Source organism: Salvelinus alpinus, chromosome 1 (genome assembly GCF_045679555.1).
Source record: "Salvelinus alpinus chromosome 1, SLU_Salpinus.1, whole genome shotgun sequence".
Lineage (NCBI taxonomy): Eukaryota > Metazoa > Chordata > Actinopteri > Salmoniformes > Salmonidae > Salvelinus > Salvelinus alpinus.
In genome coordinates this window covers 59,356,969-59,501,147 of record NC_092086.1, presented here as the reverse complement: position 1 = coordinate 59,501,147, position 144,179 = coordinate 59,356,969, and the positions used below count along the sequence as shown (strand labels likewise).

Sequence of the window (144,179 nt, the reverse complement as noted above, 5' to 3'; positions counted from 1 at the left end):
CCAACAGTTGTTGCCTTCTCACCAAGCTGCTTGCCTATTGTCCTGTAGCACATCCCAGCCTTGTGCAGGTCTACAATTTTATCCCTGATGTCCTTACACAGCTCTCTGGTCTTGGCCATTGTGGAGAGGTTGGAGTCTGTTTGATTGAGTGTGTGGACAGGTGTCTTTTATACAGGTAACAAGTTCAAACAGGTGCAGTTAATACAGGTAATGAGTGGAGAACAGGAGGGCGTCTTAAAGAAAAACTAACAGGTCTGTGAGAGCCGGAATTCTTACTGGTTGGTAGGTGATCAAATACTTATGTCATGCAATAAAATGCTAATTAATTACTTAAAAATCATACAATGTGATAATCAGGATTTTTGTTTTAGATTCCGTCTCTCACAGTTTAAGTGTACCTATGATACAAATTACAGACCTCTACATGCTTTGTAAGTAGGAAAACCTGCAAAATCGGCAGTGTATCAAATACTTGTTCTCCCCACTGTATACAGAGAAAAAAGTCGGCCCGAGAATTGAATCCTGTGGTACCCCCATAGAGACTGCCAGAGGTTTGGACAACAGGCCCTCCGATTTGACACACTGAAATCTATCTGAGAAGTAGTTGCTGAACCAGGCGAGGCAGTCATTTGAGAAATCAAGTCTGTTGAATCTGCCGATAAGAATATGGTGATTGAGAGAGTCGAACGCCTTGGCCAGGTCGATGAAGACGGCTGCACAGTACTGTCTTTTATCGATGGTATTTATGATATCGTTTAGTACCTTGAGCGTGGCTGAGGTCCACCCGTGACCAGCTCAGAAACCAGATTGAACAGCGGAGAAGGTACGGTGGGATTCAAAATGGTCAGTGATCTGTTTACATCTTGTTTACATTCTTTAGAATGTTTTAGTTTGAATGTGCAGACTGGCACTAAGAACAGCGGGAACGTTTCCCTAGTCGGTGCCATTATTAGTGCAATGCCCCTTAAAGTGTTGCTCTGTGTTATCCAGTGGGGTGGGGTGGGGGTCCACCCCCCTTCCTGCTCCTCCCTTCACCCATGGGCTATGTTGGTCTTCTGTGTGCGCTCTGTGGCCCATCCCGTGCCCCCTGCCCTCGTGCCTTGATCCTCGCGCACCCACCGCTATTTCAGTGGCTACAGCTGGAGAACTGCAAGGCAATCCCATTGTGCGCCACTCGGGAGCCATTACCAATATGACCAATTTAAATTGTCCTGCTAATAACAGGGTTAATAATATATCTGTGAGAGTATCCAAGGGGCTTTTATATAATTCTAAATTAATAATAATAATAATCACTTTGTTTAAAAAAATAACAATATTTTGGAGATTTCGTTTTCAAATAATTAAAATGAGCGAGAAATAGGCCATTCTTGAACATGGGGTGAGACATTGTTACAAATTTGTAAATAAAGCCAGTTTGTTATTTAGAATAATTTTTCTCTGTTTTAGAGGGTAAGAAATAAAAACATTACAGTCATCTCATGATTCTCCCAGTCGAGGCCGGCACGGGTAACATGACTGGTGGGGAGTAGGCTACAGTACTACAGAGACACAGTAGCGCCTTGGGGCCCAAAAGCATAATAAGTGCTCTAACTCCCCCTTGCGCTGGTCTGGAGCAATGAAGTAGTGACGCAGGGTACCGTACTAAACCACAAATTACCTCTAAATCACTCAGCATAATCGCAAAAACTTTTAGTGGAGCAACCACTGTATGCACCGCAGTGCTAGCTAGCTGTAGCTTATGCTTTCAGTACATTTTATGATCCTTTGATTGGGTGAATAACATGTCAGTTCATGCTGCAAGAGCTCTGATAGGTTGGAGGACATCCTCCGGAAGTTGCCATAATTACTCTAAGTCTATGGAAGCGGGTGAGAACCATGAGCCAGGTTTTGTTTTGGAAGTTAATGTAGCCGGGGGAGGATGTAAACTAGCTGTCCTCCGGCTACACCACGGTGCTACCCTACTGAGTGCTGTTACATTACATTTTACATTTACGTCATTTAGCAGACGCTCTTATCCAGAGCGACTTACAGTAGAGTGCATACATTTTATTACATTTTTACATACTGAGACAAGGATATCCCTACCGGCCAAACCCTCCCTACCGGCCAAACCCTCCCTAACCCGGACGACGCTATGCCAATTGTGCGTCGCCCCACGGATCTCCCGGTTGCGGCCGGCTGCGACAGAGCTTGGGCGCGAACCCAGCCCAGGCGCGAACCCAGAGACTCTGGTGGCGTAGCTAGCACTGCGATGCAGTGCCCTAGACCACTGCACCACCCGGGAGACCCACTGTTAAGGCTACTGTAGACCTTCATTGCAAAACAGTGTGTTTTAATCATTTATTTGGTGACATGTGGATATAATTAGTATAGTTGTATCTAAAAGGATAACTTTTTGAATGTTTCACTATTTACATTTTTCTGAAATTCACTGAGGACGATGGTCCTCTCATTTCTTCTCTGAGGAGCCTCCACTGACACCCATGCATTGTATGGGCAATAACAGACATTCACTCTACTTATACAGTGCTAATTGGACAAGCGAAGAGGCCTGTGTATTAAAGGTAACAAAAACCCATGAACAGCTAGCTAACAACAATATACGCTAGAAGTAATGAGCTAGTAGGGTGAAATGTTAGGTTAGCTAGCACCTAGCACTGAGCTAGCTAATATTAGCGGCTAGCAAGATGTTACCAAGATGCCATCTTGTTCTCCATGAAGTTACATACAAAGTTAGCCCGCTTAGATTGGCTACACTCAAATGAATGTGAACATTTTTATTACCTAAATGTCCAGAAAACTCATCACAGTTTAGAAAAACATGTTCTCTCTAGATTTTGACAACAAAACCATGCTTATAAATCTTACAAACATGAAACAGGATAAATAAGGAGACATGGAGAGTTGGCTTCTTTTCACTAGGCTTCTCTTCCAACACATGAAGTAGAGAGGCACGCGCCTGCAGCCGTTGAGAGTTCACGTGAAGTGCAGTCCGGAAATTTCCAGAAACTTGTTAATGCATAGTTGTGAATTTACTATACCAGAAATTCCCATATCACGAAAGTGTTTGGGAATGCGCGATAGTCCACATATCGCATGGGAAATTCCCACCCACAACCCTGCACTTCAAATTTCAGATCCGATTTCACCTAGAAACTCAGCTTTTCATGAGGCGTTTACCTCAGGGCCATGTTCTCGACCAGGACAAGAAAGAGAGTGCAACTTGACACTGAGAGTGTCAGACAAGACAGAGCAAAACTACTGTCTGTTCAAAATATCATATATCATTAAAATAATCAGCTTGACAAAAATGTGCGTGAGTGTGTGTATGTGTGTGCATATTCGCGAGTGTGTGTGAATTTGTGTGTGTTTGTGCTTGTTTCTTATACAGATCCACAGTGGCTTTTGGCCGTTCTAATATCCTTCTCTCAGCAGCAGCCCATCAGACAGAGTGGTTGTGAGGAGTGTGTTGGAGAGGACGGGATAGAGACTGTGTGTCAGCGCTCTGCGTAGCATCTTCGGTCGGTGTGTGTGACCTGTGTGATGACAGCCCGGACTGAGGGGTGGCGAGCAGGGTCTCTCTCTAACACTCACTGAAGGGTCGCTCTCTGCTCCATGTCTTTGTTTTCCCTGCAAGGCAGATCACCTCTGATTCACCTGTTGGGAGAGAGATAGACATCAAGATCAGTTTCATTCACGAATGGCCCCCACCATAGTGCCTGTGCCCAAGAACACTAAGGTAACCTGCCTAAATTACTACTGACCCGTATCACTCACGTCTGTAGCCAGGAAGTGCTTTGAATGGATGGTCATGGCTCACATCAACAACATTATCCCAGAAACCCTAGACCCACTCCAATTTGCATACCACCCCAGCAGTTCCACAGATGATGCAATCTCTATTGCACTCCACACTGCCCTTTCCCACAGGGACAAAAATAACACCTATGTGAGAATGCTATTCATTTACTACAGCTCAGCGTTCAACACCATAGTGCCCTCAAAGCTCATCAATAAGCTAAGGACCCTGGGGATAAACACTTACCTCTGCAACTGGGTCCTTGACTTCCTGGCGGGCCACCCCCAGGTGGTAAGGGTAGGTAACACATCCACCACGCTGATCCTCAACACAGGGGTCCCTCAGGGGTGCGTGCTCAGTCCCCTCCTGTACTCTCTGTTCACTGCATGGCCAGGCACAACTCCAACACCATCATTAAGTTTGCTGATGACACAACAGTGGTAGGTCTGATCACCGAGAACGATAAGACAGCCTATAGGGAGAAGGTCAGAGATCTGGCCGTGTGGTGCCAGAACAACAACCTCTCCCTCAACGTGATCAAGACAAAGGAGATTATTGTGGACTACAGGAAAAGAGGACCGAGCACGCCCCCATTCTCATCGATGGGGCTGCAGTGGAGCAGGTTGAGAGCTTCATATTCCACATCACCAACAAACTAAAATGGTCCAAGCACACCAAGACAGTCGTAAAGAGGGCACGACAAAACCTATTCCACCTCAGGAAACTGAAAAGATTTGGCATGGGTCCTCAGATCCTCAAAAGGTTCTACAGCTGCACAATCAAGAGCATCCTGACTCGTTGTATGGCAACTGCTCGGCCTCTGACCGCAAGGCACTACAGAGTGTAGAGTGAACGGCCCAGTACATTACTGGGGCCAAGCTTCCTGCCATCCAGGACCTCTATAGCAGGCGGTGTCAGAGGGAGGCCTTAAAATTGTGAAAGACTCCAGCCACCCTAGTCATAGACTGTTCTCTCTGCTGTCGCACGGCAAGAGGTACCGGAGCACCAAGTCTAGGTCCAAGAGGCTTCTAAACAGCTTCTACCCCCAAGCCATAAGACTTCTGAACACCTAATCAAATGGCTACCCAGACTATTTGCATTGCCCCCCCCCCTCTCTCCCTCTCTTTTTCACCACTGCTACTCTCTGTTGTTATTGTTACACCCTGATCAGTTTCACCTGTCCTCGTTATTTTCTCCACCCCCTCCAGGTGTCGCTTGTTTTCCCCAGTGTATTTATCCCTGTGTTTCCTGTCTCTGTGTCAGTTTGTCTTGTATGTTTCCAAGTCAATCAGCATTCTTCCCGTTCTCCTGCTTTTTGCATTCTCCTTTTTCTAGTCCTCCCGGTTTTGACCCTTGCCTGTTTCTGGACTTTGTACCCGCCTGCCTGACCATTCTGCCTGCCTTGAACACGAGCCTGTCTGCCACTCTGTACCTCCTGGACTCTGATCTGGTTTTGACCTTTTTGCCTGTCCACAACCATTCTCTTGCCTACCCCTTTGGATTAATAAACATTGTAAGACTCCAACCATCTGCCTCCTGTGTCTGCATTTGGGTCTCGCCTTGTGCCGTGATAGTTATCATCTATGCATAGTCACATTAATAACTCTACCTTCATGTACATATTACCTCAACTAACCGGTGCCCCCGCACATTGACTCTGTACCGGTACCCCCCTGTATATAGTCTCACGCTGCTTTTAATTACTTGTTACTTTCTTCTTTTTTTTTATTCTTATCCATATTTTTTTAAACTGCATTGTTGGTTAGGGGCTCGTAAGTAAGCATTTCACTAAGGTCTACACCTGTTTTATTCAGAGCATGTGACTAATACAATTTGATTTGACCTTGGTAACAGTCTCCACACAGTTCACCCAGATCACCCTTTCCTTGAAACCTGTATCAGCATGATAACCAGTTCCAGATTCAGTTCTAAATCACCATGGTAGCATCTACAGTTGATCCAATGTCAATTATGCACTGAGCTCCATAAGGACCATGAAAAAAAGATGAGTGGAAAATAGAAAGAGAGAAATTGAGATGGAGGTCTGAATTAAGGAGGCCCTCCAGCACTCAAACCTTCTGTTCCACTGATGTTTCCATGTTGGAGTCCCCTAGTCAGCCTTAGTTCTGCTCTATAATTCCTCTGTCCAGTGTCTGTGTTCTTTTGCCCATCTTAATATTTTATTTTTATTGGCCAGTCTGAGATATGGCTTTTTCTTTGCAACTCTGCCTAGATGGCCAGCATCCCGGAGTCGCCTCTTCACTGTTGAAGTTGAGATTGGTGTTTTGGGAGTACTTATTACACACCACGGACCAACAGGGACAGTGTTGCAATCTACTGCAGAGATAGCCTGCAGAGTTCTATTTTACTATCCAGGTCTGTATCAAAACAATTTGAGCTTCTACTTCTAAAAATTCCCCTTTCCAGAAACAAGTCTCTCACCATTGCTGCTTGCTATAGACCACCCTCTGCCCCCAGCTGTGCCCTGGACACCATATGTGAATTGATTGCTCCCCATCTATCTTCTGAGCTCGTGCTGCTAGGTGACCTAAACTGGGATATGCTTAACACCCCGGCCATCCTACAATCTAAGCTTGATGCCCTCAATCTCACACAAATGATCTATGAACCTACCAGGTACAACCCCAAAACCGTAAACACGGGCACCCTCATAGATATCATCCTAACTAACTCGCCCTCCAAATACACCTCTGCTGTTTTCAACCAAGATCTCAGCGATCACTGCCTCATTGCCTGCATCCGTAATGGGTCTGCGGTCAAACAACCACCCCTCATAACTGTCAAACGCTCCCTAAAACACTTCAGCGAACAGGCCTTTCTAATCTACCTGGCAAGGGGTATCCTGTAATGACATTGACCTCATCCCGTCAGTAGAGGATGCCTGGTTATTCTTTAAAAGTGCCTTCCTCACCATCTTAAATAAGCATGCTCCATTAAAAAAATGTAGAACCAGGAATAGATATAGCCCTTGGTTCACTCCAAACCTGTCTGCCCTTGACCAGCACAAAAACATCCTGTGGCGTTCTGCATTAGCATCGAATAGCCCCCGTGATATACAACTTTTCAGGGAAGTTAGGAACCAATATACACAGGCAGTTAGGAATGCCAAGGCTAGCTTTTTCAAACAGAAATCGGCATCCTATAGTACAAACTCAAAAAAGTTCTGGGACACTGTAAAGTCCATGGAGAATAAGAGCATCTCCTCCCAGCTGCCCACTGCACTGAGGCTAGGAAACACTGTCACTACCGATAAATCCACAATAATTAAGAATTTCAATAAGCATTTTTCTATGGCTGGCCATGCTTTCCACCTGGCTACCCCTAACCCGGTCAACAGCCCTGCACTCCCCACAGCAACTCGCCCAAACCTCCCCCACTTCTCCTTCACCCAAATCCAGATAGCTGATGTTCTGATGTTCTGAAAGAACTGCAAAATCTGGACCCCTACAAATCAGCCAGGCTAGACAATCTGGACCCTCTCTTTCTAAAATTATCTGTCGAAATTATTGCAACCCTTATTACTAGCCTGCTCAACCTCTCTTTCGTATCGTCTGAGATTCCCATAGATTGGAAAGCTGCCAAGGTCATCCCCCTCTTCAAAGGGGGAGACACTCTAGACCCAAACTGCTACAGACCTATATCTATTCTACCCTGCCTTTCTAAGGTCTTAGAAAGCCAAGTTAACTTCTCTAGGGTAGGGGGCAGCATTTTCACGTTTGGATGAAAAGCATACCCAAATTCAACTGCCAGTTACTCATCCCCAGGAGATAAGATATGCATATTATTATTAGATTTGGATAGAAAACACTCTGAAGTTTCTAAAACTGTTTGAATCATGTCTGTGAGTATAACAGAACTTATTTACCACGAGGACAAACCATTCAGATATATATTTTTTTGAGGTCACTGTCTTTTCATTGAGGTTTCATTGGGAAACCAGATTTCTAAGCGAATTGCTTGCAGTTCCTACGGCTTCCACTAGATGTCAACAGTCCTGAGAAATAGGTTGAGGTTATCCCTTTGTGTAATGAAGAAATACGGCCATCTTGAAGTTGAGGCACTCCAGGCTTCAATCAAACAGAAGGCATGCTACATTTCGTTTTAATCCTGTATTGAACACATATCATCCCGTCTTCAATTTTATTGATTATTAATGTTAAAAAATACCTAAAGTTGTTTTAAAAATGTAGTTTGACATTTTTTTGGCAAAGTTTACAGGTAACCTTTGAGATATTTTGTTGTCACGTTTGAGCAAGTTGGAACCGGTGTTTTTCTGGATCAAACGCGCCAAATAAATGGACATTTTGGATATATATCAACGGAATTAATCGAACAAAAGGACCATTTGTGATGTTTATGGGACATATTGGAGTGCCAACAACAGAAGCTCGTCAAAGGTAAGGCATGAATTATATTTTTATTTCTGCGTTTTGTGTCACGCCTGCAGGGTTGAAATGTTTTCTCTCTTTTGTTTACTAATGTGCTATGCTCAGATAATAGCATTATATGCTTTCGCTGAAAAGCCTATTTGAATTCTGACATGTTGGCTGGATTCACAACCAGTGTAGCTTTAATTTGGTATCTTTCATGTGTGATTTAATGAAAGTTTGATTTTATAGTAATTTTCATAGTAATTCATTTTAATTTGGCGCTCTGCATTTTCTCAGGCGTCTTGCCGAAACTCAGATTTTTGGATATAAATATGAACTTTACCAAACAAAAAATACATGTATTGTGTAACATGTAGTCCTATGAGTGTCATCTGATGAAGATTATCAAAGGTTAGTGATTCATTTTATCTCTATTTCTGCTTTTTGTTACTGCTCTCTATAGCTGGAAAAATGGCTGTCTACTTCTGTGACTTGGCTCATACCTAACATAATCGTTTGGTGTGCTTTCATTGTAAACCCTTTTTGAAATCGGACACTTTGGCTGGATTTACAACAAGTGTAGCTTTAAAATGGTGTAAAATACTTGTATGTTTGAGGAATTTTAATTATGGGATTTCTGTTGTTTTGAATTTCACTGGGTGTTGACGAGGTGGGACGCTACCGTCCCACTTATACCAGAGAGGTTTCACCCACATTTCTAAATACTTTGAGGAAAGGGTTGAAAAAGTCAAATGGTTGAACAAAGGCAAGGAAAGATAAATTATTAGGGCCGCCCCTAATAATTTAGCTGTAGCTTCGAGGTTAGAAAGGAAGCCCGATATTCGAAAATCTGCAGGGAGTGATCTGTCAGGGTTACCAGCTACAGTATCTCTGTATACAGTACTACCTACAGCTGTTGTGCGCTTTTCTATTTAACTAGGCAAGTCAGTTAAGGACAAATACTTATTTACAATGACAGCTTACCCCGCCAAACCCTAACCTGGACAATGCTGGACCAATTGTGCACCGCCCTATGGGACTCCAAATTACAGCCAGTAGTGATACAGCCTGGAATCAAACCAGGGTCTGTAGTGATTCCTCTAGCAATGAGATGCAGTGCCTTAGACTGCTGCGCCACTTGGAAGCCCACTTGAGCAAGGCACTTTACCCCTAAATGCCCATGAGCTGCTCCCAGACTGTGATGTGTGTGTTGTGTGTCAGGTTGATCACTGTGACAGAATATCTGTGCAAATTACCAATAAAGAAAGTATGGTAAAAAGAGGCCAGACTATCTATGGTAGCTGTGCATGTAATGTATCTAGTCCCAAAATGGCTGCAAGGTTTCTAAGAGGCTCTGGTGAAGTTAAGTCTTTCAACATTCCATTAAGGTTGTACTATTGGTTATCGATGACAATGTGGAAGACGTACAGTTGAAGTCGGAAGTTTACATACCACTTAAATTCAGTTTTTCACAATTCCTGACATTTAATCCTCTGAAAAATTCCCTGTCTTAGGTCAGTTAGGATCACCACTTTATTTTAAGAATGTGAAATGTCAGAATAATACTAGAGAGAATGCTTTATTTCAGCTTTAAATATTTTTAATCAGATTCCCAGTGGGTCAGAAGTTTACATACACTCAATTAGTATTTGGTAGCATTGCCTTTAAAACGTTTAACTTGGGTCAAACGTTTCGGTAGCCTTCCACAAGCTTCCCATAATAAGTTGGGTGAATTTTGGCCCATTCCTCATGACAGGGCTGGTGTAACTGAGTCAGGTTTGTAGGCCTCCTTGCTCGCACACGCTTTTTCAGTTCTGCCCAGAGATTTTCTGTAGGATGGAGGTCAGGGCTTTGTGATGGACACTCCAATACCTTGACTTTGTTGTCTTTAAGCCATTTTGCCACAACTTTGGAAGTATGCTTGGGGTCATTGTCCATTTGGAATACCCATTTGTGTGGGTTCTATTTCAGACCAGAGGACATTTCTCCAAAAAGTACCATCTTTGTCTCCATGTGCAGTTGCAAACCGTAGTCTGGCTTTTTTATGGCGGTTTTGGAGCAGTGGCTTCTTCCTTGCTGAGCGGCCTTTCAGGTTATGTCGATATAGGACTCGTTTTACTGTGGATATAGATAATTTTGTACCCGTTTCCTCCAGCATCTTCACAAGGTCCTTTGCTGTTGTTCTGGGATTGATTTGCACTTTTCGCACCAAAGTACGTTCATCTCTAGGAGACAGAACGCGTCTCCTTCCTGAGCGGTATGACGGTCCCATGGTGTTTATACTTGAGTACTATTGTTTGTACAGATGAACGTGATACCTTCAGGCGTTTGTAAATTGCTCCCAAGGATGAACCAGACTCAGACTTTCTGAGGTCTTGGCTGATTTCTTTTGATTTTCCCATGATGTCAAGCAAAGAGGTACTGAGTTTGACAGTAGTATGCCTTGAAATACATTCACAGGTACACCTTCAATTGACTCAAATGATGTCAATTAGCCTATCAGAAGCTTCTAAAGCCATGACAATTTTCTGGAAATTTCCACACTGTTTAAAGGCACAGTCAACTTAGTGTATGTAAACTTCTGACCCACTGGAATTGTGATACTGTGAATTATAAGTGAAATAATCTGTCTGTAAACAATTGTCGAAAAAACTACTTTTGTCATTCACAAAGTAGATGTCCTAACCGACTTGCCAAAACCATAGTTTGTTAACAAGAAATTTGTGAAGTGGTCGAAAAACGAGTTTGAATGACTCCAACATAAGTGTATGTAAACTTCTGACTTCAACTGTATATGCTGTTTTACACAGGGTTAATGAAAATCTGTGTACCACGCAATAAAATGCAAATGAATTACTTAAAAATCATACAATGTGATTTTCTGGATTTTTGTTTTAGATTCCGTCTCTCACAGTTGAAGTGTACCTATGATAAATATTACAGACCTCTACATGCTTTGTAAGTAGGAAAACCTGCAAAATCTTCAGTGTATCAAATACTTGTTCTCCCCACTGCATATAACATTCTATTGGTTGCAAGAATTTTGTATAGTAATTTAAATTGAAGATTTCGAAGTTTTGAATCCATGTACCATGGAATGGGTACATCAAAAATCTCTTCCCAACTATTTTGCAATTTATATGGCACAGCTGTCAGTTTTTTGGTCCTTAAATGAAATTGGTATATGTTTTTATTTATCACACTTTTATTTAACCATTTATGTTCTTTAATACAGGGCCGACATACAAGTTCCTTACTTTTTCCCCCTTCTACTTGCCTCTTCCATTTTTGTGTTAATGCTGCAATTAGTTGGTTGTAATTTTGGGTAGAGCAGACATTTCCATATGTCTGTGTTAGCTGCATGTGTGACATAACTCCACCAGTCCTATTTATGATATCATTCAAAAAATTATAACGTTTTTTAAACATTTCTTAGAAAAATACTTTTTTTTTTATCAATTAGTATATTTGAGTTTAACCACAATATTTGTTGTATTATTTGTTCTGTCTTTTCAGGTGGATTGAACTGAAATTACAACCAACTTTCTAAGGCTTGTTTAAAAAATAACGATATTTTGGAGAATATTTCCTTTTCAAACAACCGAAAGTGAGCAGGTATAATCTGAATAAAGGGGAAAAGGCCATTCTTGAACATAGGATGAGACTACTACCAATTTACTAGAGAACCAGTTTGGATTTAAGTATAACTTTTGTATGACTGATGCCTTTAGTGAGAGGTCTAATGCTTTAATATTTAATCATTTCTGCCGTCCGAATTCATATTCGTTATATAAATAGGCCCTTTTAATTTTGTCTGGTTTGCCATTCCAAATAAAATTGAATATTTTTTGTTCATATAATTTAAAAAGCAGGTCACTAGGTGTAGGCAAAACCATAACCAAATAGGTAAACTGTGATATAATTAAAGAGTTCATCAGGGTGATTTTTCCACAAATAGACAGGTATTTTCCTTTCCATGGTAGCAAGATCTTATCTATTTTTGCTAACTTTCTATAAAAAATGTATTGGAGTGAGATCATTTCTTTCTTTTGGGATTTGTATACCAAGTATGTCCACATCTCCGTCAGACCATTTAATTGGTAGACTACACGGTAATGTAAAATTAGCATTTTTAGTGATCCAATACGTAATATAGTACACTTATCATAATTTGGTTTTAATCCAGAGAGGGTAGCAAAAGTATCTAGATCCTCTATGAGGCCGTGGAGAGTTTCTAATTGTGGTTTTAAAAGAAAACATGAATCATCAGCGTACAATGACACCTTAGTTTTTAAAACAATGACGCCTTAGTACATTAAATCAAATCAAAATCAAATCAAATTTTATTTGTCACATGCGCCGAATACAACAGGTGTAGTTGTAGACCTTAACCAGCAATGCAGTTAAGAAAAAAGTGTTAAAGTATTTACTAAATAAACTTAAGTAAACAATAAATAAATACACATTTTAAAAATGAAAGAAGAAAATAGAAAAAAAATAAAACAATTAAAGAGCAACAATAAAATAACTGTAACGAGGCTATAAATAAATGTATAGCCTCGTTTATTTGCGTATTAGGGTACCTAAGGTTTGATTATAAATGTTGATTGACTTGTTTGGATAAGTTTATTGGTAACGTTTGGGATTGATATTGTATGCATTTTGAAGGAGGGAAACCGAGTGGATTATTGACTGAAGCGCGCCAGCTAAACTGAATTTTTATGGATATAAAGAAGGAACAAAAGGACCATTTGTAATGTAACTGGGACCTTTTAGGAGTGCCAACAGAAGAAGATCTTCAAAGGTAAGGCATTTATTATATCGCTATTTCTGACTTTCATGTCGCAACTTCCTGGTTTAAAATGATTTCTTATGCATTTGTGTGCTGGGAGCTGTCCTCAGATAATCACATGGTTTGCTTTCGCCGTAAAGCCTTTTTGAAATCTGACACGGCGGCTGGATTAACAACAAGTTAAGCTTTATTTTGATGTATTGCACTTGTGATTTCATGAAAGTTAAATATTTATAGTAATTTCATTTGAATTTCTCGCTCTGCAATTTCACCGGATGTTGGCCAGATGGGACGATCCGCAAGAAGTAAAAGGTCTTACCCACATCGGCTGCGGAGCGTGTGATCACACAGTCATCCCGAACAGCTGGTGCTCTCGTGTGCTTCAGTGTTTCTTGCCTTGAAGCGTGCGCAGAAGTAATTTAGCTCATCTGGTAGGCTCGTGTCACTGGGCAGCTCGCGGCTGTGCTTCTCTTTGTAGTCCGTAATAGTTTGCAAGCCCTGCTACATCCGATGAGTGTCGGAGCTGGCGTAGTAGGTTTCAATCTTAGTCCTGTATTGACGCTTTGTCTGTTTGAGGGTTCGTCGGAGGGCATGGCGGGATTTCTTATAAGCTTCCGGGTTAGAGTCCCGCTCTTTGAAAGCGGCAGCTCTACCATTTAGCTCATTGCCGATGTTGCCTGTAATCCATGGCTTTTGGTTGAGGTATGTACGGTCACTGTGGGAAGACGTCATCAATGCACTTATTGATGAAGCCAGTGACTGATGTGGTGTACTCCTCAATGCCATCGGAGGAAACCACAGAGCATATTCCAGTCTGTGTTTGCAAAACAGACCTGTACAGTGGTTCTTCCTTTAAAAGTTACGAGCTTATGCTGCGACCGTTAGTGGTAGAAGGTGGCATTCTGTCATTGCACCACACTATCACAAGGGGGAGTTAGAACGCTGATCTATCGGTAGTCTAAACTGTGGCTACTAATGGAGGCGTTTTCAGTCTGAGAGTCTCTCCTCTGGCACTAGAGTCCTGCATCAGGCAACAACAGCAAAAACTGTCGGTGGTCCTGGAGTTTGCGGAAATACAATGGGGGAATTTCACTTTACATATAGACTGATGATTTTCCCAAAAATTTGCACGGTGGGCTTTTGGTTTCTCTCCCTCTAGAAACAGAAATAAATAATTCTAAATAACAAATTGGCTTTGTTTACAAATTAGTAACAATGTCTCACCCCATGTTCAAGAATGGCCTTTTCCCCTTTATTCCGATTATAATCGCTCACTTTCAGATATTTGAAACAAAATAATCTCCAAAATATTGTTATTTTTTAAACAAGCCATAGAAAGTTGGTTACAATTTCAGTTCAAAAAATATAATTAAGGAACTTACTTGCATTAAAGACCAAAATTGATTCAATAAAATTGTAATAAATAAAAATATATATACCACCGTCTCTTGCGCATGTCATTTTCCTTTCATAATGCATACTTATTCACAAAGCGATTATTATTATTATTAACCCTGCATTATAATTATATAAAAGCCCCTTACAGTGCCTTGCAAAAGTATTCATCCACCTTGGCATTTTTTCCTATTTTGTTGCATTACAACCTGTAATTTAAATAGATTTTTATTTGGATTTCATGTAATGGACATACAAAGTAGTCCAAATTGGTGAAGTGAAATGAAAAAAATAACTTGTTTAAAAAAATTCTAAAAGAAAAAGTGGTCTGTGCGTATGTATTCACCCCCTTTGCTATGAAGCCCCTAAATACAATCTGATGCAACCAATTACCTTCAGAAGTCACATAATTAGTTAAATAAATTCCACCTGGGTGCATTCTAAGTGTCACATGAGCTGTCACATGATATCAGTGTATATATACACACCTGTTCTGAAAGGCCCCAGAGTTTGCAACCGCACTAAGCAAGGGGCACCACCAAGCAAGCGGCACCATGACGACCAAGGAGAGCTCCAAACAGGTAAGGGACAAAGTTTTGGAGAAGTACAGATCAGGGTTGGGTTATAAAAAAATATCTGAAACTTTGAACATCCCACGGAGCACCATTAAATCCATTATTAAAAAATGGAAAGAATATGGCACCACAACAAACCTACCAAGAGAGGGCCACCCACCAAAACTCACGGACCAGGCAAGGAGGGCATTAATCAGAGCAGCAACAAAGAGACCAAAGATAACCCTGAAGGAGCTGCAAAGCTCCACAGCGGAGATTGGTGTAACGCTCGTCATTGTAAGAATGGTCGGACCAAGATGCAGCGTGGGGTAGGTTAATCATATTTATTAATGATAACCAGCAACAAAACAAGAAAGAGAAACCAACGAAACGTACAGCCTTGTAGGGCTCAAAAGCAACAATACAAAAACAAGATCCCACAAACAACAGGTGGGAAAAGGCTTCCTAAATATGATCCCCAATCAGAGACAACGATAGACAGCTGCCTCTGATTGGGAACCGTACCAGGCCAACATAGAAATACAAAAAACTAGAATACCCACCCTAGTCACACCCTGACCTAACCAAAATAGAGAATAGAAAGGCTCTCTAAGGTCAGGGCATGACAATTGGGGTATCTGTCCATAGGATCACTTTAAGCTGTACACTCCACAGAGCTGGGCTTTATGGAAGAGTGGCCAGAAAAAAAGCCATTGCTTAAAAAAAGAAATATGCAAACACGTTTGGTGTTCGCCAAAAGGCATGTGGGAGACTCCCCAAACATATGGAAGAAAGTACTCTGGTCAGATGAGACTAAAATGTAGCTTTTTGGCCATCAAGGAAAAAAAATGCTATGTCTGGCACAAACCCAACACCTCTCATCACCCCAAGAACACCATTCCCACAGTGAAGCATGGTGGTGGCAGTATCATGCTGTGGGGATGTTTTTCATCGGCAGGGGCTGGGAAACTTGTCAGACTTGAAGGAATGATGGATGGTGCTAAATACAGGGAAATTCTTGAGGGAAACCTGTTTCAGTCTTCCAGAGATTTGAGACTGGGACGGAGGTTCACCTTCCAGCAGGACAATGACCCTAAGCATACTGCTAAAGCAACACTCGAGTGGTTTAAGGGGAAACATTTAAATGTCTAAGGAAATTCCTAGTCAAAGCCAAGACCTTAATCCAATTGAGAATCTGTGGTATGACTTAAAGATTGCTGTACACCAGTGGTACCCATCCAACTTGAAGGAGCTGGAGCAGTTTTGCCCCGAAGAATGGGCAAAAATCCCAGTGGCTTGACGTGCCAAGCTTATAGAGACTTGCAGCTGTAATTTCTGCAAAAGGTGGCTCTACAAAGTATTGACTTTTGCACGCTCAAGTTTTTTGGTCTTATTTCTTGTTTGTTTCACAAAAAAAATATTTTGCGTCTTCAAAGTGGTAGGCATGTTGTGTAAATCAATTGATACCTAAAAATCTATTTTAATTCCAGGTTGAAAGGCAACAAAATAGGAAATATGCCAAGGGGGGTGATTACTTTCACAAGCCACTGTATTTATTAGTCTAGCAATGAGGTTGGACCAACAATATTTTTGCTTTTGAGTTACATTAAAACTCACTGCAGTAAGATAGTGTTATGGTTAAATAGGCCTAGGGTTAGAGCTATTTTCATTTTGAAAAGTTAGTGTAGTGGGGTAATATTTATCCTATATTATATACACCTCACATGTGACCCATAATAAGACCATGCAATTAGCCTATTAAAAATGTTTATCTGACTCCATAAAGATTATTAAAATATGCAAGCTATCATGTCCTGATCTGTTTCACCTGTCCTTGTGATTGTCTCCACCCCCTCCAGGTGTCGCTTATTTTCCCGGGTGTATTTATCACTGTTTCCTGTCTCACTGTGCCAGTTTGTCTTGTATGTTCAAGTCAACCAGCGCGATTTTCCCGTGCTCTGCTTTTCTATTCTCTTTTACTAGTCCTCCCGGTTTTGACCTTTGCCTGTTTTTCTGGACTCCATTCCTGCCTGCCTGCCCTGACCTCGAGCCTGCCTGCCACTGTACTTCTGGAACTCTTTAATGGTTTTGACCTTTTGTCTGTCCATGACCATTCTCTTGCCTACCCCTTTTGGATTGTTAATAAATTTCTTGGACTCTAACCATCTGCCATCTGGGTCTCGCCTTGTGCCCTTATACGAGCAAGCATTAGGCAATTAGCTGACAAGCAAGAATTGGTCTGATTATTGTCTATATCACAGGCAGATATTTCATTAACATTGTACAATGAATGTATTCACATACAAGGCATAAAGCTTAAGTTACAAAGGCAGAGAGAGAGAGAGCACCTGATGATTTGTTTGGATTCAAAATCTGAGTTGCTGACCTTCTCAGAGGTGAGACATTATGGGGGTTGGAGAATAACACAGAAAATGCTGAATTCCTGAGACAACACAAAGGAATCCTTACATACAGTTGATAAGAGTCACTTCGGGGGCAGCCCTACACTTCACTCTTAGAAAAAAGGGTTCTGTGGGTGTCCCCATAAGATAACCCTTTTTAGTTCCAGGTACAACCATTTTGGGTTCAATGTAGAACCCTCTATGGAAAGAGTTCTACATGGAACCTGAAAGGGTTTTTACTGTGATCCAAAATGCATAGTTTTGACCAGTCCCAAAGGGGTCAGGGTCATGTCCCAATAGAAGGAACTTGGCAACTGGGTTGTCATGTATGTGAAGTGCACACTCTATCCTCTCCCTCTACATAAACGTCTCTCACTCTAACTTACTTTTCTCTATCTACATGTCTCTCACTCTAACTTGCTTTTCGCTCTTCAAACGAGCAGAGGTCACTGTTTTAATTCATCCTGCATCACAATTCTTTGTTTTTAACTTGCTCCCTCTTCCCGAATGTGGTGTCACTTTATATTAGAGGCTGCTTCCCTGAGGGATGCACAGCCAGAGTACATACAGCTCTCAGTTCAGAGCTCTCTGACTTGTCACTAATGTTAGCCTATCTCAATCACTTAAGCCCATCTAACCAGAAATATTGTTAAACATACAGTATCACCAAGTGAACTTCTCTGTACTTCGCTGGTGTTTTCAACGTATCACTGAGCTAATGTTAGTGTTTATTACTTTTCTGATGTTATTATAACCTACATGTAATTTATAACTTGCAGACTTTTTTTTGCAATTGCAGTTCTCACACGCTTTCTTGGACTGACTTACAAATCTTAGTAAGTTCAATATGTGCCTCAACCTAGGCCTCGCTAACCACAGCCATATGCTAAGCTTTCATCCTGGTTCAATTTGGTAATACTGCATAAGTGCAATTGAGGTCAGGAGTCCCTGCACCAAGCTAAAAATGGAGATACAGCTGTATGTGAGCTGGGGTGCTTATCCAAAAAAGGTATAACACACTGAAGATCAATTTAGAGATGGCTGAAGTATATTGAATTCAATAAATGTAAAGACTAAGCAAGAACAGACTTGCTCTGGAATGTCTGCTGGAATGTCTACCAATGGCATGTCCATCTTTTTGTGAGAAATTACACTAGTCATTTCAAAACATTTATAAAGTATAAATAGCCCACACTTTAAATGAGGCCACACAAAGACTTTAACTAATGATTAGTGAATGCTTTATAAGGACCTATATTAAACGGCTTACGACTGGTGTAATGATTAATAAATGATGAATAAACTATTTACGAAGTCATTATAACTGCTTTATTACGTGGAGATATTATAAAGTGATACCCACCGCTGTTGTCCTTGGCTTTGGTCGACATGTTTGTCAGTCTTATTTTGGTAATTGCTCAAAACTTTTCCCTCCTGTTCTCCATCACAAGTGCCTCATCTTAAAAAAAAAGTAGTGCACTAAATAAGGAATATGATGCAATTTGAGACGCAGCTGTAGGTTCGGCCCTAATTTATGTGCTCTCTGTCACCAGCAGCCACATGGCAAATGGCTCAATACAATGCCCAAGGGCCAGTATGCACTTCCCCCCTCTGAGGGGCCAAAATGTATATCTCTCCACGGTATCCAGAGGACTGATTACTGGAATGTGTGATAGATACCAGACAAGGCTGCTGTAGGATTATTCTATCTAAAACTTGTCCTCTGAATAGAACTCTGAAGCGATCTACTGAGTATGGACGTATGATCTCTGTGGTTACTTGTAGTTGTTCAGAGTGAACTTTGACGACCAGGCGGTAGTTTGCCTAAGCAGTTAAGAGTGTTGGGCCAGTAAACGAAAGGTAGCTGGTTTGAATCCCTGAGCCGGCAAGGAGGAAAAAACTGCTGTACTGCCCTTGAGCAAGGCAGTTAACCCCCAACAACTGCTCTCCAGGTGCCGATGATGTCGATTAAGGCAGCCCCCCCTCAATTCTCTGATTTAGAGGAGTTGGGTTCAATGTGGAAGACACATTTCTGTTTACTACATTCAGTTGTGCAACTGACTAGGTATCCCCTTTCACTGTATGCAATTGTCCTACCGAGCCCACGCCCTCAGGTCATCACATGTAGATGCGACTCCCTTCCTTGATGATGCTGGTTGGTTTGATCTGATTGGATATCTTAGTTTAACTACCTTTTGGTTTTGTCTGTGTATTGGTCAACAATTGATTTTGAATACAAACAAGTCAGATCTGGTATAAATGGAATGAAGGTCTGTTGTTCTCTCTCATCCTATATCCTGTCACTTTGGAGAACGGCTGTATGATATTTTCTCATTTCCTAGGCTTCTAGGCCTAGTAAGCATCTAATTGTTCATGCTTTGTCTTCGAAGTTAACTTTTGGTGTCTAAATGCCTAGAATTACGCTTTATGTGAATGTGTGTGTGAATCCATTCATTTTACAAAGTTATTAAATAATATTTCCTTTGATATTCACTTCTCATGACCATTCCTTGATCTTAGTCAGCTAGACACATAATACTTGATTGCACATGGTTTTTCTATAATGTTAAATGGAGTCAGATATTTCATTTAGACTTTGTCAACATACAAATTGCATAGTCTTATCACGGGTCGCAGGTGAAGTGGTGTGTGTGTGTGTGTGTGTGTGTATATATATATATATATATATATATATATATACACACACTACCGTTCAAAAGTTTGGGGTCACTTAGAAATGTCCTTGTTTTTGATAGAAAAGCACTTTATTTTTGTCCATTAAAATAACATAAAATTGATCAGAAATACAGTGTAGACATTGTTAACGTTGTAAATGACTATTGTAGCTGGAAATGGCTGATTTTTAATGCAATATCTACATAGGCCTACAGAGGCCCATTATCAGCAACCATCACTCCTGTGTTCCAATGGCACGTTGTGTTAGCTAATCCAAGTTTATAATTTAAAAGGCTGTTGAACAAGTTGAGGCGACTAAATTACTTTGCGTTACCTTAGATTGTAAACTATCATGGTCAAAACATATAGATTCAATGGGTGGAAAGATGGGGAGAGGCCTGGCCGTAATAAAAAGATGCTCTGTTTTTGACACCACACTCCAAAAAGCAAGTTCTGTAGGCTTTAGTTTTGTCTAATCTTGATTATTGTCCAGTCGTGTGGTCCAGTGCTGCAAGGAAAGACCTAGTTAAGCTGCAGCTGGCCCAGAACAAAGTCACGTTTTGCTCTTGATTGTAATAAGAGGGCTGATATAAATACAATGCATGCCAGTCTCTCTTGGCTAAGAGTTGAGGAGAGACTGACTGCATCATTTGTTCTTTTAATAAGAAACATTAATGTGTTGAAAATCCCAAAATGTTTGCATAGTCAACTTACTCACAACTCTGACACACACACTTATCCCACTAGACATGCCAGCAGGGGTCTTTTCACAGTCCCCAAATCCAGAACAAATTCAAGAATGTGTACAGTATTATATAGAGCCCTTATTGCATGAAACTTCCTTCCATCTCATATTTCTCAAATGAACAGCAAACGTGGTTTCAAAAACAGATAAAGCAACACCTTGCGGCACAACGCCTCTCCCCTAGTTGACCTAGATAGTTTGTGTATGCATTGATATATAGGCTATGTGTGCCTTTTTATGTAGTTCTGTCCTTGAGCTGTTCTTGTCTATTGATATTCTGTATTATGTCATTCTGTATTATGTTTCATGTTTTGTGTGGACCCCAGGAAGAGTAGCTGTTGCTTTTGCAACAGCTAATGGGGAGCCTAATAAAATACCAAAAATACCAAATATTGAATCTAAGACAGGATATTCTAACCAGGCAAGTTGTGTTATCTAACTACAGTACCAGTCAAAAGTTTGGACACCTATTCATTCATGGGTTTTTCTTTATTTTTACTATTTTAAGTTATGAAATAACTTATATGGAATCATGTCATCAAAATATATTTGAGATTCTTTAAAGAAGCGACCGTTTGCCTTGATGACAGCTTTGCACACTAATGGCATTCTCTCAACCAGCTTCATGAGGTAGTCACCTGGAATGCATTTCAATTAACAGGTGTGCCTTTTTAAAAAGTACATTTGTGGAATGTCTTTCCTTCTCATTGCGTCCGAGCCAATCAGTTGTTCTGTGACAAGGTAGGGGTGGTATACAGAAGATAGCCATATTTGGTGAAAGACCAAGTCCATATTATGGCAAGAACAGCTCAAATAAGCAAAGAGAAACGACAGTCCATCATTACTTTAAGACATGAAGGTCAGTCAATGCGGAAGAAAAGTGCAGTCGCAAAAACCATCAAGCGCTATGATGAAACTGGCTCTCATGAGGACCGACACAGGAAAGGAAGACCCACAGTTACCTCTGCTGCAGAGGATAAGTTCATTAGAGTTACCAGCCTCAGAAATTGCAGCCCAAATAAATGTTTCAGAGTTCAAGTAACAGACACATCTCAACATTAACTGTTCAGAGGAGACTGCGCGAATCAGGCCTTCATGGTCGAATTGCTGCAAAGAAATCACTACTAATTTAAGTAACCTAATTGATGTCCCTTTAACTGCCCTAAATGCCTCTACTGATCCTACAGCTATTGTATTCAATAATCATGTGCCTATGAACCAGATTTATATTGTTAGCACTAAGCCACTGTGCCCTAGGAGGAATTCCACTGTGTGCAGCTCACCCTGCACTAACATAAAGAACATGAGCACATTTACTGCTGCTTTCCAGTAAATCAATACAAGCAAGTAAGCATCCCAGAAGAAAAGTGCTCAAAATAGACCACATTAACATATGTAGCTTAAAATACTATCAACGTTTCCCTTTACTGTGGCAGTTGTGATCGAATCAACGCAATATTAGCCACTTTCAATGACACATACCGAAACAAAACAAACTTATGCAAGAGATGTTGTAAGCATAACGCATCAGAGTATGACTCTATTATGGATGACTCAGCCTGTACTCTACACAGACCGGTGTGGCATAACCAATCAGAGGTGCAGTAGGCCTATACCAAAAGACCATTGCCATATATGGATCTGTGCCATTTACTTTGAACTGGACTGTGTTTACAGCTGTGGTTGTGAGTAGATGCCTTGCTTTGAGATCAAAGCAAGAGCTGCATGTAGCAATGTGTGGACTTTTTGTTGTTGTTGCTAGTTAGTGAGTTATTAGCCCAGTTATAGATACTTTGTAGTCAGCAATAGGGGAATGAGCACAAAACATTTACATTTCTAGATATCTTTGACAAGCAAGTCAGGTGAAGAGCTTGTTTTTGTCTTAAAGTGGCAACATTGTATTTTGAGACAGGCTTGAATAAGCTAAGTAGCTAATAGGCAGAGGGTAGCGTAATTTGTCTGATTCTCTGTAATAATGGTATGGGAATAATAATTCATTTTGTAAAGTGGTTTCTTGTGTCAAACACAACAACATTTTCAGTCACCTCCTTGTCTGAAGGACAAGTGGATAAACAGGTTAATGTCAAGCCCTGAGTGTTTTTTCAAAAGTCTCATGCAATGATGGCTATGCTGAACACCACACATTGGCTGCTGCTGTAGGTGTAACGATCTTCGTCTGGAGAAAGAGAGGAGGACCAAAGCACAGCGTGGTAAGTGTTCATGATGAAACTTTAATAGAACAAACTGAACACTGAAATACAAAACAATAAATGAACGAACGAAAACCGAAACAGTTCCGTGTGGAACACACAGACACGGAAGACAACCACCCACGAAAACCAGGTGAAAAAAGGCTACCTAAGTATGATTCTCAATCAGAGACAACTAACGACACCTGCCTCTGATTGAGAATCATACCAGGCCAAACGAAAAAACCAACATAGAAACACAAACATAGATAACCCACCCAACTCACGCCCTGACCATATTAAAACAAAGAAATAACAAAAGAACTAAGGTCAGAACGTGACAGTAGGTGGAATGATAGAACAGCTATTTCCATGTTAAAATATTATGGGATGCATTTTGTCCATTGTTTTTGATGGTAGTCCATTCTGGTAGGCATACATTATGATCAAATAGCCACAGTAGCGTACATGGCCACTGTTAATACTGTAACTTAAAGCCGGTACAGCCTCGGTGTTCACAGTAAACGCACGCTGGAAGATGCACATAATTTCACAACATTCAAGTTTACGCTGAAATTTGCTCAGTGCCGAAAAAAATTGAGGGAACATTGTTCCCAAGGTGTTGATTCTGTTGAAATGCCTGAAGACTGCCTGTAAATAGAATTAACTACAGTGGTTCTTCCTTTAAAAATGTTTAACTTATGCCGCGACCGTTTGTGGTAGATGGTGGCAGATTGCGGTAAATTGCATCATTCTGGCAACAATGGCTGACAATTAAATAACGTGCCATAGAATTCTGCGGCAAACCGCAAGCTGTGCTGGAGTACGCCACAACTTTTAAAGGAAGAACCACTGTACCTAGTATAGTGCATTGTAAATTTGGTTCTGGGTTCCAAAGACACTTACCTGTATACAGATGTAGGATCTTAATTTGAGCCAATTTGCTACAGCAGGAAAAAAACTTGCAGCAACGGGAAATGTGAATTGTGTAGTGGTTGATGCATTTGTCGTTAGGACAAATGAAGTGGCATTTTAAAGTGGAAATTACAAGATTTAGAAACCTTTTTAAACCATGAATACACTACAAGTTAGCATTTTCAGCAACAAAAGTGATCAAATTAACATCCTACATCTGTATTCTAAAAATGCAATCCTCTAATCCACACACACAGAGATAGGATGTATATCGGGTACGTAACTTGACACCCTGACTGAGGGCACAGTTCCTCTGTCTGGCTGGGGTTATTCATCTGTGCCTGGGCTGCCAGGGAGCTGCTGGACAGAAAGTTGCAGACACCACCTTAGCTGCCCATCAGACAGTCAGCACACTGGCCCATAACAAATTATGTCACTTATAAAGTATCCTACTAGGGTTGCCAGATTTCAGATTTTGCAAAACTGGACAATATTGTGCAGGCACAATGGTGTGGGGACTTTGGAGACAGAGCTACCAGAACAAGTTTGAGTTATTGTAATATTCTTCTTTAAGAAACTGTATGGATTCTGACGGGACAGTTTCTCAAGTGTTTGTACAGGGTCCGGTCAGAAGTCAGTGAAATATTGTATACCTGACCTGCAGACAGTCATGCTGATATTAGTGCTATCTTACTGTTGGAAAAACCTTTTAAAGAACAATAATGTTGAGAGGTCAATTTTAATTTTCCATTTTAAACACACAGATCAATCAACCTTCTGAGCCTCATTTGTTTGATCTTGAAAAGAAGAAAGGGGTCAAAGTTATTCCTGTGATTTCATCAATAAATGTCAGAGAGAAAGTTGAAGTACTGAAGGGGAGAGAGATAAATATTTATATTCAGTCAGCTAGACTAAGACCTGCACAAGTAACGTTGTACTTTTCCCCCCTGTTTTTTGTCTCTATACACTTAATGGGCCACCAAAAATCGAACTTTGTAAATTGTTTACAAATTCCCTGAAGTCGGCCTGTATAACACTCTATAACAGCACCCGCCCTTGGGCCCAGGTCAAAAGTAGTGCACTAGATAGGGAATAATGACCCATTTTGGATGCAGGCATTGACTTATGCTCTAACTATTATAGGAACGGAGACATAATAATGCAAATATACCGCAAAAGGGCACACTGGTCAGAGAGAACCTAGACAGCTCTTCAATCTATTGCCTGCATAGCCACGCCAGTCACCTAGAATTAAAGTCATGAATCTCTAAACACACCCCTTTCATTCCCTCTTGCCTGATTTAATGCATTGTAATGAACTCTAATGATCCGCATAGAGAGGAGAAGGGTTGGGGAGATAGAGAACCTGAGTTGACTTACTACTCACTTGAATCGAAGTGCAGTTGTGCATAACATGGAAATGCTTTACTAACATGTGTAAATACATGCAGGGTTGGTTTCCTGGGCACAGATTAAACCTGGTCCGGGATTAAAAAGCAAACTCAATGGAGAATCTCAATTGAAAGTGCTGTTCAGTCCAGGACTAGGCTTAACCTGTGTCTGAAATAGTAAGCTTATCATGAATATTGAATACATTCAGTAATACCCATGAATAAGGCATCTCATTTATAAGCACTATTACTAATGTAGTGGTACTGGTGTCATGGTAGCTCTGTTTACCTGTTGGCTGGCTGGGTCGCGAATTAAAAGTACGTATCTCAGAGCGTCGTGCAAAAACTTGACTTACCCAGTTGCGGCCCACTTTTTGGAAGCAAAACACTCGGTTTCGTCTCTGCGTTATATTGGCATCGAACATGCCACCCTCCCTAGGAGAGGGGGTGACCTTGATAATTTATTGTTAAAACGAGAGGCTGCCTGGATCTTTAATTTAAAGATCGTAAACTTTGATCTGAAGCCATTCTTGTGATTATTGTGACTTTGCCATTGTAATTGTTTGTAAGCTTGTGTAGTCTAAAATGAATCTATGATGGTATGCTATCCATTTGTTTTTTTGTATGCTGTTCTTTGTATGCCATTTTAATATTTGATAATTAACCAATGATATTAGGCCACACTTGGCCATGATTACAGACACCTGTGTCTTTTGACACTATATAAACAAGTCATACCGCAGTGTTTGATCATACCTTGATGGCTGGGCTGACCCACGCATGGCCAAGAGAGGGAAAGTGGAATTAAGGCCTTCACATGTGTCCTGAATGTGTCCTGATTTCCTTTCGCTGTGCTATATGTGCTTTCCTTTCGATAGCTCTGTATGCACTTTCAGTAGCCTGATACAGTAGAGATCCAGATACAATGTGAGTCCGTCCACCTCCGGAGGTGGTCAGCCAGATATGATCACAATCAGATCACATGCGCTTTTGTTATCTGGTTCTCTAAACTGGATACAGGTCTTTAATACCAAGTGTAAATGGAGTCTATCCTTGTACGATCGGGATCCTGGGGCGTTTGGAACCCTGATCAGTGCTAAGTGTGTAAAACGCAAACTAATCCTAGTCCCTTCCCAAGTGGTGGGTCCAAGATCCAGGAACACAGTACCACAGTACCAGAGTAGTGTGACACTGTTCGGTAGAGTTGTATGTGTGTGCATGCTCATCATTCATAAATTAAAACTAAAGTATTACTAAATTGACTATTCACATTAGCTCTGTGACAGTGGAGGCTCCTCGGAGGAGGAAGGGGAGGAGGGGAGGAAATTCTCAGTGAATTTCAGAAAAACTTAAATAGTGAAATAGAAAAAAAGTTATAATTTTTAGATATAAATATACTAAATATATATTCAAGTAACCAAATAATTTATTAAAACACACTGTTTTGCAATGAAGGTCTACTGTAGCCTCAACAGCACTCTGTAGAGTAGAGACTGAAAGAGGAGAGAGAAAGAAATGCACGCAGGGAGAGAGATCAGTATAATTACACTTCTATTCCTGCAGCATGAATAAGACATCATTACGTAGATAATGGGCTGAGTGTCCCCAGCAGTTTCTCACATGCTCCCAGTCTGGAGGTGTGTGTGTGTGTGTGTGTGTGTGTGTGTGTGTGTGTGTGTGTGTGTGTGTGTGTGTGTGTGTGTGTGTGTGTGTGTGTGTGTGTGTGTGTGTGTGTGTGTGTGTGTGTGTGTGTGTGTGTGTGTGTGTGTGTGTGTGTGTGTGTGTGTGTGTGTGTGTGTGTGTGTGTGTGTGTGTGTGTGTGTGTGTGTGTGTGTGAGAGAAAGAGTGTATGTGTGTGAAGGGGGGTATGAGAGAGAGCAAGAGCCAGAGGGGGAAAAAAGTATGTGTGCATGTTCAGGAATACTTCCTTCCAGGCAGAAGGGAAACTGTTGTGTGACTGGTGATTGAATTGAGCCCTGTGGGATTCTGACGACCAATTACCTCCTACTGTCACCCCCTTCTCCCTTCCCCTTCTCCCCCTCCACCTGAAAGGAGAGGCTCTTCTTTCCCTCTCTTTGATCCAAGTCTCACTAAATGAAATGGAAGCTCAGGAGAGAGGAGGAGGAGAAAGAGAGTGGGAAGGATAATAATGCCTTGATAATAGGAGGTAATATTTACCACTTCAACGACCCTGCCCTTAAAATTAAATTGAAATTGAGAAAGGGATAGAGAGAGAGGGGGATAGATATACTGAGAGAGGGATATAGAGAGAGAGGGGAAGTGACATTCCAATGCCTACCTGTGGAGTTCTGTGTTTTAAATGTCAAGCAGTGGGAGTCAGAGAGGGTGGGAGTAGGGGGGTAGCAGAAGTGGGCCAGGAGGAGAGGCAGAATTCCGGTCAGCTACAGAATCAGGTGGGACCACTTTAAAATAGCTGGGAGCAGTAGCTTAGCTATATCGTGACAGCACATACAGGGTCGATTTCCCAGACACACATTAAGCCTATACCTGGACTAAAAGCAAATTTAATAGAGAATTTCCATAGTGTATAGTCGTGTGTAAAGTCAGAGGGCATCACTACTTTTGGATTACCAATGTTAGTGTAAAGGACGTGACTCTGCCTGCTTAGTGAGTACCACTTCATCTCACGCGGCTCGAACCCAGGACTTCTGTGTTGTGTTGGAAGAATGAGACTTTGTTCTTTATAAAGGACTCTGGTTTATTAGCGATCACTCTAGCATGCTCATGTTCCTCAGCTAGTATATTAACAACGTTTAGCCAAAGTACAGTAGCCCTTCTGGATAACAATAAGGTGAGTCAAAAGACCCACACAACAAACTCACAGGAGCTATATAAATCCAAATCAAATTTTATTGGTCACATACACATATTTAGCAGATGTTATTGCGGGTGTAGCGAAATTCTTGTGTTCAAAGCTCTGACAGTGCAGTAATGACTAACAACACACAACAATACTAACAAATCTAAAAGTAAAATAATGGAATTAAGAAATATAGAAATATTAGGATGAGCAATGTCGGAGTCCGGAGAATAAGTAAATAAATACGTAAATAAATATACAGTACCAGTCAAAAGTTTGGACACACCAACTCATTCAAGGGTTTCTCTTTATGTTTAATATTTTCTACATTGTAGACTTTTTGGGAAGACATCAAAACTATGAATTAACATATATGTAATCATGTAGTAACCAAAAAAGTGTTAAACAAATCAAAATATATTTGAGATTTGAGATTCTTCAAAGTAGCCACCTTGATGACAGCTTTGCACACTCTTGGCATTCTCTCAACCACCAATTTTTTTATTTGATTTATTTTTACTTTATTTAACTAGGCAAGTCAGTTAAAAACGAATTCTTATTTTCAATGACGGCCTAGGAACCTGTTCAGGGGCAGAACGACAGATTTGTACCTTGTCAGCTCGGGGATTTGAACTTGCAACCTTTCGGTTACTGGCCCAACTAGGCTACCCTGCCGCCCCAATTAACAGGTGTGCCTTCTTAAAAGTTAATTTGTGGAACTTCTTCCTTTTTAATGCATTTGAGCCAATCAGTTGTGTTGTGACGAGGAAGGGGTGATATACAGAAGATAGCCCTATTTGGTGAAAGACCAAGTCCATATTATAGTAAGAACAGCTCAAATGAAGAGTAATCAAATCAAATCAAATGTATTTATATAGCCCTTCGTACATCAGCTGATATCTCAAAGTGCTGTACAGAAACCCAGCCTAAAACCCCAAACAGCAAGCAATGCAGGTGTAGAAGCACGGTGGCTAGGAAAAACTCCCTAGAAAGGCCAAAACCTAGGAAGAAACCTAGAGAGGAACCAGGCTATGAGGGGTGGCCAGTCCTCTTCTGGCTGTGCCGGGTGGAGATTATAACAGAACATAGCCAAGATGTTCAAATGTTCATAAATGACCAGCATGGTCAAATAATAATAATCACAGTAGTTGTCGAGAGTGCAGCAAGTCAGCACCTCAGGAGTAAATGTCAGGTGGCTTTTCATAGCCGATTATTAAGAGTATCTCTACCGCTCCTGCGGTCTCTAGAGAGTTGAAAACAGCAGGTCTGGGACAGGTAGCACGTCCGGTGAACAGGTCAGGGTTCCATAGCCGCAGGCAGAACAGTTGAAACTGGAGCAAAAGCACGGCCAGGTGGACTGGGGACAGCAAGGAGTCATCATGCCAGGTCGTCCTGAGGCATGGTCCTAGGGCTCAGGTCCTCCGAGAGAGAGAAAGAAAGAGAGAATTAGAGAGAGCATACTTAAATTCACACAGGACACCGGATAAGAAAGGAGAAGTACTCCAGATATAACAAACTGACCCTAGCCCCCGACACATAAACTACTGCAGCATAAATACTGGAGGCTGAGACAGGAGGGGTCAGGAGACACTGTGGCCCCATCCGATGATACCCCCGGACAGGGCCAAACAGGAAGGATATAACCCCATCCACTTTGCCAAAGCACAGCCCCCACATCACTAGAGGGATATCTTCAACCACCAACTTACCATCCTGAGACAAGGCCGAGTATAGCCCACAAAGATCTCCCCCACGGCACAACCCAAGGGGGGGCGCCAACCCAGACAGGAAGATCACGTCAGTGACTCAACCCACTCAAGTGACGCACCCCTCCTAGGGACGGCATGAAAGAGCACCAGTAAGCCAGTGACTCAGCCCCTGTAATAGGGTTAGAGGCAGAGAATCCCAGTGGAGAGAGGGGAACCGGCCAGGCAGAGACAGCAAGGGCGGTTCGTTGCTCCAGAGCCTTTCCGTTCACCTTCACACTCCTGGGCCAGACTACACTCAATCATATGACTCACTGAAGAGATGAGTCTTCAGTAAAGACTTATAAGTTGAGACCGAGTCTGCGTCTCTCACATGGGTAGGCAGACCATTCCATAAAAATGTAGCTCTATAGAAGAAAGCCCTGCCTCCAGCTGTTTGCTTAGAAATTCTAGGGACAATTAGGAGGCCTGCGTCTTGTGACCGTAGCGTACGTGTAGGTATGTACGGCAGGACCAACTCGGAAAGATATGTAGGAGCAAGCCCATGTAACACTTTGTAAGTTAACAGTAAAACCTTGAAATCAGCCCTTGCCTTAACAGGAAGCCAGTGTAGTAGGGAAGCTAGCACTGGAGTAATATGATCACATTTTTTGGTTCTAGTCAGGATTCTAGCAGCCGTATTTAGCACTAACTGAAGTTTATTTAGTGCTTTATCTGGGTAGCCGGAAAGTAGAGCATTGCAGTAGTCCAACCTAGAAGTAACAAAAGCATGGACCAATTTTTTGCAATGTTACGTAGATGGAAAAAAGCTGTCCTTGAAACAGTCTTGATATGTTCGTCAAAAGAGAGATCAGGGTCCAGAGTAACGCCAAGGTCCTTCAGTTTTATTTGAGACGACTTTACAACCATGAAGATTAATTGTCAGATTCAACAGAAGATCTCTTTGTTTCATGGGACCTAGAACAAGCTCTGTTTTGTCCGAGTTTAAAAGTAGAACGTTTTCACCCATCCACTTCCTTATGTCTGAAACACAGGCTTCTAGCGAGGGCAATTTTGGGGCTTCACCATGTTTCATTGAAATGTACAGCTGTGTGTCATCACAGTGTGTCATTCATAGCAGTGAAAGTTAACATTATGTTTTCGAATGACATCCCCAAGAGGTAAAATATATAGTGAAAACAATAGTGGTCCCAAAACCGAACCTTGAGGAACACCGAAATGTACAGTTGATTTGTCAGAGGACAAACCATTCACAGAGACAAACTGATATCTTTCCGACAGATAAGATCTAAACCAGGCCAGAACTTGTCCGTGTAGACCAATTTGGGTTTCCAATCTCTCCAAAAGAATGTGGTGATCGATGGTATCAAAGGCAGCACTAAGGTCTAGTAGCACGAGGACAGATGCAGAGCCTCGGTCTGACGCCATTAAAAGGTCATTTACCACCTTCACAAGTGCAGTCTCAGTGCTATGATGGGGTCTAAAACCAGACTGAAGCATTTCGTATACATTGTTTATCTTCAGGAAGGCAGTGAGTTGCTGCGCAACAGCTTTTTCAATTTTTTTTGAGAGGAATGGAAGATTCGATATAGGACCGATAGTTTTTTTATATTTTCTGGGTCAAGGTTTGGCTTTTTCAAGAGGGGCTTTATTACTGCCACTTTTAGTGAGTTTGGTACACATCCGGTGGATAGAGAGCTGTTTATTATGTACAACATAGGAGGGCAAAGCACATGAAGCAGCTCTTTAAGTAGTTTAGCTGGAATAGGGTCCAGTATGCAGCTTGAAGGTTTAGAGGCCATGATTATTTTCATCATTGTGTCAAGAGATATAGTACTAAAACACTTAAGTGTCTCTCTTGATCCTAGGTCCTGCCAGAGTTGTGCAGACTCAGGACAGCTGAGCTTTGGAGGAATACGCAGATTTAAAGAGGAGTCCTTATTTTGCTTTCTAATGATCATGATCTTTTCCTCAAAGAAGTTCATGAATTTATTACTGCTGAAGTGAAAGCCATCCTCACTTGGGGAATGCTGCTTTTTAGTTAGCTTTGCGACAGTATCAAAAATAATTGTAGGATTGTTCTTATTTTCCTCAATTAAGTTGGAAAAATAGGATGATCGAGCAGCAGTGAGGGCTCTTCGATACTGCATGGTACTGTTTTTCCAAGCTAGTCGGAAGACTTCCAGTTTGGTGTGGCGCCATTTCCGTTCCAATTGTCTGGAAGCTTGCTTCAGAGCTCGGGTATTTTCTGTATACCAGGGAGCTAGTTTCTTATGACAAATGTTTTTAGTTTTTAGGGGTGCAACTGCATCTAGGGTATTGCGCAAGGTTAAATTGAGTTTCTCAGTTAGGTGGTTAACTGATTTTTGTCCTCTGACTTCCTTGGGTAGGCAGAAGGAGTCTGGAAGGGCATCAAGGAATCTTTGTGTTGTCTGAGAATTTATAACACGACTTTTGATGCTCCTTGGTTGGGGTCTGAGCAGATTATTTGTTGCGATTGCAAACGTAATAAAATGGTGGTCCGATAGTCCAGGATTATGAGGAAAAACATTAAGATCTACAACATTTATTCCATGTGACAAAACTAGGTCCAGAGTATGACTGTGGCAGTGAGTAGGTCCAGAGACATGTTGGACAAAACCCACTGAGTCGATGATGGCTCCGAAAGCCTTTTGGAGTGGGTCTGTGGACTTTTCCATGTGAATATTAAAATCACAAAAAATTTGAATATTATCTGCTATGACTACAAGGTCCGATAGGAATTCAGGGAACTCAGTAGGGAACGCTGTATATGGCCCAGGAGGCCTGTAAACAGTAGCTATAAAAGTGATTGAGTAGGCTGCATAGATTTCATGACTAGAAGCTCAAAAGACGAAAACGTCATTTGTTTTTTGTAAATTGAAATTTGCTATCTAATTAGCTATATAAATTTGATCACTAGTGTAACCAGGAGGTGAGGCCTCATTTAACACAGTAAATTCATCAGGCTTAAGCCATGTTTCAGCAGGCCAATCACATCAAGATTATGATCAGTGATTAGTTCATTGACTATAACTGCCTTTGAAGTGAGGGATCTAACATTAAGTATCCCTATTTTTAGATGTGAGGTATCACAATCTCTTTCAATAATGGCAGGAATGGAGGAGGTCTTTATCCTAGTGAGATTGCTAAGGCGAACACTGCCATGTTTAGTTTTGCCCAACCTAGGTCGAGGCACAGACACAGTTTCAATGGGATAGCTGAGCTGACCACACTGACTATGCTAGTGGCAGACTCCACTAAGCTGGCAGGCTGGCTAACAGCCTGCTGCCTGGCCTGCACCCTATTTCATTGTGGAGCTAGAGGAGTTAGAGCCCTGTCTATGTTGGTAGATAAGATGAGAGCACCCCTCCAGCTAGGATGGAGTCCGTCACTCCTCAGTAGGCCAGGCTTGGCCCTCTTTCTGGGGCTACTGTAGTCCCAGAAAGAGGGCCAATTATCTACAAATTCTATCTTTTGGGAGGGGCAGAAAAACGTTTTCAACCAGCGATTGAGTTGTGAGACTCTGCTGTAGAGCTCATCACTCCCTCTAACTTGGAGGGGGCCAGAGACAATTACTCGATGTCGACACATCTTTCTAGCTGATTTACACGCTGAAGCTATGTTGCGCTTGGTGACCTCTGACTGTTTCATCCTAACATCATTGGTGCCGACGTGGATAACAATATCTCTATACTCTCTACACTCGCCAGTTTTAGCTTTAGCCAGCACCATCTTCAGATTAGCCTTAACGGCGGTAGCCCTGTAAACAGTGTATGATCGCTGGATGATTCGTTTTAAGTCTAATACTGCGGGTAATGGAGTCGCCAATGACTAGGGTTTTCAATTTGTCAGAGCTAATGGTGGGAAGCTTCGGCGTCTCAGACCCCGTAACAGGAGGAGTAGAGACAAGAGAAGGCTCGGCCTCAGACTCCGACTTGCCGCTTAATGGGGAAAACCGATTGAAAGTTTCTGTCGGCTGAATGAGCGACACCGGTTGAGCATTCCTACAGCATTTCCCTCCAGAAGCCATGAGAAAGTTGTCCGGCTGCGGGGACTGTGCGAGGGGATTTATACTACTATCTTACTGGTGGCACAGACGCTGTTTCATCCTTTACTACACTGAAATTACCCTTGCCTAACGATTGCGTCTGAAGCTGGGCTAGCAGCACAGCTATCCTCGCCGTAAGGCGATTGTTCTCCTGTATATTATGAGTACAGCGACTGCAATTAGAAGGCATCATGTTAATGTTACTACTTAGCTTCGGCTGTTGAAGGTGCTGACGAACCATGTCCAGATAAAGCGTCCGGAGTGAAAAAGTTGAATGAAAAAAAAGTTGTGAGGATAAAACAAAAAATATAAACGGTAATTAAAAAGCAAAGTTGTAGGTAGCAAAGTAAGGTTGGCAACAAAACGCACAGCAACACGTCTGCAAGTTGCATGTTCAAATGACAGTCCATCATTACTTTAAGACACGCAGGTCAATCAATCCGGGAAAATTTAAAGTGCAGTCGCAAAAACCATCAAGCGCTATGATGAAACTGGCTCTCATGAGGACCGCCACAGGAAAGGAAGACCCAGAGTTACCTCTGCTGCAGAGGACAAGTTCATTAGAGTTTTCTGCACCTCAGATTGCAGCCCAAATAAATGCTTCACGGAGTTCAAGTAACAGACACATCTCAACATCAACTGTTGAGAAGAGACTGCGTGAATCAGGCCTACACGGTCGAATTGCTGCAAAGAAACCATTACTAAAGGACACCAATAAGAAGACACTTGCTTGGGCCAATAAACACGAGCAATGGACATTAGACTGGTGGAAATCTGTTCTTTGGTCTGATGAGTCAAATTGTTTGGTTCCAACCGCCCTGTCTTTGTGAGACACAGAATAGGTGAACAGATGATCTCTGCATGTGGAGGAAGAGGTGTGATGGTGGGGGTGGGAAGGTGCTTTGCTGGTGACACTGTCAGTGATTTATTTAGAATTCAAGGCACACTTAACAGGCATGGCTACCACAACATTCTGCAGTGATACGCCATCCCATCTCGTTTGTGCTTAGTGGGACTATCAGTTGTTTTTCAACAGGACAATGACCCAACACACCTCCAGGCTGTAAAAGGCTATTTGACCAAGAAGGAGAGTGATGGAGTGCTGCATCAGATGACAGGGCCTCCACAATCTATAAGGGCACAAGGCGAGACCCATATGCAGACACAGGAGGCAGATGGTTGAGCGCCGATATTTATTACAAAAGGGGTAGGCAAAAAGCAGGTTGGGGACAGGCGAGAGTTCATAAACCAGGTCAGAGTCCAAACAGTATCAAGGGATAGGCAGGCTCGAGGTCAGGACAGGCAGGGGTTCAGTGAACAGGTCCGAGTCCAAACAGTACAAGGGGATAGGCTGGGATAGGCATAGAGGGGATAGGCATAGAGTGGTCAGGCAGGCGGATTCGGCATCAGGACAGTCAAGGGTCAAAACCAGGAGGGGTAGTAAAAAACAGACTGGGAAAAATAGGAGCTAGGAGAAATGCTGGTTGACTTGGCAAAACAAGACGAACTGGCACAGAGAGACAGGAAACACAGGAATAAATACACCGGGGACTAATGGGGAAAACAGGAGACACCTGGAGGTGGGTGGAGTCAATCACCAAGACAGGTGAAACAGATCAGGGCGTGACACATTCACACGACCTCAACCCAATTGAGATGGTATGGGATGAGTTTTACCGCAGAGGGAAGGAATGCAGCCAACAAGTGCTTAGCATATGTGGGAGCTCCTTAAAGACTTTTGGAAAAGCATTCCAGGTGAAGCTGGTTGAGAGAATGCCAAGCATGTGCAAAGCTGTCATCAAGGCAAAGGGTGGCTACTTTCAAGAATCCAAAATATAAAATATATTGATTTGTTTAACACTTTTTTGGTTACTACATGATTCCATGTGTGTTATTTCATAGTTTTGATGCCTTCACTATTATTCTACAATGTAGAAAATAGTAAAATAAAGAAAAACCCTTGAATGAGTAGGTGTGTCCAAAACCTTTGACTGCTACTGTATATATAATGTAAACATGACTAAAGTGGCCAGTGTTCCATTATTAAAGTGGTCAGTGTTCCATGTCAATGTACATAGGGCAGCAGCCTCTAAGATGCAGGTTTGAGTAACTGGGTGGTAGCCGGCTAGTGATGGCTATTTAACAGTCTAATGGCCTTGAAATAGAAGCTGTTTTCAGTCTTTCGGTTCCAGCTTTGATGCACCTGTACTGACCTTTTGGATGATAGTGGGGTGGCTGAGGTCTTTCATGATCTTCTTGGCCTTCCTGTGAAACCAGGTGCTGTCCTGGAGGGCAGGCAGTGTGCCCCTGGTGATCTGTTGGGCAGACCACATCACCCTCTGGAGAGCCCTGCATTGCGGACAATACAGTTTCCGTACCAGGTGGTGATACAACCCGAAAGGATGCTCTGAATGGTGCATATGTGTAGGTTTGTGAGGCTCTTAGGGGCCAAGCCAAATTTCTTCAGCCTCCTAAAGTTGAAGAGGCAGTTGCGCCTTCTTTACCACACTGTCTGTGTGGGTGGACAATTTCAGATTACATTTTAGTCATTTAGCAGACGCTCTTCTCCAGAGCGACTTACAGTAGAGTGCATACATTTTATTACATTTTCTTTTTTTTTTTTTTACATACTGAGACAAGGATATCCCTACCGGCCAAGAGCAGACGCTCTTATCCAGAGCGACTTACATACATTGCATACATTTTATTACATTTTCTTTTTTTTTTTTTTACATACTGAGACAAGGATATCCCTACCGGCCAAACCCTCCCTACCGGCCAAACCATCCCTAACCCGGACGACGCTATGCCAATTGTGCGTCGCCCCACGGATCTCCCGGTTGCGGCCGGCTGCGACAGAGCCTGGGCGCGAACCCAGAGACTCTGGTGGCGCAGCTAGCACTGCGATGCAGTGCCCTAGACCACTGCGCCACCCGGGAGATTGTCAGTAATGTGTACGTAGAGGAACTCTGTCCCGTCGATGTGGATGGGGACGTGCTCTCTCATTTAGCTCCTTCATTTTGTTGACGTTGAGGGAGAGATTACTTTCCTGGCACCACTCGGCCAGGGCCCTCACCTCCTCCCTGTAGGCTGTCTTGCCATTGTTGTTAATCAGGCCTAACACTGTTGTCGTCTGCTAACTTGATGATTGCGTTGGAGGTGTGCGTGGCCACGCAGTCATGGGTGAACAGGGAGTACAGGAGGGGGCTTAGCTCTTACCAATGTAGGACCCCTGTGTTGAGGATCAGAGTAGTGGAGGTGTTGTTGCCTACCTTCAACAACTGGGGGCGGCCTGTCAGGAAGTCCAGGACCCAGTTGCACAGGGTGAGGTTCAGACTCAGGGCCCTGAGCTTAATGATGAGCTTGGAGGGTACTATAGTGTTGAAAGCTGAGCTGTAGTCAATGAACAGCATTCTTACATACACGACATGAACAAAAGTATGTGGACATACAGCAGAGTTCAGTGGTCTTGATCCATAGACGATAACTCGCTCACCACCATCAATCTCTTGTGTCAAAACAGTCCGATGTCACAGGCATCCGTTTGTACTTTGACGGGTAGGTAGAAGTCAGGGGAGAGGAGCACTGGCGCTTTGGTTAGGGCCTCCTTCAAGTCCTCGAAAGCCCTCTGGCATTCTGATGTCCAAGCCCAAGACAAATCCTTCTTCTTCAGAGCATTGAGGGGAGCAGAGCAGTCTGCGTAGTGAGGGATGAAGCGATTATACCATCCTGCCATACCTAGAAACCTCTCCATGTCCTTGACAGCCCGAGGTGTTGGAATAGACTGGACAGCCTCAACTTTTTGGCCTGTGTCACGATGCCTTCTTAGGACACGTAGTCCTCTGGAACAGGTTACACTTCTTCAGGTTCACTGTGAGTCCAGCTTTGTGCAACCTGCTGAACACAGCTCTCAGGTCTTCCAGGTGTGGGAATACACCACAATGTCATCCATGTACACAAAGTAACACTTCCCCTTGACATCTTCAAGGGTTATTTCCATGAGACTTTGGAACAATGCTCCAGCATTTTTCAAAACTCAAATAAACCACCTGGAGTAACAAATGCCATCTTCTGAATGCTGGCAGGGTCCATGCCCACTTGTCAGTATCCACTCTTGAAGCCGATAGTGCTGATTACTGTTGGCCATGTAAGGACTCCAGTATTTCCTGAATTTGAGGCATAGGGTAGGCGTCAAGAGGGGTCTTCGCATTGATGCCTCTGTAATCAACACAGACCCTTGTTCCTTTTTCTTCCCAAGCACTATAGGTGAGGCCCAGGGGGATGTAGATTGTCTGACCTTGTCATCGCTCAACATGTTCTTGACCTGTCCGTCTATGAACTCCTATAAAAGACACTTGGTAGGCCTTGGTAGGCCTTCTTTATGGGGACCTCATCAGTTGTTATGATGCGGTGAGAGACAAGAGTAGTGCGTCCAACAGAATGTGTGCAAACTGTGGGCCACTAATGCAACAGGCTGTCAAGCTGCGCACAAAGCTGTGGGCTGGTGTCCACCCCATTAACCAGCTGCTGTATTAGGGCTACAGATTCCTCACAGTGTGACATGGAGACATTTGCCTCCTTCTCTGGATCCCCTAAGAGAGCCTTATCTGAGCTACTCAGTGGAGTTGGGATGACCAGATACATATGTATGGACTGTGGGCTGTCGGATGTTGACCCCTGCTGGTAGAAAGGTAAATAAGATTATGCTGTGACTACTGATAGACCATAACATGGGTTCTTGAAGTCAAGACTGAGGCCAGTCATCGTCAGAAAGTCAAAGCCAACAATAACTGGAAAGGCCAGGTGATCATCCCTCATGACATAGACATCAAGAGTCCATTGCTGTACATGGAGAGAACAGTCCATCTCTGCATGCCCCATGGCTTTGTTGGCTTGGCCATTTGCTAACACAAAAGAACAGTCAAAGCCTGGTTTCAATTCCTCTTTGGGCCTGTCTTGTCATAAAAATTTGAACCAAACAATCATCTTCATTTAATAAGAATTGCAATAATGGAGCGATTAACAAATCACATGGAATGCAGTGTTAAGAGTCCATCAAACAAGAGTCGGGGCTCAGCCTTTATAGGAAAATACAACCTCACTGTGGCAGTCTAGCAAGTGTGTGAGATCATAAACAAACAAATGATAACGCCAGTGTTACTTCTTTCTGCTGATAGAAATGTCATTGATGCTCAAGCTAGCCTCTGTTCTCTTCATATCTCCACACAGCTGTGCCCTTGAAAGATACGGAAAGAACAGTATGGACCAAAAAACTGTGGTCACTCTCAGAGGCTCTTTGTTTTTGGCCGCGTGACCACGTTACTCAGAAACATGAGAGGAAAAACACTGACTTCTTCTTACATGCGAGAAACAGACAGTGTAAATGTACAGGTTTAAGGCTTATACAGCACGTGTATAACAGAGTTTGTAATTTTGCCACAATATTCCTCCCTTTTGAGATTAATCTCAACCTAATATAAAATTACAAGTAAGCATGTAAGTAATAATTCAGAATATAGCTAATTATGCCATAATTACAAAATTATTTAGCCTGAGCTGACAGATGGGGTGGTAGTTTAGCACTTTCTAAGGTAGTGGCAGCTGTAGTTACTGCATAAGCCACTAATGGTTCGCCTTGAGGTGATTTGAGCGGAACCATCAACAAATAGTTCCAAATCATCATTCATTAAAGGCACATCAGATAAATCAGGGTGCGGCTTACAGACCTGGTCAACTAGGACAACACAATCATGGGGCTCACCATCATAGTCAGTTGGTAAAGAGTGGCAGGGTTGAGGACGGTACAGTGCTTTAGTGTGACATGAGACATTGTTAACAGCACATTCTGGCATTGGAGCAGCCTTGCTGGGGTGAGGTGAGCAGTACGTGCCTGTGAAATGAGAGCATGAACAGTGTGAGGAACTTTAAGGGTTAAAGGGGCATATTGACACGATGTCAACACAGGCGAACAATGCCTCTGTAGAAGCTGCTTCAGCTCTGAGGCAACACACCAACCCTCTCACCACACTGTCAAGTATCTTAGTATGTAACAGGCCGCTGCTTCCCACTGTGATCCTGTAAAAGGTCAGATGACATAAAACAAGTAAGCATGTAAGTAATAATTCAGAATATAGCTAATTATGCCATAATCTAAGCAAAACTTCAACCTAGCAAAATATAAAGCATTTTGGGGGGGCTTTCTTACACTAGTACATTATCTGTGTAAATGGCTTCTGTTGTGCCACTGAGGTTTTTACCTGCACACGGTCCAAAACATTCTTGAGGGAATCATTAAACAATTAAACAGTTATACAGAAGTACACTCTTCATCTGTACAATGATCACATTATGCATCGATCTCCGTCTTCTTAAACACTGGGGTGGCTATTGTTTGCTGGACTCCCATCCTGAGCCTGCCGTTGGCTCGAGCTGGAGACGCTGTTATTTAAGTTCCGCTGTGGGACTATGCTGCTGTTGTATACTTCAGTTACATTGTGGCCACTTCTCCCAGGGTCCATAAAACAGCTGCAATGAGAAGACTGACCACAAAAGCAACAAACATGATGTGTTGAGTCCGGTCCTGGTTCTCCCATGGCCACTGGGGTAGCCTATGACGATTCATCGGCTGGTACATCTTCGTCTGGGTTGTGGGGCACCTTCCTGCAGTGGCTGGCGTGAACCCACGTCGACCTCTCTGCAACCGTCAGGAGCACCTGGAATGGACCAGTCCAGCGCTGTTGGTGCCAAGTCTTTCTTCAGAGGTCCTTGATGACCACTCAATCTCCTGGCTGCAATTTGTGGAGCTGTCCTCCCTTTGATTCAGGCAAAGCCACTTTTATCCTGGGGAAAATAGACTTCTGAACATTGTTAAGTGCAGCATAGTAGCTTACCATTTGATCCTTGCAACCCATCAGTGTCAACCTGTTCTGTGGGAATGGTGTGTTTAGCATTCTCATGGTAGCATTCTTCCTGTGAGTATTTCATGAGGTGCTAAATCAGTGGTACAATGTATGCATCCATGCATGTACATCAAAGCCAGAGGCATTACTGTTACCTATGGCAATCCGGTCTCAGCCAACCTCTGCCTACATTGTTAGTCATACAAATCACACACTTAGCACAAAATTGCTCCGCAACCCAAAAATGATGTACAATTTCTACAACTCCCCCCTTTTACCAAGAACACTTATTTCGCCATTCTCACTTCCCCAGGCCCTTTACCTGATTGCAGATCAGAAACATCCTGTAGAGAAAACATGTTTTTTAACATGGACAGGAAGAGCAACAAAATAGCCTCCAAGTTTTCATCCATTTTAGAATGTCATTCACAACCCCAAATGCATACATGCTGTCAGTATAAATCATAGCAGTTTTATTCTTAAACAAAATAAATGCTCTAGTAAGAGCAAAAATTATTTAGCCTGAGCTGACAGATGGGGTGGTAGTTTAGCACTTTCTAAGGTAGTGGCAGCTGTAGTTACTGCATAAGCCACTAATGGTTCGCCTTGAGGTGATTTTCGAGCGGAACCATCAACAAATAGTTCCAAATCAGCATTCATTAAAGGCACATCAGATAAATCAGTGCGCGGCTTACAGACCTGGTCAACTAGGACAACACAATCATGGGGCTCACCATCATAGTCAGTTGGTAAAGAGTGGCAGGGTTGAGGACGGTACAGTGCTTTAGTGTGACATGAGACATTGTTAACAGCACATTCTGGCATTGGAGCAGCCTTGCTGGGGTGAGGTGAGCAGTACGTGCCTGTGAAATGAGAGCATGAACAGTGTGAGGAACTTTAAGGGTTAAAGGGGCATATTGACACGATGTCAACACAGGCGAACAATGCCTCTGTAGAAGCTGCTTCAGCTCTGAGGCAACACACCAACCCTCTCACCACACTGTCAAGTATCTTAGTATGTAACAGGCCGCTGCTTCCCACTGTGATCCTGTAAAAGGTCAGATGACATAAAACACTTTTTTCCCCACACACAAATAGATTAAATGGTTTAGAATGAGAAGAGGTTAGCAACTGTTTCAATTTGTCAAGTGCCCGCAAACCCTCCGGAGTCCACTTTATATTGTCATTCATCGCCGTCATGTGGCCATGGATGAGATAAGAGTGTTAAACAGTTCATCATTATGCAATCATTCATTCACAATCATTATGTTATTGTGTGCGTCCACACATTAATTCACGGGGTACCCCTCCTTACTGGTTTAGTTCTTTAACAGTATCTCCATTTCTTAACAGTATGTTACTCTCAGATCAATCAGTTAACTAATTCCAGACCTTTTTATTCAATTTGGTTCAATTCAATTCCAAAGATCAGTCAACTCAATTCTCACTACTAAAATTCAGTTCCCGGGAGTACAAGTATTCTTACTACACGAGTCAACTCACTTGAAAACCAGGAATCAGTTACATCGAGAACACCCTTTCAAATTTTTTACACAGGCCTTCTAAACACAAGGCTCAAAGCATTAACTTTTAAAACATACATTTACATTTAACAGACGCTCTTATCCAGAGCGACTTACAAATTGGAAAGTTCATACATATTCATCCTGGTCCCCCCGTGGGGAATGAACCCACAACCCTGGCGTTGCAAGCGCCATGCTCTACCAACTGAGCCACACGGGACCGACATACAATTCTAAAGTCTTCACCGGTAGTGCTGTGAAAGCGAAGGTTAGCGATTACAACACTGCTACAGGCGGACAGAAAATGGTATTGTTGGAAATCAGTCATAACTCCTTTTATTTATTTATTAATTTATCCTTTATTTAACTAGGGAAGTCAGTAAAGAACAAATTCTTATTTACAATGACGGCTTACCGGGGAACAGTGGGCAAAACTTGTCAGCTCGGGGAAGCGATCCAGCAATCTTTCGGTTACTGGCCCAACAATTTTGTAAAACTACAGTTTACAGCAATTGTAGATCTTATAAAATGTAGGAAGGTCTAAAGGAGTCCACTGAGTTACAACAGTACTATTATTCATTCCAATAACAAATTAATTCCCCTTAAACAAATTTCATATACTTCAACGCTAATTTTCTAGTTGTCTTCAAATGTATAATTTCAAGACAATTTTTAAAAAATTAAATAACTTTCCATCAATCTTAAATAAAACAACAGCAAGCAGTACATTTCCTTTACAAAACAATCATCAAAAGAAATCACATCATACAAAATAATAATCCTGAGTCGTCACCTGGGCAAACTCTAAAGGAACCTTAAACAACTATAACCCGCTAATTTAACCCACAAATTATTTCCCCATTGCATTCATTACTGCACCAAGTTGTTAATGCAAATGTTCTACATAATATGTTCAACAAATCCAATTTGTATCATAATACCTGTGCCATTTATATTTCAGTCGGGAACTTGGGGAAGGATGGTCACAACGCCCACACACTTTGTGTTTCCTATACATCACTTAATCAAGCCAATTCAGTCTGTCATCTTGTAATTGTAAATGGAAGTCCACACACAAGCCTAGTTAGTGAGATATCCATCTTCAGCTTTCAGCCTCATGTCCTTGTCTCATTAATAATTCAAAGTCCATCTTTCTCTTGACAACTTCCACTATCGGCGACCCTGTGCAGTTTCTTGTTGTCCATGTATTATGCTAAACAGCCCTCTTCCTCGCTCATCATGCAACCGTATTGCCCTAACAATTATATCTTAGGCAAATCCATACTGTCTATATTATTTTCACGTTCCACGCGTTCCACTCCCAGAGTAGTTTAGATTTATTTTAGGTGGTATTTATGTCAGTCCTTCATACTTTTAGAATCTCCTTCAACCAACTTCCGCGCACCATCAATGTCTTTATTTTTCATTCGTCCAGCAGTCTTCAGGCTTTGTGTTCTAAGAGTTCCGTTATTTTTACCCTTTCTTCACAGACATTATTTTAGTATTGTTCTTCAACCAAAAAAGTCTGCGTCTTTTCTATCTTACTACGACGTTGTCCAATTCTTACTCAAGTTCCTTTACAATCATTCCATTTATACATTTTTTATTTTAACATTGTTTGTTGAAACCAGTGGCAATTTTAGCATGTAAATGTTGGTGGGGCAACAAAAAAAAAGTAAAAAAAAGTGGGATGCATGTCAGCAAAGCCACTACACAACACAACGTTAAACAATACATGAATTGCACTATAATGGTGACAAACGGTGCCCACAAACTGTTAGGGCCTACATAAAGTTGCCCCAACAGCAGTCCTAACATCTTACTACTGCTACACCTGGCTATCAGCGGAGCCTTGCCTGGCAGTGAAACAGTTCATTCAGCCTCGTTTACTCCCTTTAAAAAACATAGCTGATATGGCTGACTTGCTTAAACAAATGTGGTTTCTAATAACAATTGAGATGTACAAACTATGGCATAAGGGGACGACAAGCAGATAAGAGGCAATCCATCATTTCAATTAAGACATTAATGAGCGAGCTAGGACGGATGTAATCAATATAACTATTTAGTACTTTTGAAATGTAAAGCGACAGAATTGAGAACATGGGCAGTTCTTACAGTGTTCTCCCTGTACACCAAGTCAGAACCGTAGGATAAATAAAGGGGGCATATAATCAGACAATGAAAGCTCATACAAAATTTGATGATTACATTTCTCTAAAACATGTTTTAGGCTACATGTGCACCACCAAGTCAGAACACAAGGCAAAATTAAGAGGGGTAAATAGTGAGGGTGAGGCACATGGGCTACTAACATCTACCCTAGAATGACGGGTAGTCACTGGTTGAAACCTACTTTAACGTCTTACTTAAATCTTATCTATTTTCTTCTATGAAACAAAACACTTCACTTAGGCTGGTGATTATCTCACTTTACACATAATTATCGCATTTATTTACTTAGTTGTCCTCCTATTTCCACCTAATCTGTCATGGCTCTCTCTTTAGTATACACACACTCAGGAAACAAAAACAAACACATAAGATACCAACGTTAGGAACATCTTCCTTAGTTAGTAGAAATGTCCAACTGAACATTCACTAATATATTTCTTCACTTTTCGGTGTAATTTAGGATCTTGAATCCAGACTGAATCATCTCCTACACACGCTGCAGTATAAGATGTATACTTATAATATGTTCTCCAACTATTTTCTATGTCCTATTCTTCCTGTCCACTGATCTATTGGAGCTGTCTATTGGCTGTGGGCTTCAATTCTACAGAAGTATTTTCTTACTACTAAAATGGGGTTTGATTTAAAACAATAACAGGTGCACCTTACTATCTTATACCATGTCATTGTAATGCATTCTCTACATTTCTATGATGCTTTTGAGTCCATACAGGTCTCTAGCCCACACAAGACTTTAACCCACACAGGGTTTTTGCTTTAAAGTCTTAAAACCTCTTACAGCTACCCCCCCCCCCCCCCCCCTCTTCTTTCAATTTCCGCCTGAAGACATACCCAAATCTAACTGCCTCTAGCTCAGGCCCAGAAGCAAGGATATGCATATTCTTGGTACCATTTGAAAGAAAGCACTCTGAAGTTTGTGTAAATGTGAATTGAATGTAGCAGAATATAACACAATAGATCTGGTTTAGATAATACAATGAAAAAACCATACGTTTTTTCTTTTTATTGTTGTATCATCATCTTTAAAATGAACAAGATAAAACAAACATTCAGATATGAATATGGGGACAATTTCAGTGAAAAACATAAGAGGGCAACAGTACTTGTGCAAAGTTTCAGAATGATAACTTCCAAAATGAGTGTGCTACATGACATTTATCATGAAGTCACCCAGGTGTCCCACACAAGTAGCCCAAATGTACCCAAGTGGCCAAATTGGTGAAGGTATACATTTTGAAACAAATAACTTTATACAAAATACCAAAATGGTATTCTAACACACCCCCCCCCCAAAAAAATGGAGGGAAAAAAATATGAAGAAAAAAATAATACATTTACAAAATAACATGGGTAAGTATTTACACACTTTCAATATTTGGAAGACCCTCAGTCCTCTATCAAATCAAATCAATTTATGTAGCCCTTCGTACTTCAGCTAATATGCTGTACAGAAACCCAGCCTAAAACCCCAAACAGGAAAAACTCCCTAGAAAAGCCAAAACCTAGGAAGAAACCTAGAGAGGAACCAGGCTATGAGGGGTGGCCAGTCCTCTTCTGGCTGTGCCGGGTGGAGATTATAACAGAACAGATTTTCAAACGTTCATAGATGACCAGCAGGGTCAGACACTAATAATCACAGTGGTTGTAGAGGGTGCAACAGGACAGCACCTCAAGAGTAAATATGAACAGTTTACCTCTAGATGGCCCGGGAGGTGTGGAGCCAGAGACAGCAGGGGTCCAGCTGGATGAACCAGCTTCAGAGGGGGATGGACACGTTGGCACTGGGGGCTCCCATTCGGAGTCAGTGTCACTGTGAAAGAAAATGTTCAGTTAGAATAGTTTCACATATGAGCCCTGTATCAACAGGTATAATAAACAGATATATAGAGTACAGGGAACATAAAGTGCTGTTCCATTTCACTTTGGCCATTGTTGTGGGCCTGCCTCAAATAGACTATTTCATGTGGGGGTGGGGTGGAGCGGCAGACACACGCATCTCGACCATGCTCCCTCTAATCCATAATATGTAGACTGAGTGGAGGAAGCATGCTCGCTGTGTTGAGATGTGTAGGTTTGCTGTTACATTCTACTCCATTCCATTTATATATATACAGTGGGGAGAACAAGTATTTGATACACTGCCGATTTTGCAGGTTTTCCTACTTACAAAGCATGTAGAGGTCTGTAATTTTTATCATAGGTACACTTCAACTGTAAGAGACGGAATCTAAAACAAAAATCCAGAAAATCACATTGTATGATTTTTAAGTAATTAATTTGCAATTTATTGCATGACATAAGAATTTGATCACCTACCAACCAGTAAGAATTCCGGCTCTCACAGACCTGTTAGTTTTTCTTTAAGAAGCCCTCCTGTTCTTCACTCATTACCTGTATTAACTGCACCTGTTTGAACTCGTTACCTGTATAAAAGACACCCGTCCACACACTCAATCAAACAGACTCCAACCTCTCCACAATGGCCAAGACCAGAGAGCTGTGTAAGGACATCAGGGATACAATTGTAGACCTGCACAAGGCTGGGATGGGCTACAGGACAATAGGTAAGCAGCTTGGTGAGAAGGCAACAACTGTTGGCGCAATTATTAGAAAATGGAAGAAGTTCAAGATGACGGTCAATCACCCTCGGTCTGGGGCTCCATGCAAGATCTCACCTCGTGGGGCATCAATGATCATGAGGAAGGTGAGGGATCAGCCCAGAACTACACGGCAGGACCTGGTCAATAACCTGAAGAGAGCTGGGACCACAGTCTCAAAGAAAACCATTAGTAACACACCATGCCGTCATGGATTAAAATCCTGCAGCGCACGCAAGATCCCCCTGCTCAAGCCAGCGCATGTCCAGGCCCGTCTGAAGTTTGCCAATGACCATCTGGATGATCCAGAGGAGGAATGGGAGAAGGTCATGTGGTCTGATGAGACAAAAATAGAGCTTTTTGGTCTAAACTCCACTCGCCGTGTTTGGAGGAAGAAGAAGGATGAGTACAACCCCAAGAACACCATCCCAACCGTGAAGCATGGAGGTGGAAACATCATTCTTTGGGGATGCTTTTCTGCAAAGGGGACAGGACGACTGCACCGTATTGAGGGGAGGATGGATGGGGCCATGTATCGCGAGATCTTGGCCAACAACCTCCTTCCCTCAGTAAGAGCATTGAAGATGGGTCGTTGCTGGTTCTTCCAGCATGACAACGACCCAAAACACACAGCCAGGGCAACTAAGGAGTGGCTCCGTAAGAAGCATCTCAAGGTCCTGGAGTGGCCTAGCCAGTCTCCAGACCTGAACCCAATAGAAAATCTTTGGAGGGAGCTGAAAGTCCGTATTGCCCAGCGACAGCCCCGAAACCTGAAGGATCTGGAGAAGGTCTGTATGGAGGAGTGGGCCAAAATCCCTGCTGCAGTGTGTGCAAACCTGGTCAAGAACTACAGGAAACGTATGATCTCTGTAATTGCACACAAAGGTTTCTGTACCAAATATTAAGTTCTGCTTTTCTGATGTATCAAATACTTATGTCATGCAATAAAATGCAAATTATTTACTTAAAAATCATACAATGTGATTTTCTGGATTTTTGTTTTAGATTCCGTCTCTCACAGTTGAAGTGTACCTATGATAAAAATTACAGACCTCTACATGCTTTGTAAGTAGGAAAACTTGCAAAATCGGCAGTGTATCAAATACTTGTTCTCCCCACTGTATATACACACACAAACATAGGCTATGGGTCATTCACATACATACAAACATACCCCCACCCACAATGTATAGCCAATGTGTACTTTACACATTTCATTACATTTTTATATATTGCAAATAAAATGTAAAAACAATCACAAATAATATGTTATATTATTAATTTCAAACAACGGCATTAGCATGAGAAGAACTTACCAGTCCAAAACAATGTCCTCTCTGTTCAAAAAATATGCTTCCATTTTGGAGTCATAGCAATGGTCGCTAACTGAGTCGTCTTCCAAAAGCAGATCTGTTTAACTTTCACGATCAATTTCCTCTATAATTTTGTCTACATTCGTATATCTAGTCTTAGATTTAGCTTTCCCTGACTTATTCGCCATGATGTTCGATATATAAACAGCTGAAGATGCGCGTTACCGAAATAGTGCTGTGCGTAACAAGCTTGGCTCCTTCCAGTATGAATCTCCAATGGCGAAAGACCGTCTTTACGGCGGAGTTTACTACATGGGTTGGTCTTCCAACCCAGAAACATTACATATTGCCGTTTACCTCTGCTCATTGGCTATCTACCCAGCTAGATTTCAAGACGATCAGTGGTCATTGGGTTAAAATACAGTCAATCAACGAAACAGCGGTCATATAATTGGTGCACAATGAGGTTGTCTTGTTGTCTTCCAATCGGTTTCATTCGGTCAATACGTCCCGCAAAATGACCCATCAAGTTTGGTTGTGTTACAAATAAACAGTTGATTGCAATGAAACCAAACATGACTGGATAAAGTCACGTTTAGTCTGTGTATTTACGTCGAATGTTTCGTCGAAAATTGAATGACACGGAATTCACGACACCAGCGGTTCACAAAATGTTTCGTGTTAGGCTATAAAAATGGATTTAACCGAACAAAAGACCATTCATTGTGTAACAATGAGCCTTGGGATTGCAAACAGAGGAAAATCGTCAAAGGTAAACTATTTATTTTATTGCAATCTGTGATTTTGTTACGCCTGTGCTGGTTGAAATAGTATTTTGGTATGGGGCTCTGTTCTCAGATAATCACATCGTATTCTTTCACAGTAAATCCTTTTTTAAATCTGACAACGCAGTTGGATTAGCAAGATTCTAGGCTTTTGAACCATGTGAGACACTTGTATTTTCAGGAATGTTTAATATGACTATTTATGGCGCTCACCGTATGTTGTCAATTTAATCCCGCTACCGGGATCCGTAGCACAGAGAAGTTAACTAGTCCACACAGGTTATAGTTTCCATCTGGTCCACACAGGTTTGGATGGTCATCTGGCCCACACAGGGTTGGATGCTAACGTTAAATGATCTTAACTAGTTCACACAGATTCTAGTTTTTTCATCCCGTCCACACAGGTTTGGATGTTCATCGGATCCACACAGGTTTGGATGTTCATCTGGTGTACACAGGTTTGGATGTTAACGTTACTACTTTCTGCTGATAGAATTGTCATTGCTGCTCAAGCTAGCATCTGTTCTTTTCATATCTCCACACAGCTGTGCCCTTGAAAGACACGGAAAGAACAGTGTCATGACTGTCCTGTGAGAATCAGAATGGGTCAGATCAGACTGGAGTGGGGGTGACAGTAACCAGGCCTCTCTCTCTTCCACAGAGGGGAGAGGGGAAGGTGCTGGATGATTTTACACCTCCACAACCGGTCATAAATTAAGCAGGAGAGGACTCTCTTTCTACCCTCCAGTATTGTCTAAAGGAATGTCCTTTTGTCTCCAGAGACTTTTGCCCGCCCAAAACTATAAAATGTCCAAAAAGTAAATAATGGAACAATAATTCTAACATAAAGAATGTGGGGAATGGTCAGTGGGGAGATATGGAAAACTAATGTCATATTGCTTTTCATTTTGTCATATTGTTTTTCATTTTGTCATTAAAAACTGTATGGAAAAAATAATGTAACTTGGAAAGGATACCCCCTTTATCTGTCAAGTTTCCATCCAATACGTTGTGCATACGATATGAAAAAATTATGACAGTATTTTTGTTAAGATATTAATGTGATTTTTTGAGTCATAAATGATCACTTCAAAATCATATCCATTGCACATTAAAACTTCTTGAGGATAGGGTGCAGAGTTTTCACTTAGGGAAAAATAGTGTGCGCAATTTCAACTTCGTGCTACTCATCCCCAGAATATAAGATATGCATATTATTAGTAGATTTGGATAGGAAACACTCTGAAGTTTCTAAAACTGTTTGAATCATATCTATAAGTATAACAGAACTTATATAGCAGTCAAAACCCTGAGGACTAACTTTTTTCTTTTTAAGTTCTTGTATGTTCAATGGTTTGTTATGGGCAAACCAGAATTCTAATCAGTATACACATAGTTCCTACTGCTTCCACTGGATGTCGCCATTGTATGGAAAAAGGTTAAGGTTTTTCCTTAGTTAACAGAGAAAGATATTGACCCGGAAGTGGAGTGACGTCGTTTGTTTATGTTTGAGAGTTGAGCAAGACTTGAAAAGTACCTTGAGTTTGTTGATATCCTGTATTGAAAACAGATTGACCAGTCTTCAATTTGATCGATTATTAACGTTTACAAATAACTTAAGTTGTATTACAAAAGTACTTTGAAATGTTTTGGCAAAGTTTAGAGGTAATTTTTTAGATATTTTGTCGTGATTTTGCGCAAATTGAACGCTGTTTTTCCTGGTACAACGGCGCCAAATAAATGGACAATTTGGATATATATGGACGGAATTAATCGAACTAAAGGACCATTTGTGATGTTTATGGGACATATTGGAGTGCCAACAAAAGAATCTCGTCAAAGGTAATGCATGTTTTATATTTTATTTCTGCGTTTTGAGTAGGGCCGGCATGGTTGAAATTGTCAAAAAAGAGAGTGTAGCTTCTGTACTATCATCAGATAATAGCATCTTATGCTTTCGCCGAAAAGCCTTTTTGAAATCTGACATGTTGGCTGGATTCACAACGAGTGTAGCTTTAATTTGGTATCTTATATGTGTAATTTAATAAAGTTTGATTTTATAGATTTTTTTTTGAATCTGGCGCTCTACATTTTAACAGGCTGTTGGGACGCTAGCGTCCCGCTATCCCAGAGAGGTTAAGTAGCCACACCCTGATTGAGGTCAGAAGAGTGTCTTAGATGGATGGAGACGTCCCCTTTGGCCAGATTGCATAAAAAGCCTTAGTAACGAAATGAAGATCAGAAATGTTTGGAACTTTGAACCTCAACACGAGGTGAAGAAATTAACTCACCTTTCTTTGGACCAGGAAAGACGGTTCAGCTGCAGCCCATGCCTGAAGTGGTCTAAATCCTGACTATCAACACGAGAAGGAAGAGGCGACAAACTCCCCTCTCATACAATCACTGGTACAGCTGGTACAGCTGATCAAATATCTCAAACTTTTCAAACCATCCCAACCTACTACGAGTCTCAAGTCACCGTATGCTACTCTCATCACCCCACGGCTAGTTTATCTTCAAATAAGCAGCTTCAGGAGTGAATGGAAGAGTGAACTCTGTAGTTCTGTTCAGGAATACACAACGAACAAGGGCACTCACAAGTAAATACATTCATGATTTCTTATTCCAAACAGGCGGCGGTTTGTGTTTAAACTATATGAATGTGAGAAAAGTTATAGAATGTGTCCACAATAAGTGTCCCTTTCTCTCTCTCTCTCTCTATGTCGTTGGGTAAAATGCCATATTTTGTCAGTCTGGTAGGGACCTTTGTCTCATGTAGTAAGTGTGTGTATTCTGTGTTATTATTTAGTTAGCTAGTAAATAAATAATTAAACCAATGTGTGTAGTGCTGAATAATGAGCAAGGCTGGATTTTTTGCAGATGCATGAGGTTACGACTGTCAGAATGAGGATATGATAAGTCGTAATGATTAATAAGATGAATGTTAATAGAATAAATAGATATACACCTTATAGAGTAATTATGAATGTAATTATAGAGTAATTTGGTAGATGGTAACTCTTTAAACAACCTCTTCCGTGGTGCCCCAAATCCTAAGGAGTTAATTGTTACATGATTCATTTAATCGGTTAACAATTAAACATAGTTAGTGGATTCAATAAATAACAGTCATCAGATTAATGAATATAAAGTCATGACAACAGGATGGACCAAAAAACTGTGGTCACTCTCAGAGGCTCTCTGTTTTTGGCTGCGTGACCAAGTTATTCAGAAACAAGTGAGGAAAAACACTGGCTTCTTCTTATATGAGAGAAACAGACACTGGAAATGTACAGGTTTAAGGCTTATACAGCACATGTGTATAACAGAGTTTGTAATTTTGCCACGATAGTCTCCACAACGATTCCTGTACAAGGGTGTATGTTCATCCAGTATTAACGAGAGCATGGCAATGAAAGGACTTCAACAGCAACAGCATCATGATTGGATTGGAGAGTGCAGTCCTTTCATTGGCAGGCTAAACAATGCTAAATGTTCCTTGGAGGTTTCCTTCCTCCAAAATTAGGAAAAGAGGGAGAAATAGAGTTCTTCTGCTGCTCAGTCTTATTGACTGGGGATCAGTATGTCTTGTAGGCCTGCAAGTCCCTTTCTATAAGAGTTCCCACTCTGACCAGCTCATCCACTGTATTCACCTTTCCCCTAACATGGCATGCCAACCTTGGGTTGCAATTTCTGAAGATGTTGGAGTATGGTCTTCTCTGCTGCTTCAGGTTGCCACCGCAGAAAGAGAGCTCTGTTTCATAGTCTTCTGAAAGGAATGACTTCATGAAGACAGACTTGAACTCTTTCCAATTCCTCACGTTTGCGCTCTGCCTTCCACCAATCCTTGGCAGTGTCTTTCAGAACTGAATTCACAGCTGCAAGGGTTTCGGCATCAGAAAGGGGAAACACAGCAAGAAACTCCTCACACTTCTCAATGTAAGTGATGGTGTCCAACTCACTGTCCTGGTCCCCAAAACATGAAAATTCAAGGTTGACAGGAGGTTTGAAATTGTAACTGTGTAGCCTCCCTTTTTTACATTCAAAATACAGCGATGTACTATGGTCAAGAAGGACAGGTTTGTCCTGGGAAGCCCCCATGCCGGAGCCTGGCAACGGGGTTCAGGCATCGAGTGGTGTACAAGCTTTCAGCTTTTCTTCCCACCTGGTGTCTCTACGGTTCAGACAGTCCACCATGGCTTGACCAAGATCCTTGATAGAACCCTCTAAATCCTCCTTAAGTCTGGACAAAGCCTTGTCAAATTGGTAGCGTAACATGTCTTCCTGTTTTTGGGCATTTGCATCAAGTGTCTTGATGTCTGTGACAGCTGAAGCCTTTTCCGTGGCAGCCATTTAGATTTTCAGATCATCATTAATGCTGGCCTTACATGCCTGGAGGTCATTCTCCACGCAAATCATTCTTGTTGCTAGCCATCATACAAGGCTGCCATTAAAGCCAGGTTGTCTTCCCCTTTTGGGATAGGAGAATCACATCTTTCTTCCTCTGTGGCTGAACTAGCCTCATCCTCAGCTGGGCTTGAACTTGCCACCTCTTCACTGACAGATACTGAACTCCGGTTCAAGTACTGGTTGTGGCTACCCCTCGAATTCGCTACATTGTCAGAGCTGGTTTCTGTATTAGGAGTATGTTCTTTGAGATAGTGTGCTCAGACTGTCAATGACATCTCTGACTGGGTCCCTACGAGTCACAAAGGGACCTGTCGAGAAGTCTAGTTGTAGATCACCACTGGGGCTGTTACGGTGACCGTATTACTGCCACACCGGCGGTCACGATTCATGACCGCAGTCAAATTCCATGTGACTGTTTAGTCACGATAATTAGGCTTCTCCAAGCTCTGATGCTGCTGATGGTCATTAGTAGCCTACCAAACTTGCTACCTGCCTGCTACTCAACACTTGATTGTCCCTCTAATCACTCTGACATCAATGCAAATATTTTTTCAAATCAAATCAAACACTTTATGAGAGCCCATGAGCTCATGTTGCACAACATTTCTGTAGGGTATGCAATTGCGTGAGAAAACAGAGTTTTGATGGCCTCTATTAAAAAGAGGAGGATCCCATCAGCTTTCTATAGACTAGGCCTCCTATATTTATTTATTTATCAACTTTCCTAATATTAAGCACATTGCTTAGCTTTACAACAGGAGTATATTCTAACTGACTGGCAGGGAAAAGCGTCCTCCATTCGCTATTTAAGTGCATAGATGACATGTATTTTTTCCCCCGTGAACATGTTCCGAGACAGGTGTATGATAATGGTCCATTCTAAATCAAAACTAATTTCACACATATATGATTTAGTATATGTAAAGACAAGATTCCATTAAGAATAGTCTGATAGGTAGCAATATTAGATATCACTTGTGAATTATGTATTATCACTTGTGAATGATGCCCAGAGTGTACAGTAAGGCAAGAAACAGTGCATGCCTAATTGTCGCACACCTCATGTAGCCTAGCCCATATGTTTTGATAAGGTTCGTATGACAACTAAAGTAGTCAAATAACTTCTTAATATAAGCTCATTAATCCACTTTACATCTGGTGTATAGCCTAACTAGCATACATAGGCAGCGCGTGTGTTTAAAGTTCAGGGAAGATCATTTTCAGCATAAAAATACACCTGTTATATTGAAGCATTAAATGCATAATGGCATTTACCTTCAGTTTTGATAATAGTGTTCTCCCACTAATTGATTGCATTTTGGAACATTCTCACTTATAGTATACTGCTGTGTGGACATTGCTGAGCTTATAATGTGAAGAAATAGTCTAATAGTTTATCAACATTTGAAGATTAAAGTTATGATCTGTTGCATCAGCCATATTGCTTTAAAAATGTTTTTTTGTTGTAATTAAATTGGGATCTATCACATCCCACAACTGTCCCAGAGTATATTTGGATTATTTATTTTCTTGCACAGAAGGACAAGTTCACCAACAGAATAGGTCAACTTTTGTACTATGTAGTATAGTAGTAGATTGATAGTAGATTGACATGGGCTAGTGCTTTTGCTGTTCATTAGGCCTACTCATCTTGTTTGCTGATGAAAAGTAGGTAAAATGTGGACAGTTCTTCTAACATCTTTAATATGCGCCTTGGAATTCGATAAAAAAGACTTGCGCGATTGCACCCCGATGTGTCTGTCTTCACTTGTAGCCTATGTCTTAGCTAAGATGCCTGTGAGAAGGAACCGATCTTGTGACCGGCATTTGCTAATAAGAATTGAGATATCTGAGACAGCCATGTGAGTAACAGGTGCTTCGGAGCATGGCAGCCGAGATAAGGGAATTATAATTATTATATTCAGTCCAAGGGCACAACGGCCACTTTGGCCACAAAAGGCATGGATTTTTTTAGGGGGCATTACGGCCACACAAGGGGGATGCTGCCAGGAATTTTGATGCCTGGTGAGAATATTATCAAGTGCTTGTCAAATTGTGAATGAGTGACTGATGAAGTGTGTGCAGCCTGCACAAGAAACAAATCAGATCTCATGCCTTTCACACAACTTTTTTCAAATCATCATTAGAGTCGCATCATGCAGCTTAGAATCTATTAAAAATCAAAACATATTGCCCAACATTTGTAGCACAACTAAAGTTGCTTAAATACCACTAACTTAAGCATATAGGAGGACCTGTTTATTTGTTAGCTGCTTAACAGAGAATAGCCACATGTGCGTACTTCCTTGGAAATTGTTTGGAGAAAATATCCTTTCTATTTTATTCAGTTAAGTTCAATTGTTTTTTACATACTATAAAATAATAAAAAATAATGCCACGGAATTCTAAGCAAATCTTATCTGCTCAATGAACTAGTGTAGCCCACAGCAATATGGCAGGGATGACATAACTCAGAGTATGCTATTCTAAAATTCTGAAATAGACTACATTGTCTTCATATCATGTTTCTTTAGACCTGTCTAAAATAAATAATGGATTTATTGTTATGGTGTAGGCTATAGTAAATGGATTTATTCAACTTTTTACAATGTTCCAAAGGTCTGCATCAGTGGCTTGTAGCCTATACGTGGAAGCCAGGAGATGCTAAACGTGTTTATGTTCATTAAAACCTCTTTGGGCTAGACGTGGTGCTAGCGACCCACCTCAACAAGATCCAGTGAAATTTCAGAGCGCGAAATTCAAATTACAGAAATAGTAATATTTAACATTCATGAAAATACAAGTGTCATACATCAGAAAAAGCTTAACTTCTTGTTAATCCAGCCGCTGTGTCAGATTTCAAAAAGGCTTTACGGCGAAAGCACACCATGTGATTATCGGAGGACAGCGCCCCGCACACAAAAGCATTAAAAACATTTTCCAACCAGGCAGGTGCGCCACGAAAGTCAGAAATAGCGATAAAATAAATGCCTTACTTTTGAAGATCTTCTTCTGTTGGCACTCCAAAAGGTCCCAATGACATCACAATGGTCCTTTTGTTCGATAAAGTCCTTCTTTATATCCCCAAAAACTCAGTTTAGCCGGCGCGCTTCATTCAATAATCCACCTGTTTCCCCTCCAAAATGCGTACAAAATGAATCCCAAACATTACCAAAAAACTTCTCCAAACAAGTCAAACAACGTTTATAATCAAACCCCAGGTACCAAAATACGTAAATAAACTATCAAATTTAAGACGAGAATCGTTATTGTCTTTACTGGAGATGCGCTCTCATCCACGCGTGTGAAAACACTACAGCCAAAATGGGAGCCACTTAGAAACACTACAAATTCTAGCTCATTTTTCCAAAAACAAGCCTGAAACTCTTTCTAAGGACTGTTGACATCTAGTGGAAGCCCTAGGAACTGCAATCTGGGAGGTTTTCCCTTCATATTAAACATGACAGCCATTGGAATCAGTGGTGGGCTGATAATATTTTTTTTCTGGAAGGTTTGTCCTCAGGTTTTAACCTGCCATATCAGTTCTGTTATACTCACAGACATTATTTTAACAGTTTTAGAAACGTTAATGTTTTCTATCCAAATCTATCAATTATATGCATATCCTAGCTTCTGGGCCTGAGTAACAGGCAGTTTACTTTGGGCACGCTTGTCATCCAGACGTCAAAATACTGCCCCCTATCCCAAAGAGGTTAACATTCAATTACCATGAGACCGGCAGTTATTTGCTTGACAATCCTCAACTGACAAAATGTCATGACCGCCACAGCCCTAGCCACCGCACGCTGTCTCATTTTTAGGTTTACCAGCCATTGAAAACCTAGAAAACACACCTTCAATATGTACACCTTGACACATGGCCCCACGTTGGGCGCCAGTTCTATAACAGTCTGTAAACACTAAACCCAACACAGCAAAGAATAAAGGAATAAAGGAGGGAACGTATGAAAGGACATGTGTATTTTACAGATGGCAAACAAAATCAAACCAACTCCCTCTAAAACACAAATGAAAAACTAATTTGATAAAGTAATTTCCCGTTTCAGTTCCTAGTCGAGGTAAGAAGTACAATAAATCCAAATGGACAAAAATGTAATTAAGGATAGATCTTACCAGTTCAGTTGATTGGTTCAGAAAAATGATCCAAAGGAAGTCCACAAAACCAGAAACCCCAAAAGGTAAAGTAGGTCGTAGAAATAGCCATCCAAAAGATTGTATTTTAAATGGAGTGGGATAATCCACCAAAAGGAAAACTCTTCTAAATGCTCCAAGCAAAACTATAAGACAATACTCATGAGTAGGGTGACACATTTTGGGGAATATTCAGAGGTGGAAACTTTCCGTGGAAATTAACGGGAATATATGGGAATTAACGGGAGTATATGGGAATTAACGAAAATATATGCAAATTAATATTAATATTATTTAAATGTAGATGTTTTTTGCATTGGATATATTTACCATATCATATGGAGACAGAAACATAAACATTTTACCTTATCATAAGTAGACATAATTGCAAATGATTAAATCCTTCCAATAGAAATAAAAAAAAACAATTTATTTACAAATTGAACTTTAATTAAATGAGTTGACTCACCACATGGGATAATTTCACTGAACAACAAAGAAAGGGAATATTGAATGATCCATTGCATCTCCCAAAAACGTTTTCAACATACATCTGTAAAATGATAGTCTAGAAACTAAAGCTTTGGTTGTCTTCCTCTCAGGCTTCCATGTCTTCTCCCTGGACCTCCTCAATGTCCACCTCATGAACATCAGACTCTGAGGCCTCATCTTCACTGTCACTTTCCAACCTTGTTGAGAATGGCTTGTTGTCAGGCTCAAAAAGCCTAAAATTCTCCCGGATGGCCACCAATTTTTCAACCCTTGTATTGGTCAGCCTGTTGCGTGCTTTGGTGTGTGTGTTCCCAAACAAGAACCAGTTGCGCTCTGAGGCGGCTGATGTTGATGAGATTTGGAGGATGATTGAGGCAACAGGGGAAAGAGCCTCATATCCACAAAGTCCCTTCCACCAGGTGGCTGATGAGATATGTTGGCACGACTGCCATATTGCATCTCCATCCCAAAGCCCCTGCTTGGAAGTGTACTTCGCCAGACTGCCAAGAACCTTGCCCTCATCCAGGCCAAGGTGGCAAGACATGGTAGTGATGACACCATAGGCCTTGTTGATCTCTGCACCAGACAGGATGCTCTTGCCAGCATACTTGGGGTCCAACATGTACGCTGCGGCAGGTATGGGCTTCAGGCAGAAGTCTTCACGCTTTTTGAGGTATTTCAGAACTGCAGTTTCCTCCGCTTGGAGCAACAGTGAAGTGGGCAGGGCAGTACGGATTTCTTCTCTGCCTGCGTACATCAAATGTATGCAAGCAGAGTCTGAACATCAGATAGGATGGCATTGTCTCCCTCAATCCGTGCAATGGCTACTGCTATAGATTTCAGGAGTTTCAGGCTGCTTACCACTCTCGCAAAATACATCATGCAGGAGGATCCTCTTGATGGTGCTGTCCATATCATTAGACTGTGATGTGGCCATTTCTTGGAGAGACTCCTTCCCCTCCAGGAGACTGTCAAACATGATGACAACACCACCCCAACGGGTGTTGCTGGGCAGCTTCAACGTGGTGCTCTTATTCTTCTCACTTTGCTTGGTGAGGTAGATTGCTGCTATAACTTGATGACCCTTCACATACCTAACCATTTCCTTGGCTCTCTTGTAGAGTGTATCCATTGTTTTCAGTGCCACAATGTCCTTGAGGAACGGATTCAATGCATGAGCAGCACAGACAATGGGTGTGATGTGAGGGTAGGACTCCTCCACTTTAGACCAAGCATCCTTCATTTCACAACATTGTCTGTCACCAGTGCAAATACCTTCTGTGGTCCAAGGTCATTGATGACTGCCTTCAGCTCATCTGCAATGTAGAGACCGGTGTGTCTGTTGTCCCTTGTAACTGTGCTCTTGTAGAATACTGGTTGAGGGGTTGAGATGATGTAGTTAATTATTCCTTGCCCACGAACATTTGACCTCCCATCAAAGATGATTACAGTACAGCCTGCTTTCTCTATGATTTGCTCAACCTTCATTTGAACTCTGTTGAACTCTGCATCCAGCAAATGAGTAGATAAAGCATGTCTGGTTGGAGAGGTGTATGCTGGGTGGAGAACATTCAGAAATCTCTTCCAATACACATTGCCTGTGAGCATCAGAGGTGAACCAGTTGCATACACAGCTCGAGCAAGACATTCATCAGCATTTCTCTAACTACGTTCCTCCATTGAGTCAAAAAGAACTTCTGATTCCAGGAGGACCACGAGCTGTTGCTACCGATAAGGTGTCTGATTCATAATTTTCACCTCGAATAGAAGTAGAGGGACTTTTGTCAGAGTTTGCTTATTGTGAGCGCCGAGGGAACTTTATGCACTTGGCCAGATGATTCTGCATCTTTGTTGCATTCTTGACATATGATTTGGCACAGTATTCGCAAATGTACACAGCTTTTCCTTCTACATTAGCTGCAGTGAAATGTCTCCACACATCAGATAGAGCCCGTGGCATTTTCCTGTAAAGATTAGGGGGAAAAAACTAAATATAAACAAATTCAATTCCATGTACAGATAAATAGTTAAGCAGTTAGATTAAACAGCTCCTTTGTAAGGTAAATGTTTTAAAATGAAACATGTATGGAAACAGAGCAGGCTCAAGCAAGCTAAAACCCACATGGTAGCAAAAACTAACTAGCAGAAATTGTTAACAAGTTAGAAATGATTTGCACACACTTTGCTGTAGGCTACTATTTACTAGTTAACAAAAAATAATGTATGTCGTATAAAATATATTCACCACACCCAGTATTGTAATCATAACTTACCAGAAAGCATGTAGTCGTTGGCTCAGACAGTGTAGTAGTCTGGGCTCAATAGCATCTCATTAGTGTGCAAGATCTTGAGAATCAGCTGTACATGTGATGGAAAAGTGCATTGCGCATGTGATGGAATAATGCACTGTGCATGCATAGGGTTGCAATTCCATTGAATTGGGGAAAGTTTAACCAAAATATGCCACAAGACCTAGAATTGCCTTATGTGTATCCCACGAAAAAGGTTCACTGTTATAAGCTAACTTTTTTTAGGAATTTAATCAAAATTGGCAAAATTCCAGGGCTTAACCCCGATGGAAAATTTCAGGAAAAATTCCTTTAAATTTACCGTAAGGTTTCCGACCCTTTGCAACCTGTCATGATCGTCGTAATGATTGGACCAAGGCGCAGCGTGCGTAGAGTTCCACATATTTTAATAAATTGAAACTCACCAAACAAAACAATAAAGCACAAGAACAAACAAAACGTGAAGCTACTGGTGTGCACACAGGCCACTATCTGTAGACAAGATCCCACAACACACAATGGGGAAAATGGCTACCTAAATATGATCCCCAATCAGAGACAACGACAAACAGCTGCCTCTGATTGGGAACCATATCAGGCCACCATAGAAATACAATTCACATAGATGACCCACCCTAGACACTATCACGCCCCAACCAACAGAGAATAAACAGCTCTCTATGGTCAGGGCGTGACAGTATCCCCCCCCCCCCAAAGGTGCGGACTCCGACCGCAAAACCTGACTCAGGCATCATCCCAGCATGACAGTTTGTTTTTCACACGTGAGAATGACTCCAGTTCTGGTGGGACACGGGAAGGCCATCCGTTCCTTTATGTACTCAACGAGTGTGCCAAATTATGGTTCTGCAGCCGACTCGTCCTCGAGTTCTTGCAGGGACACCATCTCCTGTAGAGGAGAGTAACAATGGATTTTCTTGGAGTGAACTGTACTTAGAAATCATACTGTTGTAGGCGAACTGACCACCTGTGGAGACAGAGGGGCCCGTGTCTCCTGCCAGTGGTGGACATCAGGGCTGTCAGGACTTGATGGTCTGTTCTGAGGGTGAAGGAGCGACCATAAAGGTTGCGAAGCCACCACTCACAAGCCCAGTTGCAAGCAAGAGCCTACTTTTGCATGAGAGGCGAAAGCTATGGGCTTTTCCAAGCCATCATGCACCTGAGACAGGACTGCCCCCATAGTCATAGGTTGGGCAGTTCAAGTGGAAGTGAGCCAGGGTCGGGGACGTGATGAGGGGGCGTTTCAGTTCTTCGATCACTACCTGACAGGCCGGAGTCCAGTTCTAAGGAGCATACTGCTTAAGAACCGGTGACGTAATGAAGGAGTATTCTTGTAGAAATCGCATGTAGTAGGCGGTCATACCTAGGAACGATGCCAACTGTGAAGCTGATGTTCGAGGATGGCTTGCACTTTCAACTGCAGTGAAAGATTCCAGTGAATGACACCTGGAACCCCAAAGTCTATAGCTGATGCTGAGAACTCACACCTGTCAATGTTCAGTGTGAGATGATGGTGGTTGATGCTGGTGAACACCAACTGTAGGTGCTCATCGTCAGTGGCAACGTCTGGCCAATGATCCACAATGTCATCCAAGTAGACCACAACACCAGGGCAGCCGGCGAGGAAGGTGGTCTAGATCTTCTGAAAGCAACTTGGTGCCGAGCTCAGGCCAAAAGCCATGCGTTTATAGCGATACAGTCCAGTGTGAGTGATGAAGGCTGTTAAGTTCCTGCTCTCCGGATGAAGAGGAACCTGCATGTAGTCCTGTCGAAGGTTGAGCTTGGAGAAGAGTGTTGGAAGTGTGTCATCAGCTCCTCCTTTGTGGTTGGTGGATATTTGTGAGGCACCACTGATTTGTTGGCTGCTCGCATGTCAACGCAGGTTCTGATGCCCCCTGATTTCTTCTGAAGGATCACCAGGTTTGACACCCAGGGAGAGGCATTGATGGGTTTGATTAGATCCTCAGCCAGGAGTCGTTGGAGATCCTACTCGATGTCTTTGCGGAGGGCCAGGGGTATACAACGCAGCGGTGGAATTACAGGAGGAACCTTGGGTTCCAAAAGCGGTTTGCGTGTGAATGCAGTCAGTCATCCCAATCCACTGAACAGCTCTGGATACTGATGATGACACGGGGAGGACACCTTAAGTATCTTTGCCCCACTGTTATCCTTTAGAGAGATTTCAAGACTGACAAAAAGGTCCAGGCCCATGATGTTTGCACTCTGGCACGTGAGTGCAAATGGGAGTCCAAGGCCTTGGAACCATAACATATTGGGAGGTGGAGGAGGCCGACAAAATCTATCTTGCTCTGACCATAGCTACAGAGCGTGGTGGATGGAGGCCGCAGCAGTAAGTGCTGGAAGTACTGGTTGTATGTTGTTGAATTTAGCATAGACAGCTTGGCACCGATGTCAATGACAACGGGAATGCAGCTCTCTTCCGGGTAGAGATGGCACATATTAAAGTTGTATGGATCACTGCCTTGTGGCTGTCGTAGGCAAGTGGTTGAGCTGATGCGTCAGCGGATGTGGAGTGGCACCACTTTGCAAAATGGTTCAACTTTTGACAGCATCTGCATGTCTGGCCCTTAGCTGGGCAATCTGGAGCCCTTGTAGCGTGATGGTAGATCCACAATTTCCACAGCGCCTCTGCTGGCGCCCTTGGTGGGGCCGTGCTAGTTGTATTGAGTCTGTCACAAACATCATAGCTAGCATGTAGCTGTTGTACTGACTGCTTCCTAATGCTAGCACTTGTTGTGGGGTAAGCTTGTGTTTCAGCTATTTTAGCAGCAAATTAAATGGCTGATTCAATTCGTAGAACAAATGTGAGTGAATTAGCAAGTGTTAAATTAGCATCTTCAAGTAACAGTCTTTTTTTGTACCCGGGGTTTGGAGGTTTTTCAACCAGCTGATCTCTTATCAGTTCATCTTGTATTGCTCCACAATTACATTGCTGTGCTAGAGCATTCAAATCAGCTACAAACTGGCTAGCTGACTCACCAGCTAGCTGACTCATGACCTCTCTGATGTCGTTTGAACAGAAGCCGTCTCAGTAGATCGTTTTCAGATTTTTTAAAAATCCGTTAAGAGCTGCTATTGTTTCTTCGTATGAGGCCGCAGGTCACAAAGTGCTGAAAATGCGGTGCCCCTCTTCTCCCGAGGCAGTGTAGGAGGATAGCACGTTTCCTGGTGCCGGCAACAGTATACAGTCCTATGGCTAGAAGGTACGTTTCAAACTAGCCTTTCCATTGCTCCCAGGGAATGAGAGCTCCTCCTGGGTGAGGCAGAAATGGGTCCAGGAGGCAGAGATATGGTGGGGATGAGGCCATCCTAGTCGCCAATGTTGTGTTGGAAGAACAAGACTTTGTTCGTTATTTGCCATCACTCTAACATGCTCACATTCCTCAGCTAGCATAACAACAACATTTAGCCAAAGTTCGGTGGCCCTTCTGGATAACAATACAGTGAGTCAACAGACCCATACAACAAACTGAGCTATATAATGAACATAACACTCTGCCTTTGCTAGCACATGTGAACGCCCTCCTGGAGCATCTTACCAGTATGCACCACGCGAAAAGCTCACACATCCCCATGTGCTACATTAGTATTACCAGCTACCACTAGTACTGGGTCTGGGCAATTGGCCTCCAGTGTATTAGATCTTAAACAGAAGATATATCTGGGTACTCTCTACTCTTGATGCCATGTGGCTGGGCCGTGATATTCAACTAGCTCTACCTAACTCATTCTTAATTATGTGTCTATGGGCTCTGGTCAAAAGTAGTGCACTATATACAGAAAAGGATGCCATTTGGGATGCAACCAGTGTTCCCCCTCCTCCGTCTCCTTTACCTGATCCAGACTGCTTCTGTCCTCTGGGCTTCTCTCAGCTGTTTAATTACTTTGTCCCTAATAAATTATGCATCTCAAATTCTCAGCTGAACACTTAATCTCTCCGCCACTCTTCTTCCCACTCCCTTCTTTTTCTAAGAAGGAACACAGCACCTTGTTAAAAACCCGACACCCATCCTCCTCTTCTCCCCCCCTCCTCCTCCTCCCTCTCCTCCTCAACCCCTCCTTCTCGTTCTGCTTCTCATACCCCTCCTCTTCCCATCATCCACCTTCCCCACCTTCTCCTCCCCTCTCTTTCTATTTCTCGTCCCCCTTCTCCTTCTCCTCCTCCTCTTAAAGCCCCTGTGGCCCTGTGGAGTGTAATGAACACAGTCATGTGAGCTTGCACTTTTAAAGAGCAAAGAAAAACAAGGAGATATTCATTACAGATATTTATCATGTATATTTATGTCACTGTAAACTTCTCTCTCACGCTGAGAAGGCAAAAACAACATGGTATGTCTGTGAATGCAGCACCCTGGATGCATTCCAAAAGGAAGCCTATGGGCTTTGATCAAAAACAGTGCACAAGATAGGGAATAAGGTGCTATTAAAGACGCAGCACCCTATCTTATTGACCAATCCAAGCCTTGCTTGCTTATTTCTGTTATGGCCTTACCAGTAGCCTACTTGGTAAACAAAGATTAAGCCAAAAACGTGTATCTGTTATTAGTATTTACACTGTAATTACATGTGTATCATATAACAGTTGTCATTGCCAATCATAATATTGTATATAATATCTGATTGTTACTGGAGCTGAATTTAGACAGTCACTACACTTGCTGAAATATAGGTTAGCCGGGCAACAAACTAGCTAGCCATGGTTTTCTGGCATACTCCTGCCTGTGACATGTTAGTGATATATCTGACATGAACAGAGGTCAGCTGTCGTGTTATTGTTATTTCATCGCGGAATTGCATCTTTGTAACTGAATACTAAAAGCAAGTTACAAATCCTACAGTTTTGAGGAACTCTGACCTCATTGACCTGGGCCCATGACTTATATGGCCACTCTTACCTCTCCGGTGGCCCCATCCCACCAGTGCCTGTGCATGAAATAACCAGAGGGTAGAATAACAAGACTCTAGACTCTTCTTCTTCCACTTCCTTTTGAGAGAGGAAGCTAAGTGGATATCCCCCTCAGTTCCATACGGTTGAAAGTGATATGCTCCTGGGGAAGCAACTCTACAAACACACACTTCTTCAAACACGCACACGCGCACACACACCCCACACAAACACACATGAAAAACCCTTTTGCACATACACACACACTTTGTGGTACATTCACAGATGTACAGTTGAAGTCGGAAGTTTACATACACTTATGTTGGAGTCATTAAAAAATGATGTCATGGCTTTAGAAACTTCTGATAGGCTAATTAAAATCATTTGAGTCAATTGGAGGTGTACCTGTGGATGTATTTCAAGGCCTACCTTCAAAGTCAGTGCCTCTTTGCTTGACATCATGGGAAAATCAAAACAAATTAGCCAAGAACTCAGAAAAATAATTGTAGACCTCCACAAGTCTGGTTCATCCTTGGGAGCAATTTCCAAATGCCTGAAGGTACCCCGTTCATCTGTACAAACAATAGTACTCAAGTATAAACACCATGGGACCACACGGCCACCATACCGCTCCGAAAGGAGACGCGCTCTGTCTCTTAGAGATGAACGTACTTTGGTGCAAAAAGTGCAAATCAATCCCAGAACAACAGATAAGGACCTTGTGAAGATGCTGGAGGAAACAGGTACAAAAGTATCTATATCCACAGTAAAACGAGTCCTATATCGACATAACCTGAAAGGCCGCTCAGCAAGGAAGAAGCCACTGCTCCAAAACCACCATAAAAAAGCCAGACTACGGTTTGCAACTGCACATGGGGACAAAGATCGTACTTTTTGTCCTCTGGTCTGATGAAACAAAAATAGAACTGTTTGACCATAATGACTATCGTTATGTTTGGAGGAAAAAGGGGGAGGCTTGCAAGCCGAAGAACACCATCCCAACCGTGAAGCATGGGGGTGGCAGCATCATGTTGTGGGGGTGCTTTGCTGCAGGAGAGACTGGTGCACTTCACAAAATAGATGGCATCATGAGGGAGGAAAACTATGTGGATATATTGAAGGAACATCTCAAGACATCAGTCAGGAAGTTAAAGCTTGGTCGCAAATGGGTCTTCCAAATGGACAATGACCCCAAGCATGACTTGACTTAAGGACAACAAAGTCTAATTATTGGAGTGGCCATCACAAAGCCCTGACCTCAATCCGGTAGAACATTTGTGGGCAGAACTGAAAAAGCGTGTGCGAGCAAGGAGGCCAACAAACCTGACTCAGTTACATCAGCTCTGTCATGAGGAATGGGCAAAAATTCACCCAACTTATTGTGGGAAGCTTGTGGAAGGCTACCTGAAACGTTTGACCCAACTTAAACAATTTAAAGGCAATGCTACCAAATACTAATTGAGTGTATGTAAACTTCTGACCCACTGGGAATGTGATGAAAGAAATAAAAGCTGAAATAAATCATTCTCTCTACTATTATTCTGCCATTAAATTTTTTTTTTTAATAAAGTGGTGATCCTAACTGACCTAAGACAGGGAATTTTTACTAGGATTAAATGAAAGGAATTGTGAAAAACGGAGTTTAAATGTATTTGGCTGTATGGTGTATGTAAACTTATGACTTCAACTGTATGTGTGGTATGCAATATGCACATGTTTAATGATATTTGCCTCATTAGCATATTTTAATAGAATATTTCAACAAAAATTACATTCAACTGGTAAAAGTTCATGATTATGAGAAAAAAAGTCATATCATGGTTTGGTGCCTGGACTTAAGTTACAAAGCAATACTGACATTAACCATGAATAATTCTAGGCATTTAGATCCTAAAGTTAACTTACAAGATAAAGCATGAACGAAGAGGTACCTACTAGGCTAGAGACCTAGAAAATGTGAAAATCATACAACCATTCTCCAAGGGACAGGATAAGATAGAGAACAGATCTTTGTTCGATTTATACCAGATCGGACTTGTTTGTATTCAAAATAAATTGTTGACCAATCCACAGACCAAACCAAAGGTAATAAAACTAAGATGTCCAATCAGATCAAACCAGCCACCTCTAGGAAGGGGGTCACATCTATGGTAGGACAATTGCATAGTGTCGTCAGAGTTCAGTTCACTCTGAACAACTACAAGTAACCACAGAGATCATACATCCATATACAGTAGATAACGTCAGAGTTCTATTCAGAGGACACGTTTTAGATAGATACCAGACATGGCTGCTGTAGGATTATTCTATGACACATTCCAGTAATCAGTCCTCTGGATACCGTGGAGAGAGATATACATTTTGGCCCCTCAGAGGTGGGGCGTACTGGGGGAGGCATTGGGCATTGTCTTGAGCCATTTGCCATGTGGCCGGTGGTGACAGAGAGCACATAAATTAGGGCCGAACCTACAAAATCCCCCCTGGACGGAAGCTGTAAATGAACAGCCTGTGTCCAATACAGGAATAAATGTCCCTCTCCACAACAGAGTACATTCTTGAGTCTTCAGTTCAGCTTGTGCACCCTAACCTCTAGTCCCTGGGCCTATGGCATGAGGAGTGTCTCCGGGGGATTGTAGACAATGCGCATTGGAGATGCAAAGGTCCCTAGGTGCACATTTCTTGAAACAAGCTCCATAAAACGTGATTCAGAAAGAAAACACCACCTGTATGTTTAACCAGTTATTAGAAAAGACAATCATGTTTGGTTTGACGTTAAGGCTCTGTGTCTTTACTGCCAGAGTGAAGCATCATATAACAATGAAAATACAACTACAGGCAATAAGCACGATATGCTATATCAAATCCCCCAAAACAGCAGAACCACAGCCAGCCGATTACTACGTGTACGGTAGAAAGAGCCGTTTAAGAGCGCTCAATTGCCCAGTGAAGGTCATTCTACCATACATGACTGACTACTAGGCACATGTGTGAATACTAACTATGTGTAGCATGAGCTAATGCAGCAGTATTACTATTTCACATGACGCACTGAACAAAAATATAAACGCAACATGTAAATTGTTGGTCCCATGTTTGATGAGCTGAAATAACAGATCCCAGAAATGTTCCACTCGCACAAAAAAACATATTTCTCTCAAATGTTGTGCACAAATTTGTTTACATCCCTGTTAGTGAGCATTTCTCCTTTGCCAGGATAATCTATCCACTTGACAGGTGTGGCATATCAAGAAGCTGATTAATCAGCATGGTCATTATACAAGTGCACCTTGTGCTGGGGACAATAAAAGGCCACTCTAGAATATGCTGTTTTGTCACAAAACACAAGTTTTGAGGGAGCGTGCAATTTGCAGGCTGACTGCAAGAATTTCCACCACAATTGTTGCCAGAGAATTTAATGTTCATTTCTCTACCATAAGCCACATCCAAATTCGTTTTAGCATTTTAGAGAATTTGGCAGTAGGTCCTACCGGCCTCACAACCGCAGACAACGTTTAACACGGACAATTTACTTACCGTTGAGGTAGAGGCTAGTGCTCTGACTGGAATCCATGCAACACTGGAAAAGTTGTGTGAGGAGGTAGCAGGGCTGAGGGGGAGTTTGGAGTTCAGCCAGAGTGAAATTCTGATGCGCCAAAGAGAAAACAAAACACTCCCAGCCAAAGTAAAAATCCACAATTCCAACATGGATTGTCTACTCGGGGAAAATAGGGTGATGAAGGATTCGCTACTAGACATACAAAGTCATAGCATGCGTGAAAATCAATTTTAATCCAGAGGGTGTGATCAGAGAATTCATGCAATCCGCCTTGAAACTTCCTATAGAGACTTTCCACCAAGTACACAGACTTGGAGCTCGGAGCGACAAGACCAAGGGTCCTCGACCGATCATTGCAAAATTTGAACACTACCAACAAAAGGAGCTGATCAAAAGCAGGGGAATGGAGCTTAAAGGGACCAAATTCGGTCTCAATGACCAATTTCCAAGGGAGATAAAAGAACTTCGTAAGAGACTGTATCCGGTACAAAGACAACAAAGGGAGGATGGTAGGCGTGCCTTTGTCATTATGGACAAACTCTTTATAGATGGACAGCTATTACGAGACAGCTCCATAACAACGTGGCTGTACTAAATTCTACAGGGACTTCAGGTTACGAAAAAAAAGAAGGTATGGGAACTGTAAAAATATCTGAACATTATGAAGTGGATATGAACACACACGTACTCAATTACATGCTTGCTTACACATACAGACTACAGACACATACAGACACACACCTGATCTCGCTCTCTTCTCTCACTCTCTCTTTCTCTTTTTTCTCTTCTCTTCCCCTCTCTCCATTGTCGAGAACTGTTTTATAATTTAATGTGTTTATTGTTTGTCGATCTTTTTTTATGTATTTGTCTACAAGTTTATATATGTTTACAACAAGCAAGGGAAAGATATCAGAATAGGGGCATTGGGGAATAATAACATATTGTACGGAATGCATTTGTACTGTAGTGAAACCGTCTCCAGAGTAATGCAAAGTCTTTTTCATGATCATGTGAAACGTCAATTACTATGGAAATGCTGGGATGTGTTTTTCAATTATGTTCAAGGTAATTATGATGCAACTATGATGGTGATATGGATTACAATTATCATCATGAATATTAAGGCTATACGCACTACATGTTACACACATAGACACTCAACCATGCAAATTGACAAAGTTATTATTTATTTGGACATCACACATAGACACAGACTTCAAAACGATGTGTTTTCAACATTTAAACAACGGTTTCGATAATCCTATCGAATGACTTCTGCTTTCCAGATCATTCGAAGCTTTCTCCGGTTCCATCCAGGGAAATGTGGTTATTTTGGACTAGGAACTACTGCTAACAATGAATATGCATGATAAATATTTGAACAAAACTTCTTTGTGTACAACTACTTTCTGAGAAGTTAATGTTATGTTTTTCATGTCCAGACGCTGTCCTGTCTTGTTTCATGTCTGTTTATTAATTACATTTTCACTCCCTGTACTCGCTCCTCACAGAATGCTGACACCACAATTTGAAGCATCAGGGAGTTTAGTTTTTTGTCTTGGTTGGTGACGTCGGGTCCAGGGCCGCTGCCAAAGGATACGGGGGTGCCTCAGCTGGCTCATCAGTTTTTCCATGCCATAGCTGGCTCAAGAGGTTTCCTTGCCTCGGTTGGCTCAGCAGGCTCCCACCCCACGTCATGCCTCAGCCGGTTCGCCAGGCTCCCACGCCTCAGCCGGTTCGTCAGGCTCCCACGCCTCAGTTGGCTCATCAGGCTCCCATCCCACATCATGCCTCAGCCGGCTCAACAGGCTCCCATTCCACGTCATGACTCCCACGCCAGGCTCCCACGCCTCCGCCGGCTCGTCGGGCTTCCACTCTTCAGTCGGCTCTCGTTGGGCTTCCCCCTGCATTGGCTGGCCCGTCAGGCTCGCCCCTGGAGGGGGGACGACTGTCATGCCTGCTCCCGGTCCCCCTCTCTGGTGCTCAAAGGCACATCATTACGCACACCTGTCACCATCATTAACATCTGCTAACCATGTGTATGTGAAAAATAAAATTTGGTTTGTTTTGATCATTACGCACATCAGCGCAATATTGGACTCACCTGGACTCCTTCACTATGTTGATTGCCCCCTTTATGTCTGTCTGTTCCTCAGTTTGTTCCCCGTGTCAGCATTAACCAGACGCTGTCCTGTCCTGTTTCATGTCTGTTTATTAATTAATTGTTCACTCCCTGTACTTGCTTCTCGTCTCCAAGCATCTGTCCTTACAAAGGCAAACTTTGAATGGTTGATATCCCATGCTTATATGTGCTGTGTGTGCAATAGCCTGGGGACAACAATACAGCAAGAAACATTTAACATGCTGTTAGGTCAAACTGAATAAAGATTCCCTACATTAAAGTCCCTGGCCACTAGGAGCGCCGCCTCTGGACAAGTGTTTTCCTGTTTGCTTATGGCATTATACAGCTCATTGAGTGTGGTTTTAGTGCCAGCATCGGTCTGTGATGGTACATAGACAGATACGAAAAATATGGATGAAAACTCTCTCGGTAGATAGTGTGGTCTACAGCTTATCATGAGATACTCTACCTCAGGCGAGCAAAACATCGAGCCTTCCTTAGATATTGTGCACCAGCTGTTGTTTACAAATATACATAGGCCCCCGCCCCGTGTCTTACCAGAGGCTGCTGTTCTATCCTGCCGATACAGTGTTTAACCTGCCAGCTGCATGTTATTAATGTCGTTGTTCAGCCACGACCCGGTGAAACATAAGATATTACAGTTTTTAATGTCCCATTGGTAGGATATACGTGCTTTCAATTCGTCCCATTTATTTTCCAGCGATTGAACGTTAGCTAACAGTACGGATGGCAAAGGCAGATTAGCCACTCGTCGCCTGACAAGGCACCCCAATCTCTTTCCACGATATCTCCAGTTTATTTCTCCAGCGAAGGACTGGGATGAGGGCCTGTTCGGGTTTTTGGAGTATATCCTTCCCGTCCGACTCATTTAAGATTTTTCTTTGTCCAATTCAAGGTGAGTAAATGCCCCCAATGCGAATCACTGTATACAGAATACATATTGGCTTAGAGCAAGAACTATTCTGTGTGCAGCAGTAAAATGATTATAGGGAATACTCAGTAGGGTCTGTAGAATGTATACATGGTGTCATTTCATGGGGCTCTGGATAATATGGCGTGTTGCTGGCCTTTTACTCCACCCATTCCATTGGTGGCTGAATCACTTGCGCTTACTGCACTACAGAAAACATGCTAACCAAATAACAGTGCAGGGCATGCTCACTGAATTAAAGGGCAACTACAGACAAAAATCTAAGTTTCTTCGATTTTTCCTCGAACTCAAAAGTCATCCCCTGATTTGGTTTAAGCATTGTTGTGAACACAGAAAATCCAATTTGGTTGCATTTCTATTAAAAAGTGTGAAAAAATGGGGTAAACCATAAAGAAATATAGAAATCCAAAACCTGGAAAAACAAAACCAAGAAAACGTCATTTGGGAAAAAACGGAAGTACTGTGCATGCTGTGCATGACCGGGAGCTGACTCTGTCGTAGTCCATGTGGGGTCAAACGACATCAGGAGAGCTAGCTCGGGAACTTCTAAAAACTGATTTTAAAGAACTGATTCTAGCACTGAAAGATTCCAAAAAGCAGCCAATCATTTCATGTCCGGTACCATCGTTGGGCTACGGATGCGAAAGATTCAGCAGACTATCTGCATTACACATCTGGCGAAAATATTACTGTAGCTCAGTTGGAATCACTTTTATAGATAACTTTGACACCTTCTGGAAACAGATGATGCTCTACAGCAATGGTTCCCAAACGTTTTATAGTCCCGTACTCCTTCAAACACTCAACCTCCAGCTGCGTACCTCCTCTAGCACCAGGGTCAACGCACTCTCAAATGTATTTTTTTTGCCATCATTGTAAGCCTGCCACACACACACTTACATTTATTAAACATAAGAATGAGTGTGAGTTTTTGTCACAACCTGGCTCGTGGGAAGTGACAAAGAGCTCTTATAGGACCAAGGAACAAATATTTTTGCTCTTTATTTAGCCATCTTACATATAAAACCTTCTTTGTTCCTCAAGAATTGTGAATAACTCTCCACAGGTCAATGAGAAGGTTGTGCTTGAAAGGATGCACATTACTCTGCAATGTTGGGTTGTATTGGAGAGAGTCTCAGTCTTCAATAATTTTCCACACACAGTCTGTGCCTGTATTTAGTTTTCATGCTAGTGAGGGACAAGAATCCACTCTCACATAGGTACAGTACGTGGTTGCAAAGGGTATCAGTGTCTTAACAGTGAGATTTGCCAAGGCAAGAAACTCTGAGGTTTGGCTACAAGTTAATGGCTACAGGTTAATGTCTTCCCTATCCAAAAACCTGGCAGTGGCTTCTGAATAAATAAAGAACCGCTTGTTGCAATTTCGATGAGGCACTCCTGTTCAGACATCGGTAAGTGGACTGGAGGCAGGGCATTAAAGGGATAACGAGTTGTTTGTGTCGGCTGTATTTAGAAAGTACCTGCGTAATTGCGCACCAAGCTCACTCAGGTATAGTGCTATATCACATTTGACATTGTCCGTAAGCTTGAGTTCATTTGCACACAAAGAATCATGCAATAATGGAAAGACGTGTGTTGTGTTTGTTAATGCAGACAGAAAAGAGCTCCAACTTCTTATATTCATAGCCTCAATTTAGTCCCGCACATTGAATAAAGTTGCGGAGTGTCCCTGTAATCCTAGATTCAGATCATTCAGGCGAGAAAAAACATCACCCAGATAGGCCAGTCGTGCGAGAAACTCTGTCACGATCGTCTTGCTGAGAGAGAGTGGACCAAGGCGCAGCGTGTGCAAAATACATTCTCTTTTATTTTAGAGAAAAGGAAAAACACGCAACGAACACTTTAACAAACTGAAACAACAAACGATCGTGAAGCTAAAGACGTAAGTGCACACACAAGCTACAAACGTACAACATAGACAATTACCCACATTAACCTAGTGCCTATGGCTGTCTTAAATATGGCTCCCAAATTAATGACATCTGTCTCTGATTGAGAACCATTCAGGCAACCATAGACACAGCTAGACACCTACACTAAACACAAACCCATCTACTCTACTTAACCCCCTAAACCATACAACCACCCTAGACAATACAAAAACACATACATTCCCCATGTCACACCCTGACCTAACTAAAATAATAAAGGAAACAAAGAATACTAAGGCCAGGGCGTGACAAACTCGTCATCATGGAAGTGGTCATGCAACTCGCCATCATGCAAGCAGTAATTGTTTTTTGGCCTTTCCCCCAGCATTGTCCCAGCCATATTCGCGGCAGCAGGAAGAATTAAGTCCTCCACAATAGTATGGGGCTTGCCTGTCCTAGCCACTCGGTAGCTCACCATATAAGATGCTTCTAGCCCCTTCTTATTAATGGTACAGTTGAAGTCGGAAGTTTACATACACCTTAGCCAAATACATTTAAACTCAGTTTTTCACAATTCCTGACACTTTATCCTAGTAAACATTCCCTGTCTTAGGTCAGTTAGGATCACCACTTTATTTTAAGAATGTGACATGTCAGAATGATAGTAGAGAATGATTTATTTCAGCTTTTATTTCTTTCATCACATTCCCAGTGGGTCAAAAGTTTACATACACTCAATTAGTATTTGGTAGCATTGCTTTTAAATTGTTTAACCTTTCTAGCCCCGGCGTTCCGCTAGCGGAACTCCTCCCACATTCCACTGAAAAGGCAGAGCGCGAAATTCAAAAAATATTTTTTTGAAATATTTAACTTTCACACATTAACAAGTCCAATACAGCAAATGAAAGATACACATCTTGTGAATCCAGTCAACATGTCCGATTTTTAAAATGTTTTACAGCGAAAACACCACATATATTTATGTTAGCTCACCACCAAATACAAAAAAGGGCAGACATTTTTCACAGCACAGGTAGCATGCACGAAACCAACCAAACTAACCAAGAACCAACCAAACTAACCAAGAAACAACTTCATCAGATGACAGTCCTATAACATGTTACACAATAAATCTATGTTTTGTTCGAAAAATGTGCATATTTGAGGTATAAATCAGATTTACATTGCTGCTACCATCACAGCTACCGTCGGAAATAGCACCGAAGCAGCCAGAGTAATTATAGAGACAAACGTGAAATACCTAAATACTCATCATAAAACATTTCTGAAAAATACATGGTGTACAGCAAATTAAAGACAAACATCTTGTGAATCCAGCCAATATTTCCGATTTTTTAAGTGTTTTACAGCGAAAACACAATATAGCATTATATTAGCTTACTACAATAGCCTACCACACAACCGCATTCATTCATCAAGGCACGTTAGCGATAGCAATACATTACATTACATTACATTTACATTTAAGTCATTTAGCAGACGCTCTTATCCAGAGCGACTTACAAATTGGTGCATTCACCTTATGATATCCAGTGGAACAACCACTTTACAATAGTGCATCTAACTCTTTTAAGGGGGGGGGGGGGGGGGGTTTAGAAGGATTACTTTATCCTATCCTAGGTATTCCTTAAAGAGGTGGGGTTTCAGGTGTCTCCGGAAGGTGGTGATTGACTCCGCTGACCTGGCGTCGTGAGGGAGTTTGTTCCACCATTGGGGTGCCAGAGCAGCAAACAGTTTTGACTGGGCTGAGCGGGAACTGTACTTCCTCAGAGGTAGGGAGGCGAGCAGGCCAGAGGTGGATGAACGCAGTGCCCTTGTTTGGGTGTAGGGCCTGATCAGAGCCTGAAGGTACGGAGGTGCCGTTCCCCTCACAGCTCCGTAGGCAAGCACCATGGTCTTGTAACGGATGCGAGCTTCAACTGGAAGCCAGTGGAGAGAGCGGAGGAGCGGGGTGACGTGAGAGAACTTGGGAAAGTTGAACACCAGACGGGCTGCGGCGTTCTGGATGAGTTGTAGGGGTTTAATGGCACAGGCAGGGAGCCCAGCCAACAGCGAGTTGCAGTAATCCAGACGGGAGATGACAAGTGCCTGGATTAGGACCTGCGCCGCTTCCTGCGTGAGGCAGGGTCGTACTCTGCGAATGTTGTAGAGCATGAACCTACAGGAACGGGTCACCGCCTTGATGTTAGTTGAGAACGACAGGGTGTTGTCCAGGATCACGCCAAGGTTCTTAGCACTCTGGGAGGAGGACACAATGGAGTTGTCAACCGTGATGGCGAGATCATGGAACGGGCAGTCCTTCCCCGGGAGGAAGAGCAGCTCCGTCTTGCCGAGGTTCAGCTTGAGGTGGTGATCCGTCATCCACACTGATATGTCTGCCAGACATGCAGAGATGCGATTCACCACCTGGTTATCAGAGGGGGGAAAGGAGAAGGTTAATTGTGTGTCGTCTGCATAGCAATGATAGGAGAGACCATGTGAGGATATGACAGAGCCAAGTGACTTGGTGTATAGCGAGAATAGGAGAGGGCCTAGAACAGAGCCCTGGGGGACACCAGTGGTGAGAGCACGTGGTGCGGAGACAGATTCTCCTTGATTTTCCGCACTGCTAAAGCTAACTCTCTCTCCTCTGCTCTCATCCTTCTAGACCTATCGGCTGCCTTTGATACTGTGAACCATCAGATCCTCCTCTCCACCCTCTCCGAGCTGGGCATCTCCGGCGCGGCCCACGCTTGGATTGCGTCCTACCTGACAGGTCGCTAATCCAGGCACTTGTCATCTCCCGTCTGGATTACTGCAACTCGCTGTTGGCTGGGCTCCCTGCCTGTGCCATTAAACCCCTACAACTCATCCAGAACGCCGCAGCCCGTCTGGTGTTCAACTTTCCCAAGTTCTCTCACGTCACCCCGCTCCTCCGCTCTCTCCACTGGCTTCCAGTTGAAGCTCGCATTGCTCTTCCTCCCGGGGAAGGACTGCCCGTTCCATGATCTCGCCATCACGGTTGACAACTCCATTGTGTCCTCCTCCCAGAGTGCTAAGAACCTTGGCGTGATCCTGGACAACACCCTGTCGTTCTCAACTAACATCAAGGCGGTGACCCGTTCCTGTAGGTTCATGCTCTACAACATTCGCAGAGTACGACCCTGCCTTTCCCCCCTCTGATAACCAGGTGGTGAATCGCATCTCTGCATGTCTGGCAGACATATCAGTGTGGATATGCATCCTTGGACATATCAATAGGCACGTTAGCGTTAGCGAATAAACCAGCAAAATATATTAATTTTCACTAACCTTCATAAACCTTCCTCAGATGACAGTCCTATAACATCAGGTTATACATACACTTATGTTTTGTTCGAAAATGTGCATATTTAGAGCTGAAATCAGTGGTTATCTATTATGCTAACGTAGCATCTTTTTCCCAGAATGTGCGGATATTTCTATTAGACTCTCACCTATTCTGACCAAATAGCTATTCATAAACATTACAAAAAAATACATGTTGTATAGGAATTGATAGATACACTAGTTCTTAATGCAATCGCAGTGTTAGAATTCTAAAAAATATCTTCATTACGACATAAGGCTTACGTTATAGCGAGAGAGTGGCCAAAACCTGGGCGCAAAACTACTAGTACACAGTTCTACAGATATATGAAATAGCATCACAAAATGGGTCCTACTTTTGGTGATCTTCCATCAGAATGTTGTACAAGGGGTCCTTTGTCCAGAACAGTTGTTGTTTGGATTTAGAACATCGTTTTTCCCTCTTGAATTAGCAAGCACACTGGCCAAGTGGCGCGAAGCTCTCCATCGTCAACAAACACAGACAACGCAACATGCCTAACGTCCCGAAAAAATTTCAATAATCTAATAAAACTATATTGAAAAAACATACTTTACGATGATATTGTAACATGTATCAAATAAAATCAAAGCCGGAGATAGTATTCGCCTATAACGACAGCTTTCCAGAAGGCAATTCCAGGTCCAACTTCGCGCTTTTCAGAAAACAGGAAATGGCGAACACGTCATTCCAAGAGGATTTATTCCACCTCAGACCAAGATAAACACTTAATTTCTTCTCTCACTTCCTCTTGACATCTAGGGGAAGGTGTATGACGTCCATGTATACTCATACGTATCATGCCCATTTATAGGCAGGCCCTTGAACAGAGCATAATTTTCAGACTTTCCACTTCCTGGTCAGAAAGTGTGCTGCCAAATGAGTTCTGTTTTACTCACAGACAAAATTCAAACGGTTTTAGAAACTAGAGAGTGTTTTCTATCCAATAGTAATAATAATATGCATATTGTACGAGCAAGAATTGAGTACGAGGCCATTTAAATTGGGCACGAATTTCACCCAAAGTGGAAACAGCGCCCTCTGTCCTCATCAGGTTAACTTGGGTCAAACGTTTTGGGTAGCCTTCCACAAGCTTCCCACAATAAGTTGGGTGAATTTTGGCACATTGCTCCTGACAGAGCTGGTGTAACTGAGTCAGGTTTGTATACCTCCTTGCTCACACATGCTTTTTCAGTTCTGCCCACACATTTTCTATGGGATTGAGGTCAGGGCTTTGTGCTGGCCACTCCAATAACTTGACTTTGTTGTCCTTAAGCCATTTTGCCACAACTTTGGAAATATGCATGGGGTCATTGTCCATTTGGAAGACCCATTTGCGACCAAGCTTTAACTTCCTGACTGATGTCTTGAGATGTTGCTTCAATATATCCACATAATCTTCCTTCCTCATGATGCCATTTATTTTGTGAAGTGCACCAGTCCTTCCTGCAGCAAAGCACCCCACAACATGATGCTGCCACCCCCGTCCTTCACTGTTGGGATGGTGTTCTTCGGCTTGCAAGCGTCCCCCTTTTTCCTCCAAACATAACGATGGTCATTATGGCCAAACAGTTCTATTTTTGTTTCATCAGACCAGAGGACATTTCTCCAAAAAGTACAATCTTTGTCCCCATGTGCAGTTGCAAACCGTAGTCTGGCTTTTTTATGGCGGTTTTTGAGCAGTGGTTTCTTCCTTGCTGAGCTGCCTTTCAGGTTCTGTCGATATATAGGACTCGATTTACTGTGGATATAGATACTTTTGTACCTGTTTCCTCCAGCATCTTCACAAGGTCCTTTGCTGTTGTTCTGGGATTGATTTGCACTTTTCGCACCAAAGTACATTCATCTCTAGGAGACAGAACGCATCTCCTCTTGAGCGGTATGACGGCTGCGTGGTCCCATGGTGTTTATACTTGCGTACTATTGTTTGTACAGATGAACGTGGTACCTTCAGGCATTTGGAAATTGCTCCCAAGGATGAACCAGACTTGTGGAGGTCTACAATTTTTTTTCTGAGGTCTTGGCTGATTTAAAAAAATATTCCCATGATGTCAAGCAAAGAGGCACTGAGTTTGAAGGTAGGCCTTGAAATGCATACACAGGTACAACTACAATTGACTCAAATGATGTCAATTAGCCCATCAGAAGCTTCTAAAGCCATGACATCATTTTCTGGAATTTTCCAAGCTGTTTAAATCCTCTCTGGGATAGGCGGGACGCTTGCGTCCCACTTGGCCAATACCCAGGGAAAATGTAGAGCGTCAAATTCAAATTCAAATTCAAACACAGAGGGTGTTCTTTAATTGAAGCCTCCAACATAATCCAGGTACAATCAGGAATTCCACAGGGCAGCTGTCTAGGCCCCTTTCTTTTTTTCAATCTTTACTAACGACATGCCACTGGCTTTGAGTAAAGCCATGGATGGCAAGGAATAAGTTAGCCCGAAATATTTCAAAACTAAAAGCACTGTATTTGTGACAAATCATTTTCTAAACCCTAAACCTTAACTAAATCTTGTAATGAATAATGTGAAAATTGAGCAAGTTGAGGTGACTAAACTGCTTGGAGTACTCCTGGATTGTAAACTGTCATTGTCAAACCATATTGATACAACAGTAGCTAAGATAGGGAATAATCTGTCCATAATAAAGCCCTGCTCTGCCTTCTTAACAACACTATCAACAAGGAAGGTACTACAGGGCCTAGTTTTGTCGCACCTGGACTACTGTTCAGTTGTGTGGTCAGGTGCCACAAAGAGGGACTTAGGAAAATTACAATTGGCTCAGAACAGGTCAGCACGGCTGGCCCTTAAAAGTACACGGGGAGCTAACATTAATGATAAGCATGTCAATCTCTCATGGCTCAAAGTTGAGGAGAAATTGACTTCATCACTACTTGTTTTTGTAAGAACTGTTGACAAGCTCAGACACCCATGTATACCCCACAAGAAATGCCACCATAGGTCTCTTCACAATCCCCAAATACATAATAGACTATGGGAGTCACACAGTACTACATGTAACTCTATTCCACATCAAGTAACTGATGCAAGCAGTAGAACCAGATTTTTTTTTAATGATCAAATACACCTTATGAAACAGCGGAGACTGTGAAGAGACACACACAACGGTACAGACACACACATGTACATTGTAATATTGTTGTATGGTGGTATTATACATTTTGCATTGTGGATATGTAGCGGCGTAATAATGTTATATGATGTACTGTTATATCTGTTGCTCCAGACTTAGAAAAAACTGCCTTTGCACCTCATGTATGGAATAACAAGTTCCTTGCAACTAGTTACATTGATGACTCTCGGGCAGTTCAAAATATGGTTGAGGACATCTTTGTTGAGGAATGTGAATGTTTTTCTTAAGTGTGTATTTTTGTATTCTCTGGTATTTTGTCAAATGTGTGAAATTGTAAAATGCAGGGCTGCCTTATGAAAGACACCGGTCCTTTGTGTCACTGTTGAAATAAATATATTCCAGTAAAAAAACAAAGTATTTTTAATAAAGTTATTAGCGGCACATTATTGTGGTCTCAAAACAGTGAGCATAATGTACATTCTTCAAGAATATGAGCACTCTGGAATTATTTACACAATGAAAGTCATAATTGCTGCAGTTATTAAAACCATAAGTGCTGTGAATGACACACTTCCTCACCGGGACCAATTTCCTCTTCTCTGCATACGTCTGAGAATCAGGATGAACCAACATCACCCATGGCGAATCAAAATGTGCCAAATTCATATGATGGGACAGTGACGTTTCAATTTCCATAGCGTCGCTGTAAAGTTTAAACAAAGGACATTTCAGATCCACTCTGCCAGCTAGATGCTGTAGAAACAGTGGGGTAGTGGAAAAAAATAGCTGATCCCAGGTTGCAGTGAAAAAAGCTATGCTCCCTATACGTTCAATACATTTTTCTGTAAAAGGTGGATAAACGCTCACTTAAAATGAAGGTGAGTAAATTATGTTTAGGCTACCCTCCACAACACTGTAGAATAGATTATTAATAATCTATGCCTATACAATCTTCCAATGGGACGATCATACCACTAAACGACACCACCGTTGCATGTTTTCAGGTAGTTTACAGAACTATAGTTTAATAGTGGATCCCAAATCAATTGTGGGGAAGGGATGCGAGGCCTCCCATCGTATTGAGAAAAACAAACGCCATAAGGAGAGTGCGTGAGAGAATGCCAATGAATACTCTGACTGCTGTGAGAGGGAAACCTTGTGGTCAGGTGTTACCATGTTCACTGGGAGAAAGAGGATGGAAACAGAAAAATGGTTCCGACATTACATTTATTTAGACACACTTTGACATTCAAATAAAAAACATTTTATTAATAATATGGAACACTAAAATACAGGACACAAGTGTATTATAATACATTGAAAAAATCATAGCCATGCATTTTTACATGACCAGTATTTAGATTTGAGTGTGTTCTTACATAGGGAATTTTGTTTTGCCCTAATTAATCAGTTCACATCACTGTCCGGCTGTGGTGAAGTGGACTAGGAGGAGAGAAACACATTGTGCATTGAGCCCTGTAAGAGCATTTTATTAGTTAGCACACTTGCGCAATATTTTGGTCTGTGTAATAATACATACATAAATAAATAGTTAATCACAATACTTGCAACCTCACCACATCAATGCTCTAAAAATCTCCCAATGGTACACTCTACAGATCACAGGCAAGCATTGCAGTAGTCTGGGTACCAGTGTCTTTAGCTAATCCACTCCCTGTACTCTATGTAATTTGCCAAAGATGAAGATTGGCAATGACAAGAAGTGGCAAGGAGTGGAATGTTAGCTAAAGAGACTTGTACTCAGACTAGCACTGTTGCACACGATTGGCAAACACCACACAAACACAAACACATACACACACACACACTGAAGAATGAGGCAAAAAACATGGATCAGATCTTCTTCTAGTCCATGGGCTCAAACAGCTTCATTCTCTCTTGGACAGAGAGACCCTCTTTCAGACTCTGACAGACAAAGAGACGACACAGATGGATAAAAATGGAAGAAATTAGGCACAAGATCAGTGTTTTGTTTTTAGTTATTGCAGAGTATTATCAAATTGGGATTGAGTGAAAGTTAGTGACTTGTGAAAGTATTCACCCCCTTGGCATTTTTCCTATTTTGTTGCCTTACAACCTGGAATTAAAATTCATTTTTGGGGTGTGTATTATTTGATTTACACAACATGCCTACCAGTTTGAAGATACAAAATATTGTGTATAGTGAAACAAACAAGAAATAACTATTCATCCCCTCAAAGTCAATACTTTGTAAAGTCACCTTTTGCAGCATTTACAGCTGCAAGTCTCTTAGGGTATGTCTCTATAAGCTTGGCACATCTAGCCACTGGGATTTTCTGCCCATTCTTTAAGGCAAAACTGCTCCAGCTACCTCAAGTTGGATGGGTTCCACTGGAACACAGCAATCTTTAAGTCATACCACAGATTCTCAATTGGATTGCGGTCTGGGCTTTGACTAGGCCAATCCAAGACATTTAAATGTTTCCCCTTAAACCACTCAAGTGTTGCTTTAGCAGTATGCTTAGGGTCATTGTCCTGCTGGAAGGTGAACCTTCGTCCCAGTCTCAAATCTCTGGAAGACTGAAACAGGTTTCCCTCAAGAATGTCCCTATATTTAGCGCCATCCATCATTCATTCAATTCTGACCAGTTTCCTAGTCCCTGCTGATGAAAAACATTCCCACAGCATGATGCTGCCACCACCATGCTTCACTGTGGGGATGGTGTTCTCGGGGTGATGAGAGGTGTTTGGTTTGCGCTAGACATAGCATTTTTCTTGATGGCCAAAAAGCTCAATTTTAGTCTCATCTGACCAGAGTACCTTCTTCCATATGTTTGGGGAGTCTCCCTCGTGCCTTTTGGCGAACACCAAATGTGTTCGCTTATTTTTTTCTTTAACTTCCCTAGGATATGTGGGACGCTACCGTCCCACTTGGCCAATAGCCAGGGAAAATGTAGAGCCAAATTCCAAAAAATGATATAAAATCAAACTTTCATTATATCACACATGTAAGATACCAAATTAAAGCTACACTCGTTGTGAATCCAGCCACCATGTCAGATTTCAAATAAATGTCAAATTGTCCATTTATTTGGCGCGGTTGATCCACAAAAAAACAGCTTCCAATTTGTGCAAAGTCACAACAAAATATCTCAAAAATTACCTCTAAACTTTGCCAAAACATTTCAAACTACTTTTGTAATACAACTTAAGGTATTTGTAAACGTTAATAATCGATCAAATTGAAGACGGGTCTATCTGTTTTCAATACAGGAGATCAACAAACTAACGCTACTTTTCTAGTCTTGCGCAACTCTCAAACAGTACACATGACGTTACACTGTTTCCAGGTGGCCTCACTTCTTCATTGCACAAAGGAATAACCTCAACCTATTTCCAAAGAGTGGTGACATCCAGTGGAAGCGGTAGGAACTGAAAACAGGGTGATTAGAAATCCAGTATTCCAATGAAAACTCATTGAACAGACAGTGACTTTAAAAAAAAAAAATTAAATGAATGGTTAGTCCTCGGGGTTTTGCTTGCTACATAAGTTCTGTTATACTTACAGACATGATTCAAACAGTTTTAGAAACTTCAGAGTGTTTTCTATCCAAATAATATGCATATCTTATATTCTGGGGATGAGTAGAAGGAAGTTGAAATTGGGCACGCTATTTATCCAATAGTGAATTTGCTGCCCCCTATCCTAGAGAAGTTAATCAATGGCTTTTATCTGGCCACTCTTCCATAAAGTCCAGCTCTGTGGAGTGTACGGCTTAAAGTGGTCCTATGGACAGATACTCCAATCTCCGCTGTGGAGCTTTGCAGCTCCTTCAGGGTTATCTTTGGTCTCTTTGTTGCCTCTCTGATTTGTGCCCTCCTTGCCTGGTCCATGAGTTTTGGTGGGCGGCCCTCCCTTGGCAGGTTTGTTGTGGTGCCATATTCTTTCCATTTTTTAATAATGGATTTAATGGTGCGCCGTGGGATGTTAAAAGTTTCAGATATTATTTTAGAACCCAACCCTGATCTGTACTTCTTCACAACTTTGTCCCTGACCAGTTTGGAGAGCTCCTTGGTCTTCATGGTGCCGCTTGCTTGGTGGTGCCCCTTGCTTAGTGGTGTTGCAGACTCTGGGGCTTTTCAGAACAGGTGTATATATACTGAGATCATGTGACACTTAGATAGCACACAGGTGGACTTTATTTAACTAATTGTGTGACTTCTGAAGGTAATTGTTTGCACCCGATCTTATTTAGGAGCTTCATAGCAAAGGGGGTGAATACATATGCACGCACCACTTTTCAGTTTTTTATTTTTGAGAATTCTTTGAAACAAGTAATTTTTTTCATTTCACCAATTTGGACTATTTTCTGTATGTCCATTACATGAAATCCAAATTAAAATCCATTTGAATTACAGGTTGTAATGCATCAAAATAGGAAACATGCCCAGGGGGATAAATAATGTTGCAAGGCACTGTACCTCACCCCTGACCTCTCACCTTTGACCTGACCCCTCTGATTTGCCTGGTGAGTGTCGACCTCTCCTTCTTCAGGAAATCAGGGTTGCTTGTCAACTTCACTATGTCTACAGTGTATGCATAGAGAGAAGTCCTAAGTCACTATACATGCCAGTAGGATTATGCATAAGTGTGCATGCAGGTGTGCACATGTGAGTGTGAAGAGGTTGCACTGTGTGGGGTGGGGGTGTTTGTGTGTGCATGTCTTACCGTATGCCTGAGCAGCATTGGAGCCATCGCCGCCCCTGCCCTCATCCCTGGGAGACCCTGTTGCAGTCTGGAGCTCCTCTCGCAGTTTGGGAATGTCACATTGGACCTTGGACCGGCTGAAGCTCAGCTCAGCATACAGGGCTTTGAGCTTGTCTTTGGCATACGCCTTATCCTGCATACACATATTGGGAAGATTGAAGTTTTGCCAGATTTCCTTTGACGAACTATTGACAAAAAAATCTGGTGAATTCGAGTGGATACACATGGTTTCAGAACCCCTATGGAACGGGGAGCCAATAATTTATTTTAGACTACTTGAAACTAGAGATGTGCACTGTTATTTGAATATACAAATAGAATGAATATAAATTTTTGCGCAAAATACAATTGTAGTCCTATTTTAACACTGAAAAGTAATTTTTCTGAATTACATTAAAATATCCATGTGACATTGTTACATACAAGTACATACCATGACATTTGAAGTTAATGATTTAATAAAACATTTACTTTTCAATGTAGTTTTGTAGTTTTTGTGACATGTACTGTGCCCCATAACAAAGACTGGGAGCCTTCATGTGTGTAGCAAAGAGGCTCAATGTGTAACAAGTGTAGAGAGAGTTCACTAATGCAATGCAAGGTGGAATGAAATCATGGAATTAAAAGCTAAAAGAAATGAGAAGGAGTAGGCTACAACGAGCAACCAACAGGGGAGTTGGGACCACATTTTGCCTATCTAGCTATAGCTGGCTAGCTAGGCTACTCCATTTAAGACAGGCACTGTTACTGTCAGGCGTGTGCGTACTTGTGCTGAAGTCAGGTGCAGGAGAGCAGAGAATTGTGAACAGGCACACACTTTATTTTGGCAGGAGAGATATACAGACAGACGCAGCTGCGTCCAAAAAAACTCCAGCCAACAAGGCAAAGTGTATAACGCGCAAAACAGTCACAACACATCAAATTGATACAAAACAGGCTTCGTGAAATAACACAGGAAAAACGCACACAAGCCTAGTGCGTACGAACACAAGTAACACACAAACAATCTTCCACAAAGACATGAGGGGGAACAGAGGAATAAATACATGTAGTGTGATTGGGGAATGAAAACCAGGTGTGCAGGGAACAAGACAAAACAAATGGATACATGAAAAATGGAGCGGGCAATGGCGACCTCGGAACGCCGCCCGAAAAAGGAGAGGAGCCGACTTCGGCGGAAATCGTGACAGTTACAGTGCCTTCGGAAAGCATTCAGACCCCTTGACTTTTTCCACATTTTGTTACGTTACAGACTTATTCTAAAATGTATTAAATAATTTTTTTCTCTCATCAATCTACACACAATACCGCATAATGACAAAGCAAAAACTTTTTTTTTTACATTTCTGCACATTTATTAAAAATCTCAAATATAACATTTACATAATAATTCAGAACCTTTACCTTAACCTTTGAAGCACCTTTGGTAGCCTTGAGTCTTCTTGGGTATCACGCTACAAGCTTGGCACACCAGTATTTGGGGAGTTTGTCCCATTCTTCTCTGCAGATCTTCTCAAGCTCTGTCAGGTTAGATGGGGAGCGTCGCTCCAGAGTTATTTTCAGATGTTCGATCGGGTTCAAGTCCGGGCTCTGGCTGTGCCCCTCAAGGACATTCAGGAACTCTCTTGACTGTGTGCTTAGGGTCGTTGTCCTGTTGGAAGGTGAACCTTCGCCCAGTCTGAAGGTCCTGAGCGCTCTGGAGTAGGTTTTCATCAAGGATATCTCTATACTTTGCTCCGTTCATCTTTCCCTCAATCCTGACTAATCTCCCAGTCCCTGCCGCAGAAAAACATCCCCAGAGCATGATGCTGCCACCACCAAGCTTCACCGTAGGGATGGTGCAAGGTTTCCACCAGACATGATGCTTGGCATTTAGGCCAAAGAGTCCAATATTGGTTTCATTAGACCAGAGAATCTTCTCATGGTCTGAGAGTCCTTTAGGTGCCTTTTGGCAAACTCCAAGCAGGCTGTCGTTTGCCTTTTAATGAGGAGTGGCTTCCATCTGGCCACTTTACCATAAAGGCCTGATTGTTGGAGTTCTGCAGAGATGGTTGTCCTTCTGGAAGGTTCTCTCATCTCCACAGAGGAATTCTGGAGCTCTGTCAGAGTGACGATCGGGTTCTTGGTCCCCAGCCTGACCAAGGCCCTTCTCCTACGATTGCTCAGTTTGGCCGGGCTGCCAGCTCTTGGTGGTTCCAAACTTCTTCCAATTAAGAATGATAGAGGCCACTGTGTTCTTGGGAACCTTCAATGCTGCAGAAATGTTTTGGTACCCTTCCCAAGATATGTCCCTCGACACAATCCCGTCTCGGAGCTCTACGGACAATTTCTTCGACCTTATGCCTTGGTTTTGCTCTGACTTGCACTGTCAACTGTGGGACCTTATACAGACAGGTGTTTGCCTTTCCAAATCATGTCCAATCAATTGAATTTACCACAGGTGGACTCCAATAAAGTTGTAGAAACATCTCAAGGATGATCAATGGAAACAGGATGCACCTGAGCTCAATTTCAAGTCTCATAGCAAAGTGTCTGAATACTTATGTAAATAAGGTTTTTATGTTTTTTGTTTTTTATAAATTTGCAAACATTTTCACTAATCTGTTTTCACTTTGTCATTATGAGGTATTGTGTGTAGATTAATGAGAATTTGTATTTATTTAATACATTTTAGAATAAGGCTGTAAGGGGTCCGAATGCACTGTATTTGGAATGATAAATAACATTGTGGCTGCTACAAGGTAGGCAGTCTTGGGTGTAGCCAAGAAGTGTCTCGCTCTCACCTGCACAGCTACAGCAATAGAGCGCCAGCCCCTCCCTCGCGCAGCAGTGCTCAGGTTAGAAACGTATGTGCTACAGTACATGTAATATCTTTGTGGCCAGCAAATAATTTTGTCATATTGACTGGGTCTGAGCGATTTGTCGTTAGCGTGCAGTTTAGGCCCAGTCAATTTGAGTATGTGGTAGACTGAACCTAAAAATTTGAATTTGATTGATCCCTGTCGAGGGAGGAGCAGATTTTTTTTATACAACTGTAAAACATTCTTATAATAACTATAAAAGTTGTTGGCACTTTCAATTCTTGCACATTTTATCATAAAAAGTAGATTTCAACACTATCTGCTCAGGCAAATTTGCCGAACCTCTAAAGTTGGAATCAATCAGAACTCCCGTACATACCTATCGTGATGAAGGCAGCAATGGCCTGCTTCTATCTACAATGTAAACACAGTCTCTTGTGAAAATGCGAGCGGCTGTCTGATGTAGGAGTGAACGACTCCAGGATTTTTGGAGTTGACTCCGACTCCTGTGTTTGGAGTCATGGTCGACTTTTGCACGACTCTCAAAACACAATGAAAATGAGTCCTACTAACAAATTGTAACGGCTTCCGTCGGTAGAAAGAGAGGAGGACCAAAGTGCAGCCTGGTATGTGGTATCCCCCCAATACATTTTTGGTGCTGTCTCTCGCGCTTTCTACCGCGTCGCCGTGCTGCCTCCATTCGCCGGTATCCCTCCGCACATTGCTCCATAGAATCCCAGGCGGGCTCCGGCACTCTCCCTGGGTTGACCGAACACCTGACTATTTCTTCCCAAGTTGTAACACAGTCCAGATTCTGCTGCCGAGCCAGCTCCTCAAAACGCTGCCTCTCTGCTTTCGCTGCCTCCAGCTCTGCCCTGGGGCGGCGATATTCCCCTGGCTCCGCCCAGGGTCCTTTGCCGTCTAACTCGTCCTCCCATGTCCATTCTTCCATAAAGCGCTGTTGCTGCTGCTGCCGCTGTCCGTTACCACGAGGCTTGGTCCTTTTTTGGTGGGTGATTCTGTAACGGCTTCCGTCGGTAGAAAGAGAGGAGGACCAAAGCGTAGCGTGGTATGTATCCATATTTATTAGAATACTTCTTCAATACGAACAAAACAATAAACAAACAAAAACCAACGAAGCTACAGTCCTGAACTAGAGAACATAGAACACATGAACACACGAACAGGAACAATCACCCACAAACAAACAGTGAAAACAGGCTACCTTAATATGGTTCCCAATCAGAGACAATGACAAACACCTGCCTCTGATTGAGAACCATATTAGGCCAAACAACAAACCCAACATAGAAACACAAAACATAGAATGCCCACCCAGCTCACATCCTGACCAACTAAACAAAGACTAAACAAAGGAAATAAGGTCAGGAACGTGACACAAATGTTGCGTTCTAGAGGACTGGCATGAGCATGATACTCATCAACAGCTTATAAAAGGCCTATCTTGTTTGAATATATACAGGTATGGAAGGTGATGTGTAGGAACAAGAATATTTCAGTGATATTTCTACTGTGCCCAGCCTTGACAGATCCCTTGGGATGATGCAGTGCACTCTACGCTAATAACCAGATGACCATTGTGCACGTGTTGATTTTGTCTAGCCCCACCAGATGCGTTCATGACATGCAGGTTAAAATATCAAAACCAACTGTGAACCAACTATTTTAAAAGGGAATTTCACCCTGGCTCTACCACGGCATATAGTCATTACTATATTAACCTCTAATTCCTCCCAAACCCGGATCCGGGAGCACCCCCCACAGTAAAAAAGCTGACTAGCATAGCCTAGCATAGCGTCACAAGTAAATACTAGCATCTAAATATCATTAAATCACAAGTCCAAGACACCAGATGAAAGATACACATCTTGTGAATCCAGCCATCATTTCTGATTTTTAAAATGTTTTACAGGGAAGACACAATATGTAAATCTATTAGCTAACCACGTTAGCAAAAGACACCACTTTTTTTACTCCACCAGTTTTTTACTCCATCAGTAGCCATCACTAATTCGACCAAATAAAGATATAAATAGCCACTAACCAAGAAACAACTTCATAAGATGACAGTCTGTTAACATATTTATTGTATAGCATATGTTTTTTTAGAAAAATGTGCATATTTCAGGTATAAATCACAGTTCTACATTGCAGCTGCAATCTGAAATAGTGCCGAAGCTGCCAGAATAATTACAGAGACCAACGTCAAATACCTAATTACTCATCTTAAAACATTTCTGAAAAATACACAGCGTACAGCAAATGAAAGCCCAACATCTTGTGAATCCAGCCAATATGTCAGATTTTTTAAGTGTTTTACAGCGAAAACACAATATAGCATTATATTAGCTTAGCACAATAGCCAGAAACACAAGCAATTTACCAGCAGCACAGGTTAGCGATCGTAACAATACAGCAAAAGATATATAATTTTTGACTAACCTTGATATACTTCGTCAGATGACAGTCCTGTAACATCATATTACACAATGCATATAGGTTTTGTTCGAAAATGTGCATATTTAGCAGCACAAATCGTGGCTATACAATGTGATCAGTGGCAACAGGTCATGCATTCTGGCCGGCGCCATCTTGGAAAGGCACCTAAGTTTACGATTATTTATCAATTAGATTGACTAAAAAATACAGGTTGGACAGCAAATGAAAGATGCATTAGTTATTAATGCAACCGCTGAGTTCGATTTTTAAAATTAACGTTACTAGACATACAGTGTGCGTTACAGCCAGACTAGTGCCGCAATAATGGCGGACAAATGCGTTTACATTTTTCCACATAAATACGGAATAACATCATAAATAGCTCTTACTTTTGGACGAGCTTCCATCAGAATCTTGGGCAAGGTGTCCTTTGTCCAAAAGAATCGTTGCTTGGTTGTAAAACGTCGTCTTCAACTTCGGAATTAGCAGCTAACAATAGCTATGTGACCACAACATGCCCAAATCCCCAAAACGCAATACTAAGGAAATTCCGAAAATAGCAATATACTCACATAAACTGATATAACTCGGTTTAAAATAACTTCGTTATGATGTTTCTAACACCTATATCAAATTAAATTACAGAAGGATATAGCTAAGGCCGATAACTGAGCGTTTCAAAATGCCATCTTGAGGTCTTGCTTTGCGCAATGACGAACGACGAAAAGAGAGCTCACTTCGTTCTTTGGCCTTTTATAAGCTCTGAGAACTACGTAGACACTCCATTCCACTTCTCATTGGTTACTGACATCCAGGGGAAGGCGGGTGCAGTTCATGTCGACCCATAGGATACATACAGAGCTTTAAACTGATCTGAGAACAGAGCCTCGTTTTCAGACCTTCGCAGTTCCTGTCATGGATTTCGCTGCAGAAAGAGTTCTGGTTCACCCACAGACATAATTCAAACGGTTTTAGAAACTAGAGATTGTTTTCTATCCAATAGTAATAATAATATGCATATTGTACGAGCAAGAATTGAGTATGAGGCAGTTTAATTTGGAGACAATATTTTCCAAAGTGGAAACAGCACCCCCTAGATTGAGAAAAGGTTAACAACATTGTTTTAATCATAAACAGTTAACTTTCAATGTTCTACCTACTAGAGGTTCACCCCTATTCTGCCAGTGGTTTGCGGTTATCAAGAATGATGCTTGACCAAAGATTAACAGAGTGATTTTCAGGCTGAACTGATGGGGAATCCATTTTTACAACAGCTGAGAAGTGATAGATAGATAGATAGATTTTGTTTTTAAATTTTCCACAACAAATCGGAAGATTCCCAATTAAAGGTGATCTAATGTTAGCTAACTTGCTACTGTAGCCTAGCTGGACTAGATGGCGTTACAGTGCTCTATTGAACTCTGAAATCTTTGACGGACGTCAAAAACGTAAGCTAGCTAATGTTAACAAATAAGAGCATCTCAATTTGGTAGCCATCTATTCCACTCTTGTTTGTAAAACACTCCGTTTCTAAAAATAGAATTGTCAATATAGTATGTATAAATTGTATATGGTTGGTTGGTTGGTTCTCAGACAGTCTCTGCTTGATAGCAATCTTGCTGCCATTGTAGTGATGCTAGTTAACTAACAGCAAGCTGACTATTGAAACGTCCATGGTAAGTACGCTTAGCTAAATTGTGTATTGTTGTGTATTTTGTTGTAAGTGGTACATCATCTGATTTCACCAACATGCGCTTCCAACCCCTAGCTCTGCACAAGGTGAAGGAAAGTTGACCTAAATATGTATAAGCTGATGGCTAAGATTACTCATTTTACAGTAAGCATGGTTTAAACATGAATTGGGTAGTGTTTGTATGGTTTGTGTTTGTGTTATGGGGTTACAAGTGGTTAGAGGTAGCCTGAGGACCACACCCAGCTAGCAATGAGGAATCGGCCCAGAAGCGGCCCTCTTCTGGGGGGCCAAAACTGATTGAATCGGCCCTGAATCGGGTGTCGGCCCAGAATCAAAATGAATGACTGCCCAGAATCGGCCCAATACATTGGGCCATTTCCCTCTACAGGAATTCAGCCGACTTTGCCGGCATCTTACCAGAATCCCCCAGAAGCAGTCCGATGCAAATTTAAATAAATGTATACAAAATTACCCAATTTAGTAATTTTAAATATTAGTATTATAAATGTTATATATACAAATTATTCCCATCCACAAAAAAACGTTTTGTGTCGGAGGAAACACCATACACCTGGTGACCGTGTCAGCGTGCATGCGCCTGGCCTGCCACGGGAGTCGCTACAGCTTGATGGGACAAGGACAACACGGCTGGCCAAACCCTCCCCTAAATCGGACGACGCTGGGCCAATTGTGCATTGCCTCGTGGGTCTCCCAGTCGTGGACAGCACAGGTCTCGAACCAGCATCTGTAGCAGTGCAGTTTGCACTGCGATGCAATGTCTTAGACCGCTGCGCCACTCGGGAGGCTCCATCCGCAAAGTTTTTAATGCTTATCAATTACCTTGCACAAAGTATCAAAATGCTAAAATACTACACAGGACTCAGGACTAAAATACTACACAGATTTTTATTCAAATGTTAATTGTATTTTCTGATCACAGAAACAATGAGAAAATATGGAACAATATATAATGAAATGTTAATTATCTAAAGCAGCCCGTGTAATCATCTGCCAGAGAGTAGCCCCAATCGGCCTGAGCCCCAAGTAATACATTTGGGCCAGATAACTCACACCGGAATCGGCCCGAGCCCCAAGTAATATATACACTTGGGCCAGATAACTCTCACGAAATCGTCCCGAGCCCCAAGTAATACATTTGGGCCAGATAATTCTCACCGGAATCGGACCAAGCCCAAAGTAATACATTTGGGCAAGATAACTCAAACCGGAATCGGCCCGAACTCCATCCCCACATCCTAGCCATAAGTAATACTGCCGAAGGCGGCAAAGATTTGGACCACATGACGTTGGCCGAGTCTGACTCTCGGCCGAGTGTCATTTTGGTTGCACAAGCATAAGGGAGTGGACACACCTTGCAGTTATGGAGCGTAACAAGATTGTGAGACAGAAACCCACAAGGGACACTGAAAGATATAACATCAAGACTACAACAGTAATTACAACCACCTCATTCTTCTCTCTGCAGATTCTCAAGACACAATACAAAATTCCCCTGCAAAGGGCTACTATTGACAAGAATGATCTGTCAATGGGCTAGGGGAGGTTTACAGATAGTACTTTGAGGTGAGATAGGGAGTTTTGATTGTGCTGGGTTGTGCTTAGACAGTAAATGTATTGTTGTGTATGAGAGTGATTGAGGTGCCATGACTCCTCAATCTCCCATACAAACCAATTCATACGGTTTAAGAACTGTCTTCCAAAGACTTTTCACACCTTCTTTAGCCCCCTAGCCCATTCACTTTGTTGACTGATCTTATCCTGTTTCCTGGAAACAATTGCTTCTTAACCACCACATTTTTGGTCCTCCTGCAGAAGATTTGCTGGTACTGCATGTCTCCTGGAAGACATGGTTGTGGTGTTAGCATTTTACACTTTTTGTGGAAGGGACAGATGGCAACACACCTTTGTTGGTAAATGTATCAACCGACTGGGACCGGCTAGAGTATTGTTTAGGGACAATGAGGGGACATTGGGAGCTGTTTTGAGAGGAAAGATCAGTCAACAAAGTGAATGGGCTAGGGGGCTAAAGAAGGTGTGAAAAGTCTTTGGAAGACAGTTCTTAAACCGTATGAATTGGTTTGTATGGGAGATTATACTGTCTGTAAACCTCCCCTAGCCCATTGACAGATCATTCTTGTCAATAGTAGCCCTTTGCAGGGGAATTTTGTATTGTGTCTTGAGAATCTGCAGAGAGAAGAATGAGGTGGTTGTATCATTATGGAAGTATGGCAATCTTAGTGGTCAATATTTTTTGTGACACGATCATGTATGAATATTTGCTTCTATTTAACCAGATGTATGTCCTTGAACCAATTACTTTAAAATCCCATACTGAAAAAGTTATGAGGATTTAAAAAAATCTACCAGCTGCTAGTTTTGACGTCACAATCCTGTGTAGAGAAGAGCTAGAATTTATATGGTCATTGCATTCCGTGGGAAAGATGTTCCAGTCTCCTCCTTGCCTACAGGTTGATAGTTTTTATATCAGATCTATTTTTATGATCGCACCACTTTCCAGTGTTTGTTCTTCGGGTATGGGATACAGTTTTGATAGCAAGGGCAAACATGGCTTTTCAGGATTTAACTCTACTAATCTCTATTCCAAGGAGGACCATTTGTTTGGTAAGTCTGTTAAGATTTTCACTTTCATATTTTCATGTAAACTAGGGCTAGGCTTAGGCTAGTAGAAGTTTAGATAACAGCGAGCCTAGCTTCTAATGCTAGCTTTAGCATGAATGTTCCAATTTTATGTTAAATAATGAGCGACATGAGAAGCATTGTACAGTGCATTTGCTTGTTTGCTAGTAGCAAGTATGTTCATGAGTCATGAATACAGGTCTGTGACAGAGGTCTCATTTAAAAAAAAATGTTTAACCATTATTTAACTAGGCAAGTCTTTAGCTAGATAATGTTAGCTAGTTAGCTAATATCATTTGGAAGACCCATTTGCGACCAAGCTTTAACTTCCTGACTGATGTCTTGAGATGTTGCTTCAACATATCAAAATAATTTTCCTGCCTCATGATGCCATCTATTTTGTGAAGTGCACCAGTCCCTCTGCACATGCCTGGAGCACACATCCTGGTAATCCGTCTAGCCCCGCAGCCTTGTGAATGTTGACCTGTTTAAAGGTATTACTCACGTCGGCTACGGAGAGCGTGATCACACAGTCGTCCGGAGTAGTTGATGCTCTCATGCATGCCTCGGTGTTGCTTGCCTCGACGCGAGCATAGAAGTGATTTAGCTTGTCTGGTAGGCTCGTGTCACTGGGCAGCTCGCGGCTGTGCTTCCCTTTGTAGTCTGTAAAAGTTTGCAAGCCCTGCCACATAAGACGAGCATCGGAGCCGGTGTAGTACTATTCAATCTTAGCCCTGTATTGACGCTTTGCCTGTTTGATGGTTCGTCGGAGGGCATAGCGGGATTTCTTATAAGCTTCCGGATTAGAGTCCCGCACCTTGAAAGTGGCAGCTCTACCCTTTAGCTCAGTGCAAATGTTGCCTGTAATCCATGGCTTCTGGTTGGGGTATGTACGTACAGTCACTGTGGGGACGACGTCGTCGATGCGCTTATTGATAAAGCCAGTGACTGATGTGGTGTACTCCTCAATGCCATCGGAAGAATCACGGAATGTTCTAGCCAAAACAATGCAGGAGTGGCTTCGGCACAAGTCTCTGAATGTCTTTGAGTGGCTACCCAGAGCACGGACTTGAACCCGATCGAACATCTATGGAGAGACCTGAAAATAGCTGTGCAGCAACGCTCCCGATCCAACTTGACAGAGCTTGAGAGGATCTGCCGAGAGGAACGGGAGAAACTCCCCACCATTTTTTACAGAACCAGTCAAAAGTTTGTACACATCTATTCATTCCAGGGTTGTTCTTTATTTGTACTATTTTCTACATTGTAGAATAATAGTGAAGACATCACAACTATGTAATAACAAATATGGAATCATGTAGTAACTAAAAAACTGTTAAACAAATCAAAATATATGTTATATTTGAGATTCTTTGAAGTAACCACTCTTTGCCTTGACAGCTTTGCACACTATTGGCATTTTCTCAACCAGCCTCATGAGGTAGTAACTTGGAATGCATTTCAATTAACAGGTCTGCCTTGTGGAATTTATTTCCTTCTTATGGTGTTTGAGCCAATTTGTGTTGTGACAAGGTAATGGTGGTATACAGAAGATAATCCTATTACGGAAAGAATAGTTCAAATAAGCTAAGAGAAATTACAGTCCATCATTATTTTAAGACATGAAGGTCAGTCAATCTGGAAAATTTCAAGAACTTTTCAAGTTTCTTCAAGTGCAGTCACGAAAACCATCAAGCGCAATGATTGAACTGGCTCTCATGAGGACCGCCACAGGAAAGGAAGACCCAGAGTTACCTCTGCTGCAAAGGATAAGTTCAGTAGAGCTACCAACCTCAAAAATTGCAGCCCAAATAAATGCTTCACAGAGTTCAAGTAACAGACACGTCTCAAAATCAATTGTTGAGAGGAGGCTGCCTTCATGGTCGAAATGCTGCAAAACAAACCACTACTAATAACAAGCCACACCAATAAGAAGAAGAGACTTGCTTGGACCAAGAAACACGAGCAATGGACAGTAGACCGGTGGAAATCTGTCCTTTGGTCTAATGAGTCCAAATGTTTTGGTTCCTACCGCCATGCCTTTGTGAGACGCAGTGCAGGTGAATGGATGGCCTCCGCATGTATGGTTCCCACAGTGATGCATGGAGGAGGAGATGTGATGGTGTGGGGGTGTGGGGGTGCTTTGCTGGATTCAAGGTTTATTTAGAATTCTAGGCACACCACAGCATTCTGCAGGGATATGCCATCCCACCTATCATTTCATTTTCAACAGGACAATGACCCAACATACTTCCAGGCTGTGTAAGGGCTTTTTGACCAAGAAGGAGATTGATGGAATGCTGCATCAGATGACCTGGCCTACACAATCACCCGACCTCAACCCAATTGAGATGGTTTGGGATGAGTTGTATCGCAGAGTGAAGGAAAGGGGGAATGGGGGATACCTAGTCAGTTGTACAACTGAATCCATTCAACTGAAATGTGTTATTTCATAGTTTTTATGTCTTCACTAGTATTCTACAATGTAGAAAATAGTAAAAATAAAGAAAAACCCTTGAATGAGTAGGTGTGTCCAAACTTTTGACTGGTACTGTATTTTTAATAAATTAGCAACATTTTCTATAAACCTGCTTTTGCTTTGTCATTATGGGGTATTGTGTGTAGATTGATAAGGGGGGGGGAACTATTTCTAGAATAACTAATTCTAGAATAAGACTGTAACGTAACAAAATGTGAAAAAACTCAATGGGTCTGAATACTTTCTGAAGACACTGTAGCCGTGCAGCAACGCTCCCCATCCAATCTGACAGAGCTTGAGAAGATCTGCAGAGAAGACTGGGCAAAACTCCCTAAATGCAGGTGTGCCAAGATTGAAGCGTCATACCCAAGAAAACTTGAGGCTGTAATCGCTGCCAAAGGTGCTTCAAAGTACATTACTGTGTAAAGGGTCTGAATACTTATGTAAATGTCATATTTCCGTTTTTTTTAATATACATTTGCAAAAATTTCTAAAAGCATGTTTTTGCTTTGTCATTATGGGGTATTGTATGTAGATTGATGAGAATGATTATGTTTTTATCCGTTTTAGAATAAGGCTGTAACGTAACAAAATGTGGAAAAGTTCAAGGGGTCTGAATACTTTCCGAATTCACACTTGATCTCACACGCACATCTAGAAGAGGAGAGGTAGGCTACTGAAGATGAAGCAGCGAATTCTGAGTGTGTGTGAATAGTGCGACAAATATGTTTTTAATAGGTAGGCCTAGGCATACAAAGCAGAAAATGACAATTTCCAATTAATCTGCAAGACAACATAAACATTTTAATTACAAAATCATCAGATTCAAAACTCATGTTAAACAAAATTATTGCACACAGAGTGAGTCTATGCAACTTATTATGTGACTTGTTAAGCACATTTCTACTCCTGAACTTATTTAGGCTTGCCATAACAAAAGTTTGGAGTACTTATTGACTCAAGACATTTCAGCTTTTCATTTTTTATTAGTTTGTAAACATTTCTAATGACGTAATTCTACTTTGACATTATAGGGGTATTTGTGTATAAGCCAGTGACAGAAATCGCAATTTAATCAATTTTAAATTAAGGCTGTAAAACAACAAACTTTGGAAAAAGTCAAGGGGTGTAAATACTTTCTGAAGGCACTGTACATTTGAACAAAGAACACCGTCACAAATAGTGTGTCCCCATTTATTGAGTACGGAGACAAATAGCAAAGGTGTCTGGGGCAGTATTTGAAGTATCTAAATATAGTGTAACCTACCAATCAATGTATATTAAGTGCCGTGAAGGACACAATGTTGCAGTCCAGAAATTAAAGCTTTATCATATATGCCAAAAGTCTGGGCCTCTGATGGAGATTGTAGAACTGTCATCAACGCATGCTTCACTATTCCCCCTTTTCTCTAGGAGTATTTGTGTGCCCAGGCCCCATAGGCATATCGAAAGGATCCCACCCTGGTCACCAATGTAGCTGACCGATGTAAAGAGAGAAAAGTGCCTTAACAGAATGCAATTTAAAGCTTGTGTGGTCCAAAGACGGGAACTCTAACACCTATGGCAAAAGCCTGGGCTCCTGACGGAGACAATATAATTCTCTCCGCTGCATGTTACAATAGTAGCAATAGTCACCTGTTAAACTGATTCTACATTGAATTTAGTCTTTAAAATTAGTTGGTGTTCTTCAACCCAAAAGGCACTCGACTGTGTAAAACAAAATTCCCAAAGGAAATACAACAGGCAAATGCATATGTGGTCCCAATGTCTAAATAGTGAGGGCAGGGCTAGTTCAAACTGCAGTAGGATGGTTCTCCTCACAGGTGAGTAAATCAGTCCAGGCTTGGTGAATAGCACTTGGTTGATCTCTGGGAGCAGGACACTGGAGAGCTGAATAGAGACAAAAGTGAGAGACAAGAATGAATAAAATAATTCATCACGGCTAAGGACTGTAATTTATGATTTTAAAGGTTTTTGTAGTCTTGAATTATTACTTGGAATAAACTAGGGCTGACCCCATTTAGTCGACTGGTCAATTGTTTGGTCGATAGGCTGTTGATCGACCAATATTATTTTAGTCGAGCAGCTGAAAATAGATGTTTCTTTTTAATGGCACACACCTTTCTGATTCAGTCTATCTCAGTGGACTAATCCATTGTGGAAGCCGCAGGGATGGCACGGTCCAAGAAGAAGGGGAGTGTGGATAAAATGCACGTCTCTCTCCAGAATGCGCTCTCGCCCGCCATTTTGGATGCATTCATTGTTTCATAACTTCATTGTGTGAATTGTTTGCCATTTGATTGTTAGATTCTATCAATTCCCCATTACATACACTGAGTATATAAAACATTTAGAACACCTGCTCTTTCAAAGACATAGACTGTCCAGGTGAATCCAAATGAAAGCTATGATCACTTGTTAAATCCACTTCAATCAGTGTAGATGAAGGGGAGGAGACAAGCTTCGGGATCGGTGTCCCTTCCACGGGACGGTTGAGCTAACGTAGGCTAATGCGATTAGCATGAGGTTGTAAATAATAATAACATTTCCCAGGACATAGACATATCTGATATTGGCAGAAAGCTTAAATTCTTGTTAATCTAACTGCACTGTCCAATGTATAGTAGCTATTACAGTGAAAGAATACCATGCTATTGTTTGAGGAGAGTGCACAGTTTTGAACATGAAAAGTTATTAATAAACAAATTAGGCACATTTGGGCTGTCTTGATACAGTTTGAACAGAAATGCAATGGTTCATTGGATCAGTCTAAAACGTTGTACATACACTGCTGCCATCTAGTGGCCAAAATCTAATTTGCAGCTGGGCTGGAATAATACATTATGGCCTTTCTCTGGCATTTCAAAGATGATGGTACAAAAACATACAAAAGAACGGTTGTTTTCTTCTTTGTATTATCTTTTACCAGATCTATTGTGTTATATTCTCCTACATTCCTTTCACATTTCCACAAACTTCAAAGTGTTTTCTTTCAAATGGTACCAATAATATGCATATCCTTGCTTCAGGGCCTGAGTTACAGGCAGTTAGATTTGGGTATGTTATTTTAGGCGAAAATTTAAAAAAAGGGGTGGATCCTTTTAAAGAAGGATTTTTAAGCCTTGAGACAATTGAGGCATGGATTGCGTATGTGTGCCATTCAGAGAGTGAATGGGAAAGACAAAATATTTAAGTGCATTTCAAAGGGGTATGGTAGTAGGTGCCAGGCTCACCGGTTTGTGTCATGAATTGCAACGCTGCTGGGTTTTCCAAAATCAACAGTTTCCTGTGTGTATCAAGAATGGTCCAACACTCAAAGGACATCCAGCCAACTTTACAATTGTGGGAAGTATTGGAGTGGGCCAGCATCGCAGTGGGATGCTTTCGAAACCTTGCTCCGACAAATTGAGGCTGTTCTGAGGGCAAAGGGGTATATACTGTGTATATGGAAAAATACACAGTTTAACATTTCGACCAATCGATTGGTCGAAAGAACAGACTACTCTCGGTCGACCAAGATACTTTTTTGTCGGGGACAGCCCTAGAATAAACTGATAGCTAAAACGCTCCTTGTCACAGAATAACATGCTAGCTAGTGATAAAGCTATCTGCTCCTGCTAGCTAGCAACATATCTACTTGTTGTAACTGGCTAACTAGCAAGCTAGCTACATTACCAAGGTTGCTGCATTCTAAGTTGGGACTCTTTTTACAGATTGCATTGATGATATCACATTTCTATAACTAGTTAGATTACAGATAAATAAAAAAGACTTTACCTGATAGCAGCTTGTCGGACAGAACTCACCAGCTGTCTACTACCTTAGATGCGGATAATGTGATTGGCAAACATGATCAGCAGAGATAGTACCATGGATAAGACACAAGTTTTGATTGGTTTACAGATTAGTACCCAGCGGCGTTTGCCTGTCCAGCTAGCAAACATAAAAGTATTTAGAAGAAAACGTAATTTTTTTGATACTGCCAACAAACGGAAATGTGTTCAGAAGAATATAAATATATAATATATAAAAACCAGCTCCTCTCTGGACAAGATCGATCATCTCAAAAACCAAAGCAGATAGCTTTCTACGGTCCACCACCTAGAGTGGCTCCAGTCAATTTGAGTGGCTCCGTGAGCTAACTGATTGTGCCACAGACAAATCGTTAGTGTGCGGCTCAGGCCCAGTCAATGCGACAACAGGAGCCTTCTTTTTGTTGACCAACAAGTAGGCTGAACCATTAGAATGCAATTTTGTGTGGCCCCAATTGAACATTTCCAGGGGGAAACTATTGTGAAACACTATCATTTCACTACTACTTTAGATATATTGAAGACATTTTCTGAAATTACAATGCAAAAATAATTACATGTAGCTCCTATTTCAAATATCTGGATGTCCGACAAAGATGTATGATACTATATGAATATGGAAAATATTTCAAATCCCATCCCTCCTTGAAACACATATACACTGCTCAAAAAAATAAAGGGAACACTAAAATAACACATCCTAGATCTGAATGAATGAAATATTCTTATTAAATACTTTTTTCTTTACATAGTTGAATGTGCTGACAACAAAATCACACAAAAATTATCAATGGAAATCAAATTTATCAACCCATGGAGGTCTGGATTTGGAGTCACACTCAAAATTAAAGTGGAAAACCACACTACAGGCTGATCCAACTTGATGTAATGTCCTTAGAACAAGTCAAAATGAGGCTCAGTAGTGTGTGTGGCCTCCACGTGCCTGTATGACCTCCCTACAACGCCTGGGCATGTTCCTGATGAGGTGGCGGATGGTCTCCTGAGGGATCTCCTCCCAGACCTGGACTAAAGCATCCGCCAACTCCTGGACAGTCTGTGGTGCAACGTGGCGTTGGTGGATGGAGCGAGACATGATGTCCCAGATGTGCTCAATTGGATTCAGGTCTGGGGAACGGGCGGGCCAGTCCATAGCATCAATGCCTTCCTCTTGCAGGAACTGCTGACACACTCCAGCCACATGAGGTCTAGCATTGTCTTGCATTAGGAGGAACCCAGGGCCAACGGCACCAGCATATGGACTCACAAGGGGTCTGAGGATCTCATCTCGGTACCTAATGGCAGTCAGGCTACCTCTGGCGAGCACATGGAGGGCTGTGCGGCTCCCCAAATAAATGCCACCCCACACCATGCCTGACCCACCGCCAAACCGGTCATGCTGGAGGATGTTGCAGGCAGCAGAACGTTCTCCACGGCGTCTCCAGACTCTGTCACGTTTGTCACATGTGCTCAGTGTGAACCTGCTTTCATCTGTGAAGAGCACAGGGCGCCAGTGGCGAATTTGCCAATCTTGGTGTTCTCTGGCAAATGCCAAACGTCCTGCACGGTGTTGGGATGTAAGCACAACCCCCACCTGTGGACGTCGGGCCCTCATACCACCCTCATGGAGTCTGTTTCTGACCGTTTGAGCAGACACATGCACATTTGTGGCCTGCTGGAGGTCATTTTGCAGGGCTCTGGCAGTGCTCCTCCTGCTCCTCCTTGCACAAAGGCGGAGGTAGCGGTCCTGCTGCTGGGTTGTTGCCCTCCTACGGCCTCCTCCACGTCTCCTGATGTACTGGCCTGTCTCCTGGTAGCGCCTCCATGCTCTGGACACTACGCTGACAGACACAGCAAACCTTCTTGCCACAGCTCGCATTGATGTGCCATCCTGGATGAGCTGCACTACCTGAGCCACTTGTGTGGGTTGTAGACTCCGTCTCATGCTACCACTAGAGTGAAAGCACCGCCAGCATTCAAAAGTGACCAAAACATCAGCCAGGAAGCATAGGAACTGAGAAGTGGTCTGTGGTCACCACCTGCAGAACCACTCCTTTATTGGGGGTGTCTTGCTAATTGCCTATAATTTCCACCTGTTGTCTATTTCATTTGCATAACAGCATGTGAAATTTATTGTCAATCAGTGTTGCTTCCTAAGTGGACAGTTTGATTTCACAGAAGTGTGATTGACTTGGAGTTAAATTGTGTTGTTCAAATGTTCCCTTTATTTTTTTGAGCAGTGTACATTGGCCGTATCTGAATACCCATACTAGCCTACTACATACTTAAACTGCATACTAATTTCAGCGTTTGATCTAGAATAATTCACTCAGCTTTTCCAACTCAGCTGTTTGACAACACCTGCTAATCAGATAAATTGATGGGCTGTACCAAAATGAACGAATGGTGGGAGTCAACGCAATCACGCATTAGATTATGCATTCAGAGTACTATTTTTGAAATTTCACATACTATAAAACTACTATTTAGTACGCTATTATGGGTATTCGGACATGGTTTTTGTTTATTTTCCATTGAAAACATGTATAAAGCATCTGCTAGAGGGCATTGATGTAGAGGGCAGATCATTGTGGGGTGGTCGGCATTTACCTCTCCTCTCCTATTTGGGCATGCGAGATCAAGTGCCCAGGCCTAGTATATGTGCGGTCTCAATGAAATAGAGTAGGTTGCCTATGGAAGTTATCTTTCAAAGGAAACCACATATGATTTGACTGTAGTTTACTACAGTGTCTGTCAATTAATGTTGTTAATGGAAAGAAGTGGAGGGCGCTCAACCAACATGAGTCGAGGTACAATCAAAAGATTGGATCATTGAAAAGGCGCAACACACGCATATGCTACCATGGTTTATAGCCTTTTCATTTTCAATAAATATTGATTACCCATTTATCTGTGTCTGCCTGCAAATCGTCATCCTAAAAGTTAGGTAATATCCTATATGCAAAACGTAGCTCAAGAGAAAGTGCTAGTTCAGTAGCCATACAAGTGAGATCAGGTGCGCGTGAGGTCTCAATTAAGTAGAATTGTCTATAGCCTTTGCATGAGCAGAGAAGCACGAGGCAGTTATCTTTCCAAGGACATGTACTTCATAAATATGATTAGGCTATAATTTACTATATCGCTTAGAAATATATATTGAACACCCATATTTGTATCCAGGGCTGGCTCTAGCCTCTAGGGGGCCCTAAGCGAGATTTAGTTGAGGGGCCCCCCACCTCATGGCAAAACATTTTAGTAGCCCCACTCTTGGCACATATGCTAAAATAACATTGTGGGACTGCGGGTGGATTCAGGACCAGTTTTTCTGGTAGCGGGTGGAAGTCAGACAGAAAGCCAGGGTGTGTGGGCAGTGCAGTATGAAAAGCTGCAAGAGCGGAATGAATAAATCAGTTCTGCACAGACTTCTATATTGATCCACTGCAGCACAAGTGTTATACAATGAGGAAAGTGATGAGGTGTCTGTGGTAAATGGTTGTTTTCTCTGAGTGTTTTCTAAATGCTAGGAGGTGCATGCATGTACCCTGTGAACAGCTTTCAGTTCCTCCTTCAGAGAGTTGGTCTCCTGTTTGAGGCACTGCAGCTCTGTGTCCCTGACCCGTAGGATCACCTGCAGCACAACACAACAAATGGAGGTTAAAAAAATACATGAGTGTTAAGATAATTTGTCAATGGAGGTTTAATAATAATAATAATAATAATAATGAAATGTACCCTTTGGAGTGCCGTCCATATAATTTTTTATGGATTTATGGTAGTATGAATTCTGCTATAATGTGAGTACCTTCAGTTCATAGAGGTCTTTTCCCTGTAAGGCAGTGGCCGGTTCCTCGCTGAGAAGGGAGTGCTTGCAAGAGATCTCCTCGGTCAGCCTCTGAGTCAGCTCCTGAGGAGAGGAGGATGAGTGTCAGACACCAACATCAAAGAAGCTTCCCTTTTGCCAACCATCCATGTTGAGTCTATGAACACTTTGGTGTTCTACTACATGAAAATCTATATTTTTTCAATAATTTCCCTCGAGATCATAATTTTTAAACATTTATTAGCCTTTATTTAAACAGAGGAAACAAGCTGAGACAGAGTATATTTTACAGTTGTGCCCTGTGATACAACAATAAAAACAACACAGCAATTAATACGAATTTAAAACCAAACAAAATTATAACATATAAAAAGTACAAGATGGAGATTAAAAATATTTAAATAAATAAACTTCTATAAGAAAAACACACATTGCAAAAAGCAATCACAATTTATAATAAAATGTTCATGTAATGCGCATTTAAACTGTCTTACAAAACAAAACATCTAACGGGAGTTCTCTCTGCAATTCATTCAATGAGTGCGGAGCATGATATTCAAATGCCGTTTTGCCTAACTCAGAGTGAATACTGTATCTTTCAGATTCTGTGCACTTTTTATTTTTTTATTTAATACTTTAGACAAATGTGATTTTCAATTTAGCGACATCTCCTCCCAGGGTTTGCTGTGTGTCAATCACTGAGGTAAATAATTAACTGGAGACAGCATTAGAAGATGGCTAACCTCGTTACCAGACACTTTCTGACAAATCTGCAGAAGTTCTGGTGGACTATTATATCAAACATGGCCTGAAAGTTAAACTAAATTATTAGGATTTCCATCATCCTAATCGAGGTGTAGATTACATCTGACATTCCAGTGTTCAAACTTGTAAACAAGGCTCCATGGGATTTCTCTTAATGCGACTCCATGCAGCGAATGGCAATGTCTGCTTTACTGTGGGTATAATGCGAGTAGCCACTTGTGGATTTGACAGCTCTAACACAGTTCCACCTCTGACAAGGCCAAAACGACCGCTATGCGGATGTCGGTTTGAGTTTATCTGATTGAATAAAGTCCTTAAAGGGGAACAATGGCAATTTGCGGGAAATTTCTAAAAGTACCTAAACCTCTCTGACTCAATGTTGGACTGTCTGTCACAGTGCATTGCTCTCTCACACAGGGAGAGCGAGGTAGAGCTAGGTCACAAGGTTATGCCCCCCTCCCCCTCACTGCAGCGCTACTATGTGCTAGATATAACTTTGTGGAATAACACGGGTCATGGGTTCACAATTGTACCTTTTCTAAAATCTCTGCCAAGCAGGAAAAAAACTGCCTGTGGGCTTACAGCACATGCAACAACACACACACAAGGGAACTCCTCAAACACTACACCTGTCTGTAACCAGCAGTTTTCAAAATGCAGACATCAAGTATAATATTTCATCAAGTCAACCTAAAATATCATTGTGATTGAGTCCATTATACAATTGGTATTATCTAATGCAACATTTACTCATGTAAAGAAAACAGAGAGCATATTAAAAAATATATATATATATATCATATCACATAGTTTTAAAAATCTTTAGACCCTCGGGGGGATGAATAGAGACACAGACAACTGCAGTTTGACAATATAAAAAATAGGGCTGATCTTGCTTTATGCAAGGTTGCATCGTTTAGTATGCACTTGTAATTAACAAGTTATTCAGTCTGTCATCACTATGTTGATAGATTCATTTCAGTCAATCATTTGGGATGAAAGGTCTAGGTAACCTAGCCAGCCGACACTTGGCTATAAACCAAATTTGTTCACATTCACAATTTGTCCTCTCACAAATAAATGGGCTTATATTGTGAAATACATGATGTAATGGTTGTTTCCTCTGGCCAGAGGGGACAGGGCACATTTGTATTTGTATTTGTATTTATTATGGATCCCCTACCACATATCTACATTAGGTGGGGGTTTTAATGTACACTGTGCTGGGGGCCATGACGGCTATGCTGAAGAGCAAGTGGGCAGGCATTGTAACGGAGACCTACATGGGCTTCTTCTGCCGCTGTTAAGTAAAACCACCTATTCCACTACTTCTTCGTCATCATATTTCAATGTATTACCGTCCCTGTGTGTAAACCTACGTGAAAGAGGCATGCCGCTAGACTTGCAGGGGGACTTTGGAGGGCTCCGGACAGTGCTCTGGGTCCGGGGGACTCTCATCTCCAGAGACCTCTCAGGCTCCTCGGCTGTCAGGGGGGTTGGCAGCGAGGGAGCTGGGATGCCTCCTCTTCCCCACATTTGGAATCCAAACCAGTAGATTAATGTCTGTTCATAAAATCAAGTGCAAGACAGACCTGGTGTGTTTTTAAATACTTTGTGCTAAGTGCTCTCACAAAGTATTCACAGCCCTTGACTTTTTTTTTTTAATTGATTTGTCATTTTTTGTCAACGAGCTACACAAATACTCTGTCAAAGTGGAAGAAAAATTATAACATTTGTAAAAGAATTATGAAAAATAAAACACCATATCTTGATTAGATAAGTATTCAACCCCCTGAGTAAATACATGTTAGAATTACCTCTGGCAGCGATTACAGCTGTGAGTTTTTCGGGGAAAGTCTCTAATAGCTTTGCACACCTGCATTGTACAATATTTGCACATTATTCTTTTTTAGATTTTTCTAGCTCTGTCAAGTTGGTGGTTGTTGATCATCGCTAGACAGACATGTTTAATTCTTGCCATAGATGATAAAGCCAATTTAAGTCAAAACTGCAACTAGGCCAATCAGGAACATTCAATTTTGTCTTGTTAACCAACTCCAGTGTATATTTGGCCTTAGGTTTTAGGTTATTGTCCTGCTGAAATGTGAATTTGTCTCCCAGTGTCTGTTGGAAAGTAGACTGAACCAGGTTTTCAAGATTTTGCCTGTGCTTAGCTCCATTCTGTTTCTTTTTACCCCTAAAACAACCTCCCTAGTCCTTGCCAATGTCAAGCATACCCATAACATAATGCAGCCACCACCGTGCTTGAAAATATGAAGAGTGTTACTAAGTGATGTGTTGTTGGATTTGCCCCAAGCATAACACTTTGTATTCAGGACAAAGTTAATTTCTTTGCCACATTTTTAGCAGTTATACTTTAGTGCCTTGTTGCAAACTGGATGCATGTTTTGGAAAATGTGTATTCTGTACAAGCTTCCTTCTTTTCACTCTGTCAATTAGGTTAGTATTGTGGGGTAACTAAAATGTTGTTGATCCATCCTCAGTTTTCTCCAATCACAGCCATTAAACTCTGTAACTGTTTTAAAGTCAACATTGGTCCTCATGGTGAAATCTCTGAGCGGTTTCCTTCCTCTCCAGCAACTGAGTTAGGAAGGACACATGTATCTTTGTAGTGACTGGGTGTATTGATACACCATCCAAAGTGTAATTCATATCTTTACCATGCTCAAAGGGATATTAAATGTCTGCTTTTTTTATATACCCATCAACCAATAGGTGCCCTTCTTTGCGAGGCATTGGAACACCTTCCTGGTCTTTGTGGTTGAATCTGTGTTTGAAATGCACTGCTCGACTGAGGGACCTTACAGATAATTGTATGTGTGGAGTACAGAGATGAGATAGTCATTCAAAAATCATGTTAAACACTATTATTGCACACATAGTGAGTCAATGCAATGTATTATGTGACTTGTTAAGCAGATTTTTCTCCTGAACTTATTCAGGCTTGCTATAACAATTGGGTTGAATACTTATTGCCTCAAGACATTTCAGCTTTTAATTTTTAATACAAGCAATGTATTTTTTTATACATAAAATCAAATAAAAATGTATTGGTCACATACACATGGTTAGCAGATGTTAATGCGAGTGTAGCGAATTCCACTGACATTATGGGGCATTGTGTGTAGGCCAGTGACACAAAATCTCAATGTAATCCATTTTAAATCAGGCAGTAACACAACCTGTGTTATAGCCTGTCTCCATTTAACGTTGTTTCAACTGACTGTGAACACATTGGACAATAGTGCAATATTGCCTACTTGGATTTACTCTTTTTTTACTCTCCCAAGGCATGGTGTAGCACTTGCCACCCTCCCGGCTTTCCACCAGCCTGTACTGGAAACTACATTCCCTCCAAGGTGCTTCTCTCCTGGCTATCATACCGGTAATATGACCAATGTTGCGTTGCTGTTTTGATGGGCCCTAGCATTTAATCGCATGAGTAAGTCACCGCTCTCTCCTTGCTGTTGTTAAGCTGTTGAGTTTTCTGCCTTGGCTTATTATGTAACTTGTTAAGCACATTTTTACTCATGAACTTATTTAGGCTTTCTATAACAAAGGGGTTGATACTTATTGACAAAAGACATTTCAAAATTTGTAAACATTTTGAAAAACATAATTACACTTTGACACTATGGGGTATTGTGTGTAGGCCAGTGACCAACAATCTCAATTTAATCAATTTTAAATTCAGGCTGTAACAACAAAATGTGGGAAAAGTCAAGGGGTGTGAATATTTTCTGAAAGCACTGTATATGATATCACAAATTTGAAAATGATACATTTATCCAGAGCGACTTACAAATTGGTGCATTCACCTTATGATATCCAGTGGAACAACCACTTTACAATAGTGCATCTAACTCTTTTAAGGGGGGGGGGGGTTAGAATGATTACTTTATCCTATCCTAGGTATTCCTTAAAGAGGTGGGGTTTCAGGTGTCTCCGGAAGGTGGTGATTGACTCCGCTGACCTGGCGTCGTGAGGGAGTTTGTTCCACCATTGGGGTGCCAGAGCAGCGAACAGTTTTGACTGGGCTGAGCGGGAACTGTACTTCCTCAGAGGTAGGGAGGCGAGCAGGCCAGAGGTGGATGAACGCAGTGCCCTTGTTTGGGTGTAGGGCCTGATCAGAGCCTGAAGGTACGGAGGTGCCGTTCCCCTCACAGCTCCGTAGGCAAGCACCATGGTCTTGTAGCGGATGCGAGCTTCAACTGGAAGCCAGTGGAGAGAGCGGAGGAGGGGGGTGACGTGAGAGAACTTGGGAAAGTTGAACACCAGACGGGCTGCGGCGTTCTACAAAACTGGAAATACAAATACAAAGAAAACTCAACAGCTTAACAACAGCAAGGAGAGAGCGGTGACTTACTCATGCGATTAAATGCTAGGGCCCATCAAAACAGCAACGCAACATTGGTCATATTACCGGTATGATAGCCAGGAGAGAAGCACCTTGGAGGGAATGTAGTTTCCAGTAAATACAAAACTGTAAATGATAGACAACCCTCGCACTGGTTGGTTTCAAATACTAATGTTAGGTAAAATTACTCTTCACAAAAGCTTGTATTCTGTTTTATCTGCAAATGCATATAACCTTGCCCTAAGAGATATCTGTAGACTCAGTGTAATGCTCGTCGGAAGGATGAGACCAAGGTGCAGCGTGGTACGTGTTCATGATTCTTTATTAAATCTGAACACAAACAAAACAACAAAAGAACAACGAACGTTACCTTCAGTAGGCTACGCAGAGCTAACAAAAAACAACATCCCACAACCTAAGGTGGCAAAACATGCTGCCTAAGTATGATTACCAATCAGAGACAACGATAGACAGCTGTCCCTGATTAAGAACCATACCCGGCCCAAAAAAACATAGGGAAACCCAAACGTGAGCTGCCCAGTAACACGAGCCAGACGTGCTAAATGCCTATTATTCTCGCTTGGAGGCAAGCAACACTGAATCATGCATGAGAGCACCAACTGTTCTGGATGACTGTGATAACGCTCTCGGTAGCCAATGTGATAAAACCTTTAAATAGGTCAACATTCACAAAGCCGCTGGGCCAGATGGATTACCAGGATTTGTACTTAAAGCATTCGCTGACCAACTGTCAAGTGTCTTCACTGACATTTTCAACCTCTCCCTGATGAGTCTGTAATACCTACATGTTTCAAGCAGACCACCATAGATCCTGTGCCCAAGGAAGCAAAGGTAACCTGCCTAAATGATTACCGCCCGTGGCACTCACGTCGGTAGCCATGAAGTGCTTTGAAAGGCTGGTCATGGCTCACATCAACAGCATCCTCCCGGTCACCCTAGACCCACTCCAATTCGTATACAGCCCCAACAGATCCACAGATGACACAATCTCAATCGCACTCCACACTGCCCTTTCTCACCTGGACAAAATAACACCTATGTGAGAATGCTGTTCATTGACTACAGCTCAGCATTCAACATATTAGTGCCCATGAAGCTCATCACTAAGCTAAGGACTCTGGGACTAAACACCTCCCTCTGCAACTGGATCCTGGACTTCCTAACGGTCTGCACCAAACTGCTAAGAGTAGGCAACAACACATCTGCCACACTGATCCATAACACTGGGGCCCCTCAGGGTGTGTTCTTAGTCCCCTCCTGTATTCCCTGTTCACCCACGACTTCATGGCCGAACACGACTCCAACACCATGATTAAGTTTGCCAACGACACAACAGTGGTAGGCCTGATCACCGACAACGATGAGACGGCCTATAGGGTGGAAGTCAGAGAACTGGCAGTGTGGTGCCAGGACAACAACCTCTCCCTCAATGTTAGCAGGACAAAGGAGCTGATCGTGGACTACAGGACTGCTGTAGTGGAGCGGGTCGAGAGTTTCAAGTTCCTTGGTTTCCACATCACCAACGAACTATCATGGTCCAAACATACCAAGACAGTCGTGAAGACTGCATGACAAAACCTTTTCCCCTCAGGAGACTAAAAGGATTTGGTATGGGTCCCCAGATCCTCAAAAGGTTCTACAGCTGCACCATGGAGAGCATCCTGACCGGTTGCATCACCACCTGGTATGGCAACTGCTCGGTATCTGACCATAAGGCGCTACAGAGGGTAGTGCGAACAGCCCAGTACATCACTGGGGCCAAGCTTCCTGCAATCCAGGACCTACATTTGAAGTCGGAAGTTTACATACACATAGGTTGGAGTCATTAAAACTCATTATTCAACCACTCCACAAATGTATTGTTAACAAACTATAGTTTTGGCAAGTCGGTTAGGACATCAACTTTGTGCATGACACAAGTCATTTGTCCAACAATTGTTTACAGACTATTTCACTTATAATTCACTGTATCACAATTCCAGTGGGTCAGTGTCACGTTCTGACCATAGTTATTTTGTTTTTTCTTTGTTTTAGTGTTGGTCAGGACGTGAGCTGGGTGGGCATTCTATGTTGTGTGTCTAGTTTGTCCGTTTCTATGTATGGCCTGATATGGTTCTCAATCAGAGGCAGGTGTTAGTCATTGTCTCTGATTGGGAACCATATTTAGGTAGCTTGTTTTGTGTTGGGGTTTGTGGGTGGTTGTCTTCTGTCTTTGTGTTCATTGCACCAGATAGGACTGTTTCGGTTTTGCCACATTTGTTATTTTGTATTGTGTTCATGTTCAGTTGTTTATTATTAAAACATGGACACTAACTACGCTGCGTCTTGGTCCGATCCCTGCTACACCTCCTCTATCCCTGCTACACCTCCTCTTCAGACGAGGAGGAGGAAGGCTGCCGTTACAGTCAGAAGTTAACATACACTAAGTTGACTGTGCCTTAAACAGCTTGGAAAATTCAAGAAAATTATGTCATGGCTTTAGAAGCTTCTGATAGGCTAATTGACATAATTTGAATCAATTGGAGGTGTACCTGTGGATGTATTTCAAGGCCTACCTTCAAACTCAGTGCCTCTTTGCTTGACATTATGGGAACATCTAAAGAAATCAGCCAAGACCTCAGAAAAAAATTGTAGACCTCCACAAGTCTGGTTCATCCTTGGGAGCAATTTCTAAACGCCTGAAGGTACTACGTTCATCTGTACAAACAATAGTACGCAAGTATAAACACCATGGGACCACGCAGCCGTCATACCGCTCAGGAAGGAGACGAGTTCTGTCTCCTAGAGATGAACGTACTTTTGTACGAAAAGTGCAAATCAATTCCAGAACAACAGCAAAGGACCTTGTGAAGATGCTGGAAGAAACAGGTACAAAAGTATCTATATCCACAGTCAAACGAGTCCTATATCGACATAACCTGAAAGGCCTATCAGCAAGGAAGAAGTCCCTGCTCCGAAACCGCCATAAAAAAAGCCAGACTGGTTTGCAACTGCACATGGAGACAAAGATCGTACTTTTTGGAGAAATGTCCTCTGGTCTGATGAAACAGTGAAGCACGGGGGTGACAGCATCATATTGTGGGGGTGCTATCCTGCAGGAGGGACTGGTGCACTTCATAAAATGTGGATTACCAGGTTGTGTACTCAAAGCATGCTCTGACCAACTGTCAAGTGTCTTCACGGACATTTTTAACCTCTACCTGACTGAGTCTGTAATATCTACTTGTTTCATGCAGACAACCATAGACCCTGTGCCCAAGGAAGCGAAGGTAACCTGCCTAAATGATTACAGCCACGTGGCACTCACGTCGGTAGCCATGAAGTGCTTTGAAATGCTGGTCATGGCTCACATCAACAGCATCCTCCCGGTTACCCTAGACCCACTCCAATTCGCATACAGCCCCAACAGATCCACAGATGACGCAATCTCAATCGCACTCCACACTGCCCTTTCCCACCTGGTCAAAAGGAACACCTATGTGAGAATGCTATTCATTGACAGCTCAGCGTTCAACACCATAGTGCTCTCAAAGCTCATAACTAAGCTAAGGACGCTGGGACTAAACACCTCCCTCTCTAACTGGATCCTGGATTTCCTGACAGGCCGCCCCCCAGGTGGTAAGGGTAGGTAACAACACATCCGCAACATTGATCCTCAACACGGGGGCCCCTCAGGGGTGCGTGCTCTGTTCCCTCCTGTACTCCCTGTTCACTCATGACTTTACAGCCAGGAATGACTCCAACACCATCATTAAGTTTGCCGATGACACAACAGTGGTAAGCCTGATCAACAACAAGACTGACCTTCTCCCTATAGGCTGAAACCTGGCCGTGTGGTGCCAGGACAACAACCTCTCCCTCAACATGATCAAGACAAAGGAGACGATTGTGGACTACAGGAAAAGGAGGACCGAGCACGCCCCCATTCTCATCGATGGGGCTGTAGAGGAGCACGTTGAGAGCTTCAAGTTCCTTGGTGTCCGACAAACTAACATGGTCCAAGCACACCAAGACAGTCGTGAAGAGGGCACGACAAAACCTATTCCCCCTCAGGAGAATGAAAATATTTGGCATGAGTCAACAGATCCTCAAAAGGTTCTACAGCTGCACCATCGACAGCATCCTGACTTGTTGCATCACTGTCTGGTATGGCTACTGCTCGGCCTCCGACCATAAGACACTACAGAGGGTATTGCCATCCAGGACCTCTATACCAGGCGGTGTCAGACGAAGGCCCTAAAAATTGTCAAAGGCTCCAGCCACCCTAGTCATAGACTGTTCTCTCTGCTACCGCATGACAAGTGGTACTGGAGCGCCAAGTCTAGGTCCAAGAGGCTCCGTAAAAGATTCTACCCCAAGCCATACGACTCCTGAACATCTAATCAAATGGCTACCCAGACTATTTGCATTGTCCCCCCCTCTTTTACACTGCTGCTACAGTACTCTCTGTTATTATCTATGCATAGCCACTTTAATAACTCTACCTACATGTATATATTACCTCAATTACCTCGACTAACTGGTGCTCCCACACATTGACTCTGTTCCGGTACCCTCTGTATATAGCCACGCAATTGTTATTTTACTGCAGCTCTTTAATTATTTGTTACTTTTATTTCCTAATCTTATTTTTTTAACTGCATTGTTGTCACGCTCTGACCTTAGATATCTCTGTGTTCTTTATATTTTGGTTAGGTCAGGGTGTGACGAGGGTGGGTATTTTAGTTTTTGTATGTCTAGGGGTTTTGTAGGTCTAGGTATTTGTATGTCTATGGTGGCCTGATATGGTTCCCAATCAGAGGCAGCTGTTTATCGTTGTCTCTGATTGGGGATCATATTTAGGTAGCCATTTTCCCTTTTGTGTTCGTGGGTTCTTGTCTATGTGTAGTTGCCTGTCAGCACTTGTTTTGTATAGCTTCACGTGTCGTTTTGTTATTTTGGTTAGTTTGTTCAGTGTTCATTCTAATTATATTAAAGAATGTACGCATACCACGCTGCGCCTTTGTCCGATTCATACGATGAACGTGACAGAAGCACCCACCACAAAAGGACCAAGCAGCGTGTTAATGAGGAGCGGACATCCTGGGCTCAGGAGAAAGATGAGTGGAGGACATCCTGGACCTGGGAGGAGGTAATGGCAGGGGACAAGACCTTGCCATGGAAGCAGGTGGAGATGGCGCAGGAGGAACGGCGACAATACGAGGGGACACGGTTAGCACGGAAGCCCGAGAGGCAGCCCCAAGAAACATTTTTGGGCACACGAGAAGATTGGCTGAGTCAGGTTGGAGACCTGAGCCAACTCCTCGTGCTTACCGTGGGGAGCGTGTAACTGGTCAGGCACTGTGTTATGCAGAGATGCGCACGGTGTCTCCAGTTCGCATTCATAGCCCGGTGCGCTCAATTCCAGCTCCTCGCATTTGCCGGGCTAGAATGGGCATCCAGCCAGGACGGATGGTGCCGGCTCAGCGCTCCTGGTCTCCAGTATACCTCCTTGGACCAGGATATCCTGCGCCGGCTCTGCGTACTGTGTCTATGGTGCGTCTGCACAGCCCAGTGCGTCCTGTGCCTCCTCTCCGCACTCGCCCTGAGATGCGTGTCATCAGCCCGGTACCACCAGTTCCGGCACCACGCATCAGGCCTCCAGTGCGCTTCCACAGTCCAGTACGGCCTGTGCCTCTTCCCCGCACTCGCCCTGCGGTGCGTGTCCTCAGCCTGGTACCACCAGTTCCGGTACCACGCATCAGGCCTCCAGTGCGCTTCCACAGTCCAGAGCTTCCGGCGACAGTACCCAGTCCAGAGCTATAGACAGGTCGTATTGCCTTTCCAAATCATGTCCAATCGCTTGAATTTACAACAGGTGGACTCCAATCTAGTTGTAGAAACAGCTCAAGGATGATCAACGAAAACAGGATGCACCTGAGCTCAATTTCGAGTTTCATAGCAAAGTGTCTGAAAACATATGTAAATAAGGTATTTCTGTTTTTTATTTCTAATACATTTGCAAAAAAATCGAAAACCTGTTTTCGGTTTGTTATTATGGGGTATTGTGTGTAGATTGCTGAGTTTTAAAAAAAAGAATAAAGCTGTAACAAAATGTTGAATAAGTCAAGGGGTCTGAATAGTTTCCGAAGTCACTGTATATGCCATATCTCACAATCGATTGGGGTTACCCGAAAAAAAAACATGTTCACTGTGATAGTATGTGTATTTTTTCATAGATCTGTGTTATTCCACAGAGTTATATCTAGAGCATAGTAGTGCTGCAGTGAGGCGGAGGGGCGCAGCTGGGATGTAGCTCTACTTAGCTCTAATAGAGCGAGAGAGCTGTGCACTGTGACAGCCAGTCCAACACTGAGTCAGAGGTTTAGGTACTTTGACAAATCTCAGAAATGTGCTGTTCCCCTTTAATCTACCAATGAATCATCTCCCACAGCACCTTCCCCCACTTGCCTCTCTGTTGTATCGGTCTGACTTTTTGGCAATAAAGAGATTGTGTTTGTAAGTCTTATTGGGATAGTTTCCACCGCAAGTGCGACACACATCGACCATTGATTTGAAGGTTGTAGTCTTTCTTCTTCTCGGTGAAGCCATTAGCTAGCTATATATGGCTAGCTAACTGTGTCCTTTGCTAGTTAGCTAGCTGGAAGGTAGGGCAGATAGTTGTTTTTCTCTTTGAGGCCAGTGGGAATCAGTAAAACCCGAAACCACTCAATCGCCCCTACCAACTCACTCAGAGGGTCTTCCGTTGTCACGTGTTGCTGACCAAACTCAAAGAGTGACTTCCAGAGGGTGGTGAGAGGACCAATAAACCCATCAACTTCAGGATGTTCCACTTTTAAATAGTAAAACAAGCATGAAAATTGAATTATCAAGTTGAATTACTACATCCATTTAATTACTCAAATAATTGTAGCTGTTCACAAAGATGATGATTAGGAATTGTTGTATTTTACTTCCCTATTGGAATTGTCTTTTTGGGCCAGACTTAAGTTAAACTGCAACACCAAAGCTGACCTGTAGGTACAGTCGAAAGCGTGCTTCGAGACCGGAACCCTGGGGCCAATGGGCCTCCTGTTGCCAGCTCACTTCACGGCAGATTTTTTCCTGTCGGACCCGAAATTCGAACTCAACCCAGGTCTGCCGAATAAATGCAACCCAGGTCTGGTGGTCGTTGATCTAAACTGGCACACTGGGTGAGTACATGCAGTGTACTGTATGGGTGTCTGGTGGTGTCTTGCCTGCTTGTGGATGCTGAGCACCTGGTTCTCCCTCTGGCACTGTAGCAGGGCCTGTCTCTCGGCCTCCAGGGTCTGATTCTGCTGGGCGCACTCCAGGCACTTCTGGGAGTACTGGCCCGACAACACCTCCAGCTCCCTGTGCAGAGACCGGCGCTCAACTCTGGACGATGGGGCAAAGGGGAAGGTCGGCAGTTATACAAAGGTGCATGTACTTTGCATTGAAACATACATGTAACACTCACACACACACACAGTGCATGCATGCACACACAAACTTTAAAAAAGCCAGGTGCATGAATACAAAAAACACCCAGATAAGAAAGAGATATACAGTCTCAGTCAAACGTTTGGACACATCTACTCATTCCAGGGTTTTTCTTTATTTTTACTATTTTCTACATTGTAGAATAATAGTGAAGACATCAAAACTATTAAATAACACATATGGAATCATGTAGTAACCAAAAAAGTGTTTAACAAATCTAAATATAATTTATTGTCACGATCGTCTAATGAATTAACGGACCAAGGCGCAGCGTACGTAGAGTTCCACATGTTTATTAAATGAAACTCACAAAAACAATAAAGAGCAACGAAACGGGACGTTCTGTAGAGCTCACAGGCATCAACACAAAAACAAGATCCCACAAAAACCAGTGGGGAAATGGCTGCCTAAATATGATCCCCAATCAGAGACAACGATAAACAGCTGCCTCTGATTGGGAACTATACCAGGCCAACATAGAAAATATAGAAAAAAGAGAGAATAACAAGGCTCTCTATGGTCAGGGCGTGACATTTATATTTGTGATTCTTCAAAGTATTCACCCTTTGCCTTGATGACAGCTTTGCACACACGCATATACACTGTGGCAGTGTCCGAATAACCATTATTGCGTTCTAAATAGTAGGCATTTTGGGTATGCAAAAAAATAAAGTTTTATAGTATGTTAAATTTGGAAAATGTAGTGCTTTAAATGCCAGGATGTCATACTCATTTCAGCTTCTCATCTAGTAGAATTCACTGTACACTATTAAGGAAGAGAATCGTCTTTCGAAACGTGTTTAACAACAGCTGATAATCAGCTGAGGAGACACGCTGTACCAAAATTAATGAATGGTGGGAATCAACGCAATTGTGAATTAGATGATGGATTCTCAGTAGGATGAGCCTAGTATGATGATATTTGTTGCTTACTGCATTTGTTTTTAGTAAACAGTACGTTCTAGTATGCAGTTTAAGTAAGTAGTAGGCAAGCCAGATTTCTTTTTCACATAGTCACTCACTCATGCTGCTGGGAGCGAAGGTCCGTGATGTCAGAGCTCCCTCCACTCTGACCCCTCTCCAGCTCCTCCCGATGAGCATTCCTGATTGCCTCGATCGCTACACACAGGCCACAAACACAGGAAGTGAACAGACATGTTGCCACATGCCCCCCCCCCCCATCCCACTTCTAGGGGCATGTTCAGCAGGACACAACGTTGTGAAACATTCAGATGGAAATATGCTAAGTGGAACAAACATGCCACTCTAAGGAATCATGTTGGCTCTATTCATTTGAGTCAGCAACTTTTGACCATGTTTGGCTACAGAACATGGGCCAGATGTTTTACCTGCGACAGTGGCGGCTGTCTCCTCCTCCAGTAGGCAGTCTCTCTCCTGCAGGAGGGTGGCCACCTCCCTCTGGTGCTGCCGTTGCAGATCCCCCACCAGCTTCTGGTGCACCTCCTCCATGGCAGTGAAGCCACGCTCACAGGAAACCTGCAGGGTATGAATTTCACACTTATATGTGTATACTTTTTAACCTGTTTGGGATAGGGGGCAGTATTTTCACGTCCGGATGAAAAGTGTGCCCAAAGTAAACTGCCTGCTACTCAGGCCCAGAAGCCAGGATATGCATATAATTGGTATATTTGGATAGACAACACTCTAAAGTTTCTAAAACTGTTAAAATTATGTCTGAGTATAACACAACTTATTTGGCAGGCAAAACCCCGAGGGCAAACCATCCACGATTTTTGTTTTTGAGGTGACAGTGTTTTCAATGGGTTTTCTATGTGGATCTAGATTTCTAAGGCACTTGCTTGCAGTTCCTATCGCTTCCACTGGATGTCAACAGTCTTTAGAAATTGGTTGATGTTTTTCCTTTGAGTAATGTATGGCTGTTCAGAACGAGGGTCGAGTTTAGTGTACTGTTGTGGTTGGGGCGCGCGACCTGAACGCTTGCTCCACATTGTTTTCGTTCTGTATTGAACACAGTTTATCCTGTCATAAATTTGATCGATTATTTGTGTTAAAAAATACCTAAAGTTGTATTAGGAATGTTGTTTGAAATGTTTGGATCAAGATTACAGGTAACTTATTCGATATTTTGTAGTCATGTTGCGCGAGTTGGAACCGGCTTTTTTCTGAGTCAAACGCGCCAAATAAATTGACATTTTGTAGATATGACGACGGAATTTATCAAACAAAAATACAATTTATGATGTTTATGGGACATATTGGAGTGCCAACAGAAGAAGATCTTCAAAGGTAAGGCATGAATTATATCGTTATTTCTGAGTTTTGTGTCGCGCCTGGCGGGTTGAATTAGGATTGTCATGTGTTTGTTTGATGGGGTGCTGTCCTCTGATAATAGCATGGTTTGCTTTCGACGTAAAGCCTTTTTAAAATCTAACACGGTGGCTAGATTAACAAGAAGTTAAGCTTTAACTTCTCTGGAGCAGGTGGGACGCAAACGTCCCACCTGCAAGCTATTATCTGATGATAGCACAGCAGTAAACAAAGAGAGTAGCATAATTCAACACTGCAAGCACGACACAAAACGCAGAAATAAAATATAAATCATGCCTTACCTTTGACGAAATTATTTTGTTGGCACTCCAATATGTCCCATAAACATCACAAATGGTCCTTTTGTTCGATTAATTCCGTCGATATATATCCAAAATGTCAATTTATTTGGACCGTTTCATCCAGAAAAACACAGCTTCCAACTTTCGCCAAGTCACTACAAAATATATCAAAAGTTACATGTAAACTTTACCAAAACATTTCAAACTACTTTTGTAATACAACGTTAGGTATTTTAAAACGTTAATAATCGATCAATTTGAAGACGGGATGATCTGTGTTCAATACAAAAAGAAAACAAACTGACGCAACTTTTTTCGTAACGTGACTCTCTCAAAAAATGTACTTCATGTGACCCTCATTTACGATAGCCCTACTTCTTCACTACACAAAGGAATAACCTCAACCGATTTCCAAGGACTGGTGACATCCAGTGGAAGCGGTAGGAACTGCAAGCAAGTCCATTAGAAATCTGGTGTCTCTAAGAAAACTCATTGAAAAGACAGTGACATCAAAAAAATACAAATTCTGAATGGTTTGTCCTCAGGGTTTTGCCTGCTACATAAGTTCTGTTATTCTCACAGAAATGATTCAAACAGTTTTAGAAACTTCAGAGTGTTTTCTATCCAAATATACTAATAATATGCATATATTATATTCTGGGGATGAGTAGCAAGCAGTTGAATTTTGGCATGCTATTTTTCCGAAAGTGAAAATGCTGCCCCCTGCCTCAAGAAGTTAATTTGGTGTATTGCACAAAAAAATGAATTTCGCGCTCTGCCATTTCACCGGATGTAATCTAAATGTTCCGCTAGCGGAACCCCTAGCCATATTAACGCCTACTTTTATGGAGTATTTGGTATGATGTTGGTACTGATGTGTATCAAAGCATTAGCATTTACAGTGCCTTCAGAAAGTATTCAGACCCCTTGACTTTTTCCAGATTGTGTTACATTACAGCCTTATTCTAAAAGTGATTAAATATAAAACATTTCTCCGCCATCTACACACAATACCCCATAATGACAAAGGGAAAACAGGTTTGTAGAAATTATTGCTAATTTATTACAAATAAAAAACAGAAATATCTTGATTGCATACGTTTTCAGACCCTTTGCTATGAGACTCGAAATTGAGCTCAGGTGCATCCTGTTTCCATAGATCATCCTTGAGATGTTTCTACAACTTGATTAGAGTCCACCTGTGGTAAATTCAATTTGGATTGGACATGATTTGGAAAGGCACATACCTGTCTATATAAGGTCCCACAGTTGACAGTGCATGTCAGAGCAATAACCAAGCCATGAGGTCAAAGGAATTGTCCATAGAGCTCTGAGACAGGATTGTGTTGAAGGACATATCTGGGGAAGGGTATCAAAAAATGTCTGCAGCATTGAAGGTCCCCAAGAACACAGTGGCCTCCATCATTCTTAAATAGAAGAGGTTTGGAACCACCAAGACACTTTCTAGAGCTGGCTGCCCAGCCAAACTGAGCAATCGGGGGAGAAGGGCCTTGGTCAAGGAGGTGACCAAGAACCCGGTTGTCACTCCACAGAGAGTTCCTCTGTGGAGATGGGAGAACCTTCCAGAAGGACAACCATCTCTGCAGCATGCCACCAATCAGGCCATTATGGTAGAGTGGCCAGACGGAAGCCACTTCTCAGTAAAAGGTCTGAGAGCCTTTATGTACCTTTCGAGCTGGAGGCCCAGAGGAGGAGCCAGGAGGAGGCGCGTGAGGCTGAACTGCAGCGGAGGGCCGAGTTCAAGATTCTCTGGTCTGATGAAACCAAGATTGAAGCCTTTGGCCTGAATGCCAAGTGTCACGTCTGGAAGAAAGCTGGCACCATCCCTACGGTGAAGCATTGTGGTGGCAGCATCATGCTGTGGGGATGTTTTTCAGCAGCAGGGACTGGGAGACTAGTCAGGATTGAGGGAAAGATGAACAGAGCAAAGTACAGAGATCCTTGATGAAAACCTGCTCCAGAGTGCTCAGGACCTCAGACTGGGGTTGACGTTCACCTTCCAACAGGACAACTACCCTAAGCACACAGCAAAGACAATGCAGAAGTGGCTTCGGAACAAGTCTCTGAATGTCCTTGAGTGGCCCAACAAGAGCCCGGACTTGAACCCGATTGAACATCTCTGGAGAGACATGAAAATAGCTGTGCAGTAACGCTACCCATCCAACCTGACAGAGTTTGAGAGGATCTGCAAAGAAAAATGGAAGAAACTCCCCAAATACAGGTGTGCCAAGCTTGTAGCGTCATACCCAAGAAGACTCGATGCTGAAATCACTGCCAAAGTACTTTAACAAAGTACTCAGTAAAGGGTCTGAATACTTATGTAAATGTCATATTTCAGTTAAAATTTTAAATCAATTAGCAAAAATTCTAAAAAACAGTTTTTGATTTGTTGTTATGGGGTATTGTGTGTAGATTGATGAGTGGGAAAAACAATTTAATACATTTTAGAATAATGCTGTAATGTAACACAATGTGGAAAAAGTCATGGGTCTGAATACTTTCCAAAGGCACTGTACATAAGTCAATGTGTTTGTGTAAACGTATTGGGTATTTGAGTGGGGCTGTGTTGTACCTTGATGTTTTCAAGGTCTCTCTGATAAGCTTCCTTCATGGCAACTTCATCCCCTTCCAGATTCCGTCTCCCCGCCTCATCTTTCATGGTGTTTACCTGCGTCTCAAGCACATGGATTCGCTTCTTCATTGTTTCCATAGACACCATGTCTATTTTGCAGGCTCCATCAAGATTACATTTCTCTGCCGGCAGGGTGGAATCCAAGGTGAAGTCTGGGTAGAAGGTGGCTTTTTCGGGAGGAGTGTTAGGGGTGGTCTGTGATGAGCGGGACTCGTGTTGTGCATCTGTTGCAACACAGGCAGACTGAGCATGGTGGCTGTGCAGACGTATCATTTCCTCCTCGTGGATCTTCTGGAGCTCCTGCATCTTCCCTTGGAACTCCTCCTCCAGCTTCTGCACCTGCTCCTCGTGGCGATCCTCGATGCTCTCGATATCGGCTAGGAGTACACCAACCTTACGCCGGGTCTCGCTCTCTGCTGCAGCCCTCCCTTGCTCCACCTGCTCCAGCTTCTCCTTGAGGGCCTGGCTGTCCTCCTGCAGTCGCAACAGGGCGTGGCTAAAAGTGCGGCGGTCCTTGCTGAGCATGGCCTCTTGCTCCTGACACAGCGCCCCTAGGCTGTCGAATGCCCCCTTGCACTGCTGCAGTTCCTGTTCGTGATCCAGCTGCAGGCGGCATGCCACGTAGGTCACCTGGGACTGGACCAGCACCTCCGGCCAGTACAGGGTCAAGTCCAGGGTTCCAACAGAGTCCAGGTCATCCAACCAGCGTCTACCTTTCGCTGCACTACTCTCCCCCTTTGAGCCATTGCTGCTGGGGATCTCCTGACAGAGTTTGTGCAAGACCTTGGCCCTTTTCCTCAGCTGGACTGCAAGTCTTTCTGTCCAGTCGTGTTGTTTCTCTGCCTTGTCCCCACTCCAGACTGATTGGATCCTCTCCAGCAGGTTGTCTGTGGGGCCTCTGGACTTCAACTGGACCTGTTCCTCATAAGGAGCCAGCTCTGGAGGACTGACATCAGCCAGACCCCTGGCATGACCAGAGCTCAGATTGTTATCCCCAGCGCCGCCACACTGTTCCTCTGGCTGAGAGCTCCGCCACAGCTGCTCCCTGGTCGGGTTGTCAGAGTGCAGTTCTTCTTGTATCGGCTCTCCCTGGTAGCGATGCTGTAAGGTTAGAGAGATGTAAGCTAACTCTGCTCTGGCACAGACCCTGCCAATGGCGCTCTCCTCCGACTCAGTGTCGCCACCTACTGGTTCCCCACAATCCATTCCGAGGGCCATCCTTTTCAAAAGCACGTCGGCATACATGTGTGCCGAGTCACCTTTGTCTCCACCAAGGAGGGCTTCATTCTGGCAAAAAAATGTATCTTGGCTCTGCATTGCCGACGCCATCTTCTCTAGCGTAGACGCTTCCAGGGCTAAAGCTCTACCCAATGTTTCCATTCCAGCTTCCTCTCCTTCTGGGCATGACATTGTGGCATACGTGTCTGTGCCCATTTGCTCAACCTTGTCCTCTGATAGTGTCTTGTCATCAATCAAGTCTTCCTCCTCCCTCTGAGCTCGGTGGCACTCGTGCCATTGCTCATCGGCAATTATTCCTCCTTGCCTGAGGCAGGCGGCAGCAGTGACCAGCTGCATCTCCAGGGCACAGAGCTCGGCTTCTAGGTCAGGGTTGCTACCTTCCCCAGGGTTCCTCCTCAGCAAGGCTTGGATCCTCTCTCTGCAGGCCTGCACACTGGCCAGGGCCGCCTGACACTGCCCACCCAGCACCCTGGTTCGGCCCTCCGTTTCCAGGGCGAAGCGCCTGCTCTGCTTGGCCTGGTTGTGAAGAAAGAGGCTAAGCCGCTGGCTAGCGGCCCGGCTCTGGGTGAGCTGGGAGAGGACGTGGGGGTTGGCGGCTGCACTGCTGCACCACTGACCTTGTGGCTCCTCCAGCCTCTGGGTGATGTCTCTCAATTTCTCCTCGGTCACATACAGCTTGGTCTCCAGTACCTGGATCACTGACATGAACCTGTCTGGATCATCTCCAGCCGTAACGATGTACTGGTAGGCCGGGTCGACAGAACATGAGCCAGGTCCGGAGTGGCTTATGGCAGGGACGCTGTTGCCGTTTGTCTGTCCTCCGTCTGTATTGTAGGAGTGGTGGATGGTCTGGGTTTCCCATGAATTCAGACCGCTGGATTTGATATTCAGTCTGTTGTCAGTCACTTTGAAGAGAGGAAGAGAGGAACAACAGGTGCATGCTTCCTTCACCTCACTCAGTTTCAGCTCCGTCTCTTCCAGGCTGCTCCCAAGGGCGGCCATCTTAACCAAGGCTTCACTCAGCTCCCGCTCCTTCCTGTCCAGCAGCCTCTTGTAGTCCTCCCTGGCATCGCTGGCTGCCGCCTCCCTCTCCTGCGCCTTTCCCAGGGCCCGCTGTAGCTCCTCTGAAACACTCTCGTAGGAGTGCTCCAGGTTGTAGAAGTCAGTTTCCTCCGTCTGTAGGCGTCTCTGCAGCTGAACCACCTCCCCGTCCGCCTCGGCCAGCTGGTTCTGCAGCTCTTGGCAGCGTCTCTCCAGCTGCTCCCCCTCCCCCTGTAGCCTCCCTATAGCCGCCAGCGTGCGGGCCAGCTCCTCCTGCAGCTGCTGCTGAGCCTCTTCCACCTCTCCTTCCCTGGCCCACGGCTGCCCCTGCCCCTTCCACAATGTCTCCGCTTGCTGCTCAGCCTTTTGCAGCTGCTCCTGCAGGTCCTGGGTCCGGCGTTCCGCCTGGGCCAGGTTGGCCCCCAGGCTTCTGCGTTCCCTGTCCTGGCTCTCCTGCAGGAGGCCCAGGTGCTTCTGCAGGCGCACCTCCTTCTCAGCCTGTGCCGCCTCTGTTGTTCTCATCTGGGCTGACACCTCTTGTAGTCGCTGGCGCAAACACTCCAACTCTTGCTGGTGGTCGTGCTCCCCCTCCTCCCGCTGCTTCCGAGCGCTCTGACGCTCCTGCTGCAGCTCAGAGCGTGCCAAGGCTGCAGCCTCCCCTGCGCTTAACACCCGCGCCTGCAAGGCGATGAACTCGGCCCTCCGCTGCAGTTCAGCCTCACGCGCCTCCTCCTGGCTCCTCCTCTGGGCCTCCAGCTCGAACCGCAGGTCCTGGTTCAGCTTCTGAAGACGCTGCCACGCGCACGCCTGTGCGGAGGAGGACGGGTTTAAAGATGTGGGTAGGCCATTCTAAAAGAGATTGATGGGAGATTTGGTTCCATTGTTATGGGGAAGCTAAACCAAGCGTACCTTAAGTATTATAAAGTATTTGACTTATGTATTTGACCCAATTCATCTACAGGTATGGTCTGACCTGTACTAGGCGGCTCTCCCTGGAGCGTTCCCTCTCCTGCTGCAGCTGTTGCTGCAGACTGATGTTCACCTGCTGGAGTCTGGACAACTCTCTCTGGGTCTGCTCCAGCTGGGGGCACACACACAGAAACATGCTCAAACACACACACACACACACACACACACACACACACACACACACACACACACACACACACACACACACACACACACACACACACACACACACACACACACAGAAACACACACATCCTTAAACACACACACACAAATGCATCCTCAAACACACACATACGTACACTCACAAACAAGCCACAGTAACTTAAATCACACTCCTAACACACCGTTACACACACATACTCTAGCTCACCTCTTCAGTCTGCTGTTCATAGAACTGCTGCTCCGTCTCTTCTGTGGTTTCGTCAGAGTTATTGATGGGAACCCACCTCTCCCCTCTCAGCGGTGTGGAAGCCACTTGCTGCTCTATCACCACCTTCACCCGTACACCGGCAGTGCCATCACAAGGGGTGTTGCTCGGAGTGTGGCCAAAGCCATCACTAAGGGCAACGCTAGGGACATCACTAAGGGTGTGGCCAGTGACATCGTCATCGCCACAACCAACGGGCAGCTCTGGTGTAGAAGAGGTGGAGCTGTTGTCCACCTCAGAAATTGTCCTTTTTTCAAAAACCTTATTTTGAGCATGAACTAGTGTTGTGGATGTTGTGGGTGTTTTGGTCCCAGCAACACTTCTTTCCTCTAGGGGTGTGGCCGTGAATGGAGCCTGGGGTAGCATGGTTGGACCTGCCCCCCTTTCTAGCGAAGCTACAGTGTCCCTGAGGCACTGAGAAGAGGACGAGGAGGAGCAGGAGTTAGAGGCAACCAGAGAGGAGGCAGAGGAGGAGGACACTGGTGATGGGCTGCCGCCGTCAGCGGTGTCCGATCCTACCACAGGACGCGGCTGTCTACTGGGCTCCGCCTCCTTCACTACTCCCTGGTAGTGCTGTTGGCGGCTAAAATCAGCCCAGTCAAAGGTTTTGTAGCGTCCCTCCCGTCGACGCTCACGGACACTGTGGTTCTTCCTCTGATCTGGATCCACATCTTCCTCTGCAGAGCGTGTCTCCATAGGGGCTAGCGCTGGTGGCTCCTTCTGCTCTGGAAGAGAACTGGAGGACAGAAGAGAAGGCAAAAGCATGTTGTCAAATGACAACATAACAGTTTATGCAAGCTTTCTCATCACCTAGCCACGACAAAGGGACCAAGTCAACTGTTACAATCTACATAGGGTACGCCAGAACTACTTTACATTTACATTTTAGTAATTTAGCAGATGCTCTTAACTCTAATTTCTCCTGTAAATTAGTCTGGATAAATGCCTTGCTCAACGGCACAGACAGATTTTTCACCTAGTCGGCTCGGGGATTCAAACCAATGCTCTTAACCGCTAGGCTATCTGCCACCCAAAATACTTTCAAATACTTGAACTGTGGGTTGATTTCGTTTTCTAGGCACAATGGAAACAATGGAATGTCCAAAAGTGCAAACTCCAAACTGAGTCAAGTGCACATCAAACTCTACATATTTTACATAATGTATTTGACCCAGGTCTGGGGTTTGTACACAGATACAGAAATACAGGTAACACTTTACTTGACACCCAGCGTCATAACATGTTATGACACAGTCATAACTATGTCATATGTCATAACAGCTGACATAACCTGTTATAATATGGTCATAACACTGTCATGACACATATATTTAGACCTGTTGTGACATATATTGCGTTATTTTATGGCTGGTTATGACACCAACATAAGAGTGTCAAAACCCACAAAACCACCACACAAGGCAAATCCTTACATTACACCATAGCCTACATGTCAACAGTATATTTATGATGTATATATATTTTTTTTAAATAGACCATATTAAATTATCATTGTAATTTCACTGGTAATAATTCTGCTTGACAGTGTCATAAAGTGTCTTTTCTTAGTCCAAGTAAAGTGACACAGGATGGTCATAATGTTTCATGACAGTGTAATTTTATTTAAAATATGATGAAAAAAATGACTGTAAAGAATTCACTACTTCTGCGAACAGGCCTTTCTAATTGACCTGGCCGGGGTATCCTGGAATGACATTGACCTCATCCCGTCAGTAGAGGATGCCTGGTTATTCTTTAAAAGTGCCTTTCTCACCATCTTAAATAAGCATGCTCCATTAAAAAAAATTAGAACTAGGAATAGATATAGCCCTTGGTTCACTCCAGACCTGTCTGCCCTTGACCAGCACAAAAACATCCTGTGGCATTCTGCATTAGCATCGAATAGCCCCCGTGATATGCAACTTTTTAGGGAAGTTAGGAACCAATATACACAGGCAGTTAGGAAAGCTAAGGCTAGCTTTTTCAAACAGAAATTTGCATCCTGTAGTACAAACTCAAAAAGGTTCTGGGACACTGTAAAGTCCATGGAGAATAAGAGCATCTCCTCCCAGCTGCCCACTGCACTGAGGCTAGGAAACACTGTCACTACCGATACATCCACAATAATTGAGAATTTCAATAAGCATTTTTCTACGGCTGGCCATGCTTTCCACCTGGCTATCCCAAACCCCGGTCAACAGCCCTGCGCTCCCCACAGCAACTCGCCCAAACCTCCCCCACTTCTCCTTCACCCAAATCCAGATAGCTGATGTTCTGAAAGAGCTGCAAAATCTGGACCCCTACAAATCAGCCGGGCAAGACAATCTGGACCCTCTCTTTCTAAAATTATCTGTCGAAATTATTGCAACCCCTATTACTAGCCTGTTCAACCTCTCTTTCGTATCGTCATAGATTGAAAAGCTGCCTCGGTCATCCCCCTCTTCAAAGGGGGAGACACTCTAGACCCAAACCGCTACAGACCTATATCTATTCTACCCTGCCTTTCTAAGGTCTTTGAAAGCCAAGTTAACAAACAGATTACCGACCATTTTGTATCTCACCGTACCTTCTCCGCTATGCAATCTGGTTTCAGAGCTGGTCATGGGTGCACCTCAGCCACGCTCAAGATCCTAAACGATATCATAACCGCCATCGATGAGACATTACTGTGCAGCCGTATTCATCGACCTGGCCAAGGCTTTCGACTCTGTCAATAACCACATCCTCATCGGCAGACTCGATAGCCTTGGTTTCTCAAATGATTGCCTTGCTTGGTTCACCAACTACTTCTCCGATAGAGTTCAGTATGTCAAATCGGAGGGCCTGTTGTCCGGACCTCTGACAGTCTCTATGGGGGTGCCACAGGGTTCAATTCTCGGGCCAACTCTCTTCTCTGTATACATTAATGATGTCGCTCTCACTGCTGGTGATTCTTTGATCCACCTATACGCAGACGACACCATTCTGTATACCTCTGGCCCTTCATTGGACACTGTGTTAACTAACCTCCAGATGAGCTTCAATGTCATACAACTCTCCTTCCATGGCTTCCAACTGCTCTTGAATGCAAGTAAAACTAAATGCATGTTCTTCAATCGATCGCTGCCCGCACCTACCCGCCTGTCCAGCATCACTACTCTGGACGGTTCTGACTTAGAATATGTGAACAACTACAAATACCTAGGTCTCTGGTTAGACTGTAAACTCTCCTTCCAGACTCACATTAAACATCTCCAATCCAAAATTAAATCTAGAATCGGCTTCCTATTTCGCAACAAAGCATCCTTCACTCATGCTGCCAAATATACCCTCGTAAAACTGACCATCCTACCGATCCTCGACTTCGGCGATGTCATTTACAAAATAGCCTCCAACACTCTACTCAACAAATTGGATGCAGTCTATCACAGTGCCATCCATTTTGTCACCAAAGCCTCATATACAAACCACAACTGCGACCTGTATGATCTCGTTGGCTGGCCCTCGCTTCATACTCGTCGCCACACCCACTGGCTCCAGGTCATCTACCAGTCTCTGCTAGGTAAAGCACCGCCTTATCTCAGCTCACTGGTCACCATAGCAGCACCCATCTGTAGCACGCTCTCCAGCAGGTATATCTCACTGGTCACCCCGAAAGCCAATTCTTCCTTTGGCCGCCTCTCCTTCCAGTTCTCTGCTGCCAATGACTGAAACGAACTGCAAAAATCTCTGAAGCTGGAGACTCTTACCTCCCTCACTAGCTTTAAGCACCAGCTGTCAGAGCAGCTCACAGATCACTGCACCTGTACATAGCTCATCTGTAAATAGCCCATCCAATCTACCTCATCCCCATACTGTATTTATTTATTTATCTTGCTCCTTTGCATCCCAGTATCTCAACTTGCACATTCATCTTCTGCACGTCCTACCATTCCAGTGTTTAATTGTAATTACTTTGCCACCATGGCCTATTTATTGCCTTACCTCTCTTATCCTACCTCATTTGCACATGCTGTATATAGATTTTTCTACTGTATTATTGATTGTATGTTTGTTTATTCCATGTGTTGTTTTATGTGTAAAACTGCTTTGCTTTATCTTGGCCATAAATAAATAAAATAACAATAAAAACTACAACAACAACAAGGATTTAATAATGTTTGGGGAGGAATAGATGTTGGGTTTTGACACTCTTATGTATGTGTCATAATCAGCCATAAAATAACACAATATATGTCACAACATGTGTAAATATGTGGGTCATGACAGTGTTATGACCATATTATGACAGGTTATGACAGGTTTAGTCAGCTGTTATCACATTATGACATGGTTTTGACAGTGTTATAATGTGTTATGACACTGGGTGTCAAGTAAAGTGTTACCCAAATACAGCTAAAGGTCAAGGGTCACGAGGCCCAAGGATTCAACCTGGCTCTGAGAGTGGACAGTTTCAGCAGCCGCAGGTTTTCCCTAAAGAGTAGCATGGAAGACATAAGACAAAGCAGGAAAGAAGAGCCATCAGACTTTGTGTATCATAATAAGCACATATCAGGGGATTGAGGTGTTCAGTGCTGGATGCCATTTAGATTTGTTCATTTTTACTCTTTGATTTATAAACTTGCAGTTTGCACGTTATTGTAAACTGAAGCAAATTGTGTAATGTTCTGTTTAGAGCGTTGATGTTGTCTTTTTGTCGGTCTTGTTTTGTAATTGAAAATAAATCATAAATAATTTGTCTCAACCAGAGAAGACTCCTTTACCTTGTGACGACCAGGGCCACTTTGGGCCTCACGTTCTTCATCACTGCCTGGACCCAGTTCCTACGGATCCCAGAAGTCATGGCACACAGGGTGAACGCTCCCTCTGCAGTCTTGGTGAGGAGGGGGGAAGACTCAATCACTGTGATTTCAGTGTGCTTTTTGTCATTAACTATCCTACCCTGTCCTGTCCTACCCTTGAATAATTCATTTCATAGAATATTTTGACCCTGAACATGCACTACTCACAGAAGACAAAAAAAGTGCTGATCTAAGACACACCCCAATGAACCCTTTATTATTCACTTTTAATACCATCCCACACACCCCTTGACAGCCCTACTACATAGAACAGGTAAACTGTCGGGCTATAACAAATCATCTCAACTGACTGAGGAATAACCAATCAAAGACTCCAAATGTGACTCGTTTCAGGTAACTAGGCGTATGTCGTAAGTCACGACTTCACAGAACGTTTATTTAAACATTTTATCAAAATGCGTTTTTCAGCAGAAATGCCTTCTGGAACATTTGAACTTTCATTTGCCTTAATAGCAAATGTGTATGCCATCTGTAAATATGAATAAAGTTGTTAAATTACGAGCCTAGTTGGTTTAGCCACAGAAAAAGACAGGAACCTTCGAGTTGGCCATAATTGGCTGAGATAATGAATGGGCTGGACATGCTGAGAGATGAGTTTCAGATTGTTCTGCCATGTAGCATCTTCTGTCTATAAAATGAGTTGCTTCTTATGTGTGGATAATCCTTCCTACTGCAGTTCTTTTAAAATATATAACATTAGCTATGGAGAACTGAAAATGTGTTGCTAATGCTCAGGCACTATCGACAACGGTCAGTGGGAAAAAATTGTGATGGACTACTTTCAGGAGGACGATCGTACCATGCTGACTCTCTCAGGAAATCCCTGATTTAGGTAAAAACATTTTAATTGAACAAGACATTGTAGAGTCTTCTGATGACAGTGATGGGGAAGAAACATCGATCAACAGTGTTGTTGTCACGGAAGAAGTTTACTGAGTTTTGAAATCTGTACAAATAAAACGGAAATTACACAGGACGTTGTGTTTAATGAAAGGGGTTGCAGTCTGCTATGAAGCGTTCATCCATGCATACGGGTAAGAATCTAGCTACAGTTTCAGATATTATACGTTTTTAATTTTGTCAGATTGTTGTTTTCATTGCAAGTTAAAGCGTACTGTTAGCTAGCTATCTGACGTTAGATGGTTGGCTCGCTAGCTAACATTACGTGTATGATCTGTGTAGTAATATTATCTCAGCAAGCCATTTACATTGCTAGTTATAGCCTAATGTTACCACGCTAACTAGCTAACATTGAACTTATTTGGTTAACTTTAGCTAGCTATGACCCTCGGTTTGTATTGCTAGTACTCTATGGATTGGGATTATGGTTCATTATTTAGCTGGCTACATGTCTAAACAAAAGATCCCAAGATAAAGCGTACTGTTAGCTTTCTAGCTGAGGTTAGATGACTGGCTCGGTAGCTAACATTACGTGTATGATCTGTGTAGAAAATATTATCTCAACAACCATTTGCATTGCTAGTTATAGCCTAATGATAGCTAGCTAACATTGAACCTATTTGGTTAACTTTAGCTACCTATGACAATTAGTTTGTATTGCTAGTACTCTATGGATTGGGAATATGGCTCATTGTTTAGCTAGCTAGCTAAACAAAAGACTCCACTTCGCCAGATGATTACATGACCCATCAAGTTAGCCAGGTGTCTCTGGCTAACTTGATTACTGCTATCTATTGTATAATAGTGCTAAAATATTTGTGTCTGGAATTTATGGTCTGGATATACCATTTTGTAGCTCTGTCTCTACTTTTATCCAATGTAAAAAAACACCATTTCAAAATTTGCTACATAAAACCGAATCAAAGCGGTCGGTCACAAATGTCAACTCACGTGTATCTGGAAGCCGTAGTTCCTCTGAACTGGGTAGTCTGTGATGTCATAACACGTAGACAGGTTAATCTCGCCATCCAAATCAGCAGCCTGAAATTAAATATGATAGAGAAAGACAGTCGAAGTTAAAGGATGCTGTGACACACACACACACACACACTCTCGCTCTTACTCTCTTTCTCTCTCACACATAAAATAATACAAGTGTAGTATATTCTCAAACAACATTTTAAATAAGGCTGTGGCAGTGGATCTGACGTTTTCGGGATCGTTAGACCACAGACTAAAAGATCTGGAGCTTCCCGAAGATTCTGGAATTGTGACCCGGAGAAAAATGGGGGAGGGTCATGCTTTTTCAATTTCAGACAGTGGGACGGTCATGTATTTTATAATAGATTAAATGTCAATATTGCTTAGTGTTTAAGAACTAGTTGCTTATTGATGTGTGCCCGATGCTGCCCCTCATCCATGATTCTTTGCTGGGCGCACTTAATATGCGCCATTATGTGCGCCATTATTTAGTGTGGTCTCAATCAAATGATCCATAGTGTAACGACTCTCGTGGTAGGCGTTCATGATTTTTAATAAAACTGAACACCGCAACAAAATAACAAAGTAGAAAACGAAAGCGAACAGTTCTGTCAGGCAACAAAACAGCTAAACATAAAATAACTCCCCACAAAACCCAAACGGAAAATCACAACTTATATATGATCCCCAATCAGAGACAACGATAGACAGCTGCCTCTGATTGGGAACCACACATGGCAAAAACAACAAAGAAATAGAAAACATAGAATCTCCCACCCGAGTCACACCCTGACCTAACCAAACATAGAGAATAAAAAAGAATCTCTAAGGTCAGGGCGTGACACATAGCCTATACTGTAGGCTATAGGCCTAGGCTGCTGTATACGAAGTGAATGCTCTGAGAAAGGAAATAGAATGGTATTTGTCACATGCTCTGAATACAACAGGTGTAGACTTTACTGTGTAGTATGTGTGAGTGTGTGGGTAGAGTCCAGGTAGTGTGCATTGAACCAGTACAAGAAAGGGGGTCAATGCAAATAGTCCGGGTAGATATTTGATTAACTGTTCAGCAGTCTTATGGCTTGGGGGTAGAAGCTGTTCAGGAGCCTTTTGGTCGCAGTCTTGGTACTCCGGTACCGCTTGCCGTGCGGCAGCAGGGAGAACAGTCTATAACTTGGGTGGCTGTAGTCTGATGAGTTTTGGGGCCTTCCTCTGACACCGCCTGCTATAAAGGTCCTGGATGGCAGGGAGCTAAGCCCCAGTGATGTACTGGGCCATACGCATTGCTCTCTGTAGGATCTTGCGGTGGGATGCCAAGCAGCTGCCATACCAAGCGGTGATGCAGCAAGTAAAGATGCTCTCAATGGTGCAGCTGTAGACCTTTTTGAGGATCTGAGGGCCAATGCCAAATAATTTCAGCTTCCTGAGGGGAGACATGCCCTCTTCACGACTGTGTTGGTGTGTTTGGACCATGATAGGTCCTTAGTGATGTGGACACAGAGGAACTTGAAGCTCTTGGCTCACCCACTACAGCCCTTTGGATGCAAATGGGGGCGTGCTCAGTCCTCCGTTTCCTGTAGTCCATGATCAGCTCCTTTGTCTTGCTGACATTGAGGGAGAGGTTGTTGTCCCTGCACCACACTGCCAGGTCTCTGAACTCCTCCCTGTAGGCTGTCTCATCGTCGTCGGAAAATCAGGCCAACCACCGTTGTGTCGTCGGGAAACGTAATGATGGTGTTGGAGTCGTGTTCGGCCATGCAGTCGTGGGTGAACAGGGAGTACAGGAGGGGACCAAGCACACACCCCTGAGGGGCTCCCGTGTTGAGGGTCAGCGTGGCAGATGTGTTTTTGCCTACTCTCACCACCTGGGGGCGGCCCATCAGGAAGTCTAGGATCCAGTTGCAGAGGGAAGTGTTTAAACCCAGGGTCCTTAGCTTATTAATGAGCTTGGAGTGCACAGGGCAGTTATAGGTCTAAGAAAATATACTTCCTTCACGATTTTCTTGTGCTGGTGGGATGGTGTAAAACTAGGCTGCAATGGTATCCCAATCATGAGCCCTGGCCTGCCCTGCTCTTGCAGATGTAAACCTTTGTGTGAAAAAAGTATTTTTGATTTGTCCCAAAAATTCATTAGGCCTATTTGTACATGCAGGCTACTGATTTCCTGTTCAGTTTGAAAGGGAGAGCACGAAGATGCGAAGGAGGACTGGAGCTACATTTTATTAGCTTGCTACCGCTATAATTGATTTGAATAAAAACAATATGTTTCGTTGCCAATGATGAAGCTTTATCAGAGTTATTGACCTCACAATAAGCCATATTCAAGTAACTTTAATAACTTAGGCTACGTGCTAAAAGTAGGCTAATTCGAGAAGGCCTAATTCATTTAAACAGCCAGTCTTTGGTTTGATGCTCATGTGGTGAGCTATAGTTTGTTAGTCGATTTAGAATCTCGATGGTGCAGCTGTAGAACTGTTTATAGAAGCAGATACCCACGTGCCATCTACTCATTGGTTATACCCACGTGGGTGATTGATAGATGAACTAAGGTTGGTCGGTCATGGTAATACACCTTATTATGAAAGTTAGATGCCAATCGCCATATAAAGTCCAAAGAAGAAAACGCCTGGAAGGAGGAGAGAGGACTAGAAACGGTTCGGTTGACCGTTTTATGTGTGGATTAATTGGCGGAGTAGAGGATCTTGTGCATTTCAAGTAAAATAACAACTCAACATTTAAATCCCAGCACAAATTAGCTAGCAACAGCAAGCTAGCTAAATAGGACAAATTAGCTAGCAACTGCAACTGCTAGCTAAATTGCCATAAATGTTTAATGCTTTTTGACCTGTCCCCAAATTAATATAATTTGATCAGAGTTTGTTTTGATATTTAAACCTGCGTGTTCGTGATCGCGTTTGGTGCGGGGGAACAAAATCTATTGGAGCACGATGGTGCACGCACGTGTCCGGTTTGCGCATGGTGTAAGGCTCAGGTCTGAGGCTCTGGTCTGTCTTAGGCATGCTCTCTGCTATCCACTTTGTTTTAATTATTATTTTGTGTATAGTGGAGGGTCATTTATTTATAGAGGGTCACTTTTCTTCCAGATGAAAATGTAAGGGAGGGCTATCCATTTTCATTTCAGAGGTCCAATTTTCTCCAGGTATCCCTCATTATAAATAACGTACAGTCCCTAATTCTTCAAGTCTTACCCATAGTAACCAACCATTTGATCTCAATCAGTTTCATGGGGATATGCATTTAGACATTGAGTTATACAGTGTTGTCACACAGTGTTGTTTTGAATGATGTACAGTGAGTAAATGTTTGAGCAGATGCTGTTAACAAACTGTAGCATAGCCTACATGTGCATTATGCCTAGTGGAGCGCTCTGTTGTATTTTGGCCACATGAGCGAAACATGCGGTGGTGTTTTTGTCTTACTGTAACGTTATAATATGCTATTATATTTGGTTCTGTTATGTAGAATACTGTGATCATTATGTGATCTTGCAGACATTGATTCAGCTTTGTCTAACGTTGATCTAACATTGCCTGAGTAGCCTGTTCTCTACGCGTATACTTATGTGCAGAACGTGATCCACACAAGTGCTGGCAGAAGCTTCAGGAAGCTCTAGATCTTTTATTCAGAGGACCCAAAAAGATCCCAAAAAGATCCCCAAAAAGTCAGATCCGTAGGCACTCCATTAAAATAAAGATAACTGCCCATCCATACCTCCTCAGCAACAGCATCTCTGTAGAACCTCAGGGTTTGGTCAGTCAGGACGAACCAGTGCTTCTTCCACTGCAAGATAGATAACGAATCAACAATTAAAGAATTGCAATTCACATGCACAAACACGTACAGATACAAAGTTTATAAACACTAACCTGCCCTTTGTCAGTCAGTCTGGTCATCCAGCCCTTTTTGAAGTTGAGGAGGTCAGGCTGGGAAGGGGAAATATTTATAATTTTTATTTAAAAATGTTTATAATAATGTACACCAGTTTAGCTAAATCAAGCTTACCCTATATTTGTAATATTAGGCCAGTTTCCCAGACACAGATAAAATGTAGTCCTAGACTAAAAGGCGTGCTCAATTGATAATCTCTTTGTCTGGGAAACCGGCCCATCATGTATTGGACACACCCAGGTCTAGTTTAAGAATGTAGAGGTCCCATCTGGACAGATTTACCGTTGCTGTGGTGGCCGTAGCCTCTGCTGCCCTCCGGTCCAAGGACTTGGAGCGGTGGTAGCAGGGCATGGTTGGTCTGGAGACATCCGGGGCCGAACGCTTCAGAGCAGATTCCAGGGCCTGCTCCAACCACAGACAGAGAGGCGAGAACTACAGTTGAGCACATGTCTAATTTTATCAAAAACATACTTTTTTTTTCAAGCAATCTTCCATTGTGTAATCAGGAGTTGCTTAATGTAGGGTGTGTGAAAACTCACTTTGGTGATGACATTTAGTCTAGTAAGATGGCGCCGACAGGCAGCTTTGCTTCTAGCTCCTAAGCAACTTTGACGGTAACAAAGTTCTACCAAAACGCTACCGAAGTTCTACCAACACATTGACTATAGTACTCGTGCTGGGAAAACACTCCACCACTGCAATTTTCTCTTCCAGGATGCCTACAAGGCCCTACCCCACCCTCCCTTCGGCAAATGAGATCACGACTTCATTTTGCTCCTCCCTTCCTATAGGCAGAAACTGATACAGGAAGTACCCATGCTAAGGTCTATTCAACGCTGGTCTGACCAATAAGAGTCCATGCTTCAAGATTGTTTTGATCACGCAGACTGGGATATGTTTCGGGTAGCCTCGGATAATAACATTGATGAGTTCATCAGGAAGTGTATAGGGGACGTTGTTCCTACTGTGACTATTAAAACCTACCCAAACCAGAAACATTGGATAGATGGCAGCATTCACGCTAAACTGAAAGCGCAAACCACTGCATTTAACCATGGCAAGGTGACTGGGAATATGGTCGAACACAAACAGTGTGGTTATTCCCTTCCTAAGGCAATTAAACAGGCAAAATGTCAGTACAGAGACAAAGTGTAGTCGCAATTCAATGGCTCAGACACGAGACGTATGTGGCAGGGTCTACAGACAATCAAGGATTACAAAGGGAAAACCAGCCACGTCGTCGAGACTGACGTCTTTCTCCCAGACAAGCTAAACACCTTCTTCACCCGCTTTGAGGACAACACAGTGCCATCGATGAGGCCCTCTCCCAAGGACTATGGGCTCTCCTTCTCTGGCCGACACGAGTAAGACATTTAAGCGTGTTAACCCTCGTAAGGCTGCCGGCCCAGACAGCATCCCTAGCCGTGTCCTCCGAGCATGCGCAGACCAGCTGGCTGGAGTGTTTACGGACATTCAATCTCTCCCTATCCCAGTCTGCTGTCTCCACTTGCTTCAAGGTGTCCACCATTGTTCCTGTACCCAAGAAAGCAAAGGTAACTGAACTAAATGACTATCGCTTGTAGCACTCACTTCTGTCATCAGAAGTGCTTTGAGAGGGTAGTTAAGGACCATATCACCTCTACCTTACCTGACACCCTAGACCCACTTCAATTTTCTTACCGCCCCAATAGATCCACAGACGATGCCATCACCATTGCACTGTACACTGCCCTATCCCACCTGAACAAGAGGAATATCTACAGTATGTAAGAATGCTGTTCACTGACTACAGCTCAGCTTTCAACACCATGGTACCCTCCAAGCTCATCATCAAGCTCGGGGCCCTGGTCTAAACTCTGCTATGTACAACTGGGTCCTGGACTTCCTGACAGGCCGCCCCCATGTGGTGAAGGTAGGAAACAACACCTCCACTTTACTGATCCTCAACACAGGGGCCCCACAAGGGTGCGTACTCAGCCCCCTCCTGTACTCCCTGTTCACCCATGACTGCCTGGCCACACACAACTCCAACTCAATCATCAAGTTTGCAGACGACACAACCATAGTAGGCCTGATTACCAACAATGACGAGACAGCCTACAGGGAGGAGGTGAGGGCCCTGGCGGAGTGGTGCCAGGTAAATAACCTCTCCCTCAACGTCAACAAAATGAAGGAGCTGATCGTGGACTTCAGGAAAAAGCAGAGGGAGCACGCCCCTATCCCCATTGATGGGACCACAGTGGAGAAGGTGGAACATACTGCTTTACCAATTTCATATGTATACACTGTATTCTATTCTATTGTATTTTAGTCAATGCCACTCTGACATTGCACATCCTAATATTATTATAGTTCTTAATTCCAATATTTAACTTTCAGATTTGTGTGTATTGTTAGATATTACTGCACTGTTGGAGCTAGAAACACAAGCAATAACATCTGCTGAATATGTGTATGTGACCAATACAATTTGATTTGATTTGATTTCACTTCCTTAAATATGATTCTAAATATTCTGAATCGTTCAGTGGGGTCTTTCTCTAACATATCATTAACATAATATCCGAAAAGTTAGATTTCGTAAACTAATACATCTGATAATAAGCACCGAGCTCTGTTGACAGAGCGGTGCAGCTTTCTCGCTGATGCTTTTGAGGATTTAACATTTTGTGGTCGTTCCCTTCCAAGTTGTTTCCGCAAATATCAAATTAGCCTGACACGAGGTGAATTAAATGTAAAAGGCTTTGAAGATAAAAAGCTTGCGGTAATGCTCAGTGCTCCGTTGACGTTTCAAAGAGATCCGCTTTTTTTTGTGAGACGTCTTCGAAAAAGAACAGTAACTTCGCATTATGAAAAGTGTATACTAAAATATGAAAATGCTTCCTGTCATATCTCAAAATAGATATCTATCTTACCTCTATATTGTTTTATGTCCTCCGGATTTGAGAAGCAGATGACGAGTTCAATGGTTAACCTGTCAGGCTGTGCGAGAATTAAGGCTGCCTATCTGACACGATGCTATTTTTTAACAACTTTTTTTTCTGGCCTTTTCTGGCCATTCATTTATTCACCCTAGTTTTGACCATCCTACAAGTGTAAAAAGTCAAATAAGTTTTGAACAGATTATGATAGAGACAAGAGGTTTGCAACATTGGTTTTCTTAGAGGAGTATCTACACAATTAACATTATTTTACCCATTGGCCAAAATATGCAGTTTTGATTGGACACTCTACTTTATGTCTCTTCAGTTTCAACAGCAGTTTCTATCTCCACATATCTCACAATTCAGGTACTTGGTAGTCCAAAGATAAATGAATGTGAACAATATACTGGTAGTTTATTGCGCTATAATCCGTTTTCCAAAAATGGTCATTGTACCTGTTTTTTGCTTATCTGCAGTCTGCTGTGTCGGGTCTGGCTTGTGGTGTTGGAGAATGATGAGGAAGAGGAAGTCGGCTCAGATGAAGAGCTGGTGTCCATGTTGTCAACGTGATCACCCTCTAACTGGTCTATGACCTGCGACCTGATCCCAACAAACAAACACACATCAATGCTTAACTCAATTGACTTACAAAATGCAAAAGTACCCAAACACATTCCCTTAAAATACACAAAGAGAACAACACATATCAATGCTGAACTTAAACGACTTACATAACGCAAAAGTACACAAACAGACTACTTAAAAAATGTACAGTTTACATGTTTAGTAATGTAATTTCAGCATGGTAATAATAAGGAATGCAGAGGCAAAATAATAGGTAGAGACGACTTGGGATGATAGGAATGGATTTGGTAATGTAGGGGTGATGGCTGGAGCCCCATGTTGTGGTTGGCGGATGGTTTGGAAAGAGGCCAGCAGGCAGGAACGGGCAGTCCCAGCAGTGCTGAGTGACATGCTTGGTGGGGCTCCAGAGACCTAGAAGTACAGGGAAAACAACAAAGGAGTATGATTTGTGTTTAGAACGTATGAACATAAAAACAGAAGTGCACAAGTTTTGAGATGGTGAACACCACAGCTCATGTGGCAAAAAGAGACATGAGAGCATCAATTCTGCTCAGTCAGTCTGCTCTGTCGGTGATCAGCGACTTGAGAAGAATTTATGCTCTCAAACATCGCTGTGACGAAGAAGTCTGACCTGCGTTCCAAGACAAATAGCCTGTTGAGCTGGTCCCTGCCAGGGCTGTCTGCTCTACCCTGCACCAGACTCCCTGCCTGGGCCCCGAAGGCCCCCATCATCTCCCCGTCATCCAGCCGTCTGGTCCTGTGCACATCAGCCAACCACACATACTTTGGTCTCCCCACATTGGGACCCCGGGGGTCGTCACCCTGGTCCTCAGCTCGGCCCTTGTCCACCTTCACCATGCCCCTGGTAGACTCACCCCTCAGCCACCCGAAGGATGTGCTGGTGGCAGAGCATCTTGAGCTCATTGGGGACCTGCCAATCAGGACCTGAGGGGAGGAGGAGGAAGAGCAACCAGAAGAGGAGGAAGAGACGGGAGAGGCCAAGGGACCGTTGATGGGGAGGAAGACAAACCTCAGGGGGTCCCTGGGAGAAACACTGGACAGAGACAAAGATGGCTGCCAGGAGTCTGTAGCTGGTATGTTCTTCTCTAGGGAGGAGCAACCACTCTCCGCCCGAGACTTGGGTCCGGAATATAGAAGGAATTGTTGGGCATCTGGGGAGGGAGTTCCAAAGAGAGGGAACGGGAGAAGAGGAAGGAAAGGGTTAATCTGCAATACAGATAAGTCAATGGGAATAACCAGTAAATTGTAGGTAGATTTGTGCATAAAGTGGGCCACCAACAGGAACGTGCGTGTGTGTATGTGTGTGTGTGTGTGTGTGTGTGTGTGTGTGTGTGTGTGTGTGTGTGTGTGTGTGTGTGTGTGTGTGTGTGTGTGTGTGTGTGTGTGTGTGTGTGTGTGTGTGTGTGTGTGTGTGTGTGTATAAACGCTGGTTTCACTCAGTCAGGAATAATCTGGCCCGAGCTGGGGCTTTGTGGCAACTCCAGTGCCTTCAGAAAGTATTCACACCCCTTGACTTTTTCCACATTTTGTTGTGTTACAGCCTTAATTTAAAATAGATTAAAATCATATTTTTTGTCATTGCTCCTTGTGGCGGGCCGGCGCCTGCAAGCTAACTTCGGTTGTCAGTTGGACGGTGTTTCCTCCAACACATTGGTGCAGCTGGCTTTCGGGTTAAACAAGCAGTGTGTCAAGAAGCAGTGCGGCTTGGCGGGTCATGTTTCGGGGGATGCATGGCTCTTGACCTTTGCCTCTCCCGAGTCCATTGTGGAGTTGCAGCGATGAGACAAGATCGTAATTACCAATCGGATATCATGAAATTGGGAAGAAAAAGGAAGTAAAAATATAACAAACAATAATAAATAATATATATACAGTACCAGTCAAAAGTTTGGACAGATGGGTTTTTCTTTGTTTTTACAATGTTCTACATTGTAGAATAATAGTGAAGACATCAAACTATGAAATAACACATATGGAATCATGTAGTAACCAAAAAAGTGTTATAAAATATATTTGAGATTCTTCAAAGTAGCCACCCTTTGCCTTGATGACAGCTTTGCACACTCTCTGCATTCTCTCAACCAGGTTCACTTGGAATGCTTTTCCAACAGTCTTGAAGGAGTTCCCACGTATGCTGAGCACTTTTTGGCTGCATTTCCTTTACTCTGCGGTACAGCTCATCCCAAACAATCGCAATTGGGTTGAGGTCGGGTGATTGTGTAGGCCAGTCATCTGATGCAGCACTCCGTCACTCTCCTTCTTGGTCAAATAGCCCTTATACATCAAATAGCCCTTACACAAATGATAGTCTCACTAAGCGCAAACCAGATGGGATGGCATATCGCTGAAGAATGCTGTGGTAGTCATGCTGGTTTGGACTCATTTGGACTCATCAGGCCAAAAGACAGATTTCCACCGGTCTACTGTCCATTGCTCATGTCTCTTGGCTCAATCTAGTCTCCTCTTCTTATTGGTGTCCTTTAGTAGTGTTTTCTTTGCAGCAATTCGACCATGAAGACGTGATTCATGCAGTCTTCTCTGAACAGTTCATGTTTGAGATGTGTGTATTACTTGAACTCCGTGAAGCATTTATTTGGGCTGCAATCTGAGGTGCAGCTAACTCTAATGAACTTATCCTCTGCAGCAGAGGTAACTTTGCGTCTTCCTTTCCTGTGGCGGTCCTCATGAGAGCCAGTTTCATCATAGCCCTGATGGTTTTTGTGACTACACTTGAAGAAACATTCAAAATTCATGAAATGTTATGTATTGACTGACCTTCATGTCTTAAAGTAATGATGGACTGTCGTTTCGCTTTGCTTATTTGAGCTGTTCTTGCCATAATATGGACTTGGTATTTTACCAAATAGGGCTATCTTCTGTATACCACCCCTACCTTGTCACAACACAACAACACAAACGCATTAAGAAGGAAAGAAATTCCACAAATGAACTTTTAACAAGTCATACAGTGCCTTGCAAAAGTATTCATCCCCTTTGGAGTTTTTCCTATTTTGTTGCATTACAACCTGTAATTTACATGGATTTTTATTTGGATTTCATGTAATGGACACACAGTCCAGATTGGTGAAGTGAAATGAAAATAATTACTTATTTCAAAAAACAAAAAAAACAAAAAAAATAAACGGAAAAGTGGTGTGAATATGTATTCACCTCTTTGCTATGAAGCTCCTAAATAAGATCTGGTGCAACCAATTACCTTCAGAAGTCACATAATTAGATAAAGTCCACCTGTGTGCAATCTAAGTGTCACATGATCTGTCACATAATCTCAGTATATATACACCTGTTCTGAAAGGTCCCAGTCTGCAACAACACTAAGCAATGGGCACCACCAAGCAAGCAGCACCATGAAGACCAAGAAGCTCTCCAAACTAGTCAGGGACAAAGTTGTGGAGAAGTAAAGATCAGGGTTGGGTTAAGAAAAATATCTGAAACTTTAAACATCCCAAGGATCCCACCGTTAGATCCATTATTATTAAAAAATTGAAAGAATATGGCACCACAACAAACCTGCCAAAAGAGGGCC

General features: G+C 42.7%; 1 protein-coding gene across 1 annotated transcript; it reads right to left on the bottom strand.

Annotated features, from left to right (window-relative positions):
• Positions 1-81,619: 81,619 nt before the first annotated feature.
• On the bottom strand, positions 81,620-137,498 carry LOC139581948 (early endosome antigen 1-like). Its single transcript, XM_071412140.1, has 16 exons — positions 137,385-137,498; positions 137,081-137,137; positions 136,926-136,994; positions 133,164-133,253; positions 131,214-131,323; positions 126,415-127,207; positions 126,046-126,153; positions 122,733-125,921; positions 118,898-119,045; positions 118,571-118,667; positions 117,284-117,443; positions 104,864-104,965; positions 104,603-104,689; positions 85,123-85,294; positions 84,895-84,980; positions 81,620-82,337 (listed from the first exon to the last, which is right to left on the bottom strand). The coding sequence occupies exons 1-16, from the start codon at positions 137,451-137,453 to the stop codon at positions 82,278-82,280; spliced, it is 5,397 nt and encodes a 1,798-aa protein (XP_071268241.1). The 5' UTR covers positions 137,454-137,498; the 3' UTR covers positions 81,620-82,277.
• Between the last annotated feature and the right edge of the window lie 6,681 nt (positions 137,499-144,179).

Excerpts from the sequence above, each read along its gene's own strand:
- LOC139581948 (XM_071412140.1), bottom strand. The coding sequence starts at position 137,453 with ATGCCCTGCTACCACCGCTCCAAGTCCTTGGACCGGAGGGCAGCAGAG. Across the intron at positions 104,966-117,283 it reads TGCTCAGCATCCACAAGCAG|GAGCTGACTCAGAGGCTGAC; the intron begins GCAAGACACCAC and ends TCCTCTCCTCAG. Across the intron at positions 84,981-85,122 it reads CAATGCTGCTCAGGCATACG|ACATAGTGAAGTTGACAAGC; the intron begins GTAAGACATGCA and ends CATACACTGTAG.